This window comes from Microcaecilia unicolor, chromosome 11, assembly GCF_901765095.1.
Source record: "Microcaecilia unicolor chromosome 11, aMicUni1.1, whole genome shotgun sequence".
Lineage (NCBI taxonomy): Eukaryota > Metazoa > Chordata > Amphibia > Gymnophiona > Siphonopidae > Microcaecilia > Microcaecilia unicolor.
Genome location: NC_044041.1, coordinates 189,895,972 through 190,000,205, shown reverse-complemented (window position 1 = coordinate 190,000,205; position 104,234 = coordinate 189,895,972). Strand labels below are relative to the sequence as shown.

General features: G+C 43.9%; 2 protein-coding genes across 9 annotated transcripts; one reads left to right on the top strand and one right to left on the bottom strand.

Annotated features, from left to right (window-relative positions):
- Positions 1-17,532: 17,532 nt before the first annotated feature.
- On the bottom strand, positions 17,533-69,809 carry SRSF4 (serine and arginine rich splicing factor 4). 5 transcript variants are annotated; one of them, XM_030217645.1, is made up of 7 exons: positions 69,600-69,809; positions 57,939-58,081; positions 56,914-57,026; positions 55,107-55,321; positions 36,259-36,348; positions 18,892-19,599; positions 17,533-18,843 (listed from the first exon to the last, which is right to left on the bottom strand). In XM_030217645.1, the coding sequence occupies exons 1-7, from the start codon at positions 69,704-69,706 to the stop codon at positions 17,799-17,801; spliced, it is 2,421 nt and encodes an 806-aa protein (XP_030073505.1). In that variant the 5' UTR covers positions 69,707-69,809; the 3' UTR covers positions 17,533-17,798. The 5 variants fall into 5 exon arrangements, with proteins under 5 accessions (XP_030073505.1, XP_030073506.1, XP_030073502.1 ...); XM_030217646.1 differs by having other exon boundaries at positions 17,533-18,789; XM_030217642.1 differs by having other exon boundaries at positions 17,533-19,599.
- TMEM244 (transmembrane protein 244) lies at positions 69,313-99,789 on the top strand. 4 transcript variants are annotated; one of them, XM_030217650.1, is made up of 7 exons: positions 69,313-69,555; positions 78,118-78,294; positions 83,889-83,974; positions 85,378-85,451; positions 85,835-85,960; positions 96,317-96,361; positions 98,760-99,789. In XM_030217650.1, the coding sequence occupies exons 2-7, from the start codon at positions 78,259-78,261 to the stop codon at positions 98,852-98,854; spliced, it is 462 nt and encodes a 153-aa protein (XP_030073510.1). In that variant the 5' UTR covers positions 69,313-69,555; positions 78,118-78,258; the 3' UTR covers positions 98,855-99,789. The 4 variants fall into 4 exon arrangements, with proteins under 4 accessions (XP_030073510.1, XP_030073511.1, XP_030073508.1 ...); XM_030217651.1 differs by having other exon boundaries at positions 96,317-96,432; XM_030217648.1 differs by lacking the exon at positions 98,760-99,789 and having other exon boundaries at positions 96,317-96,992.
- The last annotated feature ends 4,445 nt before the right edge of the window (positions 99,790-104,234 follow it).

The window sequence follows — 104,234 nt, the reverse complement described above, 5'->3', positions numbered from 1 at the left end:
CAAACATGCGTGGGATAAGCATAAAGGAATCCTGTGCCGAAGGAATGGATCCTCAGGAGCTTAGTCAAGATCGGGAGGCGGGGATAGGGCTGGGCAGACTTATACGGTCTGTGCCAGAGCCGGTGGTGGGAAGCGGGACTGGTGGTTGGGAGGCGGGGATAGTGCTGGACAGACTTGTACGGTCTGTGCCAGAGCCGGGGTTGGGAGGCAGGGCTGGGGAAGTGATAGTGCTGGGCAGACTTATACGGTCTGTGCCTGTGCCAGAGCCGGTGGTTGGGAGGTGGGGCTGGTGGTTGGGAGGCGGGGATAGTGCGGGGCAGACTTATACGGTCTGTGCCCTGAAGAGCACAGATGCAAATCAAAGTAGGGTATACACAAAAAGCAGCAAATATGAGTTATCTTGTTGGGCAGACTGGATGGACCGTGCAGGTCTTTTTCTGCCGTCATCTACTATGTTACTATGTAACTACATTAAACCTAGGAGTGAATAACAAAGAATACATATACTCTTTGATATGCAGTATACTTTCTGGTGATCTGGACTAGCTGCTGTTGGAGACAGGATGTTATGCTCTATGGATCTTTGGTCTGAGGCAGTTTGGCATATTTTATGAATCTGGAAAAAGCAAGGCTTCCTGTTACCCCACTTTTGTGGATTATTTCCTGACATCATGCAGACTGAGAGACTCATTTTCAAAGCACTTAGCCTTCCAAAGTTCCATAGAAACCTATGGAACTTTGGAAGGCTAAGTGCTTTGAAAATATGCCTCTGGGTGGTCTATCGATTTTGCTAATAAAAATTAGGCAACCTCCAAACAATTCTGGAGAAAGTAATTGGTTGTTTCATAGCAGGTTGAAGACATTCCCTGGACATTTGGACTTTAATTTTCCAATAGAAGTTTTAAAAGAAGATAGAGAGGCATTTGGAGGAGGCTGAAAAGGAGAAATTAGGTCATACTTATTTCCATTAGTCCTTCTCGCTATTCCAGAACCTGTAGGACAATTGTGTCCATCAACCAGCAGGTAGAGATAGAGAACTGAGAATTAAGCGGGTAAGCAGCAACAGACGTCTGTAATCAGCTCCTGAAACAGGTCCAAGCTACAATCTGAACTTCTATCGAACCCAATGCCAATCCTTTCTAAAGACCTGCCTGGAGAAAACACTAGGATGTGCAAGATCTGAGCAGAGAAGGGAGATGTTAGAACACCAGCCCTTGCATGTTCTCTACACCTTCATATGCACCATAGATGTAGAGTGTTTGAGCCTGTAGCAAGGTAGCAATGACCAAATCAGAAAAACCTTTTTCATCTCAACCGAGCCCTTTCAATGGCCAAGCCGTAAGATCAAAGGAACACAGATCCTCCATGACGCGCAGACCTTACTTCAAGTAGGCTGTGTACCTGTGGAAGATGGAGAGGACCCCCGTTCAGCAGTTGAATCAGGTCCGTGTACCAGAGCCTCTGTGGCTAATCCTGGGCTGCAAGAATTATTCAACCCAGATGCAATCGAAGACCGGACAAAAGGTGCCTTCCTTCTTAGGGAGAATGAAGCAGATGGAGTATCTGCCTTGTACCTGTTTAGCCTGGGGAACTAAAACAATGGCCCGAAGTGCCAGCAAGGAATCTACAGTGGCCTGAACCTCGATCGCCTTGGTTCCCTTTCGACAAGGAGACTGCAAGACAGGAGCAACCGGGTGAGAGAACTCAAACGTGTAACCTTCTTTAAGAATATCCGGAACCCACTGGTCTGATGTGATTTTGGCCCACTCCTCCCAAAACTCCTGAAGATGTCCTCCCACCAGAGGAAGAAAAGAGTGCATAAGTACATAAGTATTGCCTTACTGGGAAAGACCAAAGGTCCATCAAGCCCAGCATCCTGTTTCCAATAGTGGCCAATCCAGGTCAGAAATACCTGGCAAGATCCCAAAAAAGTACAAAACATTTTATACTGTTTATTCCAGAAATAGTGGATTTTTCCCAAGTCCATTTAATAATGGTCTATGGACTTTTCCTTTAGGAAGCTGTCCAAACCTTTTTTAAACTCCGCTAAGCTAACCACCTTTACCACATTCTCTGGCAAACGAATTCCAGAGTTTAATTACACATCGAGTGAAGAAAACTTTTCTCCGATTTGTTTTAAATTTACTACTTTGTAGCTTCATCGTATGCCCCCTAGTCCTAGTATTTTTGGAAAGTGTAAACAGACGCTTCACATCTACTCGTTCAACTCCTCTCATCATTTTATAGACCTCTATCATATCTCCCCTCAGCCACCTTTTCTCCAAGATGAAGAGCCCTAGCCACTTTAGCCTTTCCTCATAGGGAAGTCATCCCACCCGCTTTATCATTTTCGTCGCCCTTCTCTGTACCTTTTCTAATTCCACTATATATTTTTTGAGATGCAGTGACCAGAATTGAACACAATATTCGAGGTGCAGTCGTACCATGGAGCAATACAAAGGCATTATAACATCCTCATTTTTGTTTTCCATTCCTTTCCTAATAATACCTAACATTCTATTTGCTTTCTTAGCCGCAGCAGCACACTGAGCGGAAGATTTCAACGTATCATCAACGATGACACTTAGATCCCTTTCTTGGTCTGTGACTCCTAACATGGAACCTTGCATGACAACGTAGCTATAATTTGGGTTCCTCTTTCCCACATGCATCACTTTGCACTTGCTCACATTAAACGTCATCTGCCATTTGGGCGCCCAGTCTCCCAGTCTCATAAGGTCCTCTTGTAATTTTTCACAATCCTCCCACGATTTAATGACTTTGAATAACGTTGTGTCATCAGCAAATTTAATTGCCTCACTAGTTACTCCCATCTCTAGGTCATTTATAAATACGTTAAAAAGCAGCAATCCAAGCACAGACCCCTGGGGAACCCCACTAACTACCCTTCTCCATTGAGAATACTAACCATTTAACCCTACTCTCTGTGTTCTATCTTTTAACCAGTTTTTAATCCGCAATAGAACACTACCTCCTATCCCATGACTCTCCAATTTCCTCTGGAGTCTTTCATGAGGTACTTTGTCAAATGCCTTCTGAAAATCCAGATACACAATATCAACCGGCTCACGTTTGTTCACACCTTCAAAGAGTGAACTGGCCTCACATCAGGAGGAAGAAAAGTGGACCAGCCTCACATCATTGCAAAACTCTAGAGGCACTGGGTGCTCTAGCTGACTGAGAAGAGGACTTCTTGTCCATACAAAAGGAAGATTGGCATGCCTGGAAGCTGGACTTCTGTCCAGATTGCTGATGATCAGGCTGGTAGTCTGTTGTCTCAAAATTGAGAGCCCCCTGAAGATGGATGACCAGAGGCTTTTGGCTTATCCTCCTTCAACTGCTGTGGCTTAGTTTCCCCCAGTTCTTTCGCCAAGTTACTGAGATCTTCTTCAAATAAGCACTTGCCCCGAAAGGCAGTTGAACTAGACATGATTTCAACGCATCTGCTGCCTAATGGCGCAACCAGAGTTGCTGATATGCTGTGACAACCAAAGACATACTGTGGGCTATAACCCGTAACAGGTCAAGTAGCATCTGCCAGGCAGACCAACCCCACTTCCAGCAGGGCACCCTTTTTGTTTTGCTGACTGCTGATGCCACTTCAGGCATACTCTTGCCACAAACAAGCTGTACACTGTCGCTTGAAGGCCTAAAAGAGGCCACTTCAAAGGCTTGTTTCAGCAAGCCTTCTAGCTTCCTATCCTGTAGGTCTTTTAGGGCTATGCCCTCTTTCAGCAGCAAGGTGGTCTGCTGAGTCACTGCCGTAACCAGGGAACCCACCGTGGGAAGATGCAATTTATCTTTCTGCTCCGGAACTAATGGGCAGAAGTGAGCCATGGCTCTTCCAACTCTGCCTCGTATCCGGTGAGGCTCATTCTGCTGTAATAAGGTCCTGAATGTCTGAATGCATTGGGAAGGCATTAGAAAAACATCTAAGCCCCATCATGATCAACGAAGATGGAACTTCTGATGGCAAAGCAGAAGAATATTCAATGGAAAGCACGGTCAGTGCCTCAGAAATAAGAGTACCGAGCTCCTCTTTATGAAACCCCAGTACTTTCAGATCATCCTCTCAAGATGGAGCGCTCCCTCCTCTAATGGCTCCTTGGAATAGACCGAGGCCACATTAGGTAAGGACAGAGAAGCAGACATGGCCTCATCTGCCCACTCCTGGAGTTCCAAATGAGATCTCTTAGGAGCCAGAGGGGCAGCAGGGCAAGAAACCAAAGCACCTTGCAGCAACTCTGACTGTACCTGGTGTAAGAGCATTATAAACTCCAGAGAAAACAAAGATCCTAATATAGCTGAATGCTCTGTTGGATCCCAAGGCTGTAAAATGGCAGCTGTTCTTGCATGATCAGAGGCTGCTCCTGCCAGCTGGCCTCGACAAATGGCACCCATTTCTGTGCGCTCTTTTGTCAAACTGCACCAGCCCTGCCAAACAGCCCAAAGATTCCAGCATATTCAGATACTGTGCCAAATCTGAAGAAGTGCTGCCACTGTTTCCTCCATATCCTGTGGGATTCCCAGCTTGCATGCACTGTAGTGCCCTGCCGTCAGCCCCACAGTGGGAACACCGTTTAACTGCCTCTGTGGGAGTCGCCATTCACCCCCACTGTCACAACTGCAGCACCATTTGTGTCCGAAGCGGTGAGTCAGGATCTCTCCTGCACCAAGCTGAACTTGCCTCCAAACGGTTCCAAGTCAAACTTTAGTTGCCAGCTGCTTCCTCCCCAAGCTCACAATCTCCACAAGTCTTACCACAGACAAGAAAAGGCTCTGTCCCACCTCTTCAGCAAACCTCTTTCCTTCTCCCCCCTTTTTTTTTAAGGTTGTGCCATTAAAGGAGAGCTCCAGTTAACATGAGAGATAAAGTGTGGGAAGTAGTAAATTTACAGGGCACCAGAGACAGGGATCTGAAGATATGATCTGTAGACTCAAGCCACCCGCAAAGCTCAACTGGGGGCAAGTTGACCAACTGGACCAGGAGAAAAGCACTCAGGACCAGAGGCTGAAAAGTGTGTCCATCCACCTGCTACAGATGGAAAATACTGAGGAGCTGGACTGGATGCCAAGTTCTCTGTCTCCATCTGCTAGTTGATGGACAACTATCCCACAGGTTCTGGAATAGTGGGAAGCTACGTAATGGAAAAAAAAAAATACTTGCAGCACGGAAGAGGCCTGCAGTCTCCCTTATGGAGTTCTACTCTAGCCTTATTCCTGAAAGATTATTCATGCACCTAGGCACATTGGAATATTCATCTCAGCTTGGTCTCCACTTCAAATATGTTTACTTATTTTCTTTTCAGCCATCTGATACTACTTCCTTTTTCTGTATCCTATTCACTTGGATTATAATAAGAAAACGTGAACATTTTACCATGCCTAGTTTTCTTTGATACCTCAATTTGCATATGGTTATAACAAAATTCCTTATGTAGATCTATGTGTAATAATCTAATTTCATCTTAACCTGAGTGTTTATCTCCCCCCCCCCCAATACAGTTCACAATAGTAAAAACAAAAAAACCCCAAACCTTCCATAAGAATGTATACATTCAACAATTTTTATATATCACACTATTAATATTCACTGGCCCAAAAGCAAGGTTCAAACCATTGTCATTTGAGAACCTACAGGGTTTTTTTAAAAATTGGAAAATAATTCCCACACTCGCTCCCAATAAACATTCCCCAAAAGAGAAAAGTACCTGCAATGACATTGGTCAAACATCCTTAGTGCTAACGCTCTGTGCCCTGATTGGCCCTGAAACCAAAGACCTAACCCAGAATGTACTAGAACTCTTCCGTCTCAGTTGGAAGCGTGGAGGGAGTAGACCTCTGCGCTGAAGCCTTCTTCAATTCCTGTGAGCAGTTTCTTTTTCTTGACCTCCCCAGGTACTACTTAGGTAGTAAAAAAGTGTGCAGCTAGATTTAACACCAAATCCTTGTTACTTTACCTGTTCCTGTTTAAACTTGTATCGCTCACTTTCTACTTTTTTTTATAATAAACCTATTAGTTTGTTAGCTCTGTTGTCCTGGACTAAGAATCCTGACAATTTATGTTCTCGGCCTGTGGGCGTTTTATAGTAACTGTGGGATCTCTAGGATTGTGACCCCAGGACCCCTAGAAACCACCACGGAAATAACTTGCAGGTTGGAGAACTTGTCCAGAGGCAAGTGGGATCCAGCAGGCGGGTGGAGGGTATTCCAGTGTATGGGCAACTGCACAGTGCTGGGCCAGACCTTCCAGGTGGCCAGAGAGTTAACCCTAGGTAGGTGCTAGGGGTAATGCTAAGGCATTAGGTGACACACCTCACAAGGCCCCGGTCCTGAAAAGTTATTGTTCTCCCAGATATTCCCTCTTTACAAATACCAGTCCTGCTGTTGGGGTTCCAATCCCATCTCTGGTTACTGGGTTCCTTGAACGTGCTCAAGAAAATGGTATAGTCATCTGGGCCCAAGGGATTCCTAGGTGAATGTTTTATTTATCAGAAATGGATCTTTGTAGCTGATACAAACCTCTCCAGCACCCCCCCCCCCCCCATCAGTATTATTCAAAGCAAGGCCCGGTGGCTGTTCCCCCCCCTCCCCCGCTACTCTGCCTCTCTACCTAGGCTCAAGATAGAAGGGAAAAGTGGATTGAGGAACAGCCACATGCTGGACAAGTCATTTTTCATTAGACAAAACAATGCATTTGGAAATGCTCACAATCTTGAGGATGCCTCCTAATATTTATTTATTTATTTGTAACACTTATACCCTGCGCTTTCCCACTTATTAGCAGGTGCAATGCGGCTTACATAATATAACAGGTTTACAAGATAACAAAGATTGGATAACAGTTGTAATATAGTGTATGAAGAGGTGGACAACAAAATGTCTGAAGGTGGGCTGGTGGGGATGGATATCACTGACGCACAGTGGTCAGTGTCATGGCCTTGCATGGGAAGACATTTGGCAGCTTTCTTTCAGCTCAGAATCCAAAGGGGCCCCAGCTTAAAAATTAACGAAGACCACTGCCCTAAGAGGAGGAGTAGCCTAGTGGTTAGTGCAGCGGACTTTGATCCTGGGGAACTGGGTTTGATTCCCACTGCAGCTCCTTGTGACTGTGGGCAAGTCACTTAACCCTCCATTGCCCCAGGTACAAAATAAGTACCTGTATTTATGGAAACCACTTTGAATGTAGTTGCAAAATACCACAGAAAGGCGGTATAACAAGTCCCATTTCCCTTTGTGAATGGTTTTCTTCAAGTGTGCCACATGCAGCCAGCACCTTTCACCTTGGACAGTTCTAAACCCTGGGCAAGAGGTTAGGTCCCTAAAACGGATTCATGGTTCCAAAAATGCCAATTAACATAAAACTTAGGGTATCTCCAACAAAAGGAACTGATACAGTCTTCCATAGAAGTTCAAAATGCCGCTGAAGCTCACGGTGGCCATTTTGTTGGCAGAGATGGTGCGGGTGAGAACGACTGAATCGCTCTTGCCCCAGTTAGGCTACTAGACCAATAAGGCACCTGAGGTAGGCCTTTGGGGGGGGGGGGGGGGGGGGCACGAAAGCAGCAACCGCAGTGGGCAGTGGGGTTTCAGTTTCAGCCAAAAATGCTATCAGGGTTTTTTTCTGTGCTGAAATCAAAATTTGGTCAGCCTCTAATACAGGGGCATCACCAGTTCCCCCTTTCTGCTGATTATGCCACTCCCTATATGACCTAGCATCCTTCTGCCTTTGGCTTCTATTTTTTGTCACATTGGTCTCTTTCTTGGTCCTTGCAGATCTGCCTTTCACCATCCATGGCATACAGCTCCTTTGGATTTCCACACTCCAAATACATTACACACTGCAGCATTTCTTCACATTAAAGCTTAACGGACAAGCTTTAACTATTCAAAATTTTTTTTTTAAATCACTTATGTCTACTCCGTCTAGGATGACATCTATGTTGCAAATCTTTACTTTATTCACAAAGAGACAAGATTTTCCTTCTAATTTAGGCTGCTCAGTTGAAATTCAAGCACACCATATCCAGCACAAATCCTTGAGCTAGTTCTCTGGTCAATCAATCAAAGAAATCACATTGGTTTGGCACAATGTGCCTTTGCTAAAATTATATTGCCTCAGTTCTTGCAACCCATTGGATTGCCAAAAGTTCATTATTTCCCACCAGTGAGGTTAGGCTTACCAGCATGTAGTTTCCATCCTCTTTTTTTTTTTTTAATCTCCTTTGTAGGCAGACCACACTGACTCTTCCCTAACCCTGTGGAACCTCCATGTCCAAGGATCTATTAAGCACACCCTTCAGAAGATCTGCCAGAATTCTCTGAGCTCCCTTAGTATCCGGGGACTCAAGACTTCATGCATTTTCAGTTTTGCAAGTTGCTAATAAAATCACTTCTTGCCTTACTGTCCATACCAGATTTGTCCAGGGTTATGTCCCCTACTAGCAGATGAGGCCACAGAAAAAAAAGTTCAGAGCTGACGTTCCTCCCTTTTTAAGGGGATAGTGTTGCTTTTAGTTCAATAGTTTTCTGACTTGTGCAGATGTGTGGCCTGGCATAATAACCATTTGTAGGTTGTTCCTGGGAAGGCTGTACTGTAGATTCCCAGTGTACAAATGAGTTTGAAGGTGGGGGGGGGGGGGGGTACAACTACATCAGGTTGGTCTTTGGTGATGAATTAGAAACCCAAAATATAACAATTGCCATCTGCTGTTTTACCTGTGGCATAGAATACTGAGGAGTGAAGACAGCACCAGCTGTGAGAGCAGCTCTGAGCTATTTTTCTCTAGAACCATCTGCTAGTAGGGGGACGTAACCTACTTGTCCAGACAAGTCCAGCAGGGCTCAAAGAAAGGAAATTAACAGGTAAATCTATATTTCACCTGCCATGAACGGGTTCTCAGTCCATTGCTCTGACTAGGTTTCTGTACACCACAGAGGTGAGGTTAACAGGTCATTTGTTCCCAGTGGACTGATGACCACGTTGCAGCCTTGCAAATATCTTCAATAGAAGCTGACTTCAAGTGAGCCCCTGATGCAGCCATGGCTCTGACATTATGAGCCGTGACATGGCCCTCTATAGTCAGCCCAGCTTGGGCATAAGTAAAGGATATGCAATCCGCTAGCCAATTAGAGATTGTGCATTTTCTGATGGCAACTCCCCTCCTGTTGGGATCAAAAGAAACAAACAATTGGGCGGACTGTCTATAGGGCTTTATCCGCTCCATGTAAAAGGCCAATGCTCTCTTACAGTCCAAGGTGTGCAACTTGTCTTCACCAGGGCAGGTATGTGGATGGGGAAAAAAATGTTGGCACGACAACTGACTGGTTCAGATGGAACTCCGACACCTTCGGCAAGAACTTAGGGTGAGTGCAGAGGACTTGATATACGGTGCATGCAGTACCAGGGCTTGGCACTCACTGACTCTATGAGCTGAAGTAACAGCTACCAAGAAAATGACCTTCCAAGACAAGTACTTCAGATATCAGGAATTCAGTGGCTCAAAAGGAGCTTTCATCAGCTGGGTGAGAACTACGTTGAGATTCCATGACACTGGTGGAGGTTTGATAGGGGGCGAACAACTAAGGCTGACCAGAGATAGGCTTACCCTCTACACGTTGATGATAAGCACTAATTGTACTAAGGTGAACTCTTACGGAGTTGGTCTTGAGACCAGACTCTGATAGGTGTAGAAGGTATTCAGGCACTCGTGCGGTTGCATGATCCTGCTCAATCTGTCGGCCAGACTGTTGTTTACGCCTGCCAGATATGTGGCTTGAAGAAACAAGCCATTACGGCACGCCCAAAGCCACATCCGGACGACTTCCTGACACGGGGCGAGATCCGGTGCCCCCCTGCTTGTTGGTGTAATACATAGCAACCTGATTGTCTGTCTGAATCAGAATTGTTTGGTTGGACAGCCGATCTCTGAAAGCCTTGAGAGCGTTTCAGATCGCTCGTAATTCCAGGAGGTTGATCTGAACACCCGTTTCCAGAAAAGACCAGGCTCCTTGAGTGTGAAGCCCATCTACATGAGCTCCCCACCCTAGGAGGGATGCATCAGTCGTCAACACTTTTTGTGGTTGAGGAATTTGGATCGAATGGTCCACCACTGAAGGGAACTGCAAAAGTCGGTGGATAGATGGATTATATCCTCTAGATCCCCTGTGGTCTGACACCACTGAGAAGCTAGGGTCCATTGAGCTGAATATGTAGATGTGCCATGGGAGTTACATGAACTGTGGAGGCCATGTGTCCTAAGAGTCTCAACATCTGCCGAGCTGTGATCAGTTGAGACGCTCGAGCCTTGGACACAAGATTGCCCTTGCGTGGGGAAGATAAGCTCAAGACGTCCGGGTGTCCAACAGAGCTCCAATGAATTCCAATTTTTGAACCGGGACTAGATGGGACTTGGGATAATTGATCACAAACCCCAGTAGCTCTAGCACTCGAATAGTCATTTGCATGGACTGTAGAGCACCTGCCTCTGAGGTGCTCTTCACCAGCCAATCGTCGAGATAAGGCAACACCTGCACTCCCAGTCTGCGTAGCGATGCTGCAACAACTGCCAGGCACTTTGTGAAAACCCTGGGCACAGACGCAAGACCAAAGGGCAGTACACAGTACTGAAAGTGCCGAGTTCCCAACCAAAATCGAAGATACTTACTGTGAGCTGGGAGTATAGAGATGTAGGTATAGGCATCCTTTAAGTCCAGACAGCATAGCCAACTGTTTTCCTGAATCATGGGAAGAAGGGTGCCTAGGGAAACCATCCTGACCTTTTCTTGGACTAGGAATTTGTTCAGGGCCCTTAGGTCTAGGATGGGATGCATCCCCCCTTGTTTTCTTTGGCACAAGGAAGTACCTGGAATAGAAACCCAGCCCTTCTTCCCCTGGTGGAACGGGTTCGACCGCACTGGCATTTAGAAGGGCGGAGAGTTCCTCTGCAAGTACCTGCTTGTGCTGGGAGCTGTAAGAAAGAGCTCCCGGTGGGCAATTTGGAGGTTTGGATTTCAGATTGAGTATGCATCCTGAGCAGACTATTTGAAGAAACCACCGATTGGAGGTTATGAGAGGCCACCTTTGGTGAAAAAATATCAACCTCCCCCCGACCAGCAAGTCATACAGCATGGACACCTTTTCCGAGGCTATGCTGCACTGGAACCAGTCAAAAGCCCGTCCCTTGCTTTTGCTGGGGAGCCGCAGGGGCCTTGGTCGCACACCGTTGACGGGAACGAGCGCGCTGGGACTGAGCCTGAGTAGGCTGCCGAGAAGCAGGAGTGTACCTACACCTATTATAGGAATACGGGGCACTCCTCTTCCCTCCAAAAAACCTCCTAGATGAGGAGGTGGTAGCAGAAGACGCCCGGCGGGAGAGAGAATCCATAGCATCATGGTGCTTCTTGATTTAATCGACCACATCCTCTACTTTTTTTGCCAAGAAGGTTATCCCCCCAGCAAGGAACATCCGCCATTCGCTGCTGGATCTTATGATCCAGGTCAGAGACGTGCAGCCATGAGAGTCAGCGCATCACTATACCTTGAGCAGCTATTCGGGATGCCACATCAAAAGTGTCATCAGTACCCCTGGCCAGGAAGTTTCGACACGCCTTCTGCTGCCTGACCACCTGGTGAAAAGGTTCGGCGAGCTCCAGAGGAAGCGCTTCGACCAAACCAGTTGCCTTACCGAGTTCCGCAAGTGGATACTCGTGTAGAGCTGCTATGTTTGAAACCTGGCTGTGAGCACAACGGCCTGATACGTCTTTCTCCCAAAAGAATCCAAGGGTGCCTGGGGGCACCGAGGCATAGTCCCTAGTACTCTTGGCTCTCCTGAGAGCAGAATCCATCACTACTCCCAAATGACCAATTCTCTCAGCTCCAACCCTCGTCGTCTCTTTGCCACTCTTAACTCCCTCCTCAAAGTGCCCTCCGCTCCCACCCCCCCCCCCCTCACTCTCTCCTCAATCACTGGCTGACTACTTCCACGACAAGGTGCAAAAGATCAACCTTGAGTTCACTACCAAGCCACCTCCTCCTCTTCACCCTTCAACCCTCTCCCTCAACCAACCAACCCAGGCCTCTTTCTCCTCCTTTCCTGATATCACCGAGGAGGAAACCGCCCGCCTTCTTTCCTCCTCGAAATGCACCACTTGTTCCTCTGATCCCATCCCCACCAACTTACTTAACACCATCTCTCATACTGTCACCCCCTCCATCTGTCATATCCTCAACCTCTCTCTCTCCACTGCAACTGTCCCTGACACCTTCAAGCACGCCGTAGTCACACCTCTCCTCAAAAAACCATCACTCGACCCTACCTGTCCCTCCAACTACCGCCCCATCTCCCTCCTACCCTTCCTCTCCAAAATACTTGAGCACGGCATTCACAGCCGCTGCTTTGATTTTCTCTCCTCTCAGGCCATCCTCGATCCGCTTCAATCCGGTTTTTGCCCTCTACACTCGACAGAAACAGCACTCTCTAAAGTCTGTAATGACCTGTTCCTTGCCAAATCCAGAGGACACTACTCCATCCTCATCCTCCTCGATCTATCCGCCGCTTTTGACACTGTCAATCATGATTTACTTCTTGCCACACTGTCCTCATTTGGGTTCCAGGGCTCTGTTCTCTCCTGGTTCTCCTCCTATCTCTCCCACCGCACCTTCAGAGTACACTCTCATGGATCTTCCTCCACCCCCATCCCACTCTCTGTTGGGGTTCCCCAGGGATCTGTCCTTGGACCCCTTCTTTTTTCAATCTACACCTCTTCCCTGGGCTCACTGATCTCATCTCATGGTTTCCAGTATCATCTTTATGCTGATGACACCCAGCTGTATCTCTCCACACCAGACATCACCGCGGAGACCCAGACCAAGGTATCGGCCTGCTTATCTGACATTGCTGCATGGATGTCCAACCGCCACCTGAAACTGAACATGGCCAAGACCGAGCTTATTGTCTTTCCACCAAAACCCACTTCTCCTATTCCTCCTCTCTCGATCTCAGTTGATAACACCCTCATCCTCCCAGTCTCATCTGCCCGCAACCTCGGAGTCATCTTCAACTCCTCCCTCTCCTTCTCTGCGCATATCCAGCAGACAGCCAAGACCTGTCGCTTCTTCCTCTTTAATATCAGCAAAATTCGCCCTTTCCTCTCTGAGCACACCACCCAAACTCTCATCCAGGCTCTCATTACCTCTCGCCTTGACTACTGCAACCTACTCCTCACTGGCCTCCCACTTAACCATCTATCCCCCCCTTCAATCCGTTCAGAACTCTGCTGCACGTCTTATATTCCGCCTGAACCGATATACTCATATCACCCCTCTCCTCAGGTCACTTCACTGGCGTCCGATCAGATACCACATACAGTTCAAGCTTCTCCTTCTCACCTACAAATGCACTCAGTCTGCAGCCCCTCATTACCTCTCTACCCTCATCTCCCCTTACGTTCCCGCCCGAAACCTCCGCTCACAGGACAAATCCCTCCTCTCAGTACCCTTCTCCACCACCACCAACTCCAGGCTCCGCCCATTCTGCCTCGCCTCACCCTATGCTTGGAATAAACTTCCTGAGCCCTTACGCCAAGCCCCCTCCCTACCCATCTTCAAATCCTTGCTCAAAGCCCACCTCTTCAATGTTGCTTTCGGCACCTAACCTTTATACCTTTCAGGAAATCTAGACTGCCCCAATTTGACTGCCCCTACTTGACTGACTGTACATTTGTCCTTTAGATTGTAAGCTCTTTGAGCAGGGACTGTCCTTTTATGTTAAATTGTACAGCGCTGCGTAACCCTAGTAGCGCTTTGGAAATGTTAAGTAGTAGTAGTAGTACCATGGAATCGTGAGGTAGTTGAGACTTCACCATTACCGGCTCTCCACGGACTCTGTACTGGCACTCAGCTTTCTTGGGGACCACTGGATTAGAGAGAGGGAACGACCAGTTTCGCATAAGAACTTCCCTGAGTGTGTTATGCAAAGGAGCCGTTGCAACCTCTGTGGGTGGAGAAGGATAATCCAAGACTTCGAGCATCTCGGCCCTGGGCTCATCCACAACCTCCATAGGGAAGGGAATATCCTTAGACATTTCCCAAACAAAGGAGGAAAAAGAAAGACTCTCAGGCGGAGACATCCTTCTCTCAATGGGCGGCGTAGGATCAGAGGGGACCCCATAGGACTCTTCAGAAAAGTATCTGGGATCGTCCTCTTCCTCCCACGAGCGCTCATCCTTGGTATTGGACAAAAGCTCTCTAAGAGCAGCCCGAACCCGAGCCTGTCTCAACGTCGAAGAACAACGACCTCGAGGGGGATGTCGAGAAGTCGACCCCTGCCTGGACTGTGGCGAAGCTTCCTCCGCCGACGTCAAAGGAGAGTCGACCCAGGTAACAGCCAACGCCGCAAGGGGCACCAAAGGTCAGGGACCTCACCACAGGCGAAGGACCAGATGCCACAAGCACCCCTGGCACCGAAGTAGACCAGTGTAGCAATCCCTCCAGAAGCTCTGGAAGAAGGGCCCTGATGCGCTCGTCGAGAGCCTCCATCGGAAAAGGCTGTGGGGCCGGTGGCAGAATCTGTGGGGGCTCGAGAGCCGGTACCAGGCTGCCAGAAGACCGATGCATCGGCACCTCCTGTATAGAGGGTGACCAGTCCTCCTGGCGACGACGCTTCTCGGGTGTCGAATCCCTCAGCTCCCTGGAGCTCTCGGTACCGCGCATGGAAGATCGATGACGGTGCTTCTTAGCCTTCGCTCGACGCCCGTCATCGAGACTCCTTGGTACCGAAGAGGAGGACGTGGAATCCTCACGCATGCCTCCCCGGGTCCAGGTCCGACAAAGGTCGGTCCCAGGGGGCCTGCATAGTAGTAGGCCTCGAGATAGGTGGAGACCCACTCAATGCCTCGCTGCTCCGAGAGCGATGTGGTCATTCAGCAGCCATTACCTGCGCTCTCGAAGTCGATGCTTCCCTCGACGTAGACACTGCCGACTTCGGTACCGATGCCGACGTCGAAGGACAGGACCGATCAGCAACACATTTCTCTCGTTGAGCCTCCCGAGACACTTGGGTATGTTTTTTCATTAAAGGACACAGCTTACAAGCAGCTGGTAGATGATCAAGCCCAAGACACTGGAGACACCACGTGTGGGGGTCGGTACCTGAGATGGTCCGGTTGAACCGAGTACAACGTTTGAAGCTGCTGGGAGTCGATGACATGGACGGAAATACGGCGTTTGCGAAATCAAAGGACGCGATTATGCCAATTAAAAAGGCACAAAAAGGGAAGAACAAACCCAGCCGCGGCGAAAAGAAAACTTAAAACCAGTGACTGAAACTAAGAAATTAAAGGAACTACTCTTTTTTTTTGTTTGTTTTGAATTTTGTACAAAGACATAAAGAGAAAGAAAAGAAAAGGGAAGCAATCGCGCACAGACTCTTCCTGGGCTGAGAGGAACAAAGCGAAAAACAAAACCGTGTCACCTCAGACACAGAGAAAAAAAATACTGAGGGACTTACTCACGCGACAGGTGGGAATCCGGTCCGCGCACCAGAAGACTCTGGAAGATTTTTTGAGATTTTGTTAGCAAAACTTCCGATCCTGGGCCGACGTGGAGAAATTCCACAGAGAAATTCAATGCCGGTCGCCAGATATGGCCCATCATTGAATATCTGGGGTCAGTGGTGGGGGGGCTTCATGGACAGTAAAATGTATTTTTGTAAAACTTTCTTGGCTAGTACAATTAAGCTTCTTGTTCAACAGCAGAGCCACACATAAAGTGGAATGAACAGGACAGATGGGTGAATCAGTTCTGACTAGTCCAGAACAGAGGCAGAGTCAGACCTGGGGGGGGGGGGGGGGCACATTTTGCCCCCCCATCCCTGCCCCTACCACAACCCCACATACCTGGGCTAGCAGGGGTCTCCAAACCCCACCAGGTCTTCCTGTGGAGATACTCGGCACCATGCTGCCTGCACTGCTTCTTTTTTTTTTTTTTTAATATCCTACCAGGGTTATTCCCTTGTAGCCCATAAGTAACACAGCCCACTAAATGGTACCATGAGTCTTGCAAGTATGTATGGCTGTTGGTAACTTCCTGGAAGGCAACAGTCCCTACACATGCACCACTTCCATGGCACTTCTATAGGAGCTGTCATATCTAAGTTAAATCTCTTGTCAGGCAGTGATCAAACCTGCCTCATTTTAGGCAAGGTCTGTAACTGAAACCCCCACTAAAACATTTTACTCTGCCATGAGGTACTGATGTGCTGTTAAATGAAGCTTTACATTTTGGTGATGGTCACTTAAGGCTGAAAAGTAAGGTGTTGTGCTTACAGATTAGTTTTATTATGAAAGGCGTTTTACGTGTGTTCAAAGTTCCTCTTAAGCCGAATGTACGTTTTCCATTTTAGACAATCATTTTTCTAACATATTTTCTTTGCTTTTAGATCCACAAAGAGGCTGCACTTGATAAACTAAAAAGCTGTGGCTTTTGATTTGGAGCAGACTGAAGCCCTGAATGTCCATCCAGCTTTTTATTTCTTTCAATACCAACAGACCTGACTCCCTGTCATAAATCACACTGCATTTCTCATTGTTATTGCAGTTCGAGAATAACCTCTTATAAGAGCATATCAGAAACCATACTGTTGAAATAAAAATTTTAAAAAAATGATTTCTTATATACCGCTGGCAAGCCTGAAGACTATCAAAACGGTGTACATTCAGGTAGCAACTTAGCAAGATTCTAAGAAGAGTTCCATCCACCAAATATTATTTCTTCTGTAAGGGCTTGGGCTAAGATTCAAAGTTTAACAATGCCATGAAAATTGTTGTCTGGATAAAGCTCAAATCCCACTTTCCTAGGGCCTATTACAGTTGCCACCCAATGAGTTACTGTTCTGCTACATAAATTTATAAAAAAAAATAAGAATGGCACAGAATCATTTTTATTTTCATCCCTTGGTGTTTCATGCCCCTCTCCAACTTCTCATGAAGAAAATATTTAGCCATTCCCAAACAAGAGGTACCACTGATGATACTCATCTTCAGATAATTTCCCTGTCCAAACCTACATGTAATTTTTCAGTTTACACATGCATCACTTGAAATTTTAAATTCTTAACAACGTATTTACTCTACAAGTCTCAAATGGCACCACCATCATCAAATGTTGTCAAGCAAAAATAGTCTTTATTCAAATGTCATGGAAACAGGGGTCACTGAATGGTTGCCAGGTGGAAGCAGAGAAAAAAAAGAAAGAAAATAAAATAAGAATATAAAATAGGAAGACTAGCACAAAACTATTTGGAATTCTACAGTTTTCCTATGGATTAGTGTATGTTTAAATTCTCTGCACCACCCTACTTACAATTCAAAGTCCATGAAGGAAAACAACAGGGTGACTAAATAAAAAAAAGTTATATGGAAACATAATGACTTTGGACTTTACAATAAAATGGCATTACAATAAAATGGCATATACCAAATCTGGGGCATCTGTTTTTTTATTTATTTGGGGGGGGGGGGGGGGGGGGAAGGAGAGGATCAGAGGAAAAAAAAAGCTGTAATCACCATACCTACCTAGAAGTCATCATTCACCAAAGACCATCAACTAATTTGACAATTACAGACACGTCATTAGGATAATTTAAAATGTACAGCATTGACATGTGCTACTTAAATCGCTTATGCTACAACTACCAAACATTAAAAAAAAAAATAGAAAAAAATAGAAAAAAAATGTCTTTCCTCATTAGGAAAGTTCCAAATATATTTGCAGTAATCTAGGACCGAGAACGAGATCTGGAGCGGGAACGCGAGGGGGACCTAGAAATAGACCTGGATCGTGATCGAGTTTTTGAAGCAGATTTTGAGCGGGAGCGAGATTCAGATTTTACATGGGTTTGGAATCTTGGATTTGATCTTGACCGGGAGCGGGATTCAGATTTTACATGAGCTTGGAACCTCGGATTTGATCTGGACCGAGAGCGAGATTCTGATTTTATATGAGTTTGGAATCTCGGATTTGATCTGGACCGGGAGCGGGATTCAGATTTCACACTAGTTTGGGATCTAGGATTGGACCTGGACCGTGAACAGGATACAGATTTTGTATGGGGTTGGGACTGAGGGTTAGATCTGGACCGTGAGCGAGATTCAGATTTTGCATTAGCTTGGGACCTAGGGTTAGATCTGGACCGTGAGCGAGATTCGGATTTTGCATTAGCTTGGGACCGAGGGTTAGATCTGGACCGTGAGCGAGATTCGGATTTTGCATTAGCTTGGGACCTAGGGTTAGATCTGGACCGTGAGCGAGATTCGGATTTTGCATTAGCTTGGGACCTAGGGTTGGATCTGGACCGTGAGCGTGATTCGGTTTTCTTGTTGGTTTGGGACCTAGGGTTGGATCTGGACCGTGAGCGTGATTCGGTTTTCTTGTTGGTTTGGGATCTAGGGTTGGATCTGGACCGTGAGCGTGACTCGGTTTTCTTGTTGGTTTGGGACCTAGGGTTGGATCTGGACCGTGAGCGTGATTCAGATTTGTTATTGGCTTGAGACCTAGGATTGGATCTGGACCGTGAGCGTGATTCAGATTTCTTGTTGGCTTGAGACCTAGGGTTGGATCTGGACCGTGAGCGTGACTCAGATTTCTTGTTGGCTTGAGACCTAGGGTTGGATCTGGACCGTGAGCGTGACTCAGATTTCTTGTTGGCTTGAGACCTAGAATTGGATCTGGACCGTGAGCGTGATTCAGATTTCTTGTTGGCTTGAGACCTAAGGTTGGATCTGGACTGTGAGCGTGATTCAGATTTCTTGTTGGCTTGAGACTTAGGGTTGGATCTGGACCGTGATTCAGAATTCTTGTTGGCTTGGGACCTAGGGTTGGATCTGGACCGTGAGCGTGATTCAGATTTCTTGTTGACTTGGGACCTAGGGTTGGATCTGGACCGTGAGTGGGATTTCCGACTTGCCTCTAGATCTTCTCTCTCACTTTGCACCTCTTTCTGATCCAATTCTTGTTGCAATGGCTCTTCCTCTTTGGAAGGAGACCTTGATCTAGACTTGGAAGGTTCCTTGTTTTCTTCCTTCTTTCTGTTTGATCTCTCTCGTCTGCTGTGTTTCTTGCTCTTTTCTCTCTTGCTGTGGCTTCTGCTTCTACTCTTCTCTCTGCTCCTCTTCCTTCCTTTCCTCTTGTCTTTACTTTTACTGCTACTCCTGCTTCTGCGGTTTTTACGCTCTTTGCTTTTGTTTCTAACCTTGCTGATGCTTTCTTCTTTGCTTCTGCTTCTACTTATGCTCTCTCCCTCTCCTCTATCCTTGTTGTTACTTTCACTCCTGCCATTTCTGTCCTCCCTATTATTGTTGTTTTCCCGACTGGGACTCCTACTCTGTGCTCTCTCGTTCTCCTCATTTTCAATGTTCTCCTCTGTATTCTCTTTACTTTTGTTCTGTTCCTTCTCCAAGCTCCCACTTCGGCTCCTGCTTTTGTTTTCTTTACTTGTGCTCCGACTCTTCTTCGCCTTTTTGCTGTGACCCTGGCTCTTGCTTCGACTACGGCTTTTGCTTCTGGAATGCGATCTAGACCTGAAAAAGTCAAGAGTGTTTAAAAAATAAAGTCTAAAATATCAAGCAATATGAAATTCATTATTTCACTCCTTCACACATTCTTTGTAAAACAGGAAAAACCAATAAATGCATTCACGTGAGAACTGCTTCTAGATGAAACATAAAATTATCTTCCACCGATATTAGAACAAGTTTTAATTATAATTCAAGCTATAACACTATTAAGTTACAAACTGTTAGTACCAATTACACTTATGTTAGTGAAACAAAGCTATAATGAAATCCTGATTAAATAAGGACAAAATATTTTTATCAGAATATTAGTGCTGTACTTAAAATCACAAGTAAGCTATAGGGATACTACTGATAATTGATTATAGTCTATATCCATGTCATACAGCTGTATACAAATTTAGCACCCCTGATCAAATATTATGTTTCAATGACTCCCTAACTGAATGGAAGCTAACAAACCTCTCTACATGGTACAAAATAACATGACATCTTAATGGATGACTTTTTATTTTTAAACAGATTAAAGATGAGAAATAAGAAAACAGTGGATGTTTAGACACACTTTCAGTCAGTACCTCCTTAGAAATAACCATTTCCAAACATGTCCTATAGCCAGCTAAAAATCTTTCTATTTTTACTTTTGCAATTTCCTCCCTCTTCCAGCTCAGTAACGTTCTTAGCTCTCCTTGCATGCACTGCATATTTAAAACCGCTACAGATTTTCAAGACATCGGACTGAGGCAGCCATTCTAAAAATCTTTTCTTTCCTGCACGTACACTGTAGGCCACATTTAACACCGATGCTGGGGGCCAAGATATCCAACTGTACTATAGGCGAATATGCATTATGTAGGGTTTACAGTGTAACATATAACAAAAAGGTCTATCCTGTCTTGTTTCACATGATCCCGTATTATATCAGGTCTGCAGTGCACTTCATGGTTGACTTAGGTATAATTTTGGATTTCCATCTTGCTGAAATATCTAACCACTTTTCAGTCTCAATTTCTTCACTGACTGCAGGACATTAGCATCTAGAATTTATTTGAACCCATTCCTCCTTTCACTCACATGATGCTACCTGTGTCATTAGCTATCATACAAGTCCAAAATATAAGATAATTAGCCCTTTTTTAACATCTGGCAAGATCTTTACTTCAAATGCTTCATCTTTTTTGGCTAAACCTACCTTGTATTGGTGTAGTAAACAATTCAGTTTTTCCAAAGCACTTGGTTCCAAAAATTGTCAGGCTTAAACTGATTTTCTTTTGCGTATTTTAAATGGGGTTTTTTTTTAATAGAAAAGGTGTCCTTCTAATATCTGTCCTATGCCACAGCACTGTTGTGTAAGCAATATTGTACTGTGGACAATCACTCCAGGATCAACTAAACTTTTCAGCAGGTCATATGTGGTGCTATGTGGATTCTGTTTTGCAGATCTGTCCAGTTCCAGCAATTCTTTTCCCCCCTTGGTCTTCCATATAACCTCCATTTCTTAACAATGTTTCTCACAGTTGAAGCTGCTAGCTGGAAGAATTAAAGCAGGGATAGGCAGGGCATTATTGGGACCCATGACTGGATGAAGGGCCAGCGAAGTTCAGGGAATGGGGGAAGTCACCCATGACCTCAACCCCAATGAAGGTCTTGGGTTTGTGGTTGCCAGTTTTGTTGGGTGAATCTCTTTACAAAGGTGGTTTATAATCCTTAAATAAATAGTTCAAAACATGCAAATCTATTAGTTTCTATGGACTTTTATACCCTAATAATCCAAGTATTGACAGATTCAAGCTACTCAAAGTAGTTGATTATATTCATCTTAAAATATAAATGGGAACTTGCTACTTACTGCAAACTAACTAGGTGAAAACAAGATGTCAACAACTGAGCAAATCTGGAACTTGTTGAAGTTTGAAAGGCTTGGATTTAATATCAGACTTGAATAGACTGGATTGTTGAGTATCATTTAAGAGTGAAGCAGGAGTCCCACTCTTTAATTTTTCTGAGCTTCCAACGTGATAGCGGTATTCACAGTGGCTCTGCTGCTGAGGTCAGGCAGTAGCACATCCTTGTTCCTCATGGTCACCGCCAAGTCATCATTCAGAGTCTAGAATGTCCCATCTTTAATGGCATACCGAATATTTGTACATCATTCAAAGTTGAACATTGCAAGTTTTGAATGACAGATGTTGACAGAGTGCAGTGGACTTGTCATCTAAATGGAGGCAATTAAAAACTGGTGATGAGTAGCAAGCCAAAAACAGCACCACTGGTCTCCGTTTGGTTCTGGGACCATATCTGTCCACCCTGATCGCTAATTTACAGTTTTTGTTTTTCCCTGTTTTCTATTGTGAATTACTTTCATTTTCAAAGGCTCATACAGCTGGTTAGAGAAGACCATGATTATTCTGTGTACTTCAAATAATTATAGCCTGAAAAATTAGAAGCTTTATTTGTTCAACTGTGGACTTGTCTTCTCCTGAATATCTGAAATTGTAATGAATCACTAAAAATATTTTGGGCCTTATTAGCAACTTTTAAAAAAAATAAAAAGTGGTAATGAATCAACTGGAAAACCATCAAAACCTCTGCATCTGCCATATTCACTTTTTATTCTCAATCTGTTAAAATCAGTGTGTCATGTAACCATGTAGAGGTTGTGTCAGCTTCTATTCACGGGTATTCACTGAAACAAAATTTAAGCAGGAGTCCCCTTAGGAGTTGTAAACAGTTTAAATGTAACATTTACTAAATTCTTTCTTCTTTAGTTGTAGGCCCTGCATGAATATGATTGTCTTCATCTTTCAATGTTGTGATGTTCTTATATCCTTCCTTATTGTAATATCAATCTATACTTTTTATTTTCATCATCCATACTAGATCAGTCCACACAAGTGGGTTATGTCCCCCTGCCAGCAGATGGAAATAGAAAAATACAGTTCAGAGCTGACTTTGCATCTTAAAGGGGGATGGTACTTACTTCTGCTCTTCATATTTTGTCTCCAGCAGACATATGAACTGCTGCAGCAGACATATGAACTGCTGCAGCAGACTGCTAGGCGCCCAGAACAATGGTCTCTAGGCTATCCTCCCCTCGTGGAGCAGTCTCTGTTCTGATGCCCCTGGTAGTCACTGTATTCCCAGGGCTTCTGTCTTCAAGAGCTCTCTCTGGTTAAGCTAGTATCAGGAACAGGGCTGGATCAGGAAGTTAAGATTGTGCTTCCCCTGACTTCTTTAGTTTTCTGCAACAGAACCTCTCCATTGGTAAGTCATTCTTATTCAAGTGTTATTGGAGAAAAATTGTGTAGAAGTGAGCAGCCTGAAGTGGTGGCTACAGGCAGTCAAGACCGTGGCACTGACTGTCAGAGAAGGATCAGCTGTCAGCACAATTGTAGAACACAAAAGGAATTGAAGTGCAACGTCTGTAGATGACCCCTTCTGCCCCTGCTCTACGGGCAGCCAGATACAGAGTTTTTTTTTTGGCGGGGGGGGGGGGGGGGGGGGGGAGGGAAAGAGGACTAGCTAGTCCATGGTACTGGGGGGAGGGGGAACGCAGCAGCTGAGGACCACAATGGCCCATGTGCTGGCAAAACAGCCACTGTACTAGATCTGCTACAGCCCCATCCATTCTTCCAGCCAGGAAAGTGAATCGTAGCAATTGCCACTGTTGTGGGTGGATTGGAGTGTGTGTGTAGGCATCCTTCAGCTTCAGGCTCCTTTCTTCAAACAGAATGATAGCAGCAGTAGCCTCCCCTACGCAGAGGTTTCTTGGGCTTCTCTTAGTCAGAACTGGTTATGAGTTGTTTGGCAACATTCAGAGTTCTTCAGGTGCTAGATCCATTGGAAAGGCTGATTTGAGTTTGGGGAAGAATAGTTTTATTCCATACCAAAGTTCTTTCATTTCCAAAAGAAAGGTAGGTTCTGTGCCCTTAGAAGAAAAGGCTCCAGGTCTCACTCTCGATTTCCTAGATCTTCCTTATCTATACCTGCCCTGAGAATAGTTTTTCCTGCAGACCCTAGGCTCCAGAATAATGGCTATGGATGCAGTACCTTGAGCAGGGGTACAAGGAGAAATTAGATCTTACCTGCTAATTTGCTTTCCTTTAGTCCCTCCGGACCGGACCAGGATTGGACTGATGGGTTGTGCTCGCCTACCAGCAGGTGGAGACTGAGAAAAACTCTGACTCTTGAGAGCCAATAGGAGCCCTGGCCATGTGACCTTAGCCTCAGTATTTGAATAACAAAGCAGGAAAGAAAGACCTTCTGTGCCGTATGGAATCCTAGCAGCCACAAAGCACTCGGCAATGCCAAGTATCAGAGCTCACCAGCAACTCTCACCAGAGAAGTGGTATGGCCCGATATGTATTACAGCTCACCAGCAACTCTCACCAGAGAAGTGGTATGGCTCACTTGTACTATAGCTCACCAGCAACTCTTACCAGAGAAGTGGTATGGCTCACTTGTACTATAGCTCACCAGCAACTCTCGCCAGAGAAGTGGTATGGCTCACGTATAATATAGCTCACCCGCAACTCTCACCAGAGAAGTGGTATGGCTCACTTGTCTTATAGCTCACCAGCAACTCTCACCAGAGAAGTGGTATGGCCCACTTAAGATTTTATATATATTCCATCAACTGAGCTTACCAGCAACTCTCACCAGAAAAGTGGTAAATCATATTTAAGGTTTTATAGATATTTCAGCGACTGAGCTCAGCCACAACTCTCACCAGAGAAGTGGTATGGCGTATTTAAGGTTTTATAGATAGATTCCAGCAATTGAGCTCACCAGCAATATAAACCAGGTAAAGTTCTGTATATATATAGTATTGTTCCACGAATCATAAAGGAATGAATACCCTTCCTACTGAATACACTTTCTACTTAATAAAAGAAGCTAAAGAGTAGAGAGAACATGGGAGGGGCCTGGTCCGGTCCGGAGGGACTAAAGGAAAGCAAATTAGCAGGTAAGATCTAATTTCTCCTTCCTTAGCGTCCCTCCGGACCGGACCAGGATTGGACTGATGGGAAGTACCAAAGCAGTAATCTGAAGGGAGGGACCCTATGAAAACTGCAGAGAAATGCTCATGCTGCATAGGCCACCTGGCGACAACTAACATGTAGTGTGACCCAATGAGAAAAATAAAATGAAACTAGGACTAAGTTGCCAACTTATCAATGTGCACCGAGAGCACCAAAAATCACCATAGTAAGAATAGAGCCCGCTTCTGAAGTTGTGGAATATGTTGTAATACGCTGTGGAACTGCCCTCTCAGCGAGAAGAGAAATAGACATTCTCATTTCCTTGATCCTTCGCGATATAGCGGGTTAGAAACAATGAAAGACTTTTACGCCTACTGGCTAGAAGGACAAAACCAATAAGAAAAAATCGATTGGGAAAGGTGAAAACTTTAAACTACAGCAGACCAAAAAGAAGTTACCAACCGTAGAAGTATTCCACACATAGATCTACTTGCTGCAATGGTTACTAGGAAACCCTGCTTGAAGAGGAAAACTTTATAGAAAAAATTATGGCTACTAGAAAACAGAACTTTAAGAGTCTGTTCACCTAGTTCACCTAGCTGGTGGATGAAGCGGGGGGTACAGGTGTAGGACTCCTTTAAGAAACCGCTTTGACAGTGGATGCTGCATAAACGTGCGGTCGTCAACAGTATCATGCATCACTGATAGAGCTGCCAAATGAACTCTAATGGATGAGTAAGACAGACAAGGTTTCGCAAGATGCAGAAGACATTCCAAAACATGCAAAATGGTACTGTTTGTGGAATGAAGTGGCGAGAGGAGCACCACAGAGTGAACTGTCGCCACTTTGATTCATAGGACTTTAATGTAGATTTCTGTCTGGAAGCAATTAAAACTTGAAGTACTTCCTGCAAAAATATCAAAGATGTTGCGGACCCAGTAACCACGCCATAAGTTTGAGTGACTGGGGGTCCGGATGTAGAAGGGTGCCTTGGTTCTGCGTAAACACCTAGTGAGATGACGGAAGAAACGCATAAAGAAGGTTGAAAAACCCCTGCTGGACGTTGGCATCTGTCCCTGTCTCCGTCAAGACTGTTGCTGAACGGAAGAAGCAAGAAATGTTCGTGAGCCTGAAGGCAAAAAGAGATAGCCCTGAAGTGTCGCAGAGAGGAAGTAAGGCTGAAAAAATGAGAGTCCATTCACCTAAATGCAGGGTGACACAACTAAGAAAAAATGCGTACAAACTCAAGAGTATACTCTTAACTCCTCCTTGGCGGAAGACATAACCCATTGCCATGGCAAGGACCAACATAGCTCTCTCCGCCTTGTTTGTCAGTAGGGAAAACAAAATTCACCCGAAGGTAAAACGAATTGCTGAGGCCAAGCTTCTGCCAAAAAGTGTACTGCACGAAGCATCCCAATGACAGAACTAAGGTTCTTGAGATAACTAGGTGACACTTAAATAGCGCAATAGGATGAAGGAAAATTCCTTCTTGTGCATTAGAAAGTAAAATTGCATTCCGCAGAATAGAGTGAGGAAATGGCCGAAGGCCCAAGGTCACCAAGAAAAATATAAACTGGGATGTTTCCAGAGGAGACAAAAGACCGTGCGCCAACCTGACTAAACAAAGAGAAAATCAGAGATATCTGATGAGAGATCAAATGAGAGGCCTGGCTACAATCACCACCCAACCTAGAGACTGTAAGAAATGCAACACCCGGTGCGTGACCTGAGAACTCTGCTGATAAGACTTTCTCCAATTAGGCAGTCGTCTAGGTAAGAATGAAATGACCCTAAGAGCGCAATGAACATCCTCTTAGATCTATAAAAACGGAAGAGAGAGTACTGCTGAAAATGACCGGTTAATGCATAAGCAAAAAAAAAAAAAAAAAAAAAAAAAAAAAATTAACCATTCTCTGGATCCTGAGGAGAAGAGGAAGGGTGACCAAGGACACCAGTGAAATAGGGCTACAAACTCCAACCCTATCTCTATGGCGTTCCATAGTTGGGTAAGTTCTGAATATAGAAAGTTCTGAATATAGGAGTCCACCTATAGGAGTCCACCAGCTATGGTAGTACGCTCCGGACAGAAAAAAATTGTCCCAGTATGAACGTCTGAGACACCGGCCTGTAATTTCTTGGATCTCCCTAATCCACATACCACTAATCCACGTACCACTGTCATGCGTCCTCCCTCACTGAGATGTAGATTGTAAGCTCCTCTGAGCAGGGAACGTCCCTCTCCGCTAATTTGTACAGCGCTGCGTAACCCTAGTAGCGCTCTAGAAATGTTAAGTAGTAGTAGTAGTAGTACCAGACTCACACCCAATAGATATGAATGTTGAGCTTGTTGCAGGTTAAAACACCGAACCTAGGCCCAGGGTCCCCAGTATTCCTAGTGGTGAACAGCCATGACAAATATTGTATGCATTAGTTTGCAGAATTACTGCACAGCCTTGCTTTTGGAGCAGAGATTTCTGTTCGATACTCTCGTGAGAGGTTTTTTTTTTTTTTTTAATGCTGTTCTGGCTGTAGAAAGGTGGACATTTGAGCTTCCCCAGAATGGCAAAACTTATGTACCTATGCCCATTAGATATGAATGCTGGACTTGATGGACTTTAGGCCTTACCCAGCATAACCATACTTATGTACCTATGGCCTAAATACACAGGAAGTGATTGAATCCCCTTCCAATTGAAAGAACACTCTGGAGTGAAGGCGCATAGAATGAAAATGAAAAAAGTGAAGTTGTGCCACAGCCACTTGGTGAAGGCAGTGTAGACAAGACTGCATCTGAATTCAAGAAAGCTTGATATAACATCAGGTCTCTAAGGAAGAGGAAGAGATAGCAGATGGTATATATAGGCATACTGGACCAAACCAGGATGTTTATAATCTGCCAATGCTGAACTGATAGAGTAGAGAAAAACACGAGTAGATGGTTTGAGGACCGTCCACTATCTTTAAGTGAAAGGATGACTTTATTCTCTAAGTGACCATATGTCCTGTAAAAACCAGAAGAAAGCTAAAATGAAATATGAGAGGCTTCAAGGCAGTTGGAAAAGAAGGGAAGACATGAATAAAGCATGCCTGCTAAGGCAGCTGAATGATTGGGAGCTTGGTAGACAGGACTGTAGCAAGTGCAGCTACCTGAATTGCCACAAAAATCAAATACCTGACATGAGAAAAGGCAAAAAATACTGTGAAAGAGGTCCTCACTGTGCTCTATCCTCACTGTGCTCTATCTACTCACACACAAATATCAAACAGTCTGGCCAAATACAAAAGCAAAAGATATCGACACCAAAAACATACAGGTATCTCCTAAAGGGTGACCTGACATTAAGAACATAAGGGACAAGCAAAATATTATTATAATTATTATTAACATTTGTATAGCGGTACCAGATGCCCGCAGCGCAGAACACCTCACACAGAAAGACAATCCCTGCTCCAAAGAGCCCACATGAGTCTTTATGTAACATATAGTATAGAGAAGCAGTCATTGACCCATGGCCAGACCCTGGGCCAAAGAAGAAAAGACCCGAGGGAAATACCCGTCTGCTGCAAATCCCCAGACTACCCCAGAAACAACATCTCCGTTTCCTTCTACACTCCCGAGAAAAAACAAAACCGAACCGGAGAAACGCTGCCTCGTAAAGGGAACTGCAGCTGGAGGCAAACATGGCTACCTAGCGCGCCCAAAGTAAAAGAACGAGGATCAAAGAAGAAAAAACACGGAGGACATGAAAGGAGATGCGATCGCAAACGAAGAAGCCGGAAATCGCTGCCGCTGGTAGAGGAAGCAAAAAGTTACCCTCCAGTGCCGAGCAAAAACATGCTTTAGCCTCTCCTCCGACGCTAATAGACAGCGCAGCACATCCTGAGCTTTTCAGACCGATCGGAGAAGAGCGGGCGCGCGCCGAAGCGGTTCGCGCCATTTTTTTTTTTTTTTAATTTCAATTCACAGCTACTAAAACGCCAGAAAAAACGGAGGAACATAATTGTGAAAATAAAAAATCGCCCTTTAAAGTCTAAAACACTGAATTTTCCAATCTTTTATTTATTTATTTTTTTTTTCACAGCTGAAGTAGAAAAGAAAAAACTCCGCAAGCATAATAAATCACAACCGAGCTGACTGCCAGGAAAAATCTGGGGAAAGAAAAAAGGACTTCTTCTCGTAATTTCCTTCTATTTGTTTTAACTCTTTTAAAGTACAATCCCCAAAGAGAAATATTCTCTTAAGTTTCTTTTTTTTTTTTTTTTTCCCGAGTTAGAAAAGACAGTGCTGAAGAGAAGTAGAATAGCACAGAGCTGCCTGCTCGTTAACAGCCTGGGTATATACATTTTTTTTTTTTTTTTAAACAGTTGAGCTTGCTCATTAAAATTGTGACTTTCTAGAGTGGCTGCCTCTCCCAAAGACATACACCTTTCTAAACAAAGGGTAGCCCTTCCCAGCTACATGTGGGAGATGGGGAGGAAGGGGGGAGGGACCCGGGGACACCCGAGTTTAACACCCCCAGAGGCTGTAAAAGAAAGGAAAAAGAAATTCCTACCTGCCCAGCGTCTAATAGAGAATTCCTAGGCACAGAAGAAGAGGTAGTATTATTGTTGTTGTAATTATGAACCTCTAAAAGAGAAAGAGATAGAGAGAGACTAAAGGGCTCACTTCCTACCTGCTGGGAGACTGAGAAAATACTGGGGCTAAGGTCACATGGCCAGGGCTCCTATTGGCTCTCAAGAGTCAGAGTTTTTCTCAGTCTCCACCTGCTGGTAGGCGAGCACAACCCATCAGTCCAATCCTGGTCCGGTCCGGAGGGACGCTAAGGAAATGAATCTTTCACATTTCACTTCTGACTTGGGTGATCTCTACGTGTGCCGCATTGTGATAACTTTCCTCACTATAAGGGAGCCAAAAGCATCTGGGCAAGTGGTAGTCCATATACTTCATAGGATTTTATGTTGATACCAAAGTAGCAAGTTTTTGTTTAAAACCAATACTATAATTCAATTTAGCATGCAACTAAGCTGAGCGCCCTCAGCAACCATCAGAGCAATCATCAGCAGTGTCTTCCAACAGCAACCAAAGACCATCTGGTACATTAAGCTAGGTTGCACATGTAACTACTACAGTAACTTGTAAAGTGCATTGGGAACAACATTGACAACACAAAAACTCCTTTGCGAGATACCATCCCATGCTATCTACAGTGATTGAATGCTCCACAGAATCTCACCATGGTCTTCTGTTCCAGACATGGACCACTAAGAGATGATTACCACAAACGCATCCAAGCACAGCTGGTGGCCTCTCTTCTCCAATTCAGCATACAGAGGATATGGAATCAATAAGAGTGTGGACTACACATCAGTGTTCTCTGTGAGAGTAAAGCTATCCTGCTTATAATCGAAAGAGAAAAACGCCTATATTGCGACCCAAATCAGGAGATGGGCGTCTTTCTCCCGTGGGCGCCCAAATCGGTATAATCGAAAGCCGATTTTGGGTGTTTCCAACTGCAATCCGTCGCGGAAATGGGTAAAGTTGACGAGGGCGTGTCGGAGGCGTGGTGAAGGCGGAAATGGGGCGTGGTTATCGGCCAAGGAGAGATGGGCGTCTTTAGCTGATAATCGGGGGGGGGGGGGGGGGGGGGGGGGGAAGGCGTTTTTACCGCAATTTTGGGTCACTTTTTTTGGACCCTTTTTTTTTCACGAACAAGTCCCAAAAAAGTGCCCCAACTGACCAGATGACCACTGGAGGGAATCGGGGATGACCTCCCCGGATTCCCCCAGTGGTCACTAACTCCCTCCCACCAACCCCCCCCCCCTTACAAACTTTTTTCCAGCCTGTATGCCAGCCTCAAATGCCGTACCCACCTCCATGACAGCAGAATGTGTTCTATCCTCTGACAGCCTTTCCCTGGTTCTGATGTGGCTCTTGGGTAAGTGTGACACCTTTTCTGTTAAGGGCACTGCAGAGTCACATCAGCAATGCATTGTGGTGGGTGTAGGGTATTGGGCTCCGTGATTCCACTAGCTTGTGCCACATGCTTACGATGTTGGTAGTTGGTAGGCTCTACTCCCATGGTGCTTTTCCCCCTGCTTACTGGGTCAGAGTGTGCCCTGTTTTGTTTCCGGTAGTCCATGAGGTAGTGGCCATTTTTGTAAGCCAGTTTTAGATCCCTTTCACGTGTTAGCCACGTTAGAGAACTTAGTTCTACGTTGAATGTGGCTGAAAGAGGGCATTGTACACCATTCTGCCAGCTCTGACCTACTGCTAATCTCAGTACCAGGGAGACTTGTTGCCAGTGGGGCACAACCTCTGATCTGCAGTTAACTGTGAGTAAGCGTGCTTATTCCAATAAAGGATGTTTTCGGAGAGATTAGTCTTCAGGTGTCAACTGGTGTGCCAATGTTATATAGCAGCAACAAGTCCTAGAGGCCCGCGTGTATGCAGGTCCCTGGAGCACTTTTAGTGGGTACCGCAGTGCACTTCAGCCAGGTGGACCCAGGCCCATCCTCCCCTACCTGTAACACTTGTGCTGGTAAATGGGAGGCCTCCAAAACCCACTGTACCCACATGTAGGTGCCCCCTTCACCCCTAAGAGCTATGGTAGTGTTGTACATTTGTGGGTAGTGGGTTTTGGGGGAGGGGGGTTGGGTGCTCAGCACCCGTGGTAAGGGATCTATGCATGTGGGAGCGTTGTCTGAAGTCCACCGCACTGACCTCTAGGGTGCCCAGTTGGTGTCCTGGCATGTCAGGGGGGGCGAGTGTACTATGAATCGTGGCCCCTCCCATGACCAAATGGCTCGGATTAGGATGTTTTTGAGCTGGGCGTTTTTAGTTTCCATTATCGCAAAAAAAAAAACAAATGCCCAGCTGAAAAACGTCCATTTTTTCGAAAATACAGTCTGTCCCGCCTCTTCACGTACCCGTTTTCGGACACAGACGCCCATGGAGATAGGCGTTCGCGTTCGATTATGCCCCTCTATGACTCCCCCCCCCCCCTTTGGAAAGTATGATTTAGACATGTAAATATAGGGGAAACCACATCTACAAAATAAGGTCCCAGAATTCAGAATTCCCTCCTTTTACTCACTGATCAGCAACTTGGAGTAAACAGAGATTCATTTATAAAAACAAAGTGTAAACAGAAGTTTAGGACAAATTTAAAAGTCCCTAATGCAAGAATAATAACATGAACAGATGTCATATGGAATAACACACCCCCTACTGGCAAAAGCCACTTGAAAAACCCAGCTGTTAGTGATCACAGACCTTAAAATATTTGCACGACCTCAGTTGGTTGGTATTGGGTCATCTCATGATAACAGCTGGAGCAGCAGGTTCAAGGTGGTGGTAATTTTCTGTTATGCCCATCATGGTCATTGTGATGTTGATGATCTGATCTGTGCTTTTGTAGATGCATCTTAAATACCATCAGAAACAGGTGATTGGTCCATGCCCCCATTGTTGTAATTATGGCAGATGTTAAGTACATTTGTTATCTTGGCTATCTCCCCAGTTCCTGGGGTTCCAAGTAGTTTGGGGCTGCATAAACAATTGTCCTCGTCCAAGGCTATATGCACACCTCAAACTTAGCCAGATGTCACTGGATAGACAGAGCTAGGGTCAAAGCCAGGAATCCTCAGATGCAAAGCATAACTCTTTCAGACACAGAGCAGCCAATGACATAAGCCAGCACAGTAGGTTGAAATATGTTCGTCTATGATACACTGGTTATATAACGGCAAGAGCTTTACCCCCTATATCTGGAACTCGGAGCAATTGTCAATGTCCTAAGAACTTTCAAAACTCGACTTAGCAACAAGGTTGTACTTATTTGGAAAGGCAACCAAGTAGCAATGTTAACATCAACAAGTATGCATACTTTCTTCATGACACAGGAAAAGTATCAAAACTGCTCCTGTCATTTTGGGCTAGAAACAACATGAGAAATGTAATTTGAAAATAAAATAAAATAAAATCCTATCAAATATATGGACTGCAGTGACCTGTAGAGTCTGGTTAACATGTAAATCACCGGATATTAGTCAGTCTTCTAGATAGGGTCAGACCCAGTGTCTGTTCCTGTGCAGATGGTCAGCGACTACCGGCAAGGCACTTTGTGAACACTCTGGGTACCGAAGAAAGTCCGAAAGGAAGAATCTTGTACTGGAAGTGTTGATCCAGGAAAGTAAATCATAGGAATTATATTTTGGGTGGATCAGAGTGTGGGTGTAGGCACCCATCAGTTCTAGAGAAGTAAGCCAGTAAGTCTGGTCCAGTAGTAGGATCGTGGTCAGAGTTCATCTTAAAGTTTTCCTTTCTGAGGCACAAATTAAGGTTGTGGAGGACATAGTGACATAGTAAATGTTGACAGAAAGACCTGAATGGTCCATCCAATCTGCCCAACAAATGGTCCTACTTCCCAAATACTGGAGTTGTTGAAGTCCACTCCAGCCTTGATCCTGATCTGTTTTTGCCGTTCTAAGGTTCTCAGATTTTGGGGTGGGGGGGGGGGGGGATGAGAAAAAATTTGGAATAAAAACATTGCCACCATTGGTGTGGTAGAACGTCTATCACTTTGTTTTGTATGAGGACAAGGATCTCATACACCAGTATGGAGAAATGATGGTGGGGGACTCTACTTGTGCTGGGCTGTCCAGAATGTGATGGGTATCTGGAAACATTTTGAAACCCTTTTTCATGCTGAGGACCCAAAGGTCCACTGTGATGCTTTGTCAAACTTCCCAAGTGTTAGAAGCTCTCCCCCCCCCCCCCCCACCCCCATCTCCACTGGTAGATAGTCAAAAACTGGGGGCTGACTTCCTCTTGGAAACAGTGAAAGTTGTTTACTGATTGTGATCACATGGCCTTTGACACTGTGCTTAGTTCTCAGGTACAGCTCATACCATCTTTGTGGAAAAAAAATTGCTGAAAATATTGGTGGTGGTAGAGTCTTTTGTATTGCTGTCTGTAGCATTCTCTGAAACTAGGTAGGTTGTTCATTGGGCTGGGAGGTAAGCACTTACTGTTGAGCAGTTATCTTATCTGGAATACTGCATCCTTGACCTTGAAAAAGTACCTCCAATGCAAGAAATTTGCTCCTGTTAGGAAGAGGAGAGTAATTGGAAGACATCCTCAGGTTGCTGAAGAACAGTGTGGTGGTGGAGTAGAAGTTGAAACTGGTAGACTACTTTTTCAGATTTAGCATTGCGCTTTGGTTGATTTGTTCCATGTTGCCTAGCATTTTGTGTTCCTTGCTAAAAGGGATGTATGCTTGCAACTTAGATGCTCTAATGCATTTAGGGCTGCCTCAGATACTACTGATTGGTGCAGGAGCTGAGGTTAGTTGTGTCCAAGCACCCGGAGAACTGGAGATATCTTGAATTTGGTTGGACTGAGAGAGAAGCTTTCCATATGAAAATCTGTAGATCCTGTAGGATCTGAAGGACTGACATGGCTATGACATCCTTAAGGATACACTACAGGACTGTAAGATAAATTTAAAAATAAATACAAATTCTAATCTATTGGTGCATTTGAAGTATAGTAATGAGAAAAAGTCCCCCCCCCCCTTCCTAATTTCTCCTATTACTGCATGTATGTCACATTGAATGGTTTCTGATCTTCATACAAAATGTAATATTAGACAAAGGGAACCAAGGGCTGGTGGGAGTAGTTGAGGGGAAAAATATAGGCTGCTCTTTTGAGATCCCTGACAGGTATGTGTGACCTGGCTTGGCTACTGGTGGAAACAGGAAACTGGGCTTGATGGAACTTGGTCTGTCCCAGTATGGCAATTCTAACTGCTTAGAAAGAAGGGGAATGGTCCCGGCAGAACTACTACTACTATAAATCACTTCTATAGCGCTACCAGTCGTACGCAGCGCTTTACAATTGACATGAAGAAAAGACAGTCCTTGCTCAAAAGAGCTTACAATCTAAATCAGGACAAACAGACAGGACCAAAAAGGAGAAGGGAAGGACAGACAGAAGGACACATAAGGATAAGATAAAAGTTACAAGTCAGGAGTCGAAAGCAGCATCAAACAGGTAGGCCTTTAGCCCGGATTTGAAGGCAGCCAGGGATGGAGCTAGATATAATGGCTCAGGAAGCCTATTCCAGGCATAAGGTGCGGTGAGATAGAAGGAGCAGAGTCTGGAGTTAGCGATGGAGAAGAAGGGTACAATTAGGAGAGATTTGCCTAGTGAACGGAGTTCTAGGGAAGGAGTGTAGGGAGAGATGAGGGTGGAGAGGTAGTGAGGGGCTGCAGAGTGAATGCACTTATAGATCAACCTATAGCCCCCCTCCCCAAACCTAGCTTTAGACAGTAATGGTTCACAATGTGGCCCTTGGGCCTAAAAGTTTGCATGCATTAGATAGTTTTATTTTAACAAAAAAGCAAATCACTTTCCTACCCTTCCAGGCAACTAGACCAGAAGATTAACTTTGACCTGTAGATCTATGCATCACACTTGACAGCTTGACTTGCTTGCTTGTGTGCCAGAAGTCGCTGCTTTCTGGGGCTTTCTGCAGTTTTTCCCCTGAGCTGAGTGTATCTATGATCAAAAGTTTTTTTTTTTCCTACCTTGGTTTTGTAGATGATGTATCTCCCTGTGGTCTGCCTGAAGCAGAATAGCCTTGTGGGAGGGCTTCTTTGCTCCACCGGGGGGGGGAGAAGAGGGGCATTGAGATTCATGACGGCAGACATCACATTAGCTCCTACAACTAAGTGTGTGTGTGGGGGGCAGGGGTGATGATGATGAAGTAATGGTTCTGGTGATGCGAGGTCTGCGCTCTCAGTGTTCCTGCTGCTGCTAGAATGTAGTTTGCCTGCACTGGGCTCAGAAGTGGTTGGGCAGGAAAAGAGACAGTAGCTAACAGCATAGTCATGAGAAGATGTGTATATCACACACTATTCAGTTTTTCTTTCCCCTTTTTTTTTGGGGGGGGGGGGGGGAAGGCTATTAGGCCTTCTCCCACATCCACTTTTTTTTTTTTTTTTTGAAAAATCTTTCTGTGACAACTGCATCTGCACTTGGCAGCAATGAAGAAAGACTGATCAGAGTAGAGATTACTAAAAAAGCTTCTCTGAGCTGGAGAAAAGTGTCACACACTGGCTCAGTCAATGACATCATCATTGACTATAGAGAATTTATACTTACCTCTTCTAATTGTAGGAAAGGCAACACTTGGTAAGCCAGGACAGGGACCACAATTCTCAAGTCAGGTGTAAGGCCTCCCTTAGTCCAGCACCTGATCAGGGGGGCCACAGAATATCAAGAATAAAAACGGCAAGCACTGTTGTCCATTCTGAAGTTATTTAGGACTAATTTTACTCTTGATTTTGAGTCTTATCTTGTCTCTGAGTTAGTAACCAAAGACAGACATTTTTGTCTCCATCATATTTGGTTTTGATGAAGTTTTGGAAGCTTGACTAAAACAGTTTTTATTCTCCAGAATAAAAGAGAAGAGAAGGCACCACCAGCTCCCAAGTAAAGGGAATGAAGTCAACTCTGAACTTTTTTTCTCTATCTCCATCTGCTGCCAGGAGGGACATGAACCACTTGGTCTAGATTAGTCTGGCAGGACTCATGGAAAGGAAATGGACAGAAGATGAAATTTCACATCCTATCAATCCTAAAACATTTCTGTGAGTATTAAAATACACACTTACCCTGACCTTGAACGGCTCTTTGAGTGGCTACTTTTACTACTTGCACTCCGACTTCTGCTCTTTCGAGAGTGTTTACTTCGAGAGCGAGACCTGAAACATATAAATAAAAGAAATTTACATACACTCCGTTTATTAAAATCAATTCAAGCACATACAAGAGGCTACTATCAAATTGAAATCAACTTTAGCATCACAGAAGGAGGAGCAGGGGGTATTTATTTATTTGCTGCATTTGTATCCCACATTTTCCCACCTATTTGCAAGCTCAATGTGGCTTACAATGTTCTGTCATGGCAATCGCCATTCCAGAGTAAAAGATACAATTGGTATTACATAAAGAACATGGATAACATAATAGAATTAAGTAATCAGGTATAGAGAGATCACATTCGGAATATCAGGTAAGCAGTGATGCGTTACAGTTCCCATGATGGTTCATTGTGGTATGCCTTGTTGAAGAGGTAAGTCTTCAGTGATTTCTGAAAGTTGATTAGGTCGCACATTGTTTTTACGTCAAATGGCAAAGCATTCTACAGCTGTGTGCTCGTGTAGGAAAAGCTAGACGCATGTGTTAATCTGTATTTTAGTCCTTTACAGTTGGGGAAGTGAAGATTCAGGAATGTGCGTGCTGATCTTTTAGCGTTCCTGGGTGGCAGGTCAATAAGGTCTGACATGTAGGCCGGGGCATCTCCTTGAATGATTTTATGAACCAGAGTGCAGACCTTGAACATGATACGTTCTTTGAGTGGAAGCCAGTGGGCGTTTGTTTTTTTTTTTAGCGATAATGGAAACTAAAAACGCCCAGCTCAAAAACGTCCTAATCCGAGCCATTTGGTTGTGGGAGGGACCACGATTCGTAGTACACTCGCCCCCCTGACATGCCAGGCCACCAACTGGGCACCTAGAGGTCAGTGCGGTGGACTTCAGACAACGCTCCCACATGCATAGCTCCCTTACCACGGGTGCTGAGCACCCAACCCCCAACCCCCCTCCCCCAAAACCCACTACCATAGCTCTTAGGGGTGAAGGGGGCACCTACATGTGGGCACAGTGGGTTTTGGAGGCCTCCCATTTACCAGCACAAGTGTTACAGGTAGGGGAGGATGGGCCTGGGTCCACCTGGCTGAAGTGCACTGCGGTACCCACTAAAAGTGCTCCAGGGACCTGCATACACACGGGCCTCTAGGACTTGTTGCTGCTATATAGCATTGGCACACCAGTTGACACCTGAAGACTAATCTCTCCGAAAACATCCTTTATTGGAATAAGCACGCTTACTCACAGTTAACTGCAGATCAGAGGTTGTGCCCCACTGGCAACGAGTCTCCCTGAGATGAGCAGTAGGTCAGAGCTGGCAGAATGGTGTACAATGCCCTCTTTCAGCCACATTCAAGGTAAGAACTAAGTTCTGTAACGTGGCTAACACGTGAAAGGGATCTAAAACTGGCTAACAAAAATGGCCACTACCTCATGGACTACCGGAAACAAAACAGGGCACACTCTGACCCAGTAAGCAGGGGGAAAAGCACCATGGGAGTAGAGCCTACCAACATCGTGAGCATTTGCCATAAGCTAGTGGAATCACGGAGCCCAATACCCTACACCCACCACAATGCATTGCTGATGTGACTCTGCAGCGCGCATAACAGAAAAGGTGTCACACTCACCCGAGAGCCACATCAGAACCAGGGAAAGGCTGTCAGAGGATAGAACACATTCTGCTGTCATGGAGGTGGGTACTGCATTTGAGGCTGGCATACAGGCTGGAAAAAAAAGTTTTTAAAGTGGGGTTTTTTTGGTGGGAAGGGGTTAGACATCACTGGGGGAGTCTGGGGAGGTCATCCCCGATTCCCTCCAGTGGTCATCTGGTCAGTTGGGGCACTTTTTTGGGACTTGTTCGTGAAAAAAAAAAAAGGGTCCACAAAAAGTGACCCAAAATCTTTTTTTTTGATTATCAGCTAAAGACGCCCATCTCTCCTCGGCCGATAACCACGCCCCAGTTCCGCCTTCACCACACCTCCGACAAGCCCCCGTCAAATTTACCCGTTTTCCGTGACGGATTGCAGTTGGAAACGCCCAAAATCGGCTTTCGATTATACCGATTTGGGCGCCCATGGGAGAAAGACGCCTATCTCCCGATTTGGGTCGCAATATAGGCGTTTTTCTCTTTTGATTATAAGCAGGACAAGCTCACAACAAACTGCAGTGAACCCTGTTATTGGCTAGTCTTTGATTCTACTATCTACAATACTCCAAGCAGAAATCTAACTGATTACAAGTTCTTAAAGATATTCAACAGGATTCAAAATGAATATACAATCAAATCAGCTCACATACTCATATACAATCTAAGTCAACAGTCTAAAGAGCAAACCAGACTAGTCCCCCCACCCAACCTACCAATTACCTCTTGCTCCTTTGCAATTCTGGTCCAAATGACTGAAACCGCGACTAGGATCTGGCCCATTGGGCCTTTATTTGCAATTACCTGCAAACTTTTCTTTTATATTTCCCTCCCCCCACCCCAACATAAGCTAGGCTGGTTACTTCAGCAACAGTCTTGGTTCAAGGGCCATGCAGTATCCTTCTATACTGCAAGCATGGGCGTGGAATCTAGCCATACCACAGAGGTGGCTTTTGGTTATAACTGGTTTGGTACCATGTGTCCAGGATGTGCCGGTTGTATGAAGTCACAAAAGTACACACATTGAGACCCAATTTGTTAGGGTTCACTTAGAAGCAGGCAGACCAGGGTTGCTAGGACTGCATGTTAGAAGTAGTTGCAAAGACTTCCTGGTATCTTTAGTATGATGGAGGTAATATAACAAGGCTCGTCTACACACCAATTTACAAAGAGAAGATTCAGCTTCAGTTGAATGTGGCGGAAGGTAGAACCATGGATTCCTTTGATAGGAACCTGGGGTGGGATCAAAGTAGAACTCTTATGAAAAAACTGAATGTACGGAGAATAGTATGCTAAGGCCCGAATTTCACTTACTCTTCTTGCTGTTATAGCCACTAGGAAAAGTGTTTTCCAAGTTAAGATGTTACATGGAGGCTCAAAAGGCTGTTCTGGGAAAACTGGCCAGACAAATGATCCCATGTTGGCAGATGGGATTTTAAAGGCAGTCTTAGATTCATTAGGCCCCTCATAAAACAAGAGAAACTTATGGGACAAATGGCAAGTAACAGGGTTTTCATTGTGAGATGGGACCAGATGGGAAAAATGTCACCATATAGATTCATATGATCTCTGTGTTGTTAGACTTCTTGCTTTACTGATTTGATAAATGGATCGACTAGGTCCTGCTCAATCACCAAGGTGTCAGTAATGAACTCTTGAGACCAGGATGCAAGATTAGTCCTTATTCCTGATAAAGCCCGACTGAATTTCGGTTTTGGTTATGGTGCCAAACCAGCCCGAGATACTTTTTCTGCCCGGTTTTGGCCAAAAGTTTATTTTAATTTTTGGTCAAAAATGACCATGTGTTTTTGGTGGAAGCTGAAAATTTGTGTTCTGTCCTGTTTGACTCCCTCCTCCTCTCTCAGGAGTTACTCCTTCTCCCAGCCCCCTTCCCCACCTGCAGGACCCCCTCTGGGCCTATTAATCCCTGGTGGTCTAGGGGTATAGTTGGGGCAGCAGCAGTCCTCAGTTACTCCTGAACATTCTGGCTCTGCTCTCAAAATAGCTGCTGTGACCGGGGTATCGGTCCTGTTCCGACTACACCACTAGGGACTGTAAGGTAGTCCTGGGGGGAGGGGAAAGGTAAAATTATGTATAATCATACCTGATAATTTTCTTTCCATTAATCATAGCTGATCAATCCATAGACTGGTGGGTTGTGTCCATCTACCAGCAGGTGGAGATAGAGAGCAAACTTTTGCCTCCCTATATGTGGTCATGTGCTGCCGGAAACTCCTCAGTATGTCGATATCAAAGCTCCATCCGCAGGACTCAGCACTTAGAGAATTACACCCACGAAGGGACACTCTGCCCAGCTCACCACCGCCGAAACGGGGGAGGGGAATTAACCCAGCTCATCCCCACACAAGTGGGGGAGGGGAATCCGTCCAGCTCATCCCCGCGGAGCGGGGGAGGGACACCACACCCGCCGATGCGGGGGGATCTGGCTTATCCTGCAACCGCAACCGCGGGAGGAGCTGACTGACCCTAACACCGCCGAAGCGGGAGGGGTACAAAACTGCCCTACAGCCGCACGAAGCGGGAGGGAGTGCCGGCAGAATTTATGTCTCAATCCAGCCCCGTAAAACGGAGGGGAGAGGAATGCAGCAGCTCACTGTAACACAAACTCGTCTCAACTCTTGAAGAATCCAAGTGAAAGAACTTGAACACGAAGTCTTTCTGAAATAACTGAAGACTAAACTTGAACCTGAAATGCAACCAGAATAAAAACAGATATCTGGGAGGGGCTATGGATTGATCAGCTATGATTAATGGAAAGAAAATTATCAGGTATGATTATACATAATTTTACCTTCCATATCATCAAGCTGATCAATCCATAGACTGGTGGGATGTACCGAAGCAGTACTCACCCAGGGCGGGACATAGAAATCCCTGACCGCAACACTGAAGCTCCAAACCGGGCCTCCGCCCGAGCAGCCACAGTCAAGCGGTAATGCTTGGAGAATGTATGGGCCGAAGCCCAAGTTGCCGCCTTGCATATCTCTTCCAAGGAGACGGAACCGGCCTCTGCCATCGAGGCCGCCTGAGCTCTTGTGGAGTGAGCCTTCAGCTGGATAGGCGGCACCTTCCCCGCGGCCACATAAGCCGCTGCCATGGCTTCCTTGACCCATCTTGCCACTGTAGGCTTAGCAGCCTGCAGACCCCTACGAGGACCTGCATACAGGACAAACAGATGATCCGATTTCCGGAAATCATTGGTCACTTCCAAGTATCTGATGATGACTCGTCTCACATCCAGATATTTAAGAGCAGAGTACTCCTCTGGGTAGTCCTCCCTACGAAAGGAAGGGAGACAGAGCTGCTGATTCACATGGAAGCGAGAAACAATCTTGGGCAGAAAGGAAGGCACTGTGCGAATAGTCACTCCTGCCTCAGTGAACTGTAGAAAAGGCTCTCGACATGAGAGCGCCTGGAGCTCGGAAACTCTTCTGGCTGAAGTGATAGCCACCAAAAAGACTGCTTTCAACGTCAGGTCTTTCAGAGATGCCCTTGACAAGGGTTCAAACGGCGGCTTCTGCAATGCTCTTAGCACCAGGTTGAGATTCCACGCAGGCACCACTGAGTGCAGAGGAGGGCGCAGGTGATTAACTCCCTTGAGAAAGCGCCCCACATCTGGCTGCGAAGCCAGGGAAGCACCCTTCAGGCGGCCCCTGAAGCAAGCCAGAGCCGCTACCTGGACTTTAAGGGAACTGAGCGACAGGCCTTTCTCCAGACCTTCTTGCAGGAACGCCAACACTGAAGAAATTGGAGCAGTGAAGGGAGAAAGTGAGCCTGCTTCACACCATGCTGCAAAGATACGCCAAACCCTGGCGTAAGCAGTAGAAGTAGAGCGCTTCCTCGCTCTCAGCATAGTGGCGATGACCTTGTCTGAGAAGCCCTTCTTCCTCAGACGCTGCCGCTCAATAGCCAGGCCGTAAGACCAAAGGGAGAGGGATCCTCCATCACCACGGGACCCTGATGTAACAGGCCCTGCTCCACTGACAGCCGCAGAGGATCGTCGACTGAGAGCCTGATCAAGTCCGCATACCAGGGACGTCTGGGCCAATCCGGACCCACCAGGATTACCCTGCCGGGATGCTTTGCCACCCGGTCTAGCACCCTGCCCAACATGGGCCAGGGCGGGAACACATAGAGGAGCTCTTGTGTCGGCCACTGTTGGAGAAGAGCATCTACTCCCAGGGATCGAGGGTCCCGTCCTCTGCTGAAAAAGCGCGGCACTTGGCAATTGGCCGATGACGCCATCAGATCTAGGCTCGGCTGGCCCCAGCGCTTCGTGATGTCCAAGAACGCCTGAGCAGATAGTTGCCACTCTCCGGGCTCCAAGGTATGGCGACTGTCAGGTTCGCTTCCGCCCACTGGCAAAGACTCATAGCCTCCTTGGCTAGAGGGGCGCTCTTGGTACCTCCCTGGCGGTTGATATAGGCCACAGCCGTGGCATTGTCCGACAGGACCCGTACAGGCTACAACACCAGTACCGGGATGAACTCCAAAAACACCAACCGAATGGCTCTGAGTTCCAGGAGGTTGATAGACCACTTGCCTCTGCAGGAGACTAGAGCCCCTGCGCTGTCCTTCCCAAGCAGTGGGCTCCCCAGCCCATCAAAGAGGCGTCTGTCGTGACGACAATCCACTCCGGGGTCACCAGAGGCAATCCTGCAGACAACTTGTCTGCCTGCGTCCACCAGCTCAGCGCCTTGCGCACTGCTGGATCCAAGGGAAGGCGCACAGCATAATCCTCCGACATCGGAGTCCAGCGCAGCAGCAGAGATAGCTGTAGTGGTCTCATATGAGCCCTGGCCCAGGGCACTACTTCCATCGTGGCCGTCATAGAGCCCAACAGCTGCACGTAGTCCCAAGCCCGAATAGGAGAGGCTACTAGGAACTAGTCCACCTGAGCCTGAAGCTTGACAATCCGATTGTCTGGCAGGAACACTCTGCCCACTTGGGCGTCGAATCGAACTCCCAGATACTCCAGGGACTGAGTCGGGCGCAGCTGGCTCTTCTTCCAGTTGATGATCCATCCCAGGGAGCTCACAAGAGCAACTACCCGGTCCATAGCTTTGCCGCACTCTGCATAAGAGGGGGCTCGGATCAACCAGTCGTCCAGATAAGGATGGACTTGTACTCCTTCCTTTAGCAGGAAGGCCGCTATGACCCCCATTACTTTGGAAAAGGTCCGCGGGGCAGTAGCCAACCCGAAAGGGAGGGCTCTGAACTGGAAGTGTCGTCTCAGGACTGTAAAACGCAGAAAGCGTTGGAGAGGAGGCCAGATGGGAATATGCAGGTACGCTTCCTTGATGTCCAAGGAAGCCAAGAACTCTCCTGCCTTAACTGCCGCTATAACAGAGCGGAGAGTCTCCATGCGAAAGTGCCTCACTTTCCAGGCCCGATTGACCCCTTTGAGGTCGAGGATAGGCCGGACAGAACCTCCTTTCTTTGGAACCACAAAGTAAATGGAGAAACGTCCCTTGCCAATCTGATTTTTTGGCACCGGAACGACCGCACCCAGGCGGATCAGGTTGTCCAAGGTCTGCTGCACTGCCACAGCTTGACCGGAGACTTGCAGGGAGAGAGTACAAACCCGTCTCTTAAGGGTTGGCAGAACTCTAGCTTGTAGCCGTCTCTGATGACTTCCAGCACCCACGCGTCTGAAGTTATAGAGGTCCACTCGCCCAGAAACGAGGACAGCCGTCCTCCAATCTGCACTGGGACGTGGACCAAGGCCCCGTCATTGGGTACGAGACCCTGGGGGAGGACCGGAGGGAGCACCTCCGGGACGGCGGTCTCTGCGAAAGGAATGCTGCTTGGGGGAGAAAATCCTCTTGAAGGAAGAGGGGGCAGAGGAACCCGACTTGCCCGGGCGGTACCGACGGGCTTCCAGCAACCGTCCTCTGGAGGTACCGGGACGAGTACTAGCCCGAGCCCTGACCTCTGGTAATTTCTTGCCCTTAGACGTGCCGAGATCGGTCACGATTTTGTCCAGCTCGACCCCAAAGAGCAGCTTGCCTTTAAAAGGCAATCTAGCCAGGCGGGATTTAGAGGCGTGGTCAGCAGACCAATGTTTCAGCCAAAGCCACCGCCGCGCAGAGACTGTCTGAGCCATGCCTTTAGCTGAGGCTCTCAAGACATCATACAGCAAGTCTGCCAAATAGGCTAAGCCCGATTCCAGGGCCGGCCAATCAGCCCTCAAGGAAAGATCCGAGGGGGAAGCCCGCTGCACCATAGTCAGGCACGCCCTGGCCACATAGGAGCCGCAAACTGAGGCCTGCAAACTTAAAGCAGCTGCCTCAAAGGACGACCTTAAGGCCGCCTCCAATCTTCTGTCTTGGGCGTCCTTTAGGGCCGTGCCACCTTCCACCGGCAACGCCGTTTTCTTAGTCACCGCAGTGATTAAAGAATCCACGGTAGGCCACAGATAGGCCTCACGTTCACTCACAGCCAAAGGATAGAGGCGGGACATAGCCCTAGCCACTTTAAGGCTCGTTTCCGGGACATCCCATTGAGCCGCAATTAAGGAGTGCATGGCATCATGCACGTGGAAGGATCTAGGCGGGCGCTTCGTCCCCAGCATAATGGCAGAGCCAACAGGGGCTGAGGGAGAGACGTCCTCCAGAGAGGAAATCTTCAAAGTGTCCATGGCCTGTAAAAACAGGTTGGGCAAATCCTCTGGGCTAAAAAGCCGCGCTGCAGAGGGGTCATCCGCTCCATCCGAGCGGGGATCTATCTCCTCCAAGGAATCCGCAAAGGACCGTTGGGAGACCTCAGACACGCTGCCCTCATCTACATCGGAGGAGACAAAGTCCTCCAAGGCCTGGAAATCAACCCGAGGGCGTTTACCTCTGGGAACCTCAACCTCTTTATCAGAAGAGGGAGCAGGGGCAGCGTTTTGCATGAGGAAAGCCTGATGCAGCAGCAAAACAAACTCGGGGGAGAAACCCCCCAGACTGTGCACTTCCGCAGCCTGGGCAACAGCCCTAGACGCACTCTCAACCGGCGCTCGCAATAGCGGGGGAGAGACATGCTGCGCATCCAAAATGGCGTCCGGCGCGAAACTCCGCGAAGGAGCCGCGCGGGAAGAACGGCGCTTAACTTTAGCCGCTTGTGCCGTCGCCCAAATTAAGGGCGTTCATGGCATTAATGTCTCCAACCTCAAGGGCGGCCCACGAAGAAGCCGTCCGAGCCGCGTGGCCGGCCAAGATGGCGGAGGCGAGGAGCGGGGGATGGGCGTTTATGGCGGGAAAAAACCGCCACGCCGGAGGAACGACCGGGACATTCATCGGCCACTAAACTGTCACCCATCAAGGGCGAATCAGGTTGTAAAACCCCCGCATCCCCTCTAGAAGCGCTCCAGCGATCCGGGGAGCGACCCTTTGTGCCCTCGCCCTCCGACGCCATATGCCACGAGGAGAAGAATCGGGGAACCCCCTGCCCGCTATAAAAAGGTAAAATTACCTGCTTGCCGCTCCGAGCTGTAACGAACTGGTGTCCCAGTGAGTAGCTGCAATGAACGTTTAAAGAAACGTCGAATTAAACGCCTTTAAAGACGTTTAAAATTTTTTTTTTTTTTAAACGGAGCCAGCGGGAGGGGGGAGAAAAGGAGGGACCTGGCACCACCAGGTTTGCACTTGCTCAAAAGAGCCCTCAACCCCAGGCCTCAACAAAACCTAAGGATTAGGCTTGGAGGCCTAGCCAGAGCTGCTGCTGTGTGTGACCACCACCTGCTGAGATAGAGAACATACTGAGGAGTTTCCGGCAGCACATGACCACATATAGGGAGGCAAAAGTTTGCTCTCTATCTCCACCTGCTGGTAGATGGACACAACCCACCAGTCTATGGATTGATCAGCTTGATGATATGGAAATACTTTTTTTGTTACTGTGATACAGCTATGATCTTGCACAATAGTTAATATGATATATAGAGCACTCCAAATACATACTTCTGATACAAAATTTTGGGATAGGCTCCTTAGGAAGTGGCCCCTCTGTGGAGATATGACACCAGTTGTGATTCCAAATGCGGCAGAAAGTCAGACACCGTAAAGGCACTATGGTTTTTAGTTTCAGTTTTCATTAGCAGTGGTCCATGTGTATTGAGGCTATTATTATAGTCTGGCTTGGATACTGTGGGTTTAGCAGAGGGATGCCATCTGCAAGTTCTGACAATCCCCAGCGGCCCTCACTGGCTCACGCTCACACAAGCAAACTTGAGTTTGTGGTTATAGTTTTGGCCAATAGCTTTCAGACAGTTTTTAGTGGCAGTTTCAGTCAGCCTCTAGTTCCTGAGTTGGGTTGGGCAAAGGCCTAGAGGTATTGCCTGATCCATATGGAGAGGCCGAGACGAGGGAACCAGATTGTCTTGCCAATGAGGGGTGATGAGGATCAATTGTGCTTTGTCTGACTTTTCTGAAGCACTCTGGAGATTAGAGGAAATGGTGGGAAAGCATATAGTAGAAAAAGGCTTCAACTCATTACAAAAATATCTGATGTAAGGCAGTGTGGAGTTGGACAGTTTTCCTGTTATCAACTGTAAATACACATATTCCTGTAGATAGATTCTGGTCAGTTTTTGAGTTTGTTTCTTATAATGAAACTGTTCCACTGATTCATAAATTTGCTCAATCTCATTGTTTATATTAGACTGTCGTCCTTCATATTTGTTGAAATTTGTTCCTCACCAAATTGTACTATGGATTACCACATTAGTCAGTCAATCTTACTCTGCAAATGGGTTCTTTTCCAGCTGAGCTAGGTCAGGTAATGCTTACTCCTATTCCTAAGGTCAACAATTTAAATTGATCTATTCCAGCTAGTTTTCAGCCAATAGCCAGTATTCCTTTGTTTGCTAAACTATTAGAGGCCATTGTAGAGACGAGGTTGATGAGTCACCTAGAGCAATTTTTATTACTCCATGAATCGCAATTTGGTTTTCAAAGTAATCACAGTACCGAATCCTTATTGCTCGTACTACTAAGATCAGAAATTCCAATTCCTTAAGTCATGGTATTCAATCTTTATTACTTCAATTTGATATATCAGGTGCTTTTGACACTGTTGACCACTCCATTTTACTTGAGATTCTTCAAGAGGCTGGAATCTCTGGAGTGCTCCTTACCTAGTTTCATGACTTTCTTACTAAATATACCGTATTTTTCGGACTATAAGACGCACCGGACCATAAGACGCACCTAGGTTTTAGAGGAGGGAAATAGGAAAAAAAAATTTTCCTTTTTCCCTCCTCTAAAACCTAGGTGCTCCGGTGTGTCTTGTCCGAATCCCTCCCTCCGAGTTCGGGATTGCCCTCCCCCCGGCCATGTCACCACTTCTCCCTACTCACGTCACGCGATCTTCCCTGGTGGTCTAGTGACGTCAGGGCAGGAAAAAGCCCCCTCTTTCCTGCCCAGCGCACTGCTCTCCGTCCTCCTGTATGCTGCCTGACGGTCTCGGCGAGATTCAAAATGGCCTCCGAGAATTGAAGTCTCGGCGGCCATTTTGAATCTCGCCGAGACCGTCAGGCTGCATACAGGAGGACGGAGAGCAGCGCGCTGGGCAGGAAAGAGGGGGCTCTTTCCTGCCCCGACGTCACTAGACCACCAGGGAAGATCGCGTGATGTGAGTAGGGAGAAGTGGTGACAGGGCCGGGGGGAGGGCGATCCTGAACTCGGAGGGAGGGAGGGCGGGCGATCCCGAAATTTGGGGGGAAAAAAAGTGCGTCTTATAGTCCGAAAAATACGGTAGTTATTCTGTTGTAAAAAATCTAAATCCTGGGTATTGGTGTGTGGATTACCTCAGGGTTTGCCACTTTCGCGGGTATTATTCAATTTATTTATGAGTACAGTAAGCTCCATTGGTTTATCGTTAGGAGCTAGCTTATTCTCATATGCTGATGACATCTTTATTTGGCACCCTTTTTCTGAAACTACTGCGCTAACTTATTCAGCCTTCTGATCTTGTATTAATAATCTAAAGTCTTGGGCTAATAGGCACATTCATGCTTAATACTGATAAAACTAAGATTGTCTGGTTTAGCAATAACATATCTACAGTGCCAGCTGAGATTATTTCAGATTCATCTCATCCACTACTGGTGGTGAAGGTTTCTAGGGTCTTCGAAGTGTTATTTGACTCGACTCACTCATTTGAATCTCAAATAAGTAATTTGTCAAAAAAGGCCTAAGACAACTTAGGACCATTCGAGCCTTCTTTGACACCAAACATTTTTCACTAGTGTTCAATCTTATATCTTAGCACAGTTGTATTATAGTAATTCATTACGTTACCCTTTCTAATAAACAACTCTTCACGGACCGAACACGCAACCAACTCACACTAAAGGACACACACTAGACATTATCACATACAAATTTGATCCCGATTCAAACCTTATACTAACAGATACAAAATGGAAACCCGCACCATGGTCAGACCACTATAAAGCATACATCTCCCTCCAATGGCGAACGAAAAACTCACCTAATAAACAAGAACGAAAAACCTACACCACGAGAGGAAAAATAGACCTGGTAATATTCTGGCAACAGATCTACCACAACGGATGGACAATAAAGGCAGATACAAACCAATTCCTCCTAGAATGGGACGATAGATGTAGAGCAACATTAGACAATATTGTCCCAACTCAAACCAGAACCTCACACAGAAAGAACTCAACACCATGGTTCAATGAAGAACTGAAAAAACTCAAAACACAAGTTAGAAGGTTAGACCGTGCGTGGAATACAAAGAAAGACGACCCCACACTCAACGCCTGGAAACAACTTCAAAGAAAATACAAATATACCATAAGACAAACTAAAAGATTATATTACAAAACTGAAATTGGACCAAAATACAAGGACACACATAAACTCTTCCAACTCGTGAATAAACTACTAGATATTACACCAGTCACAACCGACAGCAAAGATACACCAGGAGCAGACAATCTCGCAAGATACTTCAAAGAGAAAATCGTACAATTGCGACTTAAGATACCTGTCAGTACCATCGACTACGCTGAACTCCTTATCTAGATCCAGATCCTGGTGTACACCCAGCAGACAGAACCTGGACCAACTTCGAGACACTAACTGAGGATATCATCTCCCAAACGCTCAAAAGATTTGCCAAATCTCATTGCAAATTAGACATATGCCCTAACAACCTTATGGCATTTGCCCCTCAACAATTTATGACAGACCTAACGAATCACTTGAACTATATGTTACAAAATGGACTATTCCCGAAGGAGAAAGGAAACATTCTACTCACCCCAATACCCAAAGATGTAAAGAAAAGTGTTGGTGAACTAACCAACTACAGGCCAGAAGCATCTATTCCCTAATAACCAAACTAACGGAAGGGATGGTGACCAAACAACTCACAAACTATTTAAACAAATTCTCAATACTACACGACTCACAGTCAGGATTTCGGTCTAACCATAGCACTGAAACAGTACTAGTTACTCTCATGTCTAAATTCAAACAAATGATTGCAACTGGCAAGAACATACTACTTCTACAATTTGACATGTCTAGCGCCTTCGACATGGTTGATCATGGAATACTACTACACATCCTCGAGTACTTCAGAATTGGAGGCAACGTTCTCAATTGGTTCAAGGGGTTCCTAACCACACGATCATACCAAGTGACATCTAATTCAACCACATCAGCCACATGGATACCTGAATGCGGAGTGCCACAGGGATCCCCCCTCTCACCGACTCTATTCAACTTAATGAGGATACCCTTAGCCAAACTACTATCAAATCAAAACCTCAACCCATACGTATACGCAGACCCAATGCCTAATACTTAACTCTCAACATAACAGGAACAAATTCACCACCATTAACACACCAAAATTGAATCCTCCAATTTTGGACACCCTAAAAATTCTTGGAGTTACCATTGATCGACACCTAACACTTGAGAGTCACGTGAAGAACACAACTAAGAAGATGTTCCACTCAATGTGGAAATTAAAAAGAGTAAGACCTTTCTTCCCAAGGACCGTCTTCCGTAACCTGGTACAATCAATGGTACTCAGTCACCTAGACTACTGCAACGCACTCTACGCTGGCTGCAAAGAGCAAATAATCAAGAAACTTCAGACAGCCCAGAACACTGCAGCTAGACTCATATTCGGTAAAACAAAATATGAAAGTGCTAAACCCCTACAAGAAAAGCTACACTGGCTCCCAATTAAAGAATGCATCACATTCAAAATATGCTCCCTAGTTCACAAAATAATTCACTGAGATGCCCCAGCCTACATGTCAGACCTGATAGACTTACCACCCAGGAATGCTAAAAAATCATCCCGCACATTCCTTAATCTTCACTTCCCCAATTGCAAAGGTCTAAAATACAAATTAACGCATGCGTCAACCTTTTCCTACCTGAGCACACAATTCTGGAACGCGCTGCCGCACAACTTAAAAACGATCTATGAACTAACTTCCGCAAACTACTGAAAACCCATTTCTTTAACAAGGTACACCACAAAGATCAACAAATGTGAACGCCTCCACATATATCCAGAATTGTCTTATAACATCTGCTTGTTACACTACTATCATGTTTTATTATTATCATGTTACCCAAGATCCTTCTGTAATACTACATGCCTATTTTCTTACATATTTCCACCATTCATGATGTATTGTTTTATTATTAAGGGTCCCAAAAAACAACAAGGCAAACGATCTGCAAAATCCAATATGGGAAAGAAAGCCAGCAGATCAATATCACAACAAAAAGATTGTATTGAAGATACTGTGTATGAACAAATCGCGATTTGTTCATACACAGTATCTTCAATAAAATCTTTTTGTTGTGATATTGATCTGCTGGCTTTCTTTACCATATTGTTTTATTATTATCATGTTACCCAAGACCCTTCTGCAATACTACATGTCTATTTTCTTACATTATTCCACCATTCATGATGTATGGCTTTTGTGTGGGGAAATCTTGCCTGACCAATTTACTTCAATTCTTTGAAGGAGTGAACAAACATGTGGACAAAGGGTTGATATTGTGTATCTGGATTTTCAAAAGGCGTTTGACAAGGTACCTCATGAAAGGCTACAGAGGAAATTGGAGGGTCATGGGATAGGAGGAAATGTCCTATTGTGGATTAAAAACTGGTTGAAGAATAGGAAACAGAGAGTGGGGTTAAATGGGCAGTATTCACAATGGAGAAGGGTACTTAGTGGGGTTCCTCAGGGGTCCGTGCTAGGACCGCTGCTTTTTAATATATTTATAAATGATTTAGAGATGGGAGTAACTAGCGAGGTAATTACATTTGCTGATGACACAAAGTTATTCAAAGTCATTAAATCACGACAGGATTGTGAAAAATTACAGAAGGACCTTATGAGACTGGGAGACTGGGCGGCTAAATGGCAGATGATGTTTAATGTGAGCAAGTGCAAGGTGATGCATGTGGGAAAAAAGAACCCGAATTATAGCTACGTCATGCAAGGTTCCACGTTAGGAGTTACGGACCAAGAAAGGGATCTGGGTGTCGTCGTCGATAACACACTGAAACCTTCTGCTCAGTGTGCTGCTGCGGCTAAGAAAGCGAATAGAATGCTGGGTATTATTAGGAAAGGTATGGAAAACAGGTGTGAGGATGTTATAATGCCGTTGTATCGCTCCATGGTGCGACCGCACCTTGAGTATTGTGTTCAATTCTGGTCGCCGCATCTCAAGAAAGATATAGTAGAATTGGAAAAGGTGCAGCGAAGGGCGACTAAAATGATAGCGGGGATGGGACGACTTCCCTATGAAGAAAGACTAAGGAGGCTAGGGCTATACAGCTTGGAGAAGAGACGGCTGAGGGGAGACATGATAGAGGTATATAAAATAATGAGTGGAGTGGAACAGGTGGATGTGAAGCTTCTGTTCACGCTTTCCAAAAATACTAGGACTAGGGGGCATGCGATGAAACTACAGTGTAGTAAATTTAAAACAAATCGGAGAAAGTTTTTCTTCACCCAACGTGTAATTAAACTCTGGAATTTGTTGCCGGAGAAAGTGGTGAAGGCGGTTAGGTTAGCAGAGTTTAAAAAGGGGTTGGACGGTTTCCTAAAGGACAAGTCCATAAACCGCTACTAAACGGACTTGGAAAAATCCAAAATTCCAGGAATAACATGTATAGAATGTTTGTACGTTTGGGAAGCTTGCCAGGTGCCCTTGGCCTGGATTGGCCACTGTCGTGGACAGGATGCTGGGCTCGATGGACCCTTGGTCTTTTCCCAGTATGGCATTACTTATGTACTTATATTGTAAGCCACACTGAGCCTGCAAAGAGGTGGGAAAATGTGGGATACAAATGCAATAAATAAACTCAATAGATTGTGGCTTTTACAGAACACAGCTGCCAAGACGATCTATTGTCGTAGTAAGTTTGGTAGGGTTACCCCCATGTTGTTAGACCTGCACAGGTTGCTGGTGAAGGCTAGGATTATTTTAAAAGTATCCTGCCTTGTTTTGAAGTCATTACATGGTTTGTCACCTGTACTTTTATATGACCTCCTTTGCTCTTCTACTCAGCTTACTCAGAAATTAAAAAATAGCAATACTCTCTTATTTCCTCCAGTTCATTGTCTTATCTCTAAGAAGAATCATGAAAGATCTTATCCTCACCAGGCAGCCATCTTTGGAGATCTCTTCCTATTGAGTTAAGATTGGTTTATTCTATACGTCTTTTCAGGGAGGTCTAAAGACTCTTCTATTTGATATATATATATCTGCTATAAGTAATGGTTGATTATATAATTGGCTAGATAACACTTGATTCTAAACGGGGGGACTGCATAGCAGTAGACCTCAAGACAGGTGGAGACCCTCTCGATGCCTCGCTGCTCCCAGCGCGATGTGGTAATTCGGCAGCCATTACCTGTGCTCTCGAAGTTGATGCTTCCCTCGACGTCGATTCTGCCGACCTCGGTACTGATGTCGACGTCAAAGGACCGGACCGATCAGCAAAAAGCCGCTCACGTTGAGCCTCCCGAGACACTTGGATCCATTTTTTTCATTAAAGAGCACAACTTACAAGCAGCTGGCAATGTTCAGGCTCAAGGCACTGGACACACCACAAGTGGGGGTCGGTACCTGAGATGGTCCGGTTGCAGTGAGTACAACGCTTGAAGCCGCTGGGAGTCCTCAATGACATGGACGGAAAAACAGGGGCTGCGAAATTAAAGGACTCGATTGTGCCAATAAAAAGGCACAAAAAGGGGGAAAAAAAAAAAAGACCCGGCTGAGCAGCCTAAAAGGCGGCCGTGACGAAAAGAGAAGGAAACTTAAAGAAGTGAAGAAGACTAAGAAGACAAGGGGAAAGATAACTTTTTTTTTTTTTTTTTTTTAAATATTTTGGTATAACAACACAGGAAATGGAAAGAAAGACAAAAAAAAAAAGGGGGGAGCGATAAACACGAAAACAAGTCTCCTGAGCCGAAAAAGTTTGAGCGCTTGAACAAATCGTGGCACTCAAGATCGCGGACAAAAACAAACTGAGAGGGCACGCTCGCATCGCAGGAAGCCATTTGTGCAATGTTCGGCCCGCGCAGCGGAGCATTCTAAAGAGAGTTCTTTGTTTTTGCTGTCAAAAATTTTGCCGGGCTCCTGGGCCGTCGCAGACGACGACCCAATCTTGAGAACAAGCAGCCTGCTTGTCCTCGGAGAAAACATCTTAACAGTAGCTCACATTAAGTCCCTTAACCACTTCTAACATAAAATTATTCCCCGTATATTTTAGAACTCAGTGCATGCATAGATAGTTCACATGTACTATTCCTAGTGGGACATTTGTGAATATTCAAAACTAAAGAATGTGCATACTTCAATTTTGAAAGTTAACCCAGGGAATATATGCGCTTACATTTTACTCCTGCTCTTTTAAATGCATAATTTTTTGTGACATGTATATTTTTATATGTATGTGCACAAATGCAAACACCTCCCCAATTCTATCCTCAGAAATGCCTCTGCTCAGTTTAGGTAAAGGGATACATACACAGGCTACACATGCGTAACTTCACACACTTACCAGAGGTGTAACTTTATAAGCACCGATTTCTGTGCATAAAGCACAGGAGAAATAGGATTATAGTTTGTTTTTTTTTATTTAATTATTTAAATTTTCCAATATATCACCACTTAAAGTGAATATGCAATCGGCATTATTTAACATTAGGAAACAAAAATGATAAGTATATATCTTTACAGCCCATTTGTCCACAAGTTAAAGAAATTTGATTCCAAGATTAAGGAAATTAAAAAAAGAAAAAGAAATACAAAAATTAATAATCAATAGATGCTTCCTCTGGTTCAGACCCCAGCCTGCTAAATTAGGGAAGGTTTACTATATTCACATCAACTCTTGCATCAATAAACTCTTTCAACTGTTTTGGATCTACAAACTGAAAGTGTTTACCCTCAAGCATCACATTACAAAAACAAGGAAATCGCAAAACAAAATTTGCTCCCAATGCCACCACCCTGGGGCGAAGTTCCAAAAAGGCCCTTCGTCTCATCTGCGTAGGCCGTGAGAGATCTGGAAAGATAAGGACCTTTGAGCCCAAAACAGATTTTCTAAGTGTCTCAACGAAAGCCCGTAGTACGGCGTTCCTATCAGGCTCCAACGCAAAAGTGGCAAGCAGAGTTAACCTCTGAGTAACTATTTCTAATGAGCTTTCTAGGAATGAGGTAAGATTCATTCCCTCCCCTATTACGGGGGGGGGGGGGGGGGGGGGGGGGGGGGAGGGGGGTTTCCCACCACCACTCCAGTACTCCCGATGTAATAAGCCCGTGTAATGGGAGGGAGTGAGTCTTTGTCCATTCCCAGGATGTCCACCAAATATTTTTTGACCATCTCCAAAGGAGAAATTAACGGTGATTTGGGAAAATTAAGAAACCTAAGGTTAAGTCTTTTAGTCTGATTTTCAAGGTATTCAAGTCGTTTATGTAGGATATTATTGTCTTTAACCAAAGCTGTTTCTATAGATCCCATTTCTTGAATTTTGATATCCGATTATAGTTTTAAGCAGCTTGTAAAATTTAAAAATAGATAAATACAAATGATAAATGCTGAACATGTAAGTAAAATTTCTTTTGTAAATTACCTTGAATGACTTCGACTTCTAGAGTAAGAACGTCGTCGTCTAGATCCTGGCCTGTCCTCCACAAGCCGAATCTTTCTGCCATTCACTTCTGTCCCATCCAGCTTGTCAAGTGCTCTTTTCATGTCAGAGTAAGATTTGAACTCTATTACCCCTTCATTTTTTCTCCCTTTGTGTGCATCTGCATATGTGACTTCTCCTGCCTGACGCATGTAATCCTTAAAAAACAAAACAAAAAAAGAAATTTCTCTCTTTTTATTTTTTTATCTTTCAACAAAAACTCCTTAGTCTTGCAGTCGTACAGAGAAAACATTTCCATATAACCAGAAACCAAAAATGAAAATAAAACTAAAACGCCAAGATTATTATAGCACAAAGAAATGCCAAAAGGAATAACTGCAGTTTTGTTGCATTTTTGCTTAATACTGAGACTTCTCACTTTAGCTTTGTTTTACAAACACTATTTGGTTGTGTATTGGTTGGCTAGTGTACACAAACTAATATTTAACTGGTATTCATTAACTATTTTTATTTTAAATTGTATTCAAGGGATGAACATTTATAGACCTCTAGGAGTCAGGTAATAGGTTGGTAGAGATGTACAAGCTTGATGGATGGAAGCCGTCGGTAGGTTCTTGGCTTGCAACGTTACTTGGAAAGTGGAACTTTTAAAAACCACCCTGAAAATCTTTAGTGCCAGCCACCTATATTTTTCAATCTCTGATTATGTTTTAAATTATTTAAGCTATTTTTTTTCTGGCATTTCCATGCACTCCATGACCTGCACTATTTGGAAAAGTGTTTTAAAAATATATATATCAATCTCACTGGGTAATCCTGGTTTTGGTCACAGATGACATCTCCAACACAAGCTGCAATCTGAAAACCACATACTATGTGTGCCATAGCTGACAGCACTGCTTTAAGTAAGAATGCTTCCTGAGGTGCATGTCAACACCTTTAAAAAAAAGTTATCAGATTAAAAACATTTTTGATATTTACTTGCTTAATAAAATTTTTCAATTTTACCGTCTCCTTTTAAAAAAATGCTATTTTGTTTTAACATACATGGGTTTCTGATATTTTATAAGTGGTCTAGTATTAATATGGTCATGTTTTACTGACAGGGTACAGTGGCATAAATCTTGCCCAAGCTGCCCTAGAGTATGGGATGGGGCAAAAAGTCCTAAGCCTTGTAGCACTTACCCATGACTGTCTCCTCATGACCATCTTTCAACCACACACAGTAATAACATAGAAAGCCAGTGCAGGGCCTTAAGCCACAGGACTCATGGTTAGTGCAGTGGCCTGAGAACCAGGAGAACTGGGTTCAGTTCCACTGCAGTTCCTTGTGACTCTGGGCAAGTCACTTAACCCTTCATTGCTCCAAGTAAGTTCCTCTATATAATATGTAAATCATTTTGATTATAAAACCACAGAAAGGCAGTATATCAAATCCCACCCCCTTTACACGTATGTATGTTTTATGATTAGCCTTTTTTAAAAATCTGTATTTAATTTGTGAACTTGGTTCTGTAATTGTAAACCATTCTGATTGGCCCTTTTTGAAAAGTGGTATATCAAGTTTTTAACAAACCTATACTAAACCATATTGTAAAGGCTCAGATACACATCTAAATTAGTATATGTTAAAAGTGTACAAAGGGAATACCACCAAAACTTGCAGCTTTAACATATTTCAAGACACTAACCCCCCACATCTCAAGCATTTACATACCCTAGCATAAGGAGCTCATCATTTATCTTGTACAGTGCTATGTACCATACACAGAAGAAATAGTTGCCAAACCTTCAGATCTTGCCAGCTGCATCGGGTAGACAGATTTTCCACAATCAGTCTGTACTCAGTACGAGTGGGTGGTCCATACTTATCTCGTCCACTTCTTCTGTAACCATATCCACCTTGAAACGGTGACAAGTGGATACGCACACTTCAGTGAGGGAACAGCAAGTAACATAGCTTTATTCTATGCCAGATAACTTATACTCCCCAAATTTAAACTAATAAAGCATATTAAATAATTCACCCCATTCCCTTTATACTAACTATAAGCTCAGTTAAAAAAATTAGATTACAGTAATAAAAATAAAACACAACAGTAACTGGTATTCTAGAATATATTAATGAGGATGTACATTCATTACATTTATATTTAACTTTAACATGCACGATTAAAACAATATATTTAAATGACAACATCACTAAACCAGTTACTATTATTACTTACAGCGATTAAAGGTTTTCTGAATATCTGCCATGAAAAAAGATTTTCAGGCACCTATGTCAGCTTAATCTCATCTGTCTCTAACCCTTGGGATCCTCACCACCCAGGTCTAATGGGAAAAGGTAGCGGTCGTCACATGGCTTTCTTTTTTGGTCAGCCAAGGGCCACAAAGGTCAAAGAGCCACTCATGGAAAGGTAACCCAAGGTCAGCAAATGGAACAGGCAGTCAGTCATCTTAGCCTCAAAGGACTCTTTCAATTAAAATATTGAGGATTTTGTTAAATCTATGTTAAAAAAAACATCACATTGCAAACAACCATTTATACACTTCACAAATTAAACTAATACAAGAAACTTAGCTAATTCATTTAGTCAAACAAATCTGTTTACATAATTGTATTAAGCTGATGTAATATTCAAATCAATATTTTTACTTTAGTATAATAATTACAAAAACTGTTGAAATTTACTCTTCTTTAAAAATTATGTGTTTTAAATATATAGATTTATGCAGAAACTTAGGTATATACGAATATATTATTATTAAAAACAAACACAAAAAAGAGACACAAACGCCTGACATGCTTACTGCGTCCAGAGCTGTAACTGCCATCACGGCGAGGGCCTCTGGCGTGCTCAACGATTACTCGCTCACCACAAAGGTCTTTACCATTGAGTTCATAAACTGCATCATCTGCATCACGCAGATCATCAAACTCAACAAAGCCATACCTAAAAAAACAGAGAGAACAGATACTTGGTTACTATGAGCTGCTTTTCTTTTCACCTTATCCCCTCAAGACTTTTCCCATTTAATTTCTCACTTGTTATTATGCAAAACAGGCTGAAAATGTTTGAAACTTTTAACAGAAATGTGATTAAACTTGGTATGTGGAGGAAAACAAACAGTAAAAAGATACATTGAAGTGAGTCAAATGGACTGATGGTTCCAGAGAAATAAGGCACCCCCCCCCCCCCAAAAAAAAAAATATGCAATGCATTTCTGTGGGGAAAAACCAGTAAAAAGATACGCTGAAATAAGTTAAATTGGACTAATGGTTCCAGAGAAATAAGGCACCCCCCCCCCCAAAAAAAAAAAATATGCAATGCATTTCTGTGGGGAAAAACCAGTAAAAAGATACGCTGAAATAAGTTACATTGGACTGATGGTTCCAGAGAAATAAGGCACCCCCCCCAAAAAAAAAAAAAAAATATGCAATGCATTTCTGTGAGGAAAAGCAAGCAGTAAAAAGATACGCTGAAATTTTAAATTGGACTGATGATTCCAGATAAATAAGGCACCCCCCCCCCAAAAAAAAAAAAAAGAAACAAAATAGCCAATGTATTTCTATGGGAGTAGTTCCAGCTCTGGTAGCATAGAAAACTTATACAGGTAAACATAGCAATTAAGACATTTCTCTCTACTCTCTCCCAACTGCCCCACCCCAAAAAACTACTTCTTGCAAGCGCGAGTCAGATGCTGTTCAGCTTAAGAAAAAAATGTTCATAATTCTAAGTGCTCTAAACAGCTCTCAGAAATTAAGTTCACAAATAAATAAGACATTTTAAGGCAATCTATGCTCACTTTGGCAATGCCCCCTGCTTCAGTCCATTTCACCAGTGATTTATTATTGGTGAAATGGACTGAAGCAGGGGGCATTGCCAAAGTGAGCATAGATTGCCTTAAAATGTCTTATTTATTTGTGAACTTAATTTCTGAGAGCTGTTTAGAGCACTTAGAATTATCTGTAGCAGCCATCAGCAATATCAATTCTTAAAGTTTCCACTACATTTCTCCTAATTTTTCCCAGTAAGCAAAATACTACTTTGAATTAACTATAGCATACACAGAAAAATTAGATCTTACCTACTAATTTGCTTTCCTAGAGTCCCTCTAGACCAGTCTAGATACACAGATTTATGCTCTCCTGCTAGCAGGTGAAAACTAAGAATCATTGGCTTGTGCATCACCTTATTATAAGTATCCCATGCAACTTCAGCAAGCCAGTATTTTCATTAAAAAGCAGTAACAAAATAATTTTCCCTTTATGAACTAAAGACAACCAGGAAGAAAAAAAAAAAAGAGAACAGTTCCCCTATGGAAAAACTCAAGTACAGAAAAAAGTAGGAAAAATGTCAAAACCACCACACATAAAGGAGGAAACCTGGTTCAAAAAACGTTCCTCTAAGAGAGTCAAAATAATTCTCCACAAAGCAGATTTTAAATGTCCAGCGGCTCAATTTCAAAGCACATAGACTAACAAAGTTAGTGTTTTTTATTTTACTAAAGCTTAGCTTGCGTTATCAGCAGCAGGGCCCATAGGAATAAAGTGGGCCCTGCTGCAGATAACTCGAGCTAAGCTTTAGTAAAAGACCCCCTTACATTGTAAGACTATGTGCACTGAAAATGAGCCTCCATGTATACCACATGCCACTTTTTTCCAACATTTATTTACAATGAATGACCTTAAATTTCAACCGTGCAAATAAAAATGTCAAATAAATATCATTTTTGCTCAATTTTAACCACGCTTATCAGTCTCATCAGTGGCTTCCTTGTGCATCTACTTTTGAAGACTGTAAAACTATGTCGAGTTGGTAACTTGTCATCTGGATTGTAAGACATGCTCACAGTTTTCGGCAGTCAGCAGATTATGAACAGAATTTAATGTGTATTTCATTGCTGAAAAATCTTGCTTGCAGTAATAACTTGTACCGAAAGCCAACAACAGAGCAAATGCAACTTTCCTCGTTGAGGAATTTTGCTGGCATTTGAGATCAATAATCAGAGCAGATTCTCATTGGTTTCATTTTCCATCAAAACCTCTCTCATCTACTGTCTGTAGCCTTCTCTTGGCACAAAATATACTTAAACATGGGTCCATGGCATTTTAAGTCTTGAAATCTTCTCCCAAATGAAAAGCAGCTCTGGAACAAGTGTGCATTGCACGAAGGTAAAAGGGGATATACTCAGAAGTAATCTAAGAAAATACTTCTTTACGAAAAGGTTGGCAGATGCATGGAATGGCCTCCAGAGGAGAAGGTGGAGACGAAGACTGTATCTGAATTGAAGAGAGCACGGGACAAGTACACTGGATAAAGGAGAAGAAGGGACAGTAGGTGGATGGATGGGTGGACTGATAGGCCATATGGTCTTCATCTGTTGACATTTTCTATTTCAGGAAATCTAATGCAGGAATGGTCAACCTTTAACAACCCCAAGGCCAAGCCTACCATTTTGCAAAATATCTACTGTACTTGAAAGTATGACACCGCTTCAATAGCTTTTGGGATTGCAGGCAGCATGCAAGAAAGTAAATAAAAATGCTCAGTGACAGCAATTAACTCTAAAAATCAATATCTTTAATATCTGGCCAAAACAAATTCATCCAGTAGAAACAGCATAGAAAAGAAAAACATTTGTACTATTTCACTCTAAAAACCATTAAAATGCAAGGCTCTCAGACCTATAATTTACAGTGTTCATTTAGTTCCAAGCCATCATGGAGGCTTTCTTTCGTATATGCCCTCTCCATATTTCTGTCTTTGTTTTCCTATTTTTCGCTGCAGTTTTAATTAACAGTCACACAACCTTATTCCTCCTTAGTGATGTACCTAGCATATTTGACACCAGGGCCAGATCGTTTTTTCACACATTTCCTTCTATATGACAAAATTATTTCCTGTAATAATCATGAAATGAAATAGTCATCTGAAAATATTCAGAATTGAGTCAGTTGCTGGTTCCACAACAATACTGCAAATGACTGCAAGCTCCTCCAAGTTCCTGCAGTGATGATCAGCAGCACTGTAACATAAATCCTGAGGTTACTGGTAACCATAAAATAACTATCAATGTTTTTGGTAGGTTGCCAAATGGCCACAAGCTTCAGCTCTAATAACCTTTAGTTTACAGCTGAGTTGCCAAACATTAGATACAGCTAATGCAGGCATGCATTATGGACCAGATTCAATATATGGCAAACAAACAAACAAAAAAAGTATACTTAGCACCATTCTATAAACCTTGCCTGAAGTTAGGCACAATTTATAGAATACACATAGCGCCTGTTCCCACGACTAAAATTTAGGTGCGACCATTTACACCAACTAAAACCTGGTATAAATGCCTGCGCCTAAGGCACGGCTCGGGCATAGTCTATGTAATTTTTAGGAATGCCCAAGATCCGCCCGTGCTTTGAGACCCGTGTATTAGAATTTACGTGCACTACTTTACAGAATACACTTAGAAACCTGTGCTTGTAAATTCTAATTAGTGCCAATTAATACCAATAATTGTTAGTGGCCAATTAGCACCAACTGGCTTGTTGAACAATTAAGTTGCACGGGCCAATTTGTACATGCAACTTTAGTTGCCATATATAGAATCCGGGGGTATCTGTATCAGCTGTACCTAATAGCTAAAGCAGCAAGCTAAGAGCCAAGGAGATCTTGGACAAGTCACTTAACTCTCCACTGTTTCAGATACAAAACAAATTGTAAGCTGTCCAAGGAGAGAAAAATACCTAGCGGAAGCTATTGGCTTGTGCTACTACTAAGAAAGGTGGGGATCTAAATCCAAATCAACTGTGAAGTAATACAAACCACTATAGATGTTACTCAGGAACTACAGAGCAATTCTACCATACCATAATAGCTGTAACTTCCACGAGTCACACCCAGGCCTACCTAGGAAAAGGAAGCACCATAAACACTGCAATGGGCACTAGAACATCAATACACCTACCGGAAAATTAACAAGTCAGATTAGTACAGATCGATCCAGAATAATCAATGCTAACATAAAACCATGTCTCTTTCACGCATGCAGAACGCAGAACACAGATCACCCAGTACAGAGTAGGACTAAGTAACCACAAATTAAAAATAGAAATACACAGACAAAAATTAAACTGAACCCCCAAGAAGCCAAACTTGGCAAACAGTACACCACCAAAGAAAGAAAAACAGTGATGCAATATCCCCCTACACTGTGCAAAATATAAAGCTAGCAGAGGTAAATTTCAAAAACTGTCATATAATCCATTCACTAAACTACAAATTAACAAATACAAAAAAATGGAAAATAAGATAATACAATTTTATTGGACTAAATACATTTTTTTAAAATTAGCTTTCAGAAGACAAAACCTCATTGTTCAGGTCAGGAAAGTATACTTGCTATTATGGTATTGTCACGTTTGTGACCATTTCCTTGTCTGTGCTCACCTCGCCCTCTGGTGGCCAGAACCAGTGGCTGCTATGAACTGTCACACGTTCCAGACTTCAGCCGAGTCCGGTCCGGATCTTCCAGGCTGCCAGACTTGCTTTTCTTGTTTGTGCCTGAACAGCACCAGTAGCTGCCTGGTGATTGCTGCAGCTCAATCTCAGCTGCTGCTGCTGGGCTTATTAGCCATTTGGAAACTCTCTGCTTTGCATCGCCTAAGGCCCTGGTTTGTTGGTGCTTGCTGCACTTCTGCCTAGTCCAGTTTATAGTCTGTATTCTTGCCTGATTCTAGTTTAGTCTTTGTGTAGCTTCTTGTACTTTATTGCTTGTTTCCCCAGTCTTGTTTCTTGTTTGTATGTCTTTGTCTAGTTCTAGGTTGTCTGTGTTTCTTGTTCAGTGGCTGCCTGGCAGCTTTCAGTTCTGTCTCTTACAGTGGGGGAAATAAGTATTTGATCCCTTGCTGATTTTGTAAGTTTGCCCACTGACAAAGACATGAGCAGCCCATAATTGAAGGGTAGGTTATTGGTAACAGTGAGAGATAGCACATCACAAATTAAATCCGGAAAATCACATTGTGGAAAGTATATGAATTTATTTGCATTCTGCAGAGGGAAATAAGTATTTGATCCCTCTGGCAAACAAGACCTAATACTTGGTGGCAAAACCCTTGTTGGCAAGCACAGCGGTCAGACGTCTTCTGTAGTTGATGATGAGGTTTGCACACATGTCAGGAGGAATTTTGGTCCACTCCTCTTTGCAGATCATCTCTAAATCATTAAGAGTTCTGGGCTGTCGCTTGGCAACTCGCAGCTTCAGCTCCCTCCATAAGTTTTCAATGGGATTAAGGTCTGGTGACTGGCTAGGCCACTCCATGACCCTAATGTGCTTCTTCCTGAGCCACTCCTTTGTTGCCTTGGCTGTATGTTTTGGGTCATTGTCGTGCTGGAAGACCCAGCCACGACCCATTTTTAAGGCCCTGGCGGAGGGAAAGAGGTTGTCACTCAGAATTGTACGGTACATGGCCCCATCCATTCTCCCATTGATGCGGTGAAGTAGTCCTGTGCCCTTAGCAGAGAAACACCCCCAAAACATAACATTTCCACCTCCATGCTTGACAGTGGGGACGGTGTTCTTTGGGTCATAGGCAGCATTTCTCTTCCTCCAAACACAGCGAGTTGAGTTCATGCCAAAGAGCTCAATTTTTGTCTCATCTGACCACAGCACCTTCTCCCAATCACTCTCGGCATCATCCAGGTGTTCACTGGCAAACTTCAGACGGGCCGTCACATGTGCCTTCCGGAGCAGGGGGACCTTGCGGGCACTGCAGGATTGCAATCCGTTATGTCGTAATGTGTTACCAATGGTTTTCGTGGTGACAGTGGTCCCAGCTGCCTTGAGATCATTGACAAGTTCCCCCCTTGTAGTTGTAGGCTGATTTCTAACCTTCCTCATGATCAAGGATACCCCACGAGGTGAGATTTTGCGTGGAGCCCCAGATCTTTGTCGATTGACAGTCATTTTGTACTTCTTCCATTTTCTTACTATGGCACCAACAGTTGTCTCCTTCTCGCCCAGCGTCTTACTGATGGTTTTGTAGCCCATTCCAGCCTTGTGCAGGTGTATGATCTTGTCCCTGACATCCTTAGACAGCTCCTTGCTCTTGGCCATTTTGTAGAGGTTAGAGTCTGACTGATTCACTGAGTCTGTGGACAGGTGTCTTTCATACAGGTGACCATTGCCGACAGCTGTCTGTCATGCAGGTAACGAGTTGATTTGGAGCATCTACCTGGTCTGTAGGGGCCAGATCTCTTACTGGTTGGTGGGGGATCAAATACTTATTTCCCTCTGCAGAATGCAAATAAATTCATATACTTTCCACAATGTGATTTTCCGGATTTAATTTGTGATGTGCTATCTCTCACTGTTACCAATAACCTACCCTTCAATTATGGGCTGCTCATGTCTTTGTCAGTGGGCAAACTTACAAAATCAGCAAGGGATCAAATACTTATTTCCCCCACTGTATCTATCAGTTTTTTTCCCTTTTTCAGTGGCTGCTTGCAGCTTTCAGTTCTGTCCCTTGTCTGTCTGAGAATCCTAGTCTAGTATTCTGCCTAGCCTCCCTGTGTATTCTAGACCCTGTGTGTATCCGGCTGGTTTCCAGTTCCTGCCCTGTCCGGTAAGTCCTGCCGGCCACCTGCATTCAGGGGCTCAACTCCTGAGGAACGGTGGTCAAGTGCAGGTGAAGTCTAGCTGGCCCTGTCAGAGTTCTGCCTTATCCTTGTGTGGGGTGATTTTGTCTGCCACTGCCGCTCCTCGGCAGTGGCCCAAGGGCTCACAAACCCAGTGTTTCCGTGAGAAGTGTGACAGGTATGCTGTCCTGACCGGAGGAATATGGTTTTGGTCTTTGAAGGCTAGTCAAAAATGTATTAAAATTAGTCCTACAAAATCTTACTTCTATTTTGTATATATTAATACAGCTACCACCACTTTATCCTAAAAGTAAAGAATTGTTTCTACCTTTGCTGTTTAGCCATTTACTTTTTCAGATTCTGTTGGTCTCGGTCTCTGGTTTCTGCTCGTCTCATCTTCTCTTAACTCTCTTGCAAGGATTTCATGTCCTGTCATTTTTCTCTCTCCTCCTTTTCCTTTCAGATTTCTTCAATTTATTTTTCTGCCTATGTGCAGATTTACTTCTTTCTTACTATCCAGTCTCCAATTTCCTTCTTTTTATTGTGTCTACCCATAGCTTTCCATTTCTTTCCCTCACCCTGGCTCTCCTATTCCATTTCCTCTTAGTCTTCTAACTCTATCCTCTTTTCTCCCTCTATTCTTTTTTCCCCCATCCATCCAGCACCTGCCCCTTCTCTATCTACCCTGACTCCTGACACCCCCGCTGATGCTGCTTCCCTAGACCAGCAGCAGTAGCAAAACAAGCTAAACCTGTTGCAGGGCCGCACTCTACCTACTCATGGCTGCCGGCTCTGCCCCAGAACAGGAAGATGATGTCAGAAGGGGTGGAACTAGCAGCCACTGGTATATAGAATGTGGCCCTGCGACGGGTTTAGCTTGTTTTGCTGTTGCTGGTCTAGGGAAGCAGTGGCAGTGAGACGGAGCTGGAGAAGGCATCCTGCGCCATACACACAGAGGGAACTTTGAATGTTCACCCTTATTGCCTGCACCCAGGGCAGACCGCCCCCACTGCCCTGGCCTTGGTACACCACTGTTCCTATTATTTCTGATTTATATTCTTACACAGTTCTCAACATTATTCGGTCAATATTCAGTCAGTGGAAGTCAGTATTTTAAGCGCTGACTGCTGCTGGCTAAATTAGATCTGGATATTCAATGCCAGACCATGTCTGTGCACTGGCATGCAACATCCAGGCATCACCATACATGTGCTAGTCGCCAGTATTTATGTGGGTCCTAGCTGAATAAGGAAGGCTGACCCCTAGCAGTAGTACCACAAGTCTAGCATTAGGGCTAGTACCACCATTTCAACTCAAAGCCAGGTAGGGCTGGAATGAAAAGGGACCACTCCTGCTCCGACCCACTACACTACCAAGCATCACCTCCAGATAAGTCCTGGGGGTGCCTTCAGGTCTGGGGGGAGGTGAGGGAGGAGGGAAATCGAACAAGACATCCAGGGGCCTGGAAATGGGTCTTGGAACTGGGAGAGGATGGGGTAATGGCTACGAAGTGAGGTGATTGCAGAATCGGGGGGGGGGGGGGGGGGGGAAATCAGATGAGTGACTTGGAAGTTATATGGGTGCCAGCTGTTATTGCTGGCACCTGCATAGCTAATTAGTGAAAGATAGAACAGCCTTTTGTGCAATCCTATCTGACCACTTACCTATGCAAACAGTTTCAGTGAATGGCCAGTACCCACTTAAGTGCCAGCTCCTCCCTGACTGACTCCAAGGATTATACAACACAAATCTCTCCCCCCCCCCCCCCCCCCCCTCAATCCAAGACCGAGATGCACAAGGCTGCTTCCCATGGTTGGTGCAAGAATACTGGGCACCCTAAGGAAAACCTTAAACCTTAGGGTCCCCCCCCCCCTTAACTTTCAGGCCCCTAACTGACCATGATATGCTTTAAAATATTAAGCTTCATTTTTTGTGTGTACACTCTACACACACACAAATGACACCATTTCCAAAAGTTATTTATTGAATAAATCTCAGATATTTACACAGGCATTAAATATCTTGAACCACTTTTGCGATAACCCAACTCAATTATTGCAATGTACTTTACAATGGTCTCAATCAAAAGGATATACACCATTTACAGCTCATAGAAAATACTACCATTAAACTAATTACTGGATCAAAAAAATGTGATCATGTTTCTCCGCTTAAGGAAGCACATTGGGTTCTTTTACCTCAGAGAATTACCTACAAAACATTGCTTCTGTTGCATATGGCTCTAGTTTCTGGCAAACCTCAACATCTTTCCCATCTACTAACACCCTATATTCCTACATGAACATTAAGACTGGCAACTCCTTCATGGAAATTTTTCATGAGCATACTCAGGTAGCTATTTTTTCAGTAAAGGGTCCTGAAATTTGGAATAAACTCCAGTCATTTAAAATTGACTTTAAAACTTTTCTTTTTCTGGCTGCCTATCGATAGGGCCACAAGGCCTCTCTCTCACCCCTTGGAGGTGAACCTGGATAATGGTTCATCCCCTCCTCTTGTAACTAACTCTCCTATCAATCTTGTAGATCAACTCCCCTCTCCTTTTGTGTCTGAAGTTTCCACTTTTTTTTAGTATATGTTAGCCAGTTTTCAAATAGCTAATTTACTTCGATAAAATGTTTCATGCATATTGAGGGTTTAAATTAGCTATTTGAAAACTGCCCCAGTCTCATGCAGGTAAAAGCATCTACCAGTAATTCTTTTCAGTTTGCATGCCTGTCAGGACCTGTGTTCACTGCAGTTACTCTTTCCCCGGGAAATCTCTATTCTATCCTTATTGACCTATCTGCTGCTTTTGACACTGTTGACCACACCATACTCCTAGATACAATCTCCTCAATTGGATTCCAGGGTCCTGTTCTTTCCTGGTTCTCCTCCTACCTCTCACTTCGCACTTTCAGTGTTCACTGTGGCGGTTCCTCTTCAACTTCTATCTCGCTTAAAGTTGGTGTGCCTCAGGGTTCTGTCCTTGGACCCCTCCTCTTCTCCATCTATACCTCTTCCCTTGGTACCCTGGCTTTCAGTACCATCTTTACGCGGACGATTCTCAGATCTACATCTCCACCCCTGAAATCTCAACCTTAATCCAGGACAAAATTTCATTCTGCTTATCTGACATTGCTGCTTGGATGTCTCTTCGCCATCTGAAGCTAAACATGACTAAAACTGAACGTCTCATTTTTTTCCCTAAACCCACCTCCCCTCTTCCCCCATTCTCTATCTCTGTTAGTGGCTCTCACATCCTCCCTGTATCCTCCGCTCGTAATCTTGGTGTCATCTTTGACTCCTCTCTCTCCTCTGCACATATTCAACAGATCGCCAAAACCTGTCGTTTCTTTATCTACAACATTAGTAAAATTCATCCCTTCCTTTCTGAATACGCTGCCCAAACCCTTATCCACACCCTCGTCACGTCTCGCTTGGATTATTGCAATTTACTTCTCACTGGTCTTCCGCTCAGCCATCTCTCTCCTCTCCAGTCAGTCCAAAATTCTGCAGCACGGCTTATTTTCCACCAAAATCGTTATACCCACACTAGCCCTCTCCTCAAGTCACTTCACTGGCTCCCTGTCCGCTTCCTTATACAGTTCAAACTTCTATTACTTACCTTTAAATGCATCCATTCTGCTGCCCCCCCCCCCCCCCCCCATTACCTCTCCCCTCTCATCTCTCCCTACATTCCTCCCCGTGACCTCCGCTCGCTGGACAAATCTCTCGTCATCCCCCTTCTCCTCCACTGCTAACTCCAGGCTTCGCTCCTTTTCTCTCGCGGCTCCTTATGCCTGGAATAAACTTCCTGAGCCTGTACATCTAGCTCCATCTCTACCTGTTTTCAAATCTATGCTGTTAATAGAAATCAAACAAAATAAAACATGGAAAAGAAAATAAGATGATACCTTTTTTATTGGACATAACTTAATACATTTCTTGATTAGCTTTCGAAGGCTGCCCTTCTTCGTCAGATCGGAAATAAGCAAATGTGTTAGTTGATAGTATATACAAGTGAAGCATCAAAGCATTTCAATGGCAGTCTAGGTCTAGCAAGGTGGGGGTGGGTAGGAGGTGTGCATGGGTACATCAAAGCATTTCATTGATAGTCTAACAGGATGGGTGCGGGTAAGTGAGAGGAGAGTGATAAACAGAGAAATACAACTTTATGGTTTATAATGGGCTAGAAAACCCAGATCCTTGTTAAGTCTATGCTGAAAACCCACCTTTTCACTGCTGCCTTTGGCTCCTAGCCCATTACTCATTTGCCTCCCCCTTGTTCCTTCTCACCCAGTACTTCCCTCCTCTTATTGTCTTATCTGTATTATTTTTAGATTGTAAGCTCTATTGAGCAGGGACTGTCTCTATGTCAAGTGCGTCTGGTAGCGCTATACAAATGCTAATAATAATAATATCAATTAAGGGCACAGTAAAATAATACAATAGTCTAACAATTCGACCAACGTATTAATTATAGCTGTAACGGATTGGGCCGGGTAATGTTCCCGCTAGACCATTAAAACTCACTGGCCCCTTCCAGGCGACGCAGGCCTGGCCGGAACACAGGCCGCCGCAGCCTCCCTCGCCTAATCCAAAGAGGCGCCGCAGCGTCTGCGCAGGCGCACCTCAGGCGCGCGGGCCTGCTGCTACTGCACAGGCAGCCAACGGCCGCTGACAGACAGTTGACAGACGGGCTCTTTTCAGTGTGAGAGAACAGGAAGAGGCCGCGGGCAGCAGCGGGTCCGACCTCTCAGCGCTGCGCTGAGGCAAAGTGCGGGAAGGTTAGAACAGCTAAGCGTAGCGTGCATTCCGCTCCATCCCATACCCGTTTTTCAGGTCCACCTCCAGAATCTTGCCGTAACCCTTGAAAAATCTCTCGATGTCCCGCTCCCGGGCATGGAAGCTGAGGCGGCCGATGTAAACCCGCGGCATGATTGGGGGAAGGGGGGGACCGGCGGCCGCCGTGAGAGGCGCAGCAGCAGGGAGGAGGAGCGCGCTCCCTTCCCGCGCGCGCGCGACTCTGCTTGATTTTTTTTTTTTTTTTTGAAATTTCTGGTAAGGGGGAGGGGGGAGGTTAATGGGGTTATTTCCCGAAGCCTCTCGGTCGGCGGCGGCTCGCTCACGCAGTTACTGTCTGCAGCTCCAACGGCGCTAGCGGCACTGCAGTCTGCGTGATGACGTCAGATGGATGCAGCTGGACCACGTGCATCCTCTCCAATTCCCTGGCTGTCTTGCTTTGGCTTGGCTGCAGAATGAAACTGGATAGCTCAGCTGTATTGTGCTATCCGTGTACGAGAGAGACAAGATGCTTGCGCCTTGTTTGCTAAATTGTCCTGACAGGAAAAATGGAGAAATCCTATAATGCTTACAGAAGACGTAAAGTATCTCTTGTAAGTCATCAGAACCAGAGATGGGTTCTTTTTTTTTTCTTCTTCTTTAATCCTATCCCATTCCCACCGTACAATGTAAGGTTAATTTGGATTAGTACTAGGGGTTCGTGAAGTGTAAATTATAAATCGAAAATAATGTGGTACTGTTGCAGATCAACAGAAGGCCGAGATCTTTTTTTTTTAAGGCGCAGAAACAGGTCTCACGAGGTTACTGGAGCAGTTCACGAGCAGAAACGGTTGGAGAAGATCTCTTCATTCATTGATACCTAACCAGTGATAGAAACAGATTCTGGACCTAGTTTTCGCTACAGATGTTATTTGTCTTATTAAAAATTTGGCAGAATTAAACAAAATAGTCTTATGTGCATATTCAGCAATTACGTTCAGTAATACTATATTTACTGTGTATATTTAAGTTGTTTATGGTTTATTCACTTATAGTATACAGTTTTTGTTACCCCTAAGGCTGGGAGGAGTACCGCTTGACAATTCATTTTTGAACTATTATTGTATTTTCTATATCCTGTACTGAATCTTGTCACAGAACTTAGCCGAGATTGGGTGGTTGGGAGGCGAGGATAGTGCTGGGCAGACTTATACGGTCTGTGCCAGAGCCGGTGGTGGGAGGCGGGGATAGTGCTGGGCAGACTTATACGGTCTTTGCCGGAGGCGGGACTGGTGGTTGGGAGGCAGGGATAGTACTGGCAGACTTATACGGTCTCTGCCAGAGCCGGTGGTGGGAGGCAGGGATAGTGCTGGGCAGGCTTATACGGTCTGTACCCTGAAGAGGACAGGTACAAATCAAGGTAAGGTATACACAAAAAGTAGCACATATGAGTTTATCTTGTTGGGCAGACTGGATGGACCGTGCAGGTCTTTTTCTGCCATCATCTACTATGTTCTATGTTACATAAGATGTAATTAAGTATAACATTGGATAGTGGAATGCTTCTAAATTATAACAGACTGTACAATAAATATAACTACTGGGGTGGTACTGTTGCAGATCAACAAAAGGCCGAGATCTTTTTTTTTAGGCGCAGAAACACGTCTCACGAGGTTACTGGTGCAGTTTACGGGCAGAAACGGTTGGAGAAGATCTCTTCATTCATTGATACCTAACCAGTGATAGAAACAGATTCTGGACCTAGTTTTCGCTACAGATGTTATTTGTCTTATTAAAAATTTGGCAGAATTAAACAAAATAGTCTTATGTGCATATTCAGCAATTACGTTCAGTAATACTATATTTACTGTGTATATTTAAGTTGTTTATGGTTTATTCACTTATAGTATACAGTTTTTGTTACCCCTAAGGCTGGGAGGAGTACCGCTTGACAATTCATTTTTGAACTATTATTGTATTTTCTATATCCTGTACTGAATCTTGTCACAGAACTTAGCCGAGATTGGGTGGTTGGGAGGCGAGGATAGTGCTGGGCAGACTTATACGGTCTGTGCCAGAGCCGGTGGTGGGAGGCAGGAATAGTGCTGGGCAGACTTATACGGTCTGTGCCAGAGCCGGTGGTGGGAGGCGGGGATAGTGCTGGCAGACTTATACGGTCTCTGCCAGAGCCGGTGGTGGGAGGCAGGGATAGTGCTGGGCAGACTTATACGGTCTGTACCCTGAAGAGGACAGGTACAAATCAAGGTAAGGTATACACAAAAAGTAGCACATATGAGTTTATCTTGTTGGGCAGACTGGATGGACCGTGCAGGTCTTTTTCTGCCGTCATCTACTATGTTACATAAGATGTAATTAAGTATAACATTGGATAGTGGAAGGCTACTAAATTATAACAGACTGTACAATAAATATAACTACTGGGGTGGTACTGTTGCAGATCAACAAAAGGCTGAGATCTTTTTTTTTTTAGGCGCAGAAACAGGTCTCACGAGGTTACTGGTGCAGTTCACGGGCAGAAACGGTTGGAGAAGATCTCTTCATTCATTGATACCTAACCAGTGATAGAAACGGATTCTGGACCTAGTTTTCGCTACAGATGTTATTGTCTTATTAAAAATTTGGCAGAATTAAACAAAATAGTCTTATGTGCATATTCAGCAATTACGTTCAGTAATACTATATTTACTGTGTATATTTAAGTTGTTTATGGTTTATTCACTTATAGTATACAGTTTTTGTTACCCCTAAGGCTGGGAGGAGTACCGCTTGACAATTCATTTTTGAACTGTTATTGTATTTTCTATATCCTGTACTGAATCTTGTCACAGAACTTAGCCGAGATTGGGTGGCAGAGCCGGTGGTGGGAAGCGGGGCTGGTGGTTGGGAGGCGAAGATAGTGCTGGGCAGACTTATACGGTCTGTGCCAGAGGCGAGGATAGTGCTGGGCGGACTTATACGGTCTGTGCCAGAGCCGGTGGTGGGAGGCGGGGATAGTGCTGGGCAGACCTATACGGTTTGTGCCAGAGCCGGTGGTGGGAGGCGGGGATAGTGCTGGGCAGACTTATACGGTCTTTGCCGGAGGCGGGACTGGTGGTTGGGAGGCAGGGATAGTGCTGGCAGACTTATACGGTCTCTGCCAGAGCCGGTGGTGGGAGGCAGGGATAGTGCTGGGCAGACTTATACGGTCTGTGCCCTGAAGAGGACAGGTACAAATCAAGGTAGGGTATACACAAAAAGTAGCACATATGAGTTTATCTTGTTGGGCAGACTGGATGGACCGTGCAGGTCTTTTTCTGCCGTCATCTACTATGTTACATAAGATGTAATTAAGTATAACATTGGATAGTGGAATGCTACTAAATTATAACAGACTGTACAATAAATATAACTACTGGGGTATACACAGATACAAGTGATCTTTTTTGCCATCTGTATGGGCATGTACCAAAATGATGGGAGCCAATTAAGAGTTCTAAAGATAAAATAAGCTACTATTCACAGTGAATTGGTTCATTATGGTGCCCAAGCACCAATTGAACCCAAAAAGCTGGCATTTATGACTCAGACTCGCTGGATCATTTAAATTTTTATCTGCTGTTTTTTATGGTGTTATCTTTTTTAATGTCTTTATTTTGGTTCTTATCCTCCACTTAATCTGAGTTCCACTTATTCAGTTCTATGTGGCTTACAAAAGTGAACGGATAAATTCATACATATATGTGGAGGCATATTTTCAAAGCACTTAGACTTACAAAGTTCCATAGTAAATGCTTTGAAAATAAGCCCCATTGTGTCTGATAGCATACGAGCATCAGCACCGATGTGAAGACTGATCAAACTAATGAATAGATTAATTTTTCAAAATATGAGTACTTGGAGTTACACCATTAATTCAGAATTTTTTTAAAGAGAAAAGCTTTCAAAAACTTGTGAAATGTTAAGTAATTAGAAATTCATTTGATTTCACCCGGTATATCATTCCACCGTTTTGTAAGTATATGTGAAAAATTTCTGCATAGCATAGATGAATTTGATGTTTTTATAGTTAGGGTAGTGAAGTATGAGTTATTCTCTAGATCTTATGGATGCGTTTCGGGCTGGTAAAATCCAGCATTTGTATTCAGGTGCTAGACCATATATTATTTTATACATGAATGTGCAGGTTTTAAAGATTATTCCAGCTTTGATCAGAAGCCAGAAGCCAATGTAGTTTGGAGAGCGTCAAATTTTGAAGTTCTAAGAACAAGTCTTGCAGTTGTGTTTAAGGTGGTTTGAAATTTTTTGGTTAAAGATTCTTTGTTCCCCAAGTAAACTGCATTGCAGTAGTCCAGTTGTGACAGAATTAATGTTTGCACAATTGAACGGAAGATGTTGAATGGGAAAAAGGATCTAATTCTTTTCAGCTTCCATAATGACCTGAGGGTCTTAGTTACCACGGCCGTTAATCTGGTCTTCTCCTGTTAAGAGTTGGTCCATAACGACCTCAAGTATTTTCAGAGTGGAGGAGTGGCCTAGTGGTTAGGGTGGTGGACTTTGGTCCTGGGGAACTGAGGAACTGAGTTCGATTCCCACTTCAGGCACAGGCAGCTCCTTGTGACTCTGGGCAAGTCACTTAATCCTCCATTGCCCCATGTAAGCCACATTGAGCCTGCCATGAGTGGGAAAACGTGGGGTACAAATGTAATAAAAGAAAAGTATCCAGTAGGTAAGTTTTTTGGTTGATGGTAAAGCTAGTCTGAAGGTTATTAGGATTTGTGATTATAAGAAATTTGGTTTTCTCCCTATTTAATTTTAGATGGAAAGAGGATGCCCAGTTCTCTATCAGATCCAGGGTGGTCTGAATGATGTTGAGGATATCTTGTATCTGATTGTCAAAAGTTATGTAAATGGTCATGTCATCAGCATAGATGAAAGACTATAGTCCTTTGACATCCAGGAGATGGCCTAAAGTTTCCATCATGATCCTAAAGAGGGTTGGAGATATAGGAGAGACTTGAGGCACTCCATAGTCTGGGGGCCAAGTTGGGGAAGTGGATTCTGAAATTTTGACTTTATATGTTCTGGATTTGAGAAAGCTCATTAACTATTTGTGGACGTTTCCACAAATATCCATCGTGGCGAGAAGTGTAGATAAGATGTTGTGATCTACCATGTCAAAAGCACTGGACATGTCGAATTGTAATAATATAATTTTTCTGCCAGTAGTTAATAATAATCGTCTGAATTTGGATAGTAATGTAGTAAGCACTGTTTTGGTGCTATAGTTAGGTCCTTTTGAGTTTCCTGCAAAGTCTCTTTGCATACTGTCTGACTCCAACCCCGACTCTTACTGATATTAGGCTTTTGTTCTGGTTATAAAGTACTGGTAAATATGATTCTAGATCCAGGACAAATGATATGGGGTTTGCGTCAAAAGACATATGAGAAGAGACTGGAAGACCTGAATAGGTATATACTAGAGGAGAGGAGGGACAGAGGAGATATGATACAGATGTGTAAATACTTGAAAGGTATTAATATAGAAACACACATTTTCCAGAGACTGGAAAATGGTAAAACTAGAGGACATGAATTGAGGCTGCAGGGTGGTAGACTCAGGAGTAATGTCAGAAAACTCTTTTTCACAGAGAGGGTGGTTGATGCCTGGAATGCCCTCCCGAGGGAGGTGGTGGAGAAAAAAACTGTGGCGGAATTCAGAATGGTCCGGGATGAACATAGCGGATCTCTAATTAGAAAATGAATGGTATAAAAAAACAAAACTTAAAGGGTTGCATGTCAAATTGCGCTTAGATGGCAACTCTAGCTGTATCAACTAAGGCCAGTGCTGGCTGGCTTGTATGGTCTGAGTCCCGCATATAGCAATCCGGTTGTAGGATGGGCTGTTCAGAGTTTTGATGGCAACTCCAGTAGTTGGAACATAAGGACAGAGCTGGGTGGACTTCTACGGTCTATGTCCCAGAAACGCCAAAGAAAGACCATGATCAAGTATATAATATCACGTTTGTTGTTAATTTAATCTTGAATTGAGAATGATTGTGACCGTTGGGCAGACTGGATAGACCGTTCAGGTCTTTATCTGCCATCAGTATGTTACAGTGACAAAGATACGTCCCACCTCTTTGCTACTGCTTTCGACTCCTAACCATGACTCTCTTACTCAACACCCTCACTTATCACCCCTACCACTGCAATTACCCCACCCCTAGCTGTCTGTTCGTCTGTCCAATTTAGATTGTAAGCTCTGTTGAGCAGGGACTGTCTTTTCATGTTAATTTGTACAGCGCTGCGTAAGTCTAGTAGCGTTATAGAAATGTTTAATAATAATAATTTAAGATGTTCATATCAAACCAAGGAGAAGATTTTGACTTCTTTTTTGTCTTTCTTGCTCAGAGGCTATGAAATCTAAGGTCTTTTTTTTTGTTGTTTCCTCCCAACATTGGATGAAGTTATTTGCATTGTCTAGTGATAATAAATAATTTTCTTTTAGTTGAATCTAAAATTCTGTCACATCTATTTTGCCTCTCGTTATCTAAGTAGTTGAAGTTTTGTGATTTTTTTATTTTTTTATTTTTATGGTCTGACCAAGGTATGGGTCCCCAGTTATAGTTGTCGATAAACTGTGAATTTTGAGATGGAAGTCTAAATGTAAATAAGTCTAAGTGATGTCCTTTACTCATTTAGTTCTCTGGTATGTGTATTGTTTATATTGTCCAGATCAGGGGCGTAGCCAGACCTCGAAGTGGGGGGAGGTCCAGAGCCCAAAATGGGAGTCACATTTTGGCGCACCTCCCTGCTGCTCCCCCACCTCTGCCGCAACACCACATACCTTGGCTGGCAGGGGTCCCCAACCTCCGCCAGCTGAAGCATTTTCTCCAGCGCTGCTGTCCTTACATTGCCTGCCCTGCTTCCCCTCATTTTAATGAAATTGGGCACACCATATTAAAAAACAGCACTGGGACAATCCAAAAGGCCAAGGTAAAATCTGCACCTCAGACAATTTGAAATCAGAAGATTTTCAGCTCTCCATTCCCTGTACTTGGAGTCAAAATATGGAACTCTCTACCTATTCCCATCAGAACAGAAAACAGCTCAGTAAGAAGCTAAAAACCTTTCTCTTCCCAAAGACTGCGTCATAATAATTCATCATGACTTCTACTTCCTAGTATCATCCATTAGCCTTTCCTTTAACGTTTTTAGTCTCATGCATTACTCCAATGGTCTCTAATGTTTCTCATTCCTGACAATAACACTATCTGCTTTTGTCTCACCTAGAATGTAAACCGCACTGAACCCCGGAAAGGGGATATTAGCGGTATACGAGAATTGAATTGAACCCATAAGCATGATAACATTTACTTCATGTATGATAATGGAGGGTAAAGTGAAAAAGAGGGTTAGGGGTGGAAGTTTACACTCGTTTGAATAATATCTGAGAGTCACCAAACTTTTTCATTGAGTCAGTGTTGATCTTATGAGCCTAGATATTAACATGCTTTTCTAAAAAGATGTGCTTTCAGGAGTTTTTGGAAAGTTAGAATATGATCCAGTTGGTGAAAGTCATTTAGCAGTACATTTCATAGTTCAGATCCCATAACTTCAAAAGTACTCTTTCTTAACTTGAAAGAAGTTATTCTCTGGAGACAAACAGAGGAGATGCAGGCACGCTCGCTGGTGACATCTCCTGGATAAATCCTGTGTGTTGGTGCTGTCCTCTAGCCAAGCAAGCCTTTTATCTTACTGGTTCTACTTCAGTATTCACTGCCAATCATTTTCACAATTTTCCTGGCCTTCACTTTAAGGGGGACCAATAATTATTGGAATACTGGATACCGAGAGCTCCAAGGGAAGTTGGTGGCACTCTTTTCAAACTCTGAAACTACCGTGTTTCCCCGAAAATAAGACACTGTCTTATATTAATTTTTGCCCCCCAAAATGCGCTAGGTCTTATTTTCAGGGGCTGTCTTATTTTTCGGGGAAACATTGGGGCTGGATCGGGGTTGGCCTGCCCGCCCTCCGTCGCTCCCGGAACTAACCTTAAATGCCTCCTTTCATCTTCGCAGCAAGCAGCAGCAGGGCAGGCCACTCCTTCCTTCCGTGTCCCGCCCTCGCCTGACGTAACGTCCGTGAGGGCGGGGCACGGAAGGAAGGAGAGGTCTGCCCTGCTGCTGCGTGCTGTGAAGGTGAAAGGAGGCGTTTAAGGTTAGTTCCGGGAGCAACGGAGGGTGGGTGGAGAGGGGGCCCGGCGACTTCGGGGGGGGGGGGGGGGTGGCCTTGTCCGGCTCTCGGCGGCCCTGCTTTCAAACAAAAATTTGCTAGGTCTTACTTTTGGGGGAGGCCTTATATCTACCAATTCAGGAAAACCTCTACTAGGTCTTATTTTCGGGGGATGTCTTACTTTCGGGGAAACAGGGTATTTCCACCTAAGATGGCCGGCTGTAAAAACAGAGAAGGTGAGCATTCACAATAATGCATGTACGCTGTACACGGCATTTCTGTAAAATTATGCATTGATACTGAATATTAATCTCCTGTGTGCTCTCTTTCAGGGAAGTAAGACGTTCTCTTGAGTCCTGTTTCTGATGTGTACGGCCCCGGTGGCATCCTGCGGGAGCACCACCTAATCCCAAGCACACATACTGCAAGATACTTAGCTTCTGGCTTCCTACATCTATGTTATAAATGTGTCCATGGCTCTGAGAAAAGCCAAAGTGGCAGGCACTAAGGTAACCTTTCCTAGTATTTACTTGCTTCTAATCCTAGGATCTTCATTGTGATTTTTGCACACAGCCAGATCCAGCAGGGTACAACATCTGCTCTCTCTTCTGATCAGACTGCAGTCACATCATGAGGAGATTCAAAAAGACTGCATTTGTCCTCAAAACATAGACTTGAAGTAAAAACAAAAACCATAATTATCCTAAATCAGCTAATTAAATATGCCTTGTGCATTCCAGCTACTCAATTTTGCCTGACTTTGTTGTTAGTGCTGATAGAGAGTTGTCCCCTATATTTAAATTGACAATGTGTTCTGCTTTCTTTAGCAACAGTCCCGTTAATATGTGCTCAGCTAATAGTCTGTTCCAGTATCAAGAATTACTGCCATCTGCAAATTCTGTTTTGCTGTACATCAAAGGGAAATGAGTTGAGGGGAGATGAATAGTATAAATAACTCAATGATTTGAAATAGTTTGGTCTTACAGATATTGTGAGAATAAAGTTGAATTTGTTATTATGGGGCTTGGTCGCTATGAAGGTGGGTGTCTTGAGGGGGGGGAATTCTATATATGGCGCCTTAAAAATCAGCGCCAAAAAACCACATGGTTAGCGTGATCCTATGAACTCCGCCTAAAGTTAGGCATAGTTTATAGAATATGCTCACATTCCATTCTTGGGACTAAAATTTAGGTGCACCCATTTAGGCTACCTAAAACCAGGCCTAAATACCTGTGCCTAAGTTACTACTACTACTACTACTATTTAGCATTTCTATAGCGCTACAAGGCATACGCAGCGCTGTACAAACATAGAAGAAAGACAGTCCCTGCTCAAAGAGCTTACAATCTAATAGACAAAAAATAAATAAAGTAAGCAAATCAAATCAATTAATGTGAACGGGAAGGAAGAGAGGAGGGTAGGTGGAGGCGAGTGGTTACAAGTGGTTACGAGTCAAAAGCAATGTTAAAGAGGTGGGTTTTCAGTCTAGATTTAAAGGTGGTCAAGGATGGGGCAAGACGTAGGGGCTCAGGAAGTTTATTCCAGGCGTAGGGTGCAGCGAGACAGAAGGCGCGAAGTCTGGAGTTGGCAGTAGTGGAGAAGGGAACAGATAAGAAGGATTTATCCATGGAGCGGAGTGCACGGGAAGGGGTGTAGGGAAGGACGAGTGTGGAGAGATACTGGGGAGCAGCAGAGTGAGTACATTTATAGGTTAGTAGAAGAAGTTTGAACAGGATGCGAAAACGGATAGGTTAAGGGCAGATTGGGTGTATTCTATAATAATGCGCATAGTTTTGTGGAACTCCTACAACCTGCCCATTCCACGTCCCCTTTTCGACTAAGCGCATTAAAATTTATGCGCACCGCGTTATAGAATACGCCTAGAAAGTTGTGCCTACAAATTCTAATTAAAGCCAATTATTGGCGCTGATTGGCTTGTTAATCGATTAAGTTGTGCGCGCAATTTGGCCATGCGGCAAAATTAGCGCACGCAACTTAAGGCACCATATATAGAATTTGGGGGGGGGGTGTATATATCATGTGGCTTTTATCAGTGGCTTCGTTTAGTTGCTTTCCCAGTTGAGACTTAAAAAGTGTTTATTCTGAACTTGATATACTGTCTTTCTATAGGTACAGTCAAAGTGGTTTACATATACTATTTTTGCAGGTACTTTTCTGTCCCTAATGGGCTCACAATCTAAGGTTATTTGTACCCGGGGCAATGGAGGGTTAAGTGACTTGCCCAGAGTCACTAGGAGCTGCAGTGGGAATCGAACCCAGTTCCCCAGATCGAAACCCACTGCCCTAATCGTTAGGCAGCAGTGGGAATGGAACCCAGTTCCCCAGGTTCGAAACCCTTTCACTAACCATTAGGCCATTCCTGCTAAATAGATAAAAGTAAAGAAAATTCCTGAAAAAACTCTGTAAAATACAAGTAAAGGGCAGTGTTTGAAAGTTCTGTTGTAGAACTTTTGGCTGCATTGATCTTTTCGTCCTTTTACTGAGTTGCAATAAACTGTGGCCTTAGGGGTCCTTTGGTCCTTTTACGAAGCTGTGGTAAAAAAAAAAGGGCCTGTGCTAGCATCCATGCGTGCTGGGGCCCCCTTTTACCACAGCAGTTAAAGGGCTTTCTTATTTTCTGGAAAAGAAATGGCCGTGCGGTAAGTGAACCACTCGCTGCACGGCCATTTCGGTGGGTGGGGGGGGGGGGGGAGCATTGTGTGGCAGTAAGGACTCCTGCGCTAGCCCAGCGGTAACCGATTACCACCAAGTAAGCACCGGCACGACAAAAATATTAAATGGCACGCGCTGGGTGTGGGAACTACCTCTGGGCTCCGGCAGTACTTCTGGATTGGTACGCGGCAAGCCTTACTGCACTGTTATGCGAGTTTTATTCTGTGCACCAAGGCCATTTTTACCGCAGCTGTAAAAAACGGCCTTTTTCTATTTTATTATTATTATTAGCATTTCTATAGTGCTACCAGACACACGCAGCGCTGAACACCTGATACAAAGAGACAGTCGCTGCTCAAAAGAGCTTACAATCTAAATAATACAGACAGACAAGACAGTTACCGGTGAGGGAAGTAATGGGAGCTAAAAAGCAGCAGTGAAAAGGTGGGTTTTCAGCATGGATTTGAAAACAGGTAGAGATGGAGCTAGATGCATAGGTCCAGGAAGTCTATTCCAGGCATAAGGTGCCGCGAGAGAAAAGGAGCTAAGCCTGGAGTTAGCAGTAGAGGAGAAGGGGGACGACAAGAGAGATTTGTCCAGCGAGCGGAGGTCACGGGGAGGAATGTAGGGAGAGATGAGAGTGGAGAGGTAATGGGGGGCTGCCCTAGTATTGACGGTAGCATGCACCATTAAAGAAAAATTAGTGCATGTGCATTTACCCCCCCCCCCCCCTGGATTCTATATATGGCACCTAAAATATTTAGGCGCAGTGTATAGAATACACTTAGTCGATACCATAGCGCCTAAATCTACGTGCGTCTGTTTACGCCAATAAAAAACCTGGTGTAAATCCGTGTGCGTAGATTTAGGCGCGCTGAGCCGTATTCTGTAATTACGCACGGAAATTTTGGAATGCCCATGAACACGCCCCTTTTAAGCTACGCGCGTTTATTTTGAACTGCAATTTAGGCGCAGCTCTTTATAGAATACGCCTTGCGATTTCCATGCCTAATTGTAATTATTGCCACTTAGTGCTCGTGATTGCTTAAGTGCTGTTAAAAACGCCGATTATCTTGTTCCGCCAATTAAGTTACACGTGTATCTCCGCACAGAATCTAGGCGCCATATATAGAATCTGGGGTAAACACCACACATTTTGTTATTAGGAATGCCCACTGTCTGCCCCCAGAAACGTTCCCTCAAAAAATTGAAAAATACTTTGATCACGTCCCATGGTATGCCATTTTTAGGCTGCATTAGGCACATATTAGCTAATTGAAATCAATTAATATTTACATGTGTAAATTTAGGCGTGAATTTTATGCATGTCCCGGAAAAAGGGGTGCGGAAATGGGATGGTCAGGGGCCTTTCGGGGCGGAGCACGGGTGTGGATTTGTGTTATTTGTGCAGTTATAGAATAAGGGGGTTCTGCACGTAAATTTAGGTGGGGGCATTTGCACATTGTTTTCATTGGTGCAAATGGACCCGCCTAAATTTACATGTGACCCCTGTACTTAAGCGCTATTCTATAAACCACGCCTAAGGCAGGGCTTATAGAATAGCGCTTAAGTGGGGTTCTTCAGCATAAATTTGGGGGTTTGTAGGCGCAATTTATAGAAGTTACCCTTTATACATTTTCAGAGTTAAAAGTTGGCTAGTCAGTGATTTGAGTTAATATTTTGGAAGGACAGGATGATCTCATATTGAGCATATAATATGATCCAGGTTAGTAATTTGAACTGAACCTGTATGGTAGTGAAATGGATGTTCTTAATATATCCACAGCATGGGCATCAGCGAAAACTTTCCCTCCCTGTTTTACCAATATATCTCAATTCTGCCCGATTTTGTTTTTTGTCACATTTGTACCCCGCGCTTTCCCCTCATGGCAGGCTCAATGCGGCTTACATATACAGGTACTTATTTGTACCTGGGGCAATGGAGGGTTAAGTGACTTGCCCAGAGTCACAAGGAGCTGCCCGTGCCTGAAGTGGGAATCTAACTCAGTTCCCCAGGACCAGAGTCCACCACCCTAACCACTAGGCCACTCCTCCACTGTTGCTGCTATTTGAGATTCTACATGGAATGTTGCTATTCTTCCATGTAGAAGTCGGCCCTTGCAGATCACCAATGTGGCTTCTGCTTCTGTGAACGTGCAGGACGTCAGACTCACAGAAACAGAAGCCTGCGCAGCCTTCTACATGGAATGTTGCTAGTGGAGTAGCAACATTCCATGTAGAATCTCCAATAGTAGCAACATTCCATGTAGAATCTCCAATAGTATCTATTTTATTTTTGTTACATTTGTACCCTGCGCTTTCCCACTCATGGCAGGTTCAATGCGACTTACATGGGGCAATGGAGGGTTAAGTGACTTGCCCAGAGTCACAAGGAGCTGCCCGTGCCTGAAGTGGGAATCGAACTCAGTTCCCCAGGACCAGAGTCCACCACCCTAACCACTAGGCCACTCCTCCACTATTTTAAGCACAAGAGTGTAATTCCATGTCCTTACTTAGACTGTCAGCAGTAGCAGTTGTGGTACTGCCAATCCCATGGCCCAGCCTTTCCTGGAGGAGTCAGACTATCTCCGTGATAACTCCCAAAGTCATCAAGTGCTCCAGGACAGTAACCACCCATCCTGACTAGTAATGCCAAGAGGATGGAAATGATAACGTTCTTGGTAGGAATTTGTGGTTTGAATAAGAAATGAAGCCAGGGTAACACCCAGGCTTTCAATAGATGCCGAAAGCCAATAATATAACTGTTGAAAGAGCTTGAAAGCCATCTGATTTTACATTGTGGTTCTTGGAAGGGCTTCATGAGCCATTTTTATAACAAATGAGGCCACTTTCTTTCATTAGGATTATTGTTCTGATTAGCAGAATTCTTGGGTGCCTTTTCCAAGTCTTCGTACACAGTGAAAAGCAGTTCAGAATGGAAAAAAAAATACAGCCATTATGTGTTTTGCCTTTGTTCCCATATGCCAAAAGCTTAACACAAAGTGTATTAAAAACTTCCTAAATCAGCTTAAATTATTATTTGTAGTACTTTCGCTTGGCAACAGCTGCTGCCTCTGCTTCCTCCTTTCAGCTCAGTCAGAACCTGTTCCAGCTGAGGCTGTGGGGCCATTTGCAACCACCCAGAGGTTTCCTCACCCCCCCCCCCCCCCCCTCTCCCAAAGCAAGCATAGGACCTCCATATTTAACCACAGGTGCATTTCTTCAGCCGGCCAAAAGGTGTCCTTTATGCAATGGCTGGTGCCTGTCTAAGAGTGTTGGGTCTTGAATTCTCCTACTTTCACTTTAGCCAAAATGTTGAGACCACAGTGTTGCCATTGGGCTACTAGGCCAACCCTGCTAAAGCTGCTGTGTGCATGCGTAAGGAAAAATTTGTTCATACATGTTATTAACTTTTCAATGCTCTTTTCAGACCGTTCTCTTTCACCTGCTGTTGTGCCTGCTCATTTTCTATGCAGTGTATTACATGATTGGCAGTATTTGCTTTGGAGCCTTCAGGTGAGGTTAACCTTGAATATTCCCTTCCTGTCCTTGAGTTAGAACAATGTGCTGGACTGGTTTTGTTTGATTTCTCAAACAGGACCTGTGTCTAGGCTGCACCAGGTAAAGGGTAAAAAGGTCATGGATTTGATATACTGCATTTCTGTGGTACAACCAAAGCGTTTTACATTTATTCTGTGCAGCTAGTGGGCTCACAATCTAACACCCCCCCCCCCCTTTACTAATCCGCACGGCAGTGCTGACACAGCCTGTACAAAGTGAATGGGCTGTGTCGGCATTAGTGCATGGCTTAATAAACAGGGGAGTAAATTTGTACCTGGGGCAATGGACGGATAGGTGACTTGCCCAGGATCACAAGGAGCCGCAGTGGGAGATATGATTGAGGGTTACAAAATCCTGAGTGGTGTAGAACTAGTAGAAGTAAATTGATTTTTTTTCACTTGTTCCAAAAGTACAAAGACTAGGGGACAAACTCGAGGAAGTTACATGGAAATACTTTTATAACAAATAGGAGGAAATATTTTTTTCTCTCAATGAATAGTTAAGCTATGGGGTGTATCTGAGTTTTAAAAAGATTTGGACAAATTCCTGGAGGAAAAGTCCATCGTCTGCTATTGAGACAGACATGGGGAAGCCACTGTTTGCCCTGGGATTTATAGTATGGAGTGTGCCACAATTTGGGTTTCTGCCAGGTACTGTTTGGAAAACAGGATACTGGGCTAAATTGACCACTGGTCTGACCCAGTATGGCTACTCTTTATGTTGTTATGAATCAAACCCAGTTCCCCAGGTTCTCAGCCCACTGCACTAACTATTAGGCTATTCCTCCATGAAAAGTTTTAAATGGTTAAAGAGCAGATTTACAGATGTCCTGGCAGAAAAGTTCTGTGAATGCAAAAGGAGCTTAATTCTGTAGTTTTATTTATTTATAGCACAGAATACAATTTCTGAAACTTTGCTTGACATAATCCACTTGTAGAAAATCAAAGGACTAGCAAAGACAAAAGAACAATGCCAAGAGTCGACTAAGGGTTAGCGGGGATACGCTTTTATTCCCTTTGAGTATATCTAGATTGTCACACTAATTTTTGTACCATTTTTTGGACTTTCTGTTGGGTTTTTTTGTAAGACCCTGAAACTTTTTTTTTTTTTTACTTGTAGCAGAATGGCTATTGCTTTAGGATCCTATCAAACAAGACTCCTGAGGCAGGCACTCTGTGCCGAAACACGGTGCCATGTCGAGTCCTATATGCAGTATTTTGACCATTAAAGATTGTTATACTACAAGCTCCTTTGTCCATTTCCCACTTCGTTTTTCTGATCTATATTATAGTTCTGCAGGATCGGTTCCAAGGACACAGCTGCTGAACACTTAATATGTCACTTTTTGCCATTAATAGGTTGGAGACGTTCGATGGGCTTATTCCATTTGACTTCAAGACGGAACCTTCTCACTCAAATTCCAAGTATCTAGGTAAGCACACACAGTGAGCACCAGGGAAAGGTTGCCCAGATAGCAAATTCTTGAGACTTTCTACTACTACTTCACTCTATTTTTGGAAGATGTTTTGCTGCAGCGATACACGTGTTGGGTAGGGTCCGTCCTGCTCTCTATAGCACTGTTCTGTGCATGGTGGAGGCCTAGGCAACGAGGTTGGTGCTGGAGAGCCTTCATCTGTGCCTTCAGGGCAAGGCAATTTCCTCTTAGACAGTATCATGGTGGTGGTGTACGTTAACAAATAGGGAGGGACATGGCCTTTTTTCCATTTTGAAATCCATGAATTTTCCTAGATGAGCCATGTATAACCTGGGCATTCACTCACTCCATTTGTGTTTTGTCTCTTGTCCCTTCTGCAGTGAATTTGTTGTCCTTGGAGCTGACCTATTTCATCAGTGGCCTGCTCTTTGCCGCAGTGGTGAAAAGGTGGATGTGGGATTATGCTATCACAGTCACCTTGATACATGTGGGGGTGACTTCTGCAGGTGAGGAGAAAATCCAAGCTTGCCTTTCAAGACAGGTTTCTTTTTTTTTTTCCTCCCCCCCCCCCAATTTACAAAATTAAAAAAACCAACTCACTTGCAGGGCTGGCCAAATGCTATGTGCCACCCTAGGTGAGCCATCAACCATTTTGCCCACCTCCACTCATAGTCCTTCTTCTTTCCTTCCCTCTGGTGTCCAGCATCTCTCTCCTCCCCACCCTGTCCCTCACATCAGGTGTCCGGCTTTTCACTCCTTCCCTTCCCATCCCTCAGAGGGGTCCAGCATTTTCTCTTTCCCTCTCACCATCCCCAAAGTGTCGTCCACCCCCCCCCCCTTCTCATCTCCCTGCCTCCACTGTCAGATCCAATCTGGGAGCCTAGCTTGCAGCAGCAGCAGATCTTTCAGGATCTACACGTGTGCATTTAATGCCAGCCACATCCTGCCCCATCTAAAGCATTTAAGACTGGCTGTTTTCATGCTCCTATAGGAGAGTACGGGAGGCGGCCAGTCTGAAGCACCCATGCAGATGCTGAAAGACCCACCCTGAAAGCAGCTTGAAAGGGATTGTATTGCTATTCCCCCCCCCCCCCCCCCCCCCCCCAAAAAAAAAAAAAAAAAAAAAAAAAAAAAAAACTTCTGGATAAATAGTCTGCCTAGGGGCTGGGTGTCCCTGCCCACTTGCATCAGTCTTGTTAAAGCTGGTATCTGAGGTCCTCCTCTATTAAATTTTGTGAATTGAAGTCAGCAGTTTGAGTCATAGCTTCCTTCTGTGATTTTTTTTTCAATAATATAACTTCATACATTAGTAACAAACGTGCTTATAACCTCTTGCATATCGTGCATCTAATTGAGCCATATATTATATAAGGCATTCTGATTTGAGTGGTGAGGTATCATTTTTACATCCATGCTGGACTGCTCAAAGGGTTTCTCGTGATATTTCTGAGCTCTACACAGTCAGGCTGGTGCCATTGACTTCTTTCTTTCTTTCTTTTTTTTTCAAGGGAATTTCCATGGCAAATATAGTGTCTGGGAAGAAAACTGAAAATAGTTGCAAGATGGTGTGAACTCTAGAGCAATGGACAGTCTGTAGCAGAGACAAATGTGGCATGGGGCTAACATCGCAGGCAAAGATTTTTTTTAACCATTAATTGTGACTACTGAATATCGTACACCTGCCCTAACATGACAAGCAAGTTGAGGAATTGGTGTTTGAGCTTTTTTTTAATGTAGAAATTCTCTGGAAAGGTTTTCAGAGGTGCTCCCTTCGGCATATATTGTAAGAAAAACATCAGTCTGCCTCCACACAGAGCAACCTGCCTGTCATCCCCACTGTGGCTGTGACAACTGATTCACCATTTATCGTGTGCTGTCTACAGGCAGTAATACAGATAGTGTTATCTTTCTCAAGGCAGCTAGTGGGTGAAAATAGTAATATGATCTCTCTTGAGTATAGAATTCCTCTGATGCATGGAGACCTCTGTTCTAGCAGCATTTAGTCTTATCCTTGCTATATTTTGCTTTATTTTTTTTTTAGTCAGAAGCAAGCAATTCCATTCAAGATCAGAATGCTGGAAGACTAAAAGTGTGTAGGGATATAAAGCACTAGACTTGTTAATATTCCTTCTTTGGCGCAGTAAGATTACATTTACAGGGGAACAGAAGATAGTTCATGTGTGCACTGAAGGTGGCTCACAGTGGTGGGTAGAGTTTCATGAGTATTCATATTGGGCCTCAGTAGTGTAGGGAGGAATTTCTCCAGGGGGGGGGGGGAGGGGGAATAGCAGCTGTAGCATTACTCGAGAGAATGATTGAGTGGAAGGGAATAGCAGCTGTAGCAGGCAGCAGTGAGTGGCTATGAACATGAGGGGCGGGGTGACAGATGCCCCTGTTGACCCTCTTCCCCCCCCCCCATGTTGGACCTTCAGAAAATATGATTTTTTGCAGGTTGTGATAAGCTGTTAGATCTGCTGAAGAAGGAAGCTGTGTGGAACAGTTCCTGTGCGCTGTCTTCGAATTATTCGAGAACAAGGTGACCATTATGCCACAGGATTAATGACTCCAGACTGACCAAGTGCAACACTTTTTTGTATTTTTAAATTTATCAAACTTATGGGTGTCTCAGTAAAGCATGGAATCAAGTTTGAATAAATATATATGGAATTGTGCCCGTGTGTCTCTCACAAGACTGCCACGTACAGGATCCCCAAAAGAACGTAGATAGTACATCAAAGTGACTATTATAAAATGTGATGAGAGATGAGTAATGGTTAAAGGAATTGAAATTAGTTGATTGGCAGAATACATTGTTGTTTGGGACAAAATATATGTCATATAGGACTTAGAGGTCACGGCAGTCATTTTTAAAGTGGAGCCGGCATGTGCAGGAGAGTGACTTGGGATCACTCCTGCCCTGATTTCACCACTAGACCACCAGGGACTGTAAAGAAGGCCCTACAGGAGGTAAATGGAGGCATTTTTTTTTGGGGGGGGGGGGGAGAACGTGCGGCTGCTACTGTTTGGGTGGGTGGGGAGGATGCATTGGCGAGGGTTCCGGCCTCCGGGAGGTGCAGCTACTGCTGTTCGGAGGGGGGTGGGGGGGGGAATGCAATGAACATGGTGGTGGTGCTCCGACGTTCGTGCAGGCAGATCCTAGATTACTATCAGATAATATGAAATGTGAGTTAACGAAAGGTCGGTTAATGGGGACTTTATTGTAACATCTAATATAGGTGGCAAGGTGACTGGAGGCTTGTGTTAAAATCAATGGGAGCCATTCTGAGAACTGAAAGGTACAGGGCTGGGCTGTCTACGGTCACTGCTGCTCTTCTTTGGTGATGGAGCCGCTGGCACAGATGGAGAGGAGGAACCCGTGCCTTGATAGAATAAGAGTATGGAGAAAGAGAAGAAAATATCAGCAAAATAATGAGGTTTTATGTATCGCTGACAAAATCCCATGTTTCTCTTCTAGCAATATGGGGCAGTTTCGGGATTCAAAATACTTATGGATAAGATGGAAGCTTTGAATATTAGCCTGGGGGCTGCGGCAGTAGCGGGAATACAGAGGAGTTTTCTATTTAGATAGGAGCAGAAAGCAACAAAGTACTTGGGGGTATATATTATGCAGGTCCTGCGAGATCTATATGGGGCAAAGTATAAATTGGTGATTTTGCAGCAGAAAGGGTATCAATTTGTATGGACATGTCGTCTTGAGAGTAACTGGAGGGGCCAGATTGGAAGAGATATTATCTGGCAGCACAAACAAGGAACATTCTGGATTGGAGGAGGGGAACAGAACTCGAGCGGTTTGCTTGTGGAGCAGCACGATGCAGGGAAGTGGCCTTTGCACTGCCTCCCTTGGATGGAAGGAGGGATAGTAAAATGGGCCTAATTGATTAAACCCTGCTCCCAGCGGAACAAGGCAAGGAGAACATTGAGTGGAACGCAAAGATTCTCAGTGCTTTCTTCTTTCCTGCCGGGGCAGATGGAGGAGCACCATTTGCAAGGTGGGAGCGACAAGGATTGGATCAATTTCAGCAGGTGGTGGAGGATGGAGAGTTGATTCCCTTTCAGGAGCTGAAAGAGGAGCATGGGGATGAGGGATGCAAACTACTGTGTATATGCTCAAGTTAGACAGTCTGGGAAGAGAGGATAAGCAGGCCTCGTACAAGGAAGAAGTGAACTCACAAGAGGAGCTTTGCATTGGGGGAGTCTTCAAAGGGGATACTTCCTGAGTTGATCAAGATAGTGAGAAATATGCAGTTTGAAAAATTAAATGATATGTAGCAATGGGAAAGGGATCTGGGAGGGGGTAGGAAAAGCCTTAATGTTGACAGTGATTAAAGAGAATGGGTATAGAATATTAATTGGATGGTACTGGACCCCAGATCATTTACATTGGATGTTCCCCGCGGTGGCTGTAAGGTGTCGGGAGAGTGTATAGGCAGGTGTGTGTGTGTGGGGGGGGGGGTACTACATCATATCTGGTACAAATGTCCAAAAGTAAAAATAATCTGGGATGAAGGGTGTGATCCAGAGGATAATCAAAGTAATTGTGCTAACAGAACCAAAGCTCTATCCCTGGGGGCTGTTCTAGCAAACACAGGAAAGCAATTACTGCCTGTCTCATAGTAAGTAACGAGATGGAAGCGAGAGGACTCGCCAACTAAGGGCATTGGCTGATGAAACTGCGGAGGGGGGGGGGTATTAGTAGAGCCTTGAAGCAGGGAAACCTTTGGGAAGTTTGAGGCATATTGGAATGTGTTTAGGGTTATTCTTAGATAAAGAATGCTGTGCTTTCCACACGTCAAAGGGATGGGGAGAGAACAATGCTAGGGGAATAAGGGCAGAGAAGCTGGAAAGTTTTATATGTACATAATTCAGAGTGGTTAGAATGCTGCTAAGCTCTATAAAGAGGTTTGTAAGTGAGGGACAAAGTAACGAAAAGAATAAGAGGAAGGAGAGGGAATAATACAAAGTGAAAATAGGGTTAAATGTAGTCAACTGAAGAAACAAGAGAATGCCAGATCTATTTATTTACCCATTTATTTCCGCCTTATACCAAAATGGGTTACAGCCAAACATAATCAGATGTTTAGCTGAAATTAATAGATAAAAAAAAATATTTAAAAAATACATGTGAATTCTGCATTGAGAGTTTACAAGTCTCAGATATTGTTGCTCTGATTAGAAGAGCCACTTAGTGGTTAGAGCAGCAGGCTAAGAACCAGGGAGTTCAAGACTAAAGAGCCACATCTCCCCTACTCGGAGAAAAGTTTTCTTCACTCAACGTGTAATTAAACTCTGGACTTAATTGCCAGAGAATGTGGTAAAGGCGGTTAGCTTAGCGGAGTTTAAAAAAGGTTTGGACGGCTTCCTAAAGGAAAAGTCCATAGACCGTTATTAAATGGACTTGGGGAAAATGCACTATTTCTGGGATAAGCAGTATAAAATGTTTTGCACATTTTGGGGATCTTGCCGGGTATTTGTGACCTGGATTGGCCACTGTTGGAAACAGAATGCTGGGCTCGATGGACCTTTGGTCTTTCAAAGTATGGCAATACTTACGTTAACCTCAGGCAAGTAGCATCATCTTTTCATTGCCTCAGGTGCAAAAGTAGGCCTCATTTGCTGAGTTTTAATGCATGTTAAATAATCCAAGCCTTATCATTCTCTACAAAGCCAATTCCCCAAAACTGCTTCATAATAATCCATCATGACTTCTACTTCCTAGTATCACCCATTATCCTTTCCTTTAATGTTTTTAGTCTTGTGCATTACACCAGTGATCTCTAATGTTTTTCATACCTCATACTAACACGATCTGGTTTTGTCTCACGTAGAATGTAAACCATACTGAACCCTGGAAAGGGGATATTAGCGAAATTGAACTGAACTGCAGTTACAGTACAGTCTCGATTATCCAATCTTCACTAATCTGACCATCAGGCATATCCAACAGAACCCCCCCCCCCCCCCCATTACATCATCGCATTTATGTCTATTAAAAATCTTCGTTTTAGACCAATTTTTGAAAATCAGGAACTCTGTGCCTTTGTTTATGCATTGTTTGAGGGGTTTATGCACTGTTTTCCATATTATCCGACAACAGGTTGGTCGCGTTTACATCAGATAATTGAGACTGTACTATACTAACTTTGTGCCTCTCAAACTAACGCGTGTGAATGCAAATTAATAAATGAGGGCCTTAGATTGTATGCCCTCTGTGATAGGGAAATACTAAGTAACATAGTAGATGACGGCAAATAAAGACCTGTACGGTCTATCCAGTCTGCCCAACAAGATAAACTCATTACATATGGTGTGTGTGTGATACTTCAAATAATGTATACCTGGTCTTGATTTGTCCTTGCCATTTTCAGGGCATAGACCGCAGAAGTCTGCCCAGCACTGTCCTTGTTCACCAACTTGACTTTGAGTTAGGAAAGGTGTGTAATTAAATCAAATTACTAATGTGATGTCACTTTTATGAGGGTTGTTAATCAGTATTTACTGTGTTGCAGTTCAGAGGGACAGAAAGAATAAGGTTGGAGAGCAGGTTGAGAGAACAGAAACAGTGGGTTGGCAAAACAAACTGAGGGGTAGGGTAAATTAGGATGGACCGTACAGGTCTTTATTTGCCGTCATCTACTGTGTTACCTGTTGACTGGATAGCAACAAAGGTGTGAATGAGGGTAAGTAAAATGATACATTCACAAATAATTTCTCCATTTTACCAAATAAACAATAGAAATAAATATATTCATGCACAACATTGTTCCAGCTGTAAGATGTACAATCTAGACACCCGTGTTAGATAATGTTTTTTGTAAATCAGCAATTTGGAGAAAGTATTCCCCATTCTAAAGCTTGTATTCTGCCTGGGGCTCCCAAGCTACTAAAGAAAATTGATGCATTAAGAAGGAAAATGAAATTTCTTTTACATCTTGAATTAATTTCTTCAAGAAGCATCTGTCATTTATTTATAGAGAAATGAATTGAGCAGAAGGGAACAGAAGTAATATACCCATGTAGTGAAAGCACAGAGCTATAAAACTTGATGCTCTCTGGTTTGACCCTGTCCACCAACCTTGTAAAACTATAAGAAAGCTACTTAACCTCGACTGATTTGCAATTATCTGCATAGGCTTCAGATCATAAAGGAGCTAGAAGAGTTGGCCTACCAGTAATTTTAAATTGTGCCTCATTTGGTCAATGACCGCCATATGGAGTGCTGGACACGGGCTTGGCGTTTCTGCTACAAAACTGGATTTTGTTCTTGGCAGCAAAACATCATTGTAGTTTGGGGTGATCATGGGGGGATGCCCCCCTCAAATGTTGTGGGTTCTAATGCTGATTTGACCCCCCCATCCCCACTCCTAGTATAACTTACCAGTTTGAACATAAGAATTACCATACTGGGTCAGACTAAAGGTCCATCTGGCTTCCAACAGTAGCCAAGACAGGTCAAAAGTACCTGGTGAAATCCCAGAGAGTAGCAAGATTCCATGCTACCATTCCCAGGGATAAGCAGTAGCTTTTTCCAAATCTACCGTAATAAAAGTAAGCAGGCAAATTACACCAGTGGTAGAGAATTTTTCTTTTACTGCAGTGCAACTTGGAGAATGCATCTACTACTATTACTATTTAGCTATTTCTATAGCGCTACAAGGCATACGCAGCACTGCACAAACATAGAAGAAAGACAGTCCCTGCTCAAAGAGCTTACAATCTAATAGACAAAAAATAAAGTAAGCAAATTAAATCAATTAATGTGTACAGGAAGGAGGAGGGGAGGTGGAGGCGAGTGGTTACGAGTCAAAGGCAATGTTAAAGAGGTGGGCTTTCAGTCTAGATTTAAAGGTGGCCAAGGATGGGGCAAGACGTAGGGGCTCAGGAAGTTTATTCCAGGCATAGGGTGCAGCGAGACAGAAGGCGTGAAGTCTGGAGTTGGCAGTAGTGGAGAAGGGAACAGATAAGAAGGATTTATCCATGGAGCGGAGTGCACGGGAAGGGGTGTAGGGAAGGACGAGTGTGGAAAGATACTGGGGAGCAGCAGAGTGAGTACATTTATAGGTTAGTAGAAGAAGTTTGAACAGGATGCGAAAACGGATAGGGAGCCAGTGAAGCGACTTGAGGAGAGGGGTAGTATGAGTAAAGCAACCCTGGCGGAAGAACCAGTGAAGATGGGAAAGTCAGGATGAAGGAATGTTCCCTGCAAGACACACATAACCACTGCCAGGTAACCAGAAAACATGAACGATGGTTATAAAAGAGGCAGGAACGACCTTATTACTTGGGTGTTGTGTCTTTTACCGCAGATCCCATGGCTGTGGTCTAAATTGGTCCTTATAGCAGAAGTTTTTTTTTTGTTGCCATAATTAAGATACAACATTTTTCCTGAGGGGAAAAGTGTGAAGATTTTGGCCCAGATGCATAAAACTTAACGAGCCAGCAATCTGGTTTTTATACTGGTTTTAGCTGGATCAGCGAGACATGAACAAAGGGGTTCTGCGGACTCTTTTCATATGACGGTAAGTTATTGTAAATAATTGCATGTTCCCACTAAATAATTAACTACACTCACCTCGGATCTTCTCAGACTAATCAGAAGGACACCCGGGATTGAGTGGATATTGGAACATAGTTTATTTAGCATCTTACCAAAGGCAGTACAGGCAATTAGGCATTCATATCTGGAACATGGTGGAACAGCGTTTTGCGACACACAGCAGGTGCATTCTGTCTTCTCTCTTCTGCCCCCATACCCTAGCAGACTGCCTTTTTATACATTTCTTGTACCATTCATTCCTATGGACCCTCACTTTTCTCACCAGCTGTCTTTGCCTATTATCAGTTGATAACATTGATTCTTACATGCTTCCAAGTTCCCTCCAGCCCCCCCCCCCCCCCCCCCCCCCCCCACTGGATGTTCTTGCCCTTCTTGCATTTGACCCACTACTATCTGCTTTTAGCCAAAACATCCATGCCCATGACTTTCTTGCTAGTGCCAGAATAGAGCAGATTCCCCCTCCCTCCATCTATTCTCAATTACCTCATTCAGCTTTCATTACAGTGAAATGTCTTATGATTTTTAGAGGCCTAGGTCTTAGCTCTAAGCCTGAGCCCTTGGCCTGTATTTCACTGAGCGCAAGTGACAGCATTTTTCTACATTATTTAAATGAGCTATACTTACTATTCAAATGTGCATTCCAAGTAATGCACAGAAAAGACCACCTACCTTTGATTCATTTTTAATAGGCGATCAGGAGCTGCCAGTACTGTCTGTCTGGCTGAGAGAAGAGCAGCAGACCATCCAGTAGCAGTGAAGTTGCAAAGCTTTACTGGGCCTGCCTATTCATTGTAGCTAACAGCGCCATAGATAACAGATCACAGCCCAGAAGTCTTCTAGCTGGAGCGGAAGCCATGAGTACGGGGACAACAGATCCCAGCGGCGTGCTGTCAAAAGTCCTCAAGATGCTTTGTGGGTCAGAAATTGCGGAAAACAAAAAAGGTTACAAACTGCTGTATGTAGCATGCACAGAGCATACGCATGTTCGACAGACTGATTGGCTCCCCTCCTACTCAGTTGCTTGCTGTTTTTGCTAGCAGCTCATTTGCATCCTATTTGTTTTGATCATCGTGGTAATTTTTACCGAGTTGGAAATAGCAATCGGTGCTTTAATGGTACTTTGATGCATTGGCCTCTTAGAGGTTAGAGAGATGGCAAAAGGGATCTTGTCCTACTGTGTATTTTGCTTGTTCTTTTGTGAATTCCCTATGAGGAAAGGCTAAAGCGGCTAGGGCTCTTCAGCTTGGAGAAAAGGCGGCTGAGGGGAGATATGATAGAGGTCTATAAAATAATGAGTGAACGGGTAGATGTGAAGCGTCTGTTCACGCTTTCCAAAAATACTAGGACTAGGGGGCATGCGGCGTAGCTACAATGTAGTAAATTTAAAACGAATGGGAGAAAGTTTTTCTTCACTCAATGTGTAATTAAACTCTGGACTTCGTTGCCAGAGAATGTGGTAAAGGCAGTTAGCTTAGCGGAGTTAAAAAAAAAAAAAAAAAAGGTTTGGACGACTTCTTAAAGGAAAGGTCCATAGACCGTTATTAAATGGACTTGGGGAAAACCCACTATTTCTGGGATAAGCAGTATAAAATGTTTTGTACTTTTTTGGGATCTTGCCGGGTATTTGTGATCTGGATTGGCCACTGTTAGAAACAGGATGCTGGGCTTGATGGACCTTTGGTCTTTCCCAGTATGGCAATACTTATGTATGATGATTTGATACGTATATTAGTGCTCCATTACAAACTGATAACACATACCTAGCAAGGAATAGACAGACAAGAGCAGCTGTGAAGATGCAAAACGAATGAGAATACAAGAAAGGTTTGCACAAAACTGATGTAAGCGACTTATAAAACAAGCCTCACATACTGGGCTAGGTTCAGTAAATGCTGCTCAATGTTATTCTGTAATGGACACTCAAAAGATGAGCATCAAGTGCTGAAACCAGGTGTCGTTCCTGATGTCTTAATTGGGCTCACTCCCCAGGTATTCTATAACGCAGCTTGCAAATGTTTTAGGAACACTCCTGACCTGTTCATGCACCTCCCATGGCCCTGTCGAAGCCATACCGTGTATTTGTTCAGACCGGAATTGGCTAACGCTGTTAACGGTTATATGTAAGCCACATTGAGCCCGGGAAAATGTGGGATACAAATGTAACAAAATAAAAATAAATAGGAAAGTGCTGGTCTGAAGCAACATGCTGCTCTGTAACACTTGTGTTGGTATTGAGTGGACTCTTGTCAACGTGAGACACTGTAAATATCTTGTTTTTATATTGCAGTTATGGCTGAATTTCCTCGCATCTGGCAGTGGTGGCTTGCAATTGGTAAATACTGGATTCATGACATGCCTTCATTTTCATATGGCTTATCATCCTTTTCTCCGCAGACAAGCAGGGTAGGTTTGGACTCACTATATGGTGACATCTTCCCGATGAACCCAGTGTTCAGGGGCCCCCTGGGCATCTGTTGGCATTCCTCCTTCTCCTCAAACAATGGAGGTAGTAGGCATGCAAATCTTTTTCATGCATATTCATTAACGATAGCCTAAAAACGGACCTGTTGGTGGCCCTTGAGGCCTGGGAATGCCAGTGCTCAGGTTTTAATTTTGGGGTTCTAAATCCAGTCCTCAGGTTTTCAGGATATCCAAAATTAATATGCATGAGATTTGCATACCAAGGAGGCAGTGCATGCAAATCTTATATCATGCATATTCATTCTGAATATCCTAAAAATTTCACTGGATGAGTGTGCCCTGAGAACTGGGTCACTTCCTTCACCAGGTGGTTCCTTTTATGCCAGCTTATGCCCCTAGGAGGTGGATAATGTGAGGGTTTAGGAAAAACAGGGATTATTAGTGAGCAAAACTTTTGTGCTGGTAGATAACTAAAAACTGATTGCATTTAAAGTTTAAGAAGCTCAAGATTAGTTATGTTTGTAGATCAGTGTTTCCCAAGTCCGGTGCTGGAGTACCCCTTGCCAGTCAGGTTTTCAGATATCCACACTGAATATGCATGAAAGAGATTTGCATATAATGGAGGCAGTGTCTGCAAATCAAGCTCATGCATATTCATCGTGGAGATCCTAAAAACCTGATTGGTAAGGGGTACTCCATGACTGGCTTGGGAAACACTGCTATAGATCACTGATATAAAATGACCATATTAATCTCTCAGTTTAAGCAACTCAGGATTTGGAATGCACACTGGTAAAGAAACTTTCAGTTCATTTTCAGAAAATCTGTCTTTTTATATTTATTACAGGGCTTTATATACTGTCTTTTATTAAAAACAGAAGAGCAGTTTACAACTAAACAGTAATAGAGTCCTGCTCTGATATATAGTTCAGTTTTGTTTTGGTTGTAATTTTCATCACAGTTCAAGATATGGTGGGGCACCAGAGAGTCCTCTAGGATGTATGGTTCTTTATGATTAAGGAGTCAGGTTCCCCTCCTCCCTTAAAGATTTTTAGGAGGGTGTTGTGGTCAATATTTGCTCACAGCTCTTATGTCTGTCTCCACGTACTGGCTGAAGGGTAGAACCCAGGGTTGTCCAAACAATCCAGTCGAGTTTTCAGGATGTCCTCAATATGCATGAGACACGTTTGCATGCACTGCCTCCATTGTATGCAAATAGATCTCATGCATATCCATTGGGGAAATCCTGAAAACCCGACCTCACAAGGGCCAAGGCTGGACACTCTTGGTATAACTCGTTTGTTCTGAACTAGTCGGGTTGGCTTTAAGAAAAGAAAATTAGCAGGTAAGACCACATTTTATTTATTTATTTATTTATTTTTTTACATTATTGTTCCTGGACAATTCAGCAGAAGACTGGAAGTAGATTATTCGAGCCATAACTGTTCCCTAGATTGTTAACCCCTATGCATGAAAGAGTGACACAAGCTGCAGCAGGACACGTTTGTCCACTCCTACCCTAGCTGAAATAACATTTAATCATCTCTCTGACCTCATGTGCAACTTTCTTTAAAATAATCACCTTATTTTCTAACTCTTACCTATCTGTATGTTCCATCTTTGCTTATACCCTACACTGTCTATTAAAATGTTCTATTATGTATTGTGTTGACATTGTAAGTAGTATACTATGCTATTAGTTGAATATTTCTTCTGCTGTAATTGTCTATTGCTCATGTTTGATTCATTCTTACTGTACACCGCCTTGAGTGAATTCTTTCAAAAAGGCGGTAAATAAATCCTAATAAATAAATAAATATTCTTTCTACTAGTTATGCTCAAAGCATTTCCATTCCATTATGAAGTGTTAAATTATCATACTTATATAACAAGTCCATTAAATAAAGTAATGGCAACATTAATTTTGTCACAAATGAAAGGCCAAGAGGAAAATGGGAAGTGAAACTGTTTTAAATGGGCTGATTAAGTGAAAAATGTTGTTCCCGGTTAACTGGAAATGCCAGTGGTGGGCAAACCATTTCTTTGCCACGTACTGGGAAGCATCAAATTCGTAACTTGGCCTCTGACCAGCAACAGAAGCAATACCTCAGTCCACTGCTGTCATTTTCTTAGCAACCAGCTGATTAAAAGGAGGTTGGTTTATATATTTCCCTATCCAATGCTGCTTCTTTCATAAGACATTTTATTAATAGAATTAGAGTGTAGAGTTTGGGGCTTATCTTGTTTGTTTGTTTTTTAATACCTCTTGCAATACAGTTTTTGTCAGCTATGCTGCTTTAACATTTTAGGCAGTGGTCTTTTCCTCATGATCTGTAACGGAGAGCTTGTGGCCTACTTTGCCTGCCAGTCTGACCACAGTTACCCCATCATTGACCGCTACTGATCCAGGAAACTGCCAACACTAGCTGTGCTCTCTCAGGATTTCTCCTCAGGGTGGAGGAGGTGGCTGTTACTATGTTATGTAGCTGTCCACCACTTGAAAGCATTGCAGTATTGGGACAGTTTTGTCATTTTCTGAACTTTGTTTTTAACAGAAGTATTTAAGTACCTAGAAGTACATATTGAGAGAAAAAGAAAAGGTACAGTATTCAGATGTGTGTATAACTGAGGGATGTAACTAACAAAGGGAGTATCCTTCACTGTTAAACTTCCTTGAGAAGGGATTTCCTTGTGGACTCCAACCCTGCCTGGGGCAGAGCCCTTTGTGGATATCCTATTTAAAAAAAAAATAAAATGACTTTGAGAAGACAAAAGCTGTTATGGAAATTTGTGATGGTTTAACAAGAGAGAGACAGTTAATTTCCTGTTATGGAAAGAAGTTCTATTGTCCGATGCAGTCTCATTTGTTAAATATGTATTGAACTATCTCACTTAATCAAGATAGGGAGTATAGTTTTACTACTATAATACTGTCCCTGTTCAATAATATTTTAATTATTATTTCAGTACCTAGCTCAAATGAACTTTTTCTCTACAAATGCATATCAAAAGCAATCTTAGGATGTTTCATTTTAGGCTTTTGAACTGTCGAGCGGAATCTAGGCTCTTTCATTCTCCGTTTAAACTTATTTTCTCTAATAAATTCCTTTTATTTTTGTATCCTAAACTGATTTTCACTCTTAATTTAAATAAAAAAAACCAACATAGCTGCTGTTCTGCAATTCTTTTCAGCATTTCCTCTCCTCAGAGACACTGTGCCATGAACCATCACTGAGGGAGGGAGGCAGGAATGAATGAAGGTAGAACAACAAGGAGGCACTGGCAGGGCTGAATAAAAATGAGCTGCTGTAAAGAAAAAAGGCAAAACAGTGAATGAGGGGAAATGTCAGGATGGAAAGAAATGGGAGATTTGGGGAAAAGGTTATTAAAATTGTCTGTCAAGCCTTATAAATGATTTTAAAAGTGACGTGGCCCTCTACATAAAAATTTAGGATACTTAGAAGGCATCCCAAATCTACTAAAAAGCAATTATATGATTTTGTGTGTGTATATATGTTACTTATTTATAGATAAACTAGTAAAAAAGACCCGTTTCTGAGACCAATGAAACGGGCGCTAGTATACATCCCTCAACGTCGTAAGTGTGCACCGTTGCCTTCACTCTCACTGTTCCGCCCTCGACGTCATCATGTTTTTGACGCGAAGATGGGCAGAGAGAGTTGTGACAGACTTACAAATGTTACGAACCCTGTAACGATGTTACGAACCCTTCACTGAAGCCACGGAGTCAGCTTCAGAACATTGGAGGTGCGTTTTATTATAGTAGATTAATTATACACCATGTTTCAAAATAAGACCCCTTTTAATTTTCTTTATAACAAATGTCTGCATATACAATAATAGCACAAACCACCGGGGTGGAAAAGAACAGCAGTGTCCCAAGAATAATCTCAGGAGCTGGAGAAGAGTGGGAATATTGGATGACCTCGGCCTGTTTTTTTTTGAAGAGCCAGATTCTGTTCCCACTCTTCTCCTGCATATACAATAATAACATAGCTCACAAAGGGCCTATGATATAGCAATAAAATCAAGCAACAAGTATGCAACATGATAAATATTCTTTACAAATCATAACATCACTGTTTACAATTGGTCAACAGGGGGGTTTTGCTTTTAAAGAATGTGCATAATAAAACCTCCGAGACAAACAAAATGTCATGGAATGAAAAAGATGTTCTTAAAAAATGTTTCCAGATAAACAAAGGTCACTTGGTGGACTGAAAAAAAAACACATTTGGAAAATGATATTACCAGTGACTTCAAACACTGCCTCAGTAGCCATCAACACCGAAGTAAACGCATGGCCGATGCCATTGACCAAGTCAAGAGGATTCTATGCAGATCTACTCCACACAAAGACATTTCACATATGCACTTTAAGTTTTTGCATGCAAATTGATTCTGAGCATAATGTTCTTAGTGTTCACATTTCAAGTTTTATTTGTTCACATAATTTAGGGAAGCTCCACTGGCCAACCTTTTCAATGCTTCTCAAGAGTCGGGAGTGGTCCCAGAGGATTGAAGAAGAGCAGATGTGGTCCCTCTCCACAAAGGGAAAGGAAAAGGTTGGGAACTATAGGCCGGTAAATCTGACTTGTGTGGTAAGTAAATTAATGGAGACACTTTTACAGGACCCGAGGCAACATGGGTTCACTAGAGGCAGGTCTTGTCAGACAAATCTGATTAATTGACTGGATGACCAGAGAGTTGGATTGAGGAAGTGCTAAATGTTGTGTATTTAGATTTTAGCAAAGCCTTTGACATAGTTCCGCATAGATGACTAATAATCTGAGTGCCCTCAGTATGGGCCCTAAAGTGACTGACTGGGTTAGTAACTGGTTGAGTGGAAGGCGACAGAGGATAGTGGTAAATGGAGCTTATTTTGAGGGAAAGAAAAGAATGTTATCGGTGGCGTTTGGTTCTTTCGCCGGTTCGTTAATATTTTTGTAAGCGATATTATTGAAGGGTTGCCTGGTAAGGTTTGCCTCTTTGCCAGATGATAGGGTAGACACCCCTGATGGTGTAGATAGCATGAAGAAGGACTTAGGGAAGCTACAGAAATGGTCTGGAATTTGGCAGTTAAGATTTAATGCTAAAAAATGAAGGGTTATGCATTTGGGCTGCAAAAACCCGTGAGAATGGTACAGTTTAGGGGGTGAAGAACTGTTTTGTGTATGAAACAGGAACAGGACTTGGCTGTGATCATATGTGATGATCTTAAGGTGGCCAAACAGGTAAAAAAAAAAAGGTGACAGCAAAAGCTAGAAGGATGCTTGGGTGCACAGAGAGAGGAATGGCCAGTAGGAAAAAGGAGGTGATGATGCCCATCTCTATGCTGATGACTCCCAAATCTACCTTTCTACCCCTGATATCTCACCTTGCATCCAAACCAAAGTTTCAGTGTGCTTGTCTGACATTGCTGTCTGGATGTCTCAACGCCACCTGAAATTAAATATGACCAAAACCGAGCTTCTCATTTTCCCCCCCAAACCCACCTCCCCGCTCCCCCCGTTTTCTATTTCTGTTGATGGCTCTCTCATTCTCCCTGTCTCCTCAGCTCGAAACCTTGGGGTCATCTTTGACTCTTCTCTCTCCTTCTCTGCTCATATCCAGCAGATTGCCAAGACCTGTCCTTTCTTTCTTTACAACATCCGTAAAATCCGCCCCTTTCTTTCCGAGCACTCTACCAAAACCCTCATCCACACCCTTGTCACCTCTCGTTTAGACTACTGCAATCTGCTTCTTGCTGGCCTCCCACTTAGTCACCTCTCCCCTCTCCAGTCGGTTCAAAACTCTACTGCCCGTCTCATCTTCCGCCAGGGTCGCTTTACTCATACTACCCCTCTCCTCAAGACCCTTCACTGGCTCCCTATCCGTTTTCGCATCCTGTTCAAACTTCTTCTACTAACCTATAAATGTACTCACTCTGCTGCTCCCCAGTATCTCTCCACACTCGTCTTTCCCTACACCCCTTCCCGTGCACTCCGTGCACTTCTTATCTGTTCCCTTCTCCACCACTGCCAACTCCAGACTTCGCGCCTTCTGTCTCACGGCACCCTATGCCTGGAATAAACTTCCTGAGCCCCTACGTCTTGCCCCATTCTTGGCCACCTTTAAATCTAGACTGAAAGCCCACCTCTTTAACATTGCTTTTGACTCGTAACCACTTGTAACCACTCGCCTCCACCTACCCTCCTCTCTTCCTTCCCGTTCACATTAATTGATTTGATTTGCTTACTTTATTTATTTTTTGTCTATTAGATTGTAAGCTCTTTGAGCAGGGACTGTCTTTCTTCTATGTTTGTGCAGCGCTGCGTATGCCTTGTAGCGCTATAGAAATGCTAAATAGTAGTAGTAGTAGTAGTAATGCCCCTGTATAAGACTCTGGCAAGAACTCATTTAGAATATTGTGTACAATTCTGGAGACCACAGCCTTCAATAAAATATAAACGGTGGAGTCGGTTCAGAGGGTGGCTCTGGACCGACTCCTCCATCCAGAATGGTCAATCATACATTTTGTCATACAGCGTATTGGAACAGACTTCAATATGAGAGGACATATTTTAGTGACATTTAAATATTTATGCGGCATAAATGCATAAGAGGCAAGTCTCTTTCAACTGAAAGGAAGCTCTGGAACGAAAAGGCATAGGATGAAGGTGAGAGGGGATAAACTCAGAAGTAACCTGAGGAAATACTTCTTCACGGAAAGGGTGGTGAATTTGTGGAATGGTCTCCCGGTGGAAGTGGTGGGGATGAAAACAGTATCTGAATTCAAGAGAGCTTGGGACAAGTGCATAGGATCTCTAAGGAAGTGGAAGGGAGAACAAATGGCATGGATGGGTAGGCCATAGACCCAAACTAATCCTCTACTTCCTGCGACACATGGAAAATATGGACTGTACTAGACTTCTATCACCATTCCCTCATTATCTCTTTGTTGCCTTATAATTAATGTTCTTACATGCCTATGAATTTACTATGTATGTATATTATTGAACCGGAGCCTACCGCTACGGTATTGTGTAAGCCACATTGAGCCTGCAACTAAGTGGGAAAATGTGGGATATAAATGTGTTAAATAAATAAAGTCTTTATCTGCCTACATTTTTCTCTGTTTTTATTTTGAAGTAGCTTTGTTATGGGAAGTTTGCAAAGAATATTTATTACGCTGCATACTTGTTGCATGATCAGTTTATAGCTATCATAAGTCTATTTGTGAACCAAGTATTATTATTGTACATCCAGACATTTATTTGTTATAGAGAGGAAAAAAAAAAGGGGGAGGGGTCCTGTTCTTTAGACCTTGAATAACGGTGTGTGTGTGGATATACATTTGCTGTTCAGACGTCAATCACACTGTCAGTTTCCCTCAAATGCAGTACTGATGTTTTAAGTATGTTAAAGTTAGTTGTATACTGTGGTTTTGCAAAGTCTTTATTGTATACACTGTACATAGAATTGTGAAAAGCAACATGGATTCAAACTTACAGAAACAGGAAAGATCACAGGGTGCTTGTTAGAGGACATATATTGCTATAGTACATATGTACGCTATTAAGCCCATCGTGACACCAGTCAGTGTGGGCTATAGAAAGGCATAAGGCAATGGTAAATTACATTAAACTCATCTTGTACTGATATTAAGGGCCCTTATACTAAAGCTGCAGTAAACGCTAGCACAAGCTTACCATGGGACACAATTGCAGGCGTCCTGCAATAAGTTCTAAATCGGTGTGCGCAGGAGTACCGAGTGAGCCCTT

Coding starts and splice junctions, on each gene's coding strand:
- SRSF4 (XM_030217642.1), bottom strand. CDS start 69,706: ATGCCGCGGGTTTACATCGGCCGCCTCAGCTTCCATGCCCGGGAGCGG. Junction 58,082..69,599: donor GAGGTGGACCTGAAAAACGG/GTATGGGATGGA, acceptor CTGTTTTTTTAG/GTATGGCTTTGTTGAGTTTG. Junction 19,600..36,258: donor AAGAGCCGTTCAAGGTCAGG/GTAAGTGTGTAT, acceptor TGACTTTTTCAG/GTCTAGATCGCATTCCAGAA.
- TMEM244 (XM_030217648.1), top strand. CDS start 78,259: ATGGCTCTGAGAAAAGCCAAAGTGGCAGGCACTAAG. Junction 78,295..83,888: donor CCAAAGTGGCAGGCACTAAG/GTAACCTTTCCT, acceptor TGCTCTTTTCAG/ACCGTTCTCTTTCACCTGCT. Junction 83,975..85,377: donor ATTTGCTTTGGAGCCTTCAG/GTGAGGTTAACC, acceptor TGCCATTAATAG/GTTGGAGACGTTCGATGGGC.